The 144,179-nt window shown below is 43.3% G+C and overlaps 3 protein-coding genes and 2 long non-coding RNA genes across 12 annotated transcripts in view; 3 read left to right on the top strand and 2 right to left on the bottom strand.

The window, feature by feature from the left end:
* The window catches only part of AHDC1 (AT-hook DNA binding motif containing 1), a 223,576-nt gene extending 195,297 nt beyond the window's left edge, over window positions 1-28,279 (top strand). The window contains exons 4-7 of one of the 2 annotated variants that reach the window (XR_014493328.1): window positions 955-992; window positions 3,081-8,143; window positions 15,600-16,535; window positions 26,771-28,279. Coding sequence is in view for 1 of the 2 variants with exons in the window: in XM_083369846.1 (XP_083225972.1) it covers window positions 955-992; window positions 3,081-8,101 (5,059 nt within the window). In the remaining variant the exon portion in view is untranslated. The remainder of the gene's footprint in view (window positions 1-954; window positions 993-3,080; window positions 8,144-15,599; window positions 16,536-26,770) is intronic. The other variant, XM_083369846.1, reaches the window with a different exon arrangement.
* Window positions 28,280-57,166: 28,887 nt separating this feature from the next.
* Window positions 57,167-64,213, bottom strand: LOC310644274. Its single transcript, XR_014493259.1, has 3 exons — window positions 64,175-64,213; window positions 63,815-63,882; window positions 57,167-57,205 (listed from the first exon to the last, which is right to left on the bottom strand). It is a non-coding gene; the product is annotated as an uncharacterized lncRNA (long non-coding RNA).
* Window positions 57,962-70,770, top strand: LOC310644273. Its single transcript, XR_014493258.1, has 4 exons — window positions 57,962-58,085; window positions 63,779-63,918; window positions 67,396-67,484; window positions 70,202-70,770. It is a non-coding gene; the product is annotated as an uncharacterized lncRNA (long non-coding RNA).
* An 8,099-nt stretch (window positions 70,771-78,869) lies between these two features.
* WASF2 (WASP family member 2) lies at window positions 78,870-127,198 on the top strand. Of its 7 annotated transcripts, none has more exons than XM_083369863.1 (11): window positions 78,870-78,978; window positions 91,644-91,797; window positions 96,670-96,804; window positions 98,303-98,456; window positions 101,221-101,338; window positions 102,939-103,069; window positions 105,716-105,871; window positions 106,976-107,478; window positions 108,233-108,620; window positions 116,363-116,777; window positions 123,111-123,161. In XM_083369863.1, exons 2-9 carry the CDS (start codon window positions 91,668-91,670, stop codon window positions 108,388-108,390), a joined length of 1,485 nt encoding a protein of 494 aa, XP_083225989.1. In that variant the 5' UTR covers window positions 78,870-78,978; window positions 91,644-91,667; the 3' UTR covers window positions 108,391-108,620; window positions 116,363-116,777; window positions 123,111-123,161. The 7 variants fall into 7 exon arrangements, with proteins under 7 accessions (XP_083225989.1, XP_083225988.1, XP_083225987.1 ...); XM_083369864.1 differs by lacking the exons at window positions 116,363-116,777; window positions 123,111-123,161 and adding exons at window positions 86,747-86,845; window positions 111,628-113,580 and having other exon boundaries at window positions 78,875-78,978; XM_083369862.1 differs by lacking the exons at window positions 116,363-116,777; window positions 123,111-123,161 and adding an exon at window positions 126,168-127,198.
* A 4,524-nt stretch (window positions 127,199-131,722) lies between these two features.
* GPR3 (G protein-coupled receptor 3) lies at window positions 131,723-132,744 on the bottom strand (the record flags this gene model as incomplete). The annotated part of the gene is made up of 1 exon (XM_083369092.1): window positions 131,723-132,744. Exon 1 carries the CDS (start codon window positions 132,710-132,712, stop codon window positions 131,723-131,725), a length of 990 nt encoding a protein of 329 aa, XP_083225218.1. The 5' UTR covers window positions 132,713-132,744.
* Window positions 132,745-144,179: the final 11,435 nt, after the last annotated feature.

Here is a 144,179-nt window from a genome sequence, read left to right as displayed (position 1 = left end):
GTTGTGAGTTGAGGACCACCTGCATAGCAGGCTGCCCCACCTTTAAGATTGGTACAATTGGGATCAGCCGCAGCTGATATGCCCAGAGGTGTTGGGAACTGTGGTCTAACTTGGATGGAAGTTGCCAAAATGGGGGGTGGGAATAACATAGAACATTCTTGAGAACTTAAAGTTTGCAAGTAGCTCAAGTAGTATCTTTACTGGATATTGACCAGCTTATTTCAGTGCTTCTGATGAATTCTGAGCCGCTGTGGCCACAGTCCTCTTGTCTCTGTCTGTCTCTGCTTTCTTCACATCCAGTAGATCCAACAGAGAACTTGTCATCTCAGAGTGCGATGCGAGGTTTCTGGCTACTCTGTCCAGGGTAGAAATGGTGTAAGGTCCCCTGCTTGAGCAGGGGGTTGGACTAGAAGTTCTCCAAGCTTGCTTCCAATTCTGTTAAACTCTGATATGAAGGAGTCTGGTGCACCAAAGCTCCCTGCTTGGTGGCTGGGAATGATTGTTACAAGCAATCTCAAATCCAAGGAATTCATAATCTTAGGCTAGGACTTTTCTGAGTTGTCCTAGAGTTCTTCCTGAACAGAAAGGAATGCTGGTGTGCTCTTGTGATTAGCCAGCAACATGAAGCCCCAGGATTGGCAAAGCTATTTTTGTTTAAACCGAAGAGTAGTACCTTCTACTGGGTTGTTGTTCTTTGGCCATCTGCAACTGATCCGGACATACTAAACAAGATAATATAGATCTAGCTGCGTTTCTGACCTTATCTTTGAGGCAAGAGTCTTGGCTTAAATAGAAGTAGATGCCGATTTGTGCCACCTTTGCTCTGCAGAAGAACAAAACAAAGGTCTCATTGGGCAGTGGGATCCTCTCATATGCAGCGAGATTGGTAAACTGATTAGATCAAGCCATGCTAATCTCTGGTTGATGATTCCCCCCCCCTCTTCTTCTCCACAGGGAATTCAAGTCTAACAGCAGGAGCAGCAAAACAGAAGGTGAGTTGTGAAATGTGGGTTTTGTGTTCCCTTCTATTCCCAAGAGATAGCAATGGAACAAACAAGTATAGAGGTAGCTTAAGGGGTCTTTGGTACAAGCAGCTTGACATACTTAGGTTTCCCCAGCATTTTGCGTGCAGCACAGCCTGTGTTTGCAGAATTTGCCTTCCTTGCACCTGAAAAAAATTAGTAGTAGTACTATGTGGTTCGTGGTGTCTTAAATAGCATCTAGTTAACTTTGGGGAGGCTTAGTGATATGTGAACATGTAGTCATAGGGAGATCTTGGATCTTATTTGTGACATCAATTCTTGAGTAAAGACATGGTTTGCCCTTCTGATCTTGCACCAATGCTCTGCAGGGATTGTTTTTGGATCTCCCAGTAAGTACTTGGATTCAGTATGATCTTCCCTGATCTAAAGAGGGAAATAGGAATCTCTGACAAGCTACAGTTTAAGTGGAGAACACTCCAAGCTTTCTAGGTCTCTGCACCCAGCTTTCCTACTTGCTCAGGGAACCTCTATAATAAGGGAACCATTCCCTTCTGTTGGGATCCCATCCCAGCAGGATGCTTCTGTATCCCCATCCTTCTCTTCTTCGCCCATAGGGTGGCAGAGCAGTGGTCTTCATGAGTTGAGGTTCAGATCTGTTGATAGAGTTACTAGCCTGTCAACAGACCAACTCCATGCCTGCCTCATGGAGACAATACATGATGCCAGCATGTTCCTAATGGGTCATGGTGCCTGGAATGACAATCCCAGCTATCATTGCTCTGCTCATTTATCCTGGGTACTATGCAGCAAGAAGCTCACCTTCACTAGAAATGAGGCCACATCAAGGAAGAGCTTCTGCACATATTTCTGTGGGGTTTGCACAAGAAAACTTACTGCTAAATTATGCCCTTCATGGCCATTAGCTCTTCTTGCCTCCCACTTTGTCACCATTGAAGGCATCCATAATATGTGTCACCTTGCTTTGTGAGAAGGCCACTTCTCCTTGGTAATGCTAAAGGGCACAGGGGAACTTAAATATAAGCTGAAAAGCACTCGAGGCATATTTTAACTAATGCAAGGCCATGATTAGATCATTGTCTCACTCCCTTTTTTTCTTCCTGACCTCTTAATTTTCCCTAGTTTGGCACTCTCTAGGTGTCATACTCCAACTTCCATCATTCCTGGGTCAGAGGTAATGGGTGACAAGTGTTGTAGATGGGACCTTTGGAAATAGTCATGTTGGGAAACATTCTGTTGCATAATTTTACCTGCATAATCCACATTGTGCAAAATCACAACATGGAAGAATGGGGGATGGAACTTGTTACAAAATCCAGCTTCTATGAAGCTGAGAAGCTGTTTGTATCTAGCACACAAATATTCTGTCCCTATGAAAAACTTGTATGTTGCTTTTGCTCCCTGGTCTAAAAAGTTAGACCATTATCTGCACAGAGGTTTCACTGATAACAGTAGAAGGTCCCCTAATTTTTTTGGGCAAGGCAGCAAGATCAACCTACAAATTTTTCATAGCGACAGAATAGTTGCATGCTAGATACTTTGACTGGGGCAATGTTCCCCCCCTTTCTAACCACGAAGACAGTAGTGTAGACTTGGTGGAAGCGTGTGTGTTTGGATGGTTTCATCCATGATATCTACACAGCTCCCTCAAAGTGATAAAAGAACAGAGCATGAAAGTTTGTCCCACTTGTCCATCAACAAACTCTACATGATCGTAGACTCAAGGCAAGTGATGGGAAAGCTGCCAAAAATGGTAACCCAGTTTGGAAGGTTTACATATTAAGTAGTGTAGGAAAACTCAAAAGAGGTTACCATTTTTGGCAATACTATAGATTGAATTCTTTTATAATGTATAAGAATACTTTCCCCGGCTTGCAATATTATTCCGTGATGCTTTTTCTGCTCCCAGTAGCATCACAAAGATGTGTAGGGAAGAGCTGGAGAAATGTCCCATGGAGTGACCTTGCAGCATGGGTTAACCATTTCTTCATTTCACAAAGAAAAGAGGGGAATAGAGAGTGGATATTTCACTCAGAGCTGCTGCCAGAGAACTTAACGTCTTCCCTCTTCCTGTTCCAGGCCCAGGCAGCACATTTCCAGATGTCCATCCAAGCAATTGTTCCACCAAGAGGCATGCAAGTGAAGATGAGTTGAGGAAGCGGCTGAAATCCCAGGGGTCACCAGTACTGTCAACTGGAGGTGCTCTGCGCAGCACTTCCTCTTCTGACTACAGCCAAGAGCCAAAGTTCTACCAGTCAGGATATCCTGGGCAAAAGACATCGGTGTGCCAGGCAGAGAAAGCTTTGCCATATAGCATGCTCAGCTTCCCCGAAGGTTCTTGCACTGTATTAGGTCAAGAGCACAAATCCAGTTCCTTACATCATACGGAGACAGCTGAGCAATACAAAAGCCTCCATACCCAGAGCAGCGGCAAGTCCGAAGACCTGCTGGCATCCTGTGTTCCTGCCTCCCCTGCTGACATTCAAGACTTGGAGGAAACCACCACACAAGATAGAGCTGCCAAAACTTTCTCCAATGCCACATTGGCCTCAGGGAGGTGTAATATTGATAGCATCATCTCCCTGTTGAAAAGCAAGTGTGGCAACGGCAGAATCAACCTCTACCCGGTGGTGCAGCTCATAGACATTATGAAGGACATTGACCGACTCTCCCAGGACCTAAAGAGCTGTGGTGTTCATTTAGATTGCAGTGGCTTGCACTTTGATAGCCATCTGCAGCTTAGTGAGGAAGGCCGGGGACAAGGTCTTCATTATAGCTTCTACTCCTCCCCCATGCTGGCCAACAGCATCCGCAGTCCCGAGGAGCTGGCAGTGCAAAGTAGCACCAAAGCTGATCTCCTCAAACAGACCCAACCTAGCCATTATGCAGGAGAAACAGAAGGGGACACTCAAGGTGCCCAGGACCAAATCAGCCAGAGTAGTCCTGTTCTGAAGGCTCCTTGTAGCCTAGATGAAGCTAGCAGCTCAGAGTCTGAGACAACCGATTATCCTGAACTAGCCAATACAGATATCCTGAGTGAACTGGCTTCTCTGGCCTGTCCAGGACCTCAGTTATTAGATCAGCATCCAGATTCCCACCATCAGCTGCTACAAAGCCAAGGGGCAGAGTCAAGGTCTCAGTTAATTGGCTCACAGTCTCTAGAAGACCAGCCCCAGCTAGTAGACTCTAAGTCTCTGGAGCCGCCTCCAGAACCATTGGCCCTGCAGACAGTGGATCCCTTGCCTGCACCCCTGGGGCTGCAGCCTCTAGAACCTCTGGAGCTCCAGACTTTAGAACCTCTTTCTGAGTCGCTATCACTCCAGTCCCTAGAACCCCTTTCTGAGCCTCTAGGGCTCCAGTCTTTAGGGACCCTGGACCACCAGTTGCTTGATTCCCAACCCCAGCTCCTGGATCCAGAGGCCCAGCTGCTTCCCTCTTTGCCCAAGTTGCTAGACTCTCAGCCCCATCTGGGAAGACAAGAGTCTTCAGGAGGACACCCACTACAACCTGGAGCCCGCCTTGGAGGCTGTTCCTTAAGAGGAGTAGTAAGGCGAGGGGCTGGGCGGGGAAGGGATGATCACAGGAAATACGCTCTACGGAGAACAGATAAACCAAAGATACTCTGTCGTCGTCGGAGGGGAGGCCGAGGGCAGCGAACAGAGATTGTCACTGAGAGCCAAGTCCTCCCCATGGCTGTACCAGTGGAGATGGTCATGGCTCAACCAGAAGAACCCAGGATGCCAGTGACCACCATTGAAACAGGTGAAGTAGCAGGTCCCATTGTTTCCACTTTGGAGCCAGAAGATGGCCAGAAGGCTGCTGCCCTCTTGAATCCCCCAAAGCCCAAATGCCGTGGCATACGTCGGATGGTGGTAAAGATGGCCAAGATTCCTGTCTCTCTTGGGAGGAGGAATAAGACTACGTACAAAGTGTCCTCCCTCAACAGTAACCTGAATGTAGAAGGCAAAGGGCTTACAATCTCCCCTTCTCTAGAGCCCACTCCACTGCTGAAGATGAAAAACAATGGCCGGAACGTGGTGGTGGTCTTTCCTCCAGGAGAAATGCCGATCATCCTGAAGCGCAAGAGGGGAAGGCCCCCCAAAAACTTAATGCTTGGGCCCTGCAAACCTAAGGAGCCTGTTCCAGAAGTGAAAAAGCGGAGGAGGAGGAAACAGAAGTTGGCATCCCCACAGCCCTCTTACGTTGCGGATACCAATGACAGTAAAGCGGACTATTCAGATGTCCTGGCCAAGCTAGCCTTCCTCAACCGCCAGAGCCAGTGCTCAGCTCGTTGCTCCCCACCCCGCTGCTGGACCCCGACTGAGCCCGACTCAATCCACCAGGCTCCTGACACTCAAAGCATCTCCCACTTTTTGCACCGAGTACAAGGCTTCCGCAGACGAGGTGGCAAAGGAGGTGGATTTGGGCGTGGAGGGAGCCATTCTGCCCGTTCCTCCCGTTGCTCCTTCAGCGATTTCTTTGAAGGCATTGGCAAAAAGAAGAAGGGGGTTCTGGGGACAGCCATGCATGTCGACCCCACACATCCCCGAAAGAGAGGCCGTCCAGAGCCAGACCCCATGGAGAAGCCCAAAAGAAAGAGGCGATCTCGCAAAAACGGGGTCCTGTTTCCTGAGCAGAACCCCAGCCAGAACTTCAGTGATGGGTCCTCAGAATGGTGTGGAGAAAAAGAAAGTCCTTGGATGTCCCACCAAGGACACCTTTCTGGTCAAGCCAACAGGAATTGCAGCTACCAAGGCAGCGACTCTCGGACCTTCCACTCCTCAACCGTGGAATCAAGTTCTTCAAGCCGAACTGGTTTTTATGGGGGGAGCAATCCATCATCCCAGTCTGAACTCAGCCAGGAAAGGCAGAGCCTTTTCACGGGTTATTTCCGTTCACTGTTGGATTCCGATGACTCCTCTGACCTGTTGGACTTTGCCCTCTCGAATTCTCGCTCTGCCTCACGGAAATCCTCAACCACCTATACAGCGCCTCCCAATGCTATCGCAACCCAGAGAGGCATGGCGTCTTACTCAAGCCGGGGTGGGAAAGCCACACCCTCTTCCACCACCACAACTGCCACGAGTGAGGTACCCTTCCACACAGTCAGCCGGCAGTCGTTCCCTCCCAACAGAGCAACAGGCTACAACCTGTCCCAGGCTGCTTCGGAGTGCCGTGACCCAGATGCCTTCCAGAAGCTGGCATCTCTCTCGGCTGTCTCCAGGTCCCCCACTACTCACTCCACCACAGGCTCCAGCTATGCACAATATGGCAACTATGGCAGTACTGGCGGACAAAGTGTGACTCCTGCCAGCTTGTTTCAGCAAGGGAAGCCCTACCACGCCACCCAAGACTGTCCCAACAACAAGGACTGCAGCTTCACCTATGGTGGTGGCAACAGCCTGCCCTCCTCCCCAAGCAGTGCCCACAGTGTCAGCTACACCCAGCAGACTTCAGGGGCCAGCATGCCCTTGAGTAAGCCCTCTTTCTTCAACAGCTCTGATCCCAACCAGTTCTCCAGCTCCTCTCACACCCCCATGAGGTGTGACAGCCGGGCAAGCACTGTATCGCCAGGGGGTTACATGGTCCCTAAGAGTTCAGTCCCCTTCCAGCCCTCACCGGAGAACTGTAGGCAGTTTCCTAGTGCCTCTCAATGGGCTTTCCGGCAAGGCTATGGCAGCCTAGACTGGAACTCTGAGTCGTTCGGTCAACTCTACAACCCGGGCTTTGACTGCCATATCAATGAACCCAACGTCATCCTAGACATCTCCAACTATACACCCCAGAAGGCCAAGCAGCAGACGGTCTCGGAGACCTTCTCCGAATCCTCCTCAGATAGTACCCAGTTCAACCAGCCATCAGGCTACAGGAGGGCCAACAGCGAGGCTTCGTCGAGTGAAGGGCAGTCCAGCCTCTCTAGCTTGGAGAAGTTGATGATGGACTGGAACGAGTCGTCTTCAGCCCCAGGTTATAACTGGAACCAGAGTGTTTTATTCCAAAGCAGCTCTAAGCCAGGACGGGGCAGGCGAAAGAAAGTGGACATATTCGACACTTCCCATCTCAGTTTTTCCACAGGCGGCTACCCCTCCAAGAGAGGGGCTGGTGCTCGGCAGCCACGGGGTTCCCGGGGCGCCTGTGCCTCCAAAAAAGAAAGAGGCACGGGCAAAGCGAAATTCCCCACCAAATCCCAGTCGGTGAACCCACTGTTTCAAGACAGTACAGATTTGGGACTGGACTATTACAGTGGGGACAGCAGCATGTCCCCGCTGCCTTCGCAGTCCCGGAGCTTTGGGCTCAGTGAACGTGATCCTTGTGACTATACAGGGCCCTACTCCATGAATCCTTCCACGCCTTCGGATGGCACCTTTGGGCAAGGTTTCCAGAGTGACTCCCCCAGCCTGGGACAAACGGACTTGGAGAACAAGCATTTCCCCAGCCTGCCCCACCAGCTGGCCGCCCCACCCACTCAGCAGACGGTGTTCGAAGCCAGCTTGCAGAAAGCTTTCTCGCCCAACTGCTCCCCCACCCTGGCCTTTAAAGAGGACTTGCGGCCCAGTGACATCCGGAAGCTTCCAGCCTGTGACTCGCTCAAACATGGCATGGCTGGGGTGGCCGGCATGCCCCACTCAGCCCCCCACATGGCCTGCCGGGACCTCTCCATGTCTCAGCCACACTATGATTCTCCCAGCTGTAAAAACCCCAGCTATTGGTATTCGCCCACTGCCAGCACCCGCAGCCCTCCCTATGACAACAAAGCCGGGGTGGGCATGCTGGTAGACTTCATGGGGAGGAGCCCCGAGGCTTCTTGCCTCAACCCCCATTTGACCAGCCCCCCCAGCAGCAACCCTTCCAAGAGCGAGAAGGAGCCCATGGACATGGCGAGGGCCCATCACCGAGGAGCCTATATTTGCCCCTTGATGAATGACTTAAATATCTCCCCAGTCCCAAGAGACTCGATGCTGCCACTGCAGGACAACTATAGGTACCCCAGCTTTGCACCCCAGGGGCACCCAATCATGGCTGCACCCCAGAAGAGCGGGTTTTTGGGTCCAATGCTAGAGCAGCATCCCGACGACACATTCACAGTCACCTCCTTGTAGTGTCATCTGAAGTGCCAACCAGACACGAGGTTTTGTTTCAGGGTAGGTGCTGGAGGAAGAGCTGGAAGGGGAGGGGGTGCTTTGAGGAGGTGCGGGGACAGAGTGGGCTTGGGCTTGAAGCTCATCGTTGTCGTCATGCCAATGGGGCAAGCAAAGATGCTCATGGCACAAATGGGGAGGAAAAGAAATACACACGCTGTAGGGTGTTTTTTCAAAAAGGGTCTTTTGGAATGGTAGACATCAACTGGCTAATGGCTCTTTGACAGGAGTTTGAACTTGGGGCAGTGTTTCTCAACTTTGGCCACTTTGAGAGGCGTGGATTTCAACCCCAGAATTCCCCAACAATTCAGCCAACATTTACAATCATGCTGGCTGGGGAATTCTGGGAATTGAAGTCCTCACTTCTTAAAATGGCCAATGCTTGAGGAACACTGCCTTGGGACGATGCTAATATAGGTTGTCCTTGAGTTGGGACTGCAGCTGAGCCCAAAATTTCCGTTGCTAAGCCAGACAATTAAGTGACTTGTCCCATTTTATGACCTTTCTTGCTACAGTCATTAAGCGAATCACTGCAGTGGTTAAGTTAGTAACATGGTTGTAAAGTGAACCTGGCTTCCCCATTGATTTTGCTTGTCAGAAGGCCGCAAAAGGGGATGATGTGACCCCGGAGACACTGCAACCTTCACAAATACAGGCCAGTTGCCAAGTGTCTGAATTTTGATCACGTGCAGTGGTCGTAAATGTGAAAAGTGGTCATCGGTCACTTTTTTCCGTGGCATTGTAATTCTCAACAGGCAGTGAACGAATGATTGTTAAGTGGAAGTTTACCTGTAGCAAGTTCTCATGCAGGCAGAGGTTTTACATAAGCCAATCCAGATCAACATGTAGGTCTAACAAGCACATTTAGAGCTCCAGAAGGTTATGAGGAATACACTGCTCACACAAACAGCCACCGAGTCCAGGGACGTGGCATGTATAAGACAGTGAGCAGTCCACGGTGGGCAGCTGTTCCCTAGCAATGGCGAAGGTCCTCCCCACCATCCCTCCCTATCTTCTTCCGCTTCCTGTGCCCCAGCTTGGTTTTGTCTTCGGTCTTAGCGTCAGATGAGTACATTACCAGACCAATCTCTGGAAACCTGTAGCTACCCACCCTTTATGGACCTTAACGCAGAGTCCAGAGGCGTTCCTGTAATTGAAGACTAGACTGGTGCTTTGTTTTGTGTCGTGCCAGCTTTTCTATTTTAAAATGAAAAGAATTTTCACAGCAATAAAGTTAGGTGCAGTAGGAATCCCGGATGTTTCCAGGGGTGTGTTTGAAGACACCGTGTCACCCTTGAGTTATGCTGATTCACAATCTGCCTCTTATTGCAAGTCCTAAAAAAAAAAGAGAGAGGAGTGTTATATTAACTAACCACCACTTTAGATGTGACCACAAAGAGTCCACCCAGTTTAGCAATATTCTTTCCAAAGATTGCTCGTGCAACGTCTGCGTTCACACAACGCATTGAATCACAAACCTTTCGCCCCACATTTTTAGCTTACCACGTTTTACAAACTCAGCCTGTGGCTAGTTTATGCTTCAGTGTATTCTGCAAATGTAGAAAAGTGAATCCATTCCATAAATCGTGGCCAAGTTAATTGTAAGTAAACATGCCCTGCAAAAGTCTACGGAGATTCTCAATCATCCAAGAAATGGTTTTCCCAAAGGAGCTTTTTCGAAAGGGCAACTGGACTTTCTTGGTGTTTTTTCTTTAAAAACGTTTTCACTTCTCACCCAAGAAGCTTCTTCAGTTCTGCAAAGAGAGAAGCAAAACATGTTCAAAGAGAAAAAAAAAGTCCAGTTGCCTTTTGGAGAAACCACCTTTGGGACATGTCATGCAAATACAGTCCGTAAAAGATCTTCAGATAGCTACCTTCAACAGAAGTTCCTGGTACACCTTTCCAGAGAACTTCCGTCCAAAATTACATGCAGGATATAATTACGGGTACTCCTCGACTTATCAGCAGAATTGGGAGTAGAATTTCCACTGCTGAGCAATACCCCCGTAAAGCGTGACATCATATGACCGCATCGCTTAGCGATGACAATCCTGGCAATTCAGTTTTTAAAGGAATTCCACAAGCCATTAGCTGTGGACCCAGTCTAATCCAAGCCATTGCAGGCTTGGTATCTCCCAGCCCTGAGCCTTGGTAAGGTGTCAGGAGCAAAGAATCAAAGACACCATGTTAAGTTCCAGTTAAAGTGAATTATTGCTCATGCCCCAAGTTTCCACTGCTCAGCAAGCCAGTTGCGAGGTTTGCCCCATTTTACAAACTTTCTTGCCACAGTTGTTAAGCAAGTCACTGCTCTTGTTAAGCTAGTAACACGGTTGTTAAGTGAATCGGGTTTTCCCACTGACTTCACTTGTCAGAAGTTGCAAAAGGTGATCCCGTAACCCTGGGACACTGCAAATGTCATAAATGTGAACCAGCTGCCATGTGTCCGAATTTTGATCACGTGACCATGAGGATGGTGCAATGGTCAGGAGTATGAAGATAGTTGTGTCACTTTCTTTAGTGCCGTTACAACTTGGGAGGCTCGCTAAACAAATGCACAAGAATCCAATAACCAATGGTCATCGCTAAATTGACACTAGATAAAGAGTTAATGGAATTCAAGAAGGGCTGGACTTAGATCATTTATAGGAATGTTAACGACTCCAGGCTGATTCCTCTCTTGACTCTGCCCCCAGGCTCTGTCTGCCCTTCTGCTACATCAGCTAAAGGACTGCCTCCTCTTCAACTCTCCCTCCTTGTCAATCTCTCCCCATCTCTGCCCTTTTGGCTGTTCTGCACACTGCCTTATGGGATGGCAAACAAGCCCAGAACCATATGGCTGTGAGGGTGCTTGCCACACTGCAGCTCAGGGGCTTCTGGGAGCACCATAGCTGTTGGCCCTGTCCAGCCGTCTTCCCCAAGTCTTGCGAGGAAACTGCCATCCATGACCTTGGGAAGAAAGCCTCGTGTGACTAGCAGCTGTCTTGCAAAAGGCCAGGCTGGCCGCAAAGTTCGGCTAGGATGACAGGGGCTGCGAAGGGCAGGGGGTCAAAAGGCATAGATAGGGGGAAGATAGGCAGGTGGGGGAAACCAAAGTGCCCCTGTGGTTGTAAATGCAGGCGGGCTACCGAGCACCTGAATTCTGTTCATGTCTGACCCATGAGATGCTGCAACCACTGTGTAACTTTGGGGGCCAGTTGTAAGTCCCTTCATTCAGCACCATCGTCAACTTTGAACGAAGGGTTGTAACTTGAGGACTGTTTATGTTCTGGATAGAAACAGTGACTGGGTTCCTATATTGTGTTCAACCAGAACTTACATTCTTGTTTGGGGTTGAGTGTTTTGCCTCAGCCCAGACTTGGTGATTTATAAACCATCCTCCCGCTTAGCATGGTGTGAAGGTCACCAGGGGTAGCTTTGTTTTGCTTTAATTTAAACACATCCCTAAAAGAGCGGGGGGGGGGAGTACGAAGATAAATGTGGTAAATTTAAACCCTTTGGTGATCCTCAGCTTCCATATGCCTAGCTGGCCCTCGTGGCCTCCCTTCTGCTTGAAAACTAAGTTCCAGCTACTACTAGGAAGGCCCACCAGGCAAAGGGGTTATAAATGTTCAGCTCCTGTTTTGGACGCCCTCCATCCAGCTCTTCCAATTCAGAGGTCCCATCTGTTGACTAAGAATTTGGGTTGAGATGAGCTGACTGTAAACAAGTTATTGGCTGTATTGTGTTTTTTGTGATGTCGTTAATTTTATTAGCCACCTAAATGGTTATATGCAGAAAGGCAGGATATGCATTGAAAAATAAAAAATAAAAATAAAACAAGGAAATAATATTTAGTGGGGGACAGATTATCCCAGAGGCTCCTAAGAACTAGTTCAGGAGCTCTGAAAGAGCAGGATACAGCTCTTTGACATTCCAGACACGGAGAGCGAGAGACAAAAGATTTCACTTCCAAATCTCGTGAGGTCTCTGTCACTCCCAAGCTCCGGAATAGCTTCCCTTGGGAATTGTATTATCTTTCGCTCTTTCCATCTTCAGATCAAGATTTTCTCCTTCCACCAGGCCTTTTGAGTTTTGCGAACAATTCTGTTTCCTAGTAGTTCATCCAGATTGGCCAGTGAGCTGCTGTCAGTGCCCAATGCGTAGAAAAGGGGGGTATTAAACTGAAATGCATGCATCCCCATACAAGCAAGCAACGTGTAGATACATCCTGTCAGACTGAGGCTCTTCCTCACTTTGAAGGTCTCATCTTTCTGGTCCCAGGGACTAGAGTCAGGAAGCTGAGAAAGATTAATCCAGCAATTTGTGTCAGTAGAGGTCATGGGAAAGGACTACAGCTAGGCAAACTAGCAAATAAGACACTGAAGCGTTCATTACAGACTGATGTCTATGAAGATTTTCAGCCACCCAGGTCATGGTTCTCCTCGAAGTGCTTTTTCAAAAGGCAGCTGGACTTTGTTTTTTCCTTGAAGACAAACTGAAGAAGCTTCCTGGATGAGAAGCCAAACGTCTTCAGGGGAAAAAAACCCCCAAAGTCCAGCTGCCTTTTGAAAAAGCACCTTTGCGATATTACAGACTTGAGTTGATGATGAGCACAATTCATGGATGGGATGATGGTTCACCAACACTGCAGAATTAAAACAATCAGAATAGATCTGGAAGGGATCTTGGGGGTCTTCTAGTCCAACCCCCCTGCTCAAGCAAGAGACTTTATACCATTTCAGACAAGTGACTTGTCTAGTCTGTTCTTAAAAATTTCCAGTGTTAAAGCACCCACAACTTGTGAAGGCAAGCTGTTCCACTGGTTAATTGTCCTCAGTGTTAGGAAGTTTCCCCTTAATTCCAGGTTGCTTCTTTCCCTGATTATTTTTATTTATTTTTATTTTTATTCCATTTATATCCCGCCCTTCTCCGAAGACTCAGGGCGGCTTACAAGCTGAGCAGTAGCCTTCATTCTATGCATATGCCTGCTTATTAGGGCTTTCACACACACACCCCAAGCGGCATTATTACAAAGTCAGCTTATTGCCCCCAACAATCTGGGTCCTCATTTTACCTACCTGGGAAGGATGGAAGGCTGAGTCAACCTTGAGCCTGGTGGGACTCGAACTTGCACTAATTGCAGGCAGCTGGTGTTACTTAAGGAGGCATTAGCCCACTGTTCCACCAAGGCTCCAGTGATTAGTTTCCATCCATTGTTTCTTGTCCTGCCTTCAGGTGCTTTGGAGAATGGCTTGACTCCCTCTTCTTTGTGGCAACCGCCGAGACATTGAAAGACTGCTATCATGTCCCCACTAGTCCTTCTTTTCTCTTGACTGGCCATACCCAGTTCCTGCAACCGTTCTTCTTATGTTTTTAAACGACATGGAAAGATCTGATCCAAGTGTCCCCTTTGCTTTTTTTAAATTTTCCTTTGTGTTGTTTTTAATTGGGAGAAGATATACAGAAGAAAAGATCATGTCTTAAGTAGCACAGCTTAGAGATAGCTACACAGAGTGTCCTCAACTTACAGCCACAAGTGGGACCACCAACAAGGTGGTTGTTAATTGAGTGGCATCCAATTTTACATCCCTTTTTGCCCAGGTTGTTATGCAAATCACTGCAATTGTCAAGCAAACCATGCGGTCATTAAGCAAATCTGTATTCCTGCATTGACTTTGCTTGTCAGGTAGGTTGCAGATGGTGATCGCATGACCTGGGGTAGTTGCATCCATTGTTTGGCAAATAAACAATAATTATTATTACAAAGCATACACATACAAAACAACAAACTAATAATCAAGAGAAGGAATAAAAAGAGAATAGAGACAGATGTTTGAAAAGGTATAAAGAAAAAGAAAGGAAAATGCAAATATATACAAAAAATGACATCTGGACTTCTGCCAAGAATACAAAGAACACTTACATTTGACACTTAGTTCTTTAAGACTATAAATAAAATGTCCATTTTCCGCAAAAAAGAAGAAGAAAAGGGGATTTCCCCCCCCCCTTTTATACTTTTAACAATCATCAAATGCATATGACCATTTTTTTTCTGCAACCATTGTAAATCCATGCTGGTTGCCAAGACCCAAATTTTGATTACGTGACCATGGGCATGATGCAACAGACATAAGTGTGAGAACTGATTGTAAGTTTTTTCACTGCCTTTGTAACTTGAGCAATCACTAAACAAATGTAAGACGAGGACTACCTGTGTCATCTCCTTAGATCAGGGGTCTACAAACTTGGCCCTTTTAAGTCTTGTGGACTTCAACTCCCAGAATTCCTCAGCCAGGGAGGCTGAGAGTTGAAGTCCACAAGTCATAAAAGGGCCAAGTTTGAAGACTCCTGCCTTAGATGTATCTTAGTTTAGGTCTAACCTTTAAAATACACAAAGGATAGACTGAAACCGATCATTCTAGTGGACATTTCCTAAAGTTCTGTCTCAGTTCTTTTTTTTTCTCTCCATCCATACTGTCTATTATATTAATAATAATTTTAAAGTATAATCTTACATGATTGTTTGGTGCATTGTGCTGGCTGCCTTCCACTTCAGTGGCTCCTTGCCGTGAAGTTGTGTGGTGTCTTCATGTCACCATTTTGCCCTGCCTCAGAGATAAAGGACCTGGTCACTGCTAGGTGTTGCTGATCTACAGCTCCCAAGATCTTCTTTCATCTCTGACACGGATGACTGGGAGTCGTTTTTCAGCAACATCTGGAAGGTTGCACGTTTATCACTCCTGTATATGATGGCACTGCTGGAAGAGAAGGGAGAATATTATTTTTTTGAGGGCAAGCACCCACATGTTCCTCTCCCAAGGGTGTGTTTAAAAAAATATATCAAATTAACAGCAACAGAATCTCTGCCCAGTTTTTTGTCTGATACCCCCTATGCCTCTCTCATGTTTCTGTCTTGTGGATTCACACAGATGCACACAGCTCTAAAGAGAAAATGGCTACGCAGTTAACAAACAAACCAACAAAAAGTTTAGTGCATTAGACTTACAGTCTGGAGAACATAGCTCAGAGATATCCCTGGCCAAAAAACCTGATTGTGTGTCCTTGGGCCCTGCAGCTTTCAGCTTCTTGGAAGAATGGGTAAAGAGTAAGTTAGATACATAAATAAAAGGGTAAAAATTTAGCCGTCCTCGATTAAAATTAAGCAGTGCCGATGAGTGTTCAAGGAAAGAAAATATCCATAGGCACAAATGGGCGACCAGCCATCTCCTACCCTAAAAAAATAGGGACAGCCTAAATAAGCATGGAAATATTGAGTAGGTGCTTTTTACTGGGTCTCTAAATTATAGATTCCAGAGAAAGGATTTGTTGGACAAAAAGGCAATGAGTCTCTTGGGTTCCATGCACCAAAATGAATACTTGAGCCCTGTCAAGAGTGGGCTGTGTTTTGATCAATGTTTCTGTTTTTTTTTCTTCTTCTTCTCCTCCCTTCTCTCTCTCTCTCTCTCTCAATCTCTTTCAGAGCTACTTTAGCAGCACTTTTCTCTGGAACACTTTTCAAGTTCTGTATTTAACGGAAATCAAAAACAAAACAAAAACCCCGCCACACACACACACACACACACACACACACACGTATGACAAAAAAGAATCTTTTTGTTCGCTTGTTTCTTGGTTGGTTCATTTGCTTTTTTTTTTTCTAAGAAAACAAAACAAAAAAAAAGAAAAGAGAAAAAGAAAAAGAAAGAAGGAGGGGAAAGGAGACAGAGGCGAACGCCCCCCTACCCCTTTCTTTAAAAACAAAGAAGAAAGGAAAAAAAGAAAGAAAGAAAATATGATGAGGAAAATCAATAAACTTGCTTTCTTTGATAATGGCGCGGTGGGGGGGGGCAGCTTTTGAAGCAGACTGTCGGGAGCTCCCTCAATCCACAGCCCAGCAAAAAGACAATCGAAAACCCTTGCAGACCCCCGAGTCAAGTGGCAGAGTGGAGGGTGCCATGCCTTTCATCACCCACCCACCCACCCACAGCATGCAGACGAGAAACGCTCCAGAAGGCAACGGACAGAAACCAAGGACAGCCAGAAGGAAGGGGACATTAATTTTTATTTTTATTTTATTTTTTTTTGATGGTGGGGGCGGAAGGTGTTGGGGAGGGAAAGCAGTGCGGTCAGCGGATGCCAATGAAAACTCATCAAGGAAGACTGAAGATTTGCCATTCTCTTCCTTCTCCCCCTCTTCCTCCTTTCCCTTATGTCTCCCTCCTTTTGTGCAGATTTCTTTAATTCTTTTTTTTTTTACTCCCCAGCGGTTGGTTGGTTGGTTGGTTTGCTTTTTTTTAAACTATATACACACACACAAAAAACAACAACCCAAAACTTTGTTGCTTTAATTTCTTTGGGGAGCCCAGAAGATTTTACAAGTCTGTGAATCAATCTTGGAGACCACCATCTTCTCCCAGTAAGTAATTTTGTGACTCCAACCCTCCTTTGCTTTCCTTGGCATCTTTTCCCATTCCATGGTGGGCGGGAGGTTGATTTGTCTTTTTTTCCACGATTGGCCACTTCCATTCCTACCTGTTCTTCCTATCATCTCTGCTAAAGGGACTAGAAAACCGTTGATAGATAATTTCGTAGCCTCTGAGCAAAACTGCAGTGAAGCACTTTTAAAAACCCGATGTTGCAAAAAAAAAGAAAAAGGAACTTGTTGATTGATTGATACACCCGGTGCTCATAGCTTCATTACTGAAATGTGCCTTTTTGCCTTGTGCTGTTGTGAAAACCAACACTCCTGCCTGCTTTGTAGACACAAACTCATTCACTCAGTTATGCATCAATTCCACAAGGAGCTAACATAACACTTTTGTGTCAGTCATCCTGTATTTTGCCACGAAGTGATCAAACCACACTTTGTTTCCATTGATCATTGTGGGAGCAGCCGTTCCATTCCTGGGGCCCTCCCAGCTCCCATGATGCTCTAGCCAGCTTGCACCCAGAACTTGGAGGGGAAATGGAGTAAGCTGCCTCGGTCCGCCTATGTCAAACTGCACACCAGCTGGATTCACACATTGTGCTGAGTTGTTATTTAGTTTGTTCAGTGTAGGCTTGTTCTGTTGGGTAAACCCAGTGCCTGTCAATTTGTAAAATCAAATGGCTTATGGGTTAACCAGATCATAATTTGAGGTTCATTCAAGAAAGTGCTGTTAAATCAAAATCTTGGCTTAGCATGCTACACAAACTTTACCTTTTGAACATCAATGGCTCTCCAAAGTTTCAGAAATAGCTTTTCCAAATTTACCTGAAGGCATTAAACTCAGGGTCTTTTGCAAGCAAACAAGATGCTCTACCACTGATACATCCTCCCACCCAAAAAAATTGCCCCATGTTGGATAGATTATTGTCAGGAAAAAGCAGTGGGGGTTTTTGTAAAGGGATGGAAGCACCTGCTTTCCCCCCCCCCCCCCAAAATACATCTTGTTCATGTAATGATTCTGGCAGCTATTGTTCCTCTTTCAGCTGCCCTGTTTTATGACTTTCTCGTACTGTTGATAAAACTTGTGCACTGCCTTGAATGTTGGACAAGCAGTCCATGGACCTTCTAGGCTTGGCTTAAAGGTGTATATGTTCAATGAGGCTAGGAGGAGTAGGGACCTAATTTACACGATCTTCAGTCCCACTGGACATCAAATAAATAATCATAAAAATGACTGCAAACAATTGTTTAGTTGATTTTTTTAATTAAGATTTTATGGTAGATTTGGGTTTTACTTGTAGATGTCTCCCACTTTGAGCATTCTTATTATTTAAATAAATAACTGCTTGAGGAATCCCCCTTACAAAGTACTTCTGCCCAAAGTATCCTTGTTTTGCTTTGAGCTGTTTTCACGTTTCCTTAAACATTGTGGTTTGCTTGGATTTGGCTGTGCAGTAAATATATATATTATACCCAGCTGGTTATGATCTGTTTTACCCAATAAGGGAACCAAGCCAAAATCATCTGCTTGAATCTTCTTTAAGTTGGTTTTTCTTTTTTCTTTTTTTACTGTAAACTTCCTGGAAATAACCTTAAGTATTGGGCAGCATACAAATCCTGTGAGTAAATAGTATGGAAAGAACCAAACGGAATGTGTGCATCAGAACAGCGCAGTTAATCCCACAGAACAGGAAGGTTGTGTTGCAATTCCAGATGTAACATCAAGACCAGGATCAAAGTTTCAATAGAGTTTTAACTGATGCCTGTCTAGATGTGTCTCCGATTCACTGGGTCCTGAAGATATTTCTTCACTGCAGGGGTAGTCGCTGATAGGGAAACTCTGTTTTTCTTTCTCCTCACTTACCCTAGTTGAGCTGGTTGAAGGACCATCCGTGGTCTACCCTACTCCTTCAGAACCTCCGCTTGGTCTTCTAAGCTCATTCTCTAAAAGTGGGGAAACTGGTCTTCCAGATGCTATTGCTGCGGAGTGATCGTCATCTTTGGCCGTTGGTCATGCTGGATGTGACTAATGGATGCTTAACTCCAGTCCTGCTGTTCTCCCATGCTTGCTCAAGCAGGAGAAACATCATGCAGATAAATTTATACCTCCCCCAGCAAATTTATAGCATCTTTTGTTCCTTTTCCAACCTCTCCGAATTCCTGTTCCACTCAGCCCTGCAGACCTTGTCCTTGTTCCATTGTTTGTGTGTGTGAGTTTTCTGGCTGCACTATATTGAGGTATGCACCTGTGCCTTTAATCCTCTTGATTAGGTTGTTCCACCATGTGCACACGGCTCCTCCCCCTCCACCACCCCCCACTTCCCACCATCAGAAGGCCTTTTCCTGGAGTGTAGATGCCTGTCTGCATTTTGCCCCCTTTTCCTCCTGTGTTTTTCAGCTTTAATCAGGATGTACTCAAAGCCATCAGGGGCTGGGTAATTTGGCACTAATTGCATGCCAGGTTTGTTTCTCACCGGCTTGTTCCATTTCAGAGAAGGAGCTTCTCTTTTTTAACAATCAATCGATAATGGATTAGCATACTGAAACAGCCATATTAAAGTCACATTAAATGCTCATTTAAATCCATTCACGGGAAAGGAGGGAGGGAGGCAGGCAGATCAGCTTGGGTACCTCTTTAATGCAGATGTACCAAGGAGGGGCCCTCCAGCTGTGTGGCACTAGCACTCTGAGTGAGCCCCCATTCTGGGGGATGCAGGAAGGATGTAGTCTAGCATACCCAAAAGGGTGAGGCCAGCCAGTGATGCTCTAATGCTTAGCTTCTGGCCCCTGGAGTTAATCCCCAATAGCTGTGCATTGAAAATAACATTCTGAAAGGAAAAGCAAAGAGGGAAGGATGACAAATGGTGGGGAAATCATTTGTTACTTAATGTCAGTGCTGTGTGGGCTCAAGAGGGATTTTTTTTGGGGGGGGGGTACACCAGGCCCCAGCGTTGGTTCGTTTTAGGCATCTTTTTTTTTTAAAAAAAAACTCTTTGTCCATAGGTCTCCCCTTGATACTTATATATTAATGGGCTGGGTTTATTCTATTTTTACCAGTTCTTCATGGTTTTAGCTCTGCTTTCATGCTGGGGAGATGTTACGATAAAGCACTTTGGGATTTCGTATCATGAGAAGCAGTATAGAAACGCAGTTAATGAGTGAATAACTCCTTGTAACCATAACCTACTGAATTCACGAAGCTGCCTTGTTCTGAATCAGGAGATATATGGGGTTCAGTTTGCCCAAGATTGCCTATGTGAACCCTTCCCAAAATGCAGAGATTACAATAGCCAGCCAACATACCAGGAATGTGTGTGTGTGTGTGCGCGCGCGCACGCATTCAGCTAACAGCCCTACTTCTTCCTCACTGGCAAAGTCTTCTCATCGTCGATTAACGATCCTTTCGTCGGATGTACCTGGCACTCCCTGCTTGTGTTAGATGTCTGCTGTGCTACTCAATTCAACCCTTGCAATCGAATTTGGTAATCAGCTTTTAGGTGAACCCAGATTTCCCTCCCCTCCCCCCAGAAAAGGAAAGATGTTGGCACAAAGGAAGCCAACCTGCCCAGCTGCCCTTGGAGAGCTCACTTTGTTCTTCCAGCGCAGGTTTAGCAGAGCTTCCTAGCGTCAGAGTCTCTTTCAAGCCCACTCTGGGTGGAGATGGCAAGGACCAAGGACGAAAGAACCAAGGACTATCTGAATGCAAAGCATGTTTCTGATGATGAGCTATTGCTTTTTCCCAGAATGCAGCCTCTGGAAAATTTCTTTTTCCCCCCCCCCACTGTTTTTTTTTTAAATTATTATTATAAAAGAACCATGTTTGCACATCCCTCAAGGCTACAAAGATTGTCTGGAAGTATGTGGGCTGATCCTTGCCTACTGAAATCTCAAAGGCCAGAGGGGAGGCTGCTGAGTCAGATTCCTGGTGGTCACAGATTCGGTATCTTGCATAAGACTGTGGTCCCTCGTGGCAGTAAATAAGCAAATGTGTTCCTCGTTTTATTTGCATCTTTTGCTAAGGCAACAGAATTAGCAAGTCACAGAGAGGATTCAGGCCAGTTCTCCCTGGCAGACTGGATATCTTTGCATAGGAGCTTTGGTCTTGGTCTTGGGCAAACCTGTGAGCTGTTTGCCTTCTCCAGGCAGTGGTGCCTTCTGAACAGAACCTTCATCTGACAGTTCATCGGAGTTCCAGAATCAATTAGCTGTCACCCCAGCCTGGTCTTTCAAAATGCTTTGGCCATGCTTCCAATCAGCCTTATCTTTTGGCAGTGCTGGTTAGCACCGAGAGGTGTCCAGGTTCAGATTGCAGGAGAGTCCCACAAGTCGGTGATGACTGGGCTGTGATTGTCTTGAGCACTTATCTCCATCCCTCATTCTGTTTTTCCCTCCCTCTGCATGCCTAATGGGAAGCCAGAGGTCCTCAGAATCTTAACAGGGAAGGACCTTGAGAAAAATTGGAAGCTTACAGCCCACAGCTGATATTCCCTTTCCTTTCAAGGCTTCCATAATTGTCTCCAGACATCTCGAAAGCAGTCGCATTGGTGCTGCAAAGGCCATCTGTACGTGGGCGCAGGCTCTACAGAGTTAGCCCTTCCTCTTCCTTGTAGATGTAAACCTATTTATGCCACAAAACCTTCCAGTAGGTCTAACTAAAGGAACCATCTTTATTAGTGTACTGTTTGGGGACTTGGAAATATTTTTACACATCAATCATGCTTAACTCCTAACTATGGTGATTGTGCACATGCAGAGCTACACAGACATGCTTCAGAATATCAGAAGTCTCTTAGGCAGATTCCCTCTCGCTTCTGTCTTGCCCACTTTTGTCCTTTTGCTTGGGTTCTCGTCTTGGCCCAAGACAAACAACAAGCTAGAAGGATCTCCAAAGCTGAAAGACGCCTGCCGAAAACTCAAGAGAGCTGCAGTCAATCAGTGGAAGGCAAATGAGCATAGTTGCTGGGGTTATCATTCTAAACTAAACCATTGTTCTCTGGCTTTGAACCTAGGCTGCCATGTGGATCCAGCCGTATAATGGCCCTGTATCAGTAGTAAAAGTCAGAGGGAAGTAGTCTGCTAAACACTAAAGCAAGATGTGGTTTGGATGTGGCTTAATCTATTACGTAAACCCACCTATTGGGGTTTGTAAACTATTTTATGGCTTAGTATTCAACAAGCCATAGGCAAACCATGATTCAGTGCAATGTAGAAATCTAGAATGCCTTTGGTTAGCTCTGGGTGAGGAGCAAAGAGAGACAGCTACTGGCATCCTTGGTCTGGTCAAAACAATTTCATTTGCTTAGTCCAGGGGTAGGCAACCTCGGCTCTTTTATGACTCATGGACTTCAACTCCCAGAATTCCTGAGCCAGTTGAAGTCTATGAGTCATAAAAGAGCTGAGGTTGCCTACCCCTGGCTTAGTCCAACCCATAGAAATGGTTTATTGCCTCAAAGAGGTAAAGAATTTTCCCATAAGGGGGAGCAGAATTTATGCCTTCCAAGGAACATAAGAGTTAGGGCAGTGTTCCCCAACCTTTAACCATCTTAAGAAATGTGGACTTCAGCTCCCAGAATATTCCACCTAGCAATGATGGTTGGGGTATTCTGGGAGTTGGAAGTCCACACATCTTAAAATAGCTAAAGTTGGGAGACATTGTGTTAAGGGAAAGCTGTATTAAGCCATAATGTAGTTTTCTTGTTTGTGAATTAGCATGCTGTGTGAACCAAGCCCCAGTAAATTGTAAACTATACATGATGGCTCCTTACAAGGTGCTCGGCTGTGGGTAATACAAGGCGTGGTTTATGGTGGAAGCTCCCTCAGATGGTTATCTTAGTTGTGTGGAGAGTTCAAAGTCACTGGGAGAGGCTCCTGTCTCCACAGGTAGCAAGAGGCTCAGGACTAGGAAGCCAAATATAAAATATCTAGGCATCTTGCCAAGAATTGGGAGTTGGCAGGAGTCCATAAATACTGATCTCAAAATCCAATCCAGGAGCCAGATTGCTGAGTTGAGTCTCAGCACATTGTTCTAACTGTGGCTTCCTGGGATAACTGCAAAATGGTATTTGATGGGCTTTATACATTGCACTAAGCCACGTTCTGATTCAACAGAGTTAAATTAACCACAGTGGGCTTTGTTTATACAATATGCAAAGCTATGAGCCAGGGTTTAGGAACCACCACCTCTTGTTTCATACAACATTAAATAGTAGAAAAGTAAACCATGTTAGAACAGTGAAGGGCTTTCATGATCTGAGAGGCCCTTCAGATCTGTCAATGAACTGCCAGAATTCTAACCAGCATGATCACTGTTAAGGGCACCCAGCTTGTTTCGCAAGATAAGGAGAACTAATTTATATAAGTTTCTCACCGCCAGTGCCCCTATATCCATGAGGCAGATTGTCTGGTAACAGAACCATATTATGGCCATGTTTTTACAGGTCTCTTCTATATGCAGCTCATTCATCTTGGTGTAGAGTGTGGCCACCAATCCATCTACATCAGGGGTCTTCAAACTTGGCCCTTTTATGACTTCTGGACTTCAACTCCCAGAATTCCTCAGCCAGCATGCCTGGCTCAGGAATTCTGGAAGTTGAAGTCCACAAGTCATAAAAGAGCCAGGTTTGAAGACCCCTGGTCTACATCTTCCTCCCAGGTCTTGGGCCTGCCTAAGATCCAGAAGGTTTGAACTGGTGGTGTGGATAATCTAAGAGGCAAAGATGGGAAAAGGGGCTTCCGTTTCTTCCTAGAACATTATCAAGGCAGCCTTTCCTCCTGCTGCCTACTGGCATCCATTTTGAAGCCACTTCTAAGCCTCTTGCTCTCCAACACATACCTTTTGCAGCTCTCCCATGTTAATTAAGCTGAACAAGGCTGTCCTCCGTCACAGTCTCTATGACAACTGATCCCTCCGTTCTCCTCATCCTTTGACTCCCTAGGACGCCTGTCATTCTGCTTCTTCTGCCTGAGGGCCTCCATCATTTTTTCACGGGAGGGTTAAGTGCTCCATGCCTCTGCATTTTTATGCCTCCTGATCCCCACGTGGGTCAGCCTCTGAAAGCTACAAAGTCTGGTTTACGGTGTCTGAAAGAAGCTCTTGTCTGCTTCTGCTCAGACTGAAAGGCCTCTGTAGTAAAACTAGGGCTACGCATTGATTCAGTCTCACAATTGCTGGGTTACCCGATATGTTAGACCATCAGCCCATAAGGAAAAGTAAAGTCTGGCGTTCACATTACATGCTATGCCCAAACAATTAACATCAACTTGCAGTTTATTTTATTTTATATTTGTTTATCTTGCAGAATTTCTACCTCTCGTGGTTCTGTAGTTACACAAATTTTGGGTGGCTCACATAAAATTTTCATACATGCAATCAATTAACCCAATAGACATCATCAAAGCAGCACAAGAAGACAGGTCTTATACTCTAAAACCCAATGCATTATCACTCTTCCTGTTTAAGTAACGGAGCTAACTGGACTTCAGATGGCATTCTAGTCATGGGTCTACCCAGAAAAGGCCTCCCTAAAGTCTCCTGCTTCTCCAACATCCCAAGGGAAGGGGTTTAAACCACCACTTAATCAGGTCCAGCAGGCTTCCTTTAGAGAAGGTGGCCCTGGAGGAAGTCTGCACCCAAGCTTCAGAAGTCACAACCAGCATTTCAGTTGTATCCAGAATCACACTGGCCACTAACGCAGGTGTACTGATGCTAAAGCTGACTGCAGTCTATGGCAGCTAAATGTAGTCTCCTAGGCAGAGTCCATTGTAGTAATCCAATTATGAGATAATCGCAGCAGAAGTGACTCCTATTCTCAAAAAGAGAGACTTGGTTTCTATGTTTCTATCACAGGCTGGAATTACAAAATACAAAATGATGGTTTAGCCTAATCTAGTATAATGTAGAAACCCAGGCCCTGGATGGGATGTTTCTTCAACGGCAACTTTGTATGTTATACTTCTTTCTCAAGCTTGTTGGGTTTTTGTTTTTTTCCTATGCTGCCAATTCCCAAAAGCTCTAAGTCAGCACTGGCCAGTATTCTCATAAGGCTGACAAACTTATCTTGTACCAGTGGCAAAGAGGAGGGTAAAATATGATGTGGTTTATTTTTGGCTTAGCGTGTTGTATGTATGAAACCAGCTATGGCTTATTCAATAAGCTACAGTTAAACCATGATTCAGTGCAATGTGTGAACCCAGCCAAAACACCTTTCACAGGTGGTGTAGGACACCTGTGCCTGTCATCCTTCTTATAGGCTTCGCAAAGGCCTGATTCAGACACGTTTATGTTCTCTTGATGTCATGCGCCAGGAGGGTGCCAAATTCAAGGAGAGCAGTGCAGTTAAGATACTTTAGCTGCACTTGCAAAATTAGTTTGATAGTAAATTTTTGAGACTGTTTGCCATTACCTTGCTCAAACAAGTAATGGATGCCTGTCTTGGGGAGAAAAGTTTTTCTGTTTTCCAGAAGCTACTTTACAGTTGTCGGCATCACATCATGAGCTGTGGTGGCACAGTGGTTAGGATGCAGTATTGCAAGCTAATTCACTGCTCACTGTCAGGAGTTCGATCCCTGATCGGCTCAAGGTCGACTCAGCCTTCCATCCTTCTGAGGTTGGTAAAATGAGGACCCAGATCATTGGGGGCAATAAGCTGACTCTGTAAACTGCTTAGAGAGGGCTGTAAAGTATTAGGAAGTGGTATATAGAAGTCTAAGTGCAATTGCTATTACCCCCCCTAACCCAATTGGGGCTGGGCTGAAAGGAGTTGGGTTTGGCAATAGGGTGCCCTAATTTGTTACCCCCTCTGACCTTAGTTTTTCTTTTCGATCAAAAGAATTCTCCCATTTCGTGGCCACCCAGAAATTGATCCAAGTCTTTTGTCTTCCGTGCATTTTAGTGCAAATTTTCAAATTGGGGATTTTGTTTGAACCCACTGTTATCAATCATCTGAATGGAATTGACTTTCCAAATCAGATTGGAAAGCTAAAATGACCTTGATGCCCCTGAATCAGTCAGATACTGCAGAAAAGCTTCTGTGCATGTAAAAAAGAAACTTTTTTCCCCTTATATTGATTGCGAATATTGAGCCAGTTTGATTTTGCAAGTTATATTGATGAGGAATATTGAGTCAGTTTGATTTTGCAAGTTGATTTGGACTGGAATTAATCCATGTGCCTCCATTTACCATTTAGAGTGCACTTCAACGCTTATAGGTAAAACTTCAGAAGGCATTGAATATCACTGTTCCGGGCTCCTTTCCTTCAATCCAATACTATCCAATTGCTAGTTGAGATCTAACACCTCTGGAGGACACATGGTTGAAGAAGGTTGTCTTAGATTAACAACCTAACCTCCTCATTCCAGCTCACCCAATTTGGCAGTCAACAAGCCACACTGCAGATGCACATGTGGAAGGCACATAAGGCCAAGCACATAGACAACCAGTAAGTCTGCTGCTTTGGCCCAAGACCATGAGTTGCAGAACCTTTAATGCAAAGGTGTCCAGCCTTGGCGACTTTAAGATCTGTGGACTTCAACTCCCAGAATTCCCCAGACAGGAAGATGCTAGACTGACCTCCTGGAAGCCCTATCTGAAGCACGATAGGGCTTGTGTACAAAGTTGGAGAACTGGTTTGAAGTAGAAACACCAGGAAGAACCCCATGGATACCAAGATTTTAAGCCATGGATGACAGGAACAGAGGCTGCAGGCAATATCCTTTAGAACAGTGTTTCTCAACCTCAACCACTTTTAAGATGTGAAGACTTCAACTTCCAGAAAGAAGCATGGTTGGCTGGGGAATTCTGGGAGCTGAAGTCCACACATCTTAAAGTGGCTGAGGTTGAGAAACGCTGCTCTGGAGAGTGTTTCTCAACCTTGGCCACTTGAAGATGTGTGGACTTCCAACTCCCAGCATTCCCAGCCGGTAGGAGTTGGAGTCCACACATCTTCAAGTGACCAAGGCTGGGAAGCTTTGCTTTAGAGAGATCCTCTTTTGATCGTCCATAAGATGAGCAGCTGTATAAATGTTTTCAATTAAGTAAATACATCTAAAACCACATTGCATTTTAACTCTACTCTGAAAAAAGCAGAATATTCTTGTGATTGTCGTTCACTATCTACGTCCCTTATTTGCATGATCCAGTTGTGATGCTTTTCCCTTAGGCTGTTCCCCAGCACCATGATCTGCCTCATTTCACTTGCTAAACTTTCTTTATTTCTGTTCTCAGTTTCTGTTACCCAAAGGAAGAAGATCCGTCTGCTTGCCACCCTTGATATAAGCTTGCAACAGACTGGCTCCTTGTGACCTGTTTCTTTGCTGGAATGGGGTGGAAGACAAGGAAAGATCTACCAGCAAAGACCCATCGCCACCACCACCGACCAAGAGATTTCAGCAAGACCACGTGGAAGATTTGCATCACCTTTGGGGCGCTCTCCCCACGGTCCCTGGCTCCTCTGTCACTGCCCCTCTCTGCCCCCTTAGTGCTGGATGGATCTGACCCGGAGAAGCTTGCAAGTCTTCTCCATCGGAAGCAAGGAAGGAGGGCGGGTGGAAGGGAAACGGGCCTTTTCTATCTGCACAAAACCAGCAATTGTAAATACTTTTCAAAAATGTAAAAAGAAAAATTACAAAAGAGCAAACACCATGAAGACGTATACTCCCATACACACACACACACACACACACATTCAAAATCTGAAATGTTTTGAAGACAAAAAAAAAAAATGGGGGAAAAAAAGGAGGCCAGAGTCAAAGCAGGAGAGAAGCTAATTGTGTCGGATATGCACTGAGAAATCTATTTGCAGATTGACAAAAAAGTAACAAGAACCTATTTATTGTACATAATGTTTTATTATAAATCGTGAATTGTATATTGCATCTGTACATCTGCTGTGGTTTTGTGATGTGCAAATTTCAGCATGGGTTTCATTGAGGTTTTCAGTTGCTTTTCTATTGTTTGGGGGAGTTTTAAAAAAAATGTTTTGGGTTTGTTTGGGGGGTTTTTTTCGTTTTTTTTTTTCTTGGCAGGACACACCCAAAGACCCAAGTTTGTATTAAAAGGAAAAAAAACCCTAGGGAAAAAAATAAGACAAGCTACTACACCCTTTCGCTGAGGGAGGGGGGGGAAAGGGAGCGAAGTTTTCTGAGTTCTCATTGGCCACCTGTAAGCCCAAATGAGTACAGTATTCTCTCTCCTCCGCGTGCGCCCCTTTATGCCAGTGCTGAGCTCAGGATGCTTGCGTGCGCGTGTACGCATGCGTGCGACTTCCCGCTCTCCTTCCCCCCCCCCCCCCCAACCCCGGCCCACCTTTTGTCCTGCTCTCTATTCCCTCCTTTTCCTGTTTTGGAAACTTCCGTACAGCTTTGTGGATCGTGCAGAAAAGAAAAGGGAAAAAAAGGAGAAAAAAAAAACCCCACACCCCATCCTGTGTTGTCCATTTGTGCATCTAAATATACCAGCCTTGGTTAGTTGCTTGGAGACGAACACAACTCAAATCCTCCGGATTGGCACCATCTGAGCCGCTGCTGCTGCTTGCTTGATTCCTCTCCCTGGCCCAAAAAAAAAAAATCGTCTTCGTCCGGCCCCCGAGTCCCTCCCCACCACGACCACCACCTCTCTCTCTCTTTTTTTTTTCTTTTACTGCTCCCTCTCCCGCACCCCAATTGGTCTTTTTGTGTATTTAGGAAGGAATTTTTAATAGACACTTTTTATATTAAAAGAAACCTATATATTGAGTGACGAGGCTGCCTCGTGTGCTTCTGTTAGCTGTTTGGCTGGACGCTGCTCGGGGGGGGGATCTCGCGGGAGGGGGGAGGCAAAGCGGGGAGACTGCTTGGCGGGGGCGCTGCTGGCTGGGCGGGACGGGCGAGGCGGCTGCGGGGCTCGCTCTGGGCTGCGCCCCGCAACAGCTCCAGGGCAATCGAGCCCAGCTTCCCGGCTGCTGGCATCCCGGAGGCCGACGCGGCTGAGTTCACACCGCGAGAGAGAGAGAGAAAAAAGAAAAACTAGCCGAGCGCCGCAGGTGTGAACGCAGCCCCGGCGGCAGCCTTCGCGGATCGCAGCGCACGTGGGCCGAGATTCGGGCTACTTGCAAGGCAGCGGCCCTGAAAAGCAAGGTCTCTCTTTTTTCCCACGTCGACGCTCCTGCTCCAAAGCCTCCCACCCCTCCATTCGAGCAAAGCGCTGCCTGGTTTTCTTTTTTCCCTCCTCCTCCTCCTCCTCCTCGGTCCCAACTCAGTCCGACAGGGATGGCTGAGATTTCTCCTGGCCCCCGTTTCAAAGGCGCTTCTGACGGCGCTGCCTCCGGCTGCCGGACGACCCAGCCCGCCAAACGCCCTCGAGCCCAAAGGAAAAGCGAAGGGCGCTGCCAAATGCCTGCCTGCCCGGCCCCCCCTCCTGCCTCCCCGCACGCCGCTCTCGAGCATCCGTGCGGGGTCTCTGGCTGCGGAAGAAGGCGAGAAAGAGGCTTCGGTGCACGCGCGAGCGCAGCGTTGATCCCAAGCGGAGTCTCCCCGCTGCAACCTCTGCCTGGTGCGTGAAGAAAGCGAGTCGGGGAATTGCGGTGTGTGTGTGTAGGGCAGGGGTCGGCAACCTCGGCTCTTTTATGACTCGTGGATTTCAACTCCCAGAATTCCTGAGCCAGCTATGCTGGCCCAGGAATTCTGGGAATTGAAGTCCACGAGTCATAAAAGAGCCGAGGTTGCCGACCCCTGGTGTAGGGGGATGGGGGAGGGGATTTGCCTTAACATGGTTTCCAGTTATAGCTGAGGGTGGTGCCTAACTCCTGCATTCCCCCCCGCGCCCGTCGCATGAGAGGTGGTAGCTGTTAGCTTACAACACAAGCGAATTCTTCCACATCCGTGAACTCGGAACATTCTTTCACCTTTCTCACTTGTCCGCCGGAAAAAGTGCTCTGGGGAGTTTTGGTGGGGGTGAGGTTAGAAGCGTTAAGACTTTAAGGGGCTGCTTTATGCTAGTCTCAGGCTACGCTGACCCAACATACTCAGGCCTGACTGTAACCCGGTTAACTTGGTTAAGGTTAACCCTACTGGGGAAGTTCAGGCAATGCACCGTTACCGTAAAGTAATCGAGTCTCTTTCACACAACATAGGTAAAGGTAAAGGTTCCCCCGCACATGCATGCTAGTCGTTTCCGACTCTAGGGGCCGGTGCTCATCTCTGTTTCAAAGCCGAAGAGCCAGCGCTTGTCCGAGGACGTCTCCGTGGTCATGTGGCCGGCATGACTACACGCCAAAGGCGCACGGAACGCTGTTACCTTCCCACCGGAATGGTCCCTATTTTTCAACTTGCATTTTTACGTGCTTTCGAACTGCTAGGTTGGCAGAAGCTGGGACGAGTAACAGGCGCTCACTCACACAACATACAAAGCTGCAAAAAACAGTAGTTTAATTCAGGATGTTGGGCAAAGGCAGCCAGGTTTGTAACTGACCTGCTTAGGTGCACTGCAGGAACCTCTGGGTTTCCCCCCCCCCCCGCTCCCTCTATAAAATGTGACACAGAACCCAGAACCATCCATAGTGGACCACAGGCCTTATACCTTTAAGCTATGGAGATTCTATGGCGAGTGTTGCACAAATGTTTCAAACTTTTTTCAAAAAAACTTTTCTAGGCTTCACCCCAGGGAGAAAATTTACCTGATTGTCCCATTACTCTTTTAAGGATACTAATAGGACTATGAGGGACGCGGTGGCTCAATGGGTTAGGACGCTGAGCTTGTCGATCAGATGGTCGGCAGTTTGGCGGGTCAAATCCCAAGTGCTGCGTAACAGAGTGAGCGCCTGTTACTCTTCTGCCAACCTAGCAGTTCGAAAGCATGTAAAAATGCAAGTAGAAAAATAGGGACCACTACAGTGGGAAGGTAACAGCGTTCTGTGCGCCTTTGGCATCTAGTCATGCCGGCCACATGACCACGGAGACGTCCTCGGACAAGCACTGGCTCTTTGGCTTTGAAATGGAGATGAGCACCGCCCCCTAGAGTCGGAAACGACTAGCACGCATGTGCAGGGGAACCTTTACCTTTTAATAGGGATATCTGGATGCAAAACTCTAGACCACCACTAGATGGTAGATTTCTGGCTCTCATTGCTGCCATCTAGTGGTGGTGTAGAGCACCGCAGCCCCAATGTGATGAGCTACATGTTGACTTGTTTTTTGAGAGCATTTGGACAGGTTGTGAACATAAATATGATAGTAAGATAGCCTTTATTGTCATTTTTTTTACTGTGGGCACATTGGCACACATTAAAAATGAAATTCTGTTGCCTGCTCTCAAAAGCGTACATATACATAACACATATAAATGTGCTATGTACAACACATGTACATATCTACACCCTTACATATAAATACATACAAATATTAATCACTGTCCATCTTGAATACATAGCGGAAGGAGGAAGCTTGAAGGGCTTCCTCTTTCAGGACTGTCATCTGACGATACTGATGATCTTACTGGGCATCAGAACTTTGTAAAAAAAAATGCCCATAGTTTACTCTCATTCCCTAAATCTCTTTTCTTGCTTGAATCATTGATTAAGACCTCGTGTTGGGAGATCACTTCTCTGAAAGGATTTCGAAGGTTCCCCAAAGCTGCCTCGACAGAACCGTGTCTTTCATTGGGCCGTTTCCAAACGCCTGCCTGTTTTCTGTATGAGCTGGCTCCCTTCATAGTCCTGAGTGCCAGGCAGAAAAATTATCCGTTTTTTTCCTCTGCTGGTCCTCATCTAATATGATGAAAGAGTAACGGCCTTAGAAACTCTTCCAAATGAGGAATTCGGGAAGAATCCTCAGGAGTTGAGGAGGCCGCCTTACTAAGACTTAGAAACAAGATGGCTAAAATGAGAGGCTTTGAGTGTGGAGGTCCTCCTGCCTTTCATCGTATAGTTGTGATTCCAGCAAGCTGCAGCCTCTCTGTCTTCCCGCATTTCCTTTCACTCCCAGAATCTTTCTATTGGGCCTCTTTTCCTCAGCAATATTATGATCCCCCTTGAAAGGGCAGCATCGCCCTTGAGGAATCACTGGGGTCTTCCTCCTGGAGAAACACAGAGCAGAAATTATCCGTACAGCTCCGTTGCCCACATATTTGGTGGAGAATTTCCAAAGGCCATCTGTGCCCTGGCCTATTTAAGTCAAGTGTGCCTGTCATTTGCACAAGTCCCCGTGGGCCAAGGGTGGCAGTCCTCCCTGATTGAGGGGACCCGATAGCATTGGAGTGGACATAAAATATGGCAGGCAGCTGAGGTTGGGGGTGGCAGCGGAGGGCGGCGGATCTGGCATTTTGCACAAAGGACAAGCTTCCTTCTTTTAATTTCCAGCCTCAAAATAGAATGGGGCCTCTGCAAAAAAACACTCAGGCATCAGCAGAACTCCATGGGGAATATGCGCCATAAGCCATAATCGCAGAGGAGTTACCACAGGCTCCTTGTCATGCTGTATAAACTCGGCACTAAGAGGGTGTAGGTGGGGATTTGCAGAAAGTGGCTGGCTCAGATAATGAATGCAGAGCTAACTCCCTGGTCTCCGTATTCTTCAAAGGGTAGGAACGATGCTGGTTTCCCCTCCTCCCCCTCATCACCGTGCAGGAAGGGTCACACGGCTGTGCCAAGCAAACTAGAAAAACTTGCCCAAGTTATGTTGCAAGGCCCGGCATGCTTTTTAAATCCAGCCACCTCCCCTCGGTGTGCATACCAGAGTAGGGAGGGGTGAGAATGCTGCTTGATTGTTTTAAAAATAAGACACTGCCAAACTTTGCAGATTTGTTCATAAATTGGGCCAGTAAGAATATGAAGGTGGGGAATTCAAAATTGGATTGGTCTAGCAGGTGGGGTGGTGGTGATGGTAGCCATGGTGTTAAATTAAATTAGGATGCATTCATTTGGTTTGGCAGAGTTGAATTAGAGGTGCCATTTTTCTCAAACAGCCTCTTTGTCTTTAGAGACCTGGCCCTCTGCAAGGTCTGCCTGTGAAATTTGGCACCTTTCACATTTCTTTCTAAACCAGCTGTGGAAAACAAGGGGAAAAAACCCACAAAACCAGTATTTGGACCTGCCCAATGCTGGAAATCAAGAGCTAAGTAGGTATTTTAGTTGTGTGCTATTATTATATGCCCAGTTGCTTTTCTGAACTCCTGGTCTGAACAAGATATACTTTACAATGCCTTGGTAAGGCCACACTCGGAATGCTGGATCCAGTTTTGGTCAGCAGGATGTTAAAAAGATGTTGAGACTCTAGAAAGAGTACAGAGACGAGCAACAAAGATGATTAGGGGACTGGAGACTAAATTATATAAGGATAAGTTGCTGGAATTGAGTATGTCTAGTTTAATGAAGAGAAGGACGAGGGGGGACATGATAGCAGTCTTCCAATTTCTCAGGGGCTGCCACAAAGAAGTAGGAGTCAAGCTATTCACCAAAGCACCTGAAGGTAGGACAAGAAGCAACAGATGGAAACTAATCAAGGAGAGAAACAACCTAGAACTGAGGAGAAACTTCCTGACAGTTAGAACAATTAACCAGTGGAACAACCTGCCTCCAGAAGCGGCGAATGCTCCAACACTGGAAGTCTTTAAGAAGAGACTGGACAACCATTTGTCTGAAATGGTATAGACTAGAGTCTCCTGCCTAAGCAGGGGGTTGGACTAGAAGACCTCCAAGGTCCCTTCCAATTCTGTTATTCTCTTCTATCTTGTTATGCAGCAAGTGTAGGTCCTGAGCAATGGAATATCTTTTTTAAATGGGGCATCTGTTGGGATGCTATGAGATCAGCACCCAGTCTGGGCTTACAGGATTTTGGTGAGGCCAGGAGTCCATACGAAACACTGGGCTTAATTCTCCTGTTGTTGAAAATGGATGAGATGCTAAAAGTGTATTTATTTTACTGCTTCAAAATCCAGGAAGCCAGCCTTGTTGTGTTCAGAATCTGTCCCTTCGGAGAATGAGGCCTGCCTGCTTTGCCGATGCTCCCCACCTGAAGGTGCCACTTGTCATCAACTTAGAGATTCTCTCACTCCTGATTGGTGTCTGCAGGAGGACAGAACAAGTAATCCTCAACTTACAACTATTTGCTTAGGGACCAAAGTTTCAATGTCATTGAAAAAAAACAGTAGTTGTACTTAACAACCATCATAGCATGATGTCGTATGATGAAAATTCAGGTGCTTGACAGTTGCAGCATCTCAGGGTCACATGATCCCCATTGGTGACCTTCCCAGCCAGCTTCCGACAAGCAAAGTCAATGAGGGAGGCTGGATTCACTTTAACGGCCACTGCAGTGATTTGCTTAACAACTGTGGCAAGGTCATAAAATCAGGGGCTACTGACTTGACAACCGACTTGCTTAACAATGGAAATTTGGGTCCCAATTGTGGTCATAAGTCAAGGACTACCGGTATCCCCGTTACTCAACTTCATTCACAGCCCGCTCCCCTTGCTGCTCTAGGGAACGGAGGAGCTGGTTTCCAATGGATCGACTGACTGTGGGTGGAGAGGTGAAGGAATGATAGACGAATCCCCTTAATATCTGACTGGTGCATAGGCCATTTTGAAATGCTGGCTCTGGTATAGGCTGCACAAGGCCTCAGGCTACTTTTGAACTTCCTCCCACAACTTCCTCCCATACAGCTGTTGCCAGAACTTATTCTGTCTTTCCCCCCCCCCCCCAAAAAAAAACCTGAAGGGAAAAAGACACCGAAAAAAAGTCTGACGTAGAGAAAAAGAGAGTCTGGAGAGCAAGAAGCAATAAAGGAGATTGTGTCTGCAGGAGGGAAAGGAGACAAGGGTGGTAAAGAGTTTGGAAAGCAAATTATCTGAGGAGTGGTTGAAAAACCAAGATATGTTCCGCCTGGAGAAAGCTAAAGGGAAACATGGGCGCAATAAATATCCAAAGGCCTGAAGATAAAGCTGAGTTCCCCTTTGTTGGATCAGGGGGTAAGATTAGGATCTAAAATGGAAATTGTAGGAAGCGGATTTGGGCTAAATTTTAGAAGAAACCACCTAACGGTAACAGTTGTTTGAAGGGGGCGTGGGCTGCTTCCTGTGTGTGTATGTGTGTGTGGGGGTCTTCTGTGTGGGAGGCATTTCAGCAGAGGTTGGTCTGCCTTTTCTCAGACCTTGCATTAATTATCTTAAGAGTATCGGCGAGCTTTGATGTGGTCCCTTTCAGTTGTCACATATGCTTTGAGGAGGGTTGCCCCTTTCTTGGAAAGAAAAAAAAAGCTTAGAAACTTAATACGTAGCTCTCAAGTAGGATGAGTCACATAAGCTATACTTGCGTAATTCTGAAACCCATGGTTAGCTGGCTTATGGTTGGCTGAATTGCCCCAATTGCTTGGGGTTTCAGAAACGCTGAACTAGAGCAGCCATGAAGGTCTTGGGAAATGAAGGGTGCTTGGTGCTCTCCGAGCTTGGTTGTAAAACCCAAATATTCTCCTTTATCCGTCTTCAAATAGACATTCAGATGCCAAAGTGTCTAGACAGCTACAGAGATCCAAATTGTGCAAGCAATGCTGTTCCCCTTGACACTCTATGGAAATGAAAGTTGGAGTTTGAAGAAGCAAGCTAGGAAGAGTATTGACATGTTTGAACTTTGGTCTTGGAGAAGACTCTTGAGAATACCATGTACAGCCAAGAAAACACACCTAATCATTAAACAAATCTACTCATTGAACACATCAATCCAGAGTTCTCACTTGGGCCACCAAGGACCAGGCTCAAATTATCCTACTTTGGAGACATGGTGTGAAGACCTGGCTGGCTGGAGGAGGCTTTAATGCAGGAAAGTGGAAGGCAAAAGAAGAGGAAGAGGACCAGCAGCAAGGTGGACGAACTGTTACAGAGACGAAGGGAAAACCACTGGAAGAGCCGAAGGACCAGATTAGTGACAGGTTGTCATGGAGAAAATCTATGTGATCACTAAGAGTTGACAATTAGTTCATGGCACGTAATCAATCAAATCAACCACAGAGACTGGGATCCTCAAACCCACAGAGTAAGCAACCAGAGGCCTTGCCAAGATGCAAGGGCACAGTTGTGCAAGGGCACAAACCAGGAGCTGATGTTAAAATTCATAATCTACTCCACCTCCCTGGCAAATAGATGGGGAAGAAATGGAGGTAGTGACAGATTTTATTTTCCTGGGCTTCAAGATCACTGCAGATGGGGACTGCAGCCAAGACATTAAAAGACGCTTGCTCCTGGGGAGGAAAGCCATGGCAAATCTAGACAGCACACTAAAAAGCAGAGACATCACCCTGTCAACAAAAGTGCGTATAGTCAAGGCTATGGTCTTCCCAGTTTCAATGTATGGCAGTGAAAGTTGGACCATAAGAAAGGCTGAGCGCCAAAGAATTGAGGCCTTTGAACTATGGTGCTGGAGAAGACTCCTGCGAGTTCCTTGGACTGCAAGGCGATCAAACCGGTCAGTCCTAGAGGAGATCAACATTGACTGCTCTTTAGAAGGCCAGATCCTGAAGCTAAAACTCAAATACTTTGGCCACCTGATGAGAAGGAAGGACTCACTGGAGAAGAGCCTAATGCTGGGAAAGGTTGATGGCAAGAGAAGAAGGGGATGACAGAGAATGAGGTGGCTGGATGGAGTCACTGAAGCAGTAGGCATGAGCTTAAATGGACTCCAGAAGATGGTAGAGGACAGGAAGGCCTGGAGGAACATTGTCCATGGGGTCGCGATGGGTCAGACACAACTTTGCAGCTAACAACAACTCCCCCTCCACCTCCAAAGTTTGCCTTTGAATTCAGTAGGGTTTACTTCAGAACAGGCATGCATAGGCATACATTGTTAGTTTTTTGTTTTGGGATAAAAAAACTTCTGCAGTTACTTTAACTGATTGTTTCTAGATTACAACCTGAAGCAAAACTGAACAGAGTTTCACCTTATCCTTTACTGTAGGATCAGAGGTTAGGGAAGAAAATGCCCCATTTTGCATTTTAATGCAAAACTAACTAATCAGTATTTCCCCAAAGCATATGTAAACCGAGATGCAATTTTCAGACTTTGCAAAACAACCTTCAGTGTGTAGAAAAACTGCCTGTTAGGGGGAAAAGTTTGAACAGAAAATGTGAAGATCAGTGAAAATAACATAGTAAACCTCCATTATGTAAGGGAAAATTGCTTGTAAATAGATGCACATTAACCAACCTTGCATGCCAAAATAGGTCACTTTGGGAGAAAGTTGCTCAAAAATGCATATGCATTTTTGTGCAGACTTTTTATTCCTATGAGGCAAAAATAACCAAAACTGGATAAAAAAGGGGAAATAGAGAAAAGTTGAAATTGACACATTGATTTCCTAAGGCTAGCCAGAATTCTCAATTCATCATTGAACACTTCCACCATTAGTAAAAGCACCTATAGAGGCAAATGGATAATCTTGCACACAGGAGAATTGCTACTAAAATACTTACAAAGATTGGTTTAAAATAATTGCAATTTATCCATTTGTGCCTGTGGTGAAGATTACTAAGGTTCTCTTTTTAGGGCCAGAGTGATCACCAACCACACGGAAAGTAATATTCTGGTACCTTGTAGGCACCATGTGATGATTGATCTTCGCATAGTATGGGATTTTTTTCTTGCTTCCTCAAAAAAGTCTTCAGGAAGGTGGATGAGCTCACGAATCCCAGAAAACAAAGAATTCAAGGCAAAAAAACAAGAAAGAGAGGAAAGATGAGAGCTCACATCTCCAGCCCTCGACTGATTAAGAGACAGAGATGTACTCAACACATCCTTGGATGAAAAAGCCTTGTGGAGTAGACAATGAAGAGGCAAAGTCTACTGGTGTGTGGGCTGTGGCTCTCGGAACATCCAGTGACCTGATTAAGGCTAACTAGCTTTAGCGGTGCTTAGGCAGATGCTTGATATTTGTTGCTTAAATATCTTTTTCTGGGGAATTGGCAGGGGCTACCACTTCTGATATAGTTTCCATCAATAGCTGAGCCTAGAGACAAAGCTTGTCTTTCCTTCTTTCTGGTCAATGCAAGTTACACTTCAGCTTCCCACAATCTGGGCAATTGTCCTTGGTCTCCCCCAGCTTGGTGCCTGTTCTGTGAGTGAAGAGCTTGGGAGCCTGACTGTTGGCTGATTAGACTCCATTTAACTTGCAAAGGAGGAGTGTGAGGCAGGTTTTAGACTTCGCGAGCTACACATTTAATTTTTTTCCTCCAAAGTCTGCAAAAGGGTGTGGCTGGGTATTATCCCTAGAAAGTATAGGCTTAAATATTTGGCTTGGTGTGTGTGTGTGTGTGTGTGTGTGTGTGTGTGTGTGTGTGTTTGGGGGGGGTGTTATGTTGCAATTAAGTTGATAGACTACCAACTTCTGAGATTGTTTGATGGCTTATAATAGGAGCAACCAGGGATACTGGAAAAGATGGGCTGTATTAAAAATTCCTCGGAGCCTATTTTAATGCAAAATTAGAGTGTGTAATGTTAAGACTTGTAGAAAGTGAATGCACCGGTGTTAAGAGACCTCTTGCCACACACCCCAAAAACAACACACTTAAAATTAAGTGGTTCTGGGAACCACGTATGATCAGAGCTTGTTCAGCCTCGCTTCAGCCTGGGAGTCAAATGAATCTTCCCAAATAGTGCTTTTCCATCCTTGCAAAACCCCAGAATCCACCTCTTCTTAAAAATGCATCATGGGATTAACAGAGGCCCCCTGACCTCTTGAGATTAGAAGTTTTGGATTTCTCTCTCCCACTTATGTCCGTTTTTCAACCGGACCATCAGAGAGGCTGAAGGCTGTTCCAGGATTATAAGCGCTGCTGTCTGTGTTTGATGAGGGGGTGTGAAGGTGTCAGGCTTTGCAAACCCCCAAAGGAAAAACAAGCTGATGTGTTATTGACAAATGGGACTGGAGGAAAACTGGGCCCATTTGAGATGCCTGTTGCCATGGCAAAGCTAAGACGAGGTGATGGATGCTCTGCAGGCCGACGGCAGCTGAATGTGGGAAAGATGGTGGGTTGAGCTGCCAAACCACTGCCTTTTTTTTTTCCAAGGGAGGGTGGGGTGTGTGTGCGGTGGATCTGGTTTGGGAAGACAAATACACCCCACCAGCTGAGTTCTAGCTTTTGTCAAATGGGGGTGAGGGGGGGGAGATGATTTAGCAGTGCTGCTTCAAATGATGCATACAGAGTTTCAGCTTGATCCTAAGTCTGTTGGCTCCAGAACGAAAATCCCATGGAGTTTTTCAACGGAATGCACATTTCCCCCAGAGAGGGAGGTGGGCTGGAGTCAATCAAAGCAACCCAGGGCTTAATCGACTACTTCTGTCGCTTGTGCTTTCAACAAACAAAGAGAGGAGATTACCTAGATGGCTTGTTATAAGTTCAGTACTGGAAGGGATGGTGAGCAGGCTGCATTTAAAAGCCCGGGAACAGTGGATTTAATTCGGGCTTGGCTGGTCATGCAGATTCAGTAGCTGTAAGCAGTAAACCATGGTGTATGGCTTAGGATGTTGCGTGAATTCAGCCAACTTCTATACAATTGGGGGCTGAGCATGAAAGGGTCATCCCGAGAATGCAGGAGCAGATCAAACCTCTTTGTTTGCTTCAACGCTTCGGTGTCTCTTGCAGGTGGTCACCAAGCAAGAATACTCCATGCTCCAACTATGGGGCAAGGTTCTTAGAGCATGTTATGATAATATGCGGTTGGATAGTTTGTGGCTCCGTATCTTTATGCAAGTCAAACCCACCTGGTTACTTTATGGTTTAGTGTGTTGTGTAAAGCCAGCTGCTGAGACATTTCCAGAGAATCCTAAGGATTGCCATAGTCGTTAAATTGCAAGTCCTATGCCAGGGGTCTTCAAACTTGGCCCTTTTATGACTTGTGGACTTCAACTCCCAGAATTCCTCAGCCAGCCTGGCTGAGCAATTCTGGGAATTGAAGTCCACAAGTCATAAAAGGGCCAAATTTGAAGACCCCTGTCGTATGCATTCCTCTGCTTATCTACGCATAGTCCTCATCTTAGGACCAAAACTGGGACTGGAACTTCTGTTGCTAAGTGAAGCAGTTGTTAAGTGAGTCACACCCAATTATGCGACCTTTTTTGCCACGGTTGTTAGATGCATCACATGGTTAAGCAAGCTCACCTTTCTCCATTGACTTTTTTGTTTGTTGGAAGCCATCTGGGAAGTCCGCAAATGGATGACCTCATGACTCCAGGATGTCATAATTCATAAGTGCATGCCACTTACCAAAGGCCTGAAGGTTGACCACAGGGGCGCTGCAACGGTTCTAAATATGGGGGTTGCAAGTAACTTTGTTCAGAGCTATCATAAGTTCAAATCCTTGCTAAATGAATGGTTGTAAGTCATATCTATACACCAGGGGTCTTCAAACGTTTATGACTTGTGGACTTCAACTCCCAGAATTCCTCAGCCAGAGTGCCTGGTTAATTAATTAGAATTTCTGCCAACCTCCATTTCCGAGGCTTTTAGAAGAGGCGTAAAAAGGCAGATCTGCCATCCCTAAATGATTTATGTGGAACTCAGGTCAAAAAACAGGAGAAGGAAATATTGCCAGCAGTATGATGTATGTTATATTCCATGTCATCATCCAGTGCAACCCTCTCTAATTTGGCACCTATTGTGCATCTTGGATTATAATTTCCATCATCCCAGCCAGCCTGTTGCTAATGGAAATGGCCCTTCATCTCACAGAGGAAGCATTATGCGGCTTCTGTGTGATCTGCAAATGGGGTTGATATGAAAGCCCAGCCACTTGGGTAGCTGCCATAATATATGGGGGTCCTTGACTTAATGACCACAACTGAGCCCAAAGTTTCTGTTGCTAAGCAAGACAGTTGTTAAGTGAGTTTTGCCACAATTTATGACCTTTCTTGCCACAGTGGTTAAGTAAAGCACTGCAGCTGTTAACTCAGTAACACGGTGGTTAAGTGAATCTGGCTTCCCCATTGACTTTGCTTGTCAGTAGGTCGCAGAAGGTGGTCACATGACCCCGGGACATTGTAACCGTCATAAATATGAACTAGTTACCAAGGGTCTGAATTTTGATCATGTGACAATGGGGATGCTGCAAGAGTTGTAAGTGCGAAAAACATTTGTAAGTTGCTTTTTTCCGTGTCATTGTAATTTCGAATGGTCACTAAATGAATGGTTGTAAGTCAAGGACTACCTGTGCAACATCTGAGCAAAGGATCAAGCAAACGGTTGTGTCAATGGGAAGGAGAAGTCAAGATGGTGCGATTATTTCTTGGATCTGCTGAGGACAAATGTCCACCTCAAACCCCCTCACCTCCCCCTCTCCCTACTGTAGAGCAGGGGTCTTCAAACCTCACCATTTTGTGACTTGTGGACTTCAACTTGTGCCTGGTTGAGGAATTCTGGGAGTTGAAGTCCACAAGTCACAAAATGGTGAGGTTTGAAGACCCCTGCTCTAGAACATCCAGTTAGAGTTTGAAGTGGCACCATCTGTTTTGCGACATGGGTTGTCCCTTGCAAATGGCATCAGGGAAGAAGGGCCGACTGCAAACGGCCACCCTGAAGTTTAAACTTTGACCAAGAATACCACTCACACCTTTTCTAACAGTAGACGGAGGGTGAAAGGTCAGACTCTGATGGCAACCCCATCCAGGATGCATCAGAGAAGTGTCTCTCAACCTTGGCAGTTTGAAGATGTGTTGGGGAATTTGGGGAGTTGAAGTCCACACCTCTTAAAACTGCCAAGGTTGAGAAACACTGCAACAGACCATTGTGGTCTTCTCGGCTGCCCCTCCCCAAAGGCACCCAGCCTGCCTTTCTGTCACGGATATGACATGCTAGGCAGCAGAAAAGCACCCTCTTTGTGCTGCTCTTCCGGCTACAGCTATGCTCTGCCATTGCTCCAGGCAAGGGTGCATGAATCATAGTTATTTCATCCCAGCTGGGTGGCACCTTTTGCTAGCCTTTCATTTTGGAGGGGAGGGGAGGGGGGGGGCAGAGGCACCCTTCTTTCCCATCCACCCACCACCGAGTTCCAGCAAGAGATCGGGTCCTTGAACACCTGGAGGCCACAGGTCCTGGCTGGGGGGTGTGATAGATGGCTGAGATTAGCTTGTGCACCAGCCGACCAAGGCGAGGGGGGGGGAAAGGAGGGGGAGGCAGCAGCACCACCACCATTGGCTCTAAGCTGCAGACAGGTTAAGAGAGACGGATGGGAAAAGCGCCAATGCCATAAACACAGCCTGGCAGTGAAAGTTCCAGGAATCAAAAGGCAACCCTGTGGCATCCAAGGGAGGGAGGGAAGGAAGGAGGGAAGGAGGGAGGGAGGGGGAAAGGAGAGGGACTTGCAGGCAAGCAGGCTTAAAAAGTGAGGAGGGAGGAGGGATACAAGACAGCTACCTGTGGGTGGTGGGAAGAGGTTAGCAAATATCCACTGGGTCATGGGTATTGCTACTAAGTGCTTTTTGCAAGGCTGGGGGCTGGGAAGGAAGGAAGGAAGAAAGGTTGCCATGGAGAGGGGGGGAAAACACATAATGCATACTGATGGACTGGGGAAGGGGGGGTGAGAGCAAATATGAGAGGCTGGAGAGCCATCTGTATAGTGAACGGAGAGCGCTAGGAGGAATGGGGGGGGAGAGGAAATAGGGAAGGGCTTTTGCTGCAAAAGCTCTTTCCTTGGGGAGGTTTCTGTGCAATTTCCTCTGCCAAAGCCAGCTCTCCAGCCTTTCTGCCTCACCCTCTTCTCTCCATAGCCTCCCCCCCACCCTCTCAGAATCCCTGTAGATGTTTGCTGAGGATGAGTGTGCATGCACGCACACACAAAAGCGTGAACCCCCCCAATTTTCCCCTGGCCTCCCTTCTCCTGCGATCGTGGCCAAATCCAACAATGAACCTGGAAGGAGATCAGAAAGCCCCAGCCACCTGCCAAACCGCCGTGACCTAGCTGGGCTGGATTTAAAGAGGCCGCTCTCTTATTTTCTCTCGGCATTAGCCTAGCTGGCAGCGGGGAGAATGAAGAGCTCCTGGCCTTGGCGAGAAGTGGTGAGGAGGAGAATATCACACAAGCTAGCAGGAGGGAAGGGAAGATAGAAGAAAGAGAGCAGGAGGGGAGAAAGTTTGCTGGGTTTCCCCCCCCCTTCTTCTTCTGAATTGGATTGAATGTCTTGTCTTTGGACAAGATGGGGTCTGGACTCTACAGGGTGGGGGGATGATTTGGAAAGTGTGCAGGAGCGCATCTTGTTCCTCCTGGCACTTCTTGCAATAAAAAGGCTTTTTTTCTTTCTTTTCTTCTGGTGACTCAAACTAAAGAAAAGATGCAGCGTTGCTGATGGGCAGGACACATGCAGCCCCAAGCAATCTTGAGTCACTTACGTTGCAATCTCTTAGGCTGTGTTTGAACACAGGTCTAGCATTCTTCTAGAAGGCTGCTCGATCTGTGGCCAAAATAGCCCAGCTGAAAGGTCAGTGGGTGGAATAGGGCTGGGAGGGGGAGGGGCAAATGGGAGAGAACTCTGTCTCTAGTCCAGAGGTCCCCAACCTTTTGGGCACCAGGGACCGGTTCCGTGGAGAAAGGTTTTTCCATGGACCGGAGAGTGCGTGGTTTTGTGTACTGCCTGCATCCCACGGATGGGGCTTTGCTTGGTTGTGCGGACTGGTTGCTGGCATGCCGCGGCCCAGTACTGGTCCAGGCCCAGGGGTTGGGGACCCCTGCTCTTGTCTATGGAGATTCTCAATCATCCAGGTCATGGTTGTCCCAAAGGTGCTTTTCAAAAAGCAACTGAACTGAAGACCTGAAGAAGCTTCTTGGATGAGAAGCAAAACATTTTCAAGGGGAAAAAACCAAGAAAATCCAGTTGCCTTTTGAAAAGCTCCTTTGGGCTCTCTCTCTCTCTCTCTCTCTCTCTCTCTCTCTCTCTCTCTCTCTCTCTCTCTCTCTCTCTCTCTCTCTCTCTCTCACACACACACACACACACACACACACACACACACACACAACCCTAGTGAGCCAAGTTGCTGTGGACACAGGTTGTGCTGTCCCTGGAGGAAGCAGGGGAAATTGATTGAACTCTTTTCAAGTTCCTTCCTGATTCCTGTAGTCCTTGATCTACAACTGCATTGGGACCAGAATTTTGGGTGTAAGTTGGGGAGGTTATAAATTGAGTGTCCATGTGAACAGACCCAGTTTTAGGACAATTTTTACATCAGTAATTAAGAGAATCATGTGGTCCGTAAGCAAATCCAGCTCCCTGGTGGATTTTTCAGCTTTTGGGGGGGGAAAAAAAGTTACGTAGCAAATTGCAGTCGTGTGACTGTGGGATGCTGTGGTTACTAAGCACCCAAATTGTGATCATATGACTGTGCATGTGTGTGTGGGGAGATGTAATGGTATAAATGTGAGTGCAGGTCATAAAGCACCTTTTTTTGAGGCTGTCGTAACTTCCAGCAGCAGTCAGTCGTAAATCAAGGACTAACTCAAATTTATAATGGATGAATAGGAACAGTGGTGCTGGCGGAGAGAGGAGGCAGCAACACTCAGAAGTATCCCATGGGAACTTGCAAAACGGCATTAGGAAAATGGTGCCTTCCTTTTTCAAGCTAATGAAACAGTAGAAAACACGGTGATGAAGAAGCACATCTTAGGAGAAGCAGAATAAAGCCTAAAGTGCACAAATTTAGGACTGAACCAGTGACACACCTCTTTCCCAGTTTAAATTCCCCAAGATCACCATGTTAGCTTCTTCATCACCCTGTTTTCTACTGCCAGTGGTGGTACAGACAGACCTATGGTCTTTTGCAAGAGGGTTGAACACTGGTGTGAGTACAGGTTCCGCAATATTCCAGAAGAGTTATATACAATACCAATGAATGCAAAGAATTTGCAAATGGCTATTTGGAACTATTGGCTGTTCAGCAGCAGGAGGCTCTCGTAAGCTGCCATGGTAAATTTCTTCAGTATGCCGGACCGGGGTTCTGAACCTTGGCAACTTTAGCACGTGCAGACTTCAACTCCCAGAATTCCCCAGCCAGCAAGCTGGGTGGTCCGTTGAGGGCATGATGGGAAAGTTAAAACAGTGGTTTTCAGAGCCAAGAGCATAGCAGGGAGTAGGGGAGGGGAGGGAGGAGATAATAGGGGTCTTATCAGGCAACTGATTCTTTGGATGAGGTTAGGAACTGGCATTTGCATGGACCCACCACCAGAAATGTTGTGATCCCATCTATGTGGGTGGGCTATTAATGTCAAAGACTGATAGTAGTAGAGGCATTTTGGCAGCTGCTTTGGAAAACAGGTGTTGTAGCAATTTAGAGAACTGTGCTAGCAGTTCTAACGTGTGTCCATTAAGAAAATATGTGGGAATTTTTTAAAACTAAACTCATCAGGACCCTTGGAAGTGGCAAGAGCATTGAAAAAGTGGCTGGTGACACAACTGTTGCAGCATCCCCCTGGTCACATGATCAAAATTCAGACCCTTGGCGACTGGCCTGCATTTATGACGGTTGTTGCAGTGTTCCAGGGTTACGTGATCCACCTTTTGTGACTTTCTGCCAAGCAAAGTCTACGGGGGAAGCCAGATTCACTTAAGAATCATGTTATTAACTCGACAACTACAGTAGCAACTGGCAAGAAAGGTTGTAAAATGAGGCAAAATTCATTTAGCAACTATCTTGCTTAGCCATGGAAATTTTGGGGTCAGTGATGGTTGCAAGTCGAGGGCTACTTGTAAACTAAACCAAACTAAACCTCGCATATTGGGAAAATGTATAAAAATACTTTTAAGAGGCAACATTTGCAATCTCCTTATTCAATAGTTTTGTTCAAAAATACTTATCTGGTGATCGCTGCCGTCTAATCGGCTTTGTTATAATTAAAAACTGAAGGCTAAATGTGAGGAAAACTATGGTTAATCATTGACGTCTTTAAAATGCTTCACTACTTTTTAGTTGGAGAATGTTATTTCCTGTACTTTTAAATACAACTGAGCCAAAATTCCAAATTTAATATAAGTTTATTAGGAAAATTTGTTAGGAGGTGTCTATTGGCTTTGCGTTATGATATCACAATCCTGCCTTTGCCTTCCTGTGTCTAAATTGAGCCTCTTTAATAATTAGTACAAGTTGAACTTAAGGTTGAAAGCTGATGTCCCTTTGTGTCTGTTGGCTGAAAAAGTTTACTACAGTACTAGGGAATCAGCTGGGTAGAATATTTTACCTTAAAGTGGAATTAGAAGGTGCTATTTTGTTTTGTTTTGTTGTCAAGGAAGTTAAAGCAGGAAAAAAAAAGTCAGAAATAGCTTTCAGTTCTCACAAGTATTTCTGTGTTTCTGGCCCTAATGGGGCAAGAACAATAAATCAAATTGTAGCATTGACTTGTCATCAGCTGCTTAATTTGGCATTTATATTCAACAGACTGACTCTTTGTTCATCTAATATTGCAATAATTATTTGGCATGGCATTCAGAGAGGTCTACAGGATATGGTCAGAAAAGTCACAATAAGAGTCACAACATTTATTTATATCCTGCCTTTATTATTTTTACAAATCAATCAAGGTGGCGAACATATCCAACACACCTTCCTCCATCTATTTTCCCAACAACATCCAGATTGTAAGGTAAATTGGGCTGAGAGTGAGTGACTGGCGCAAAAGTCTGGCTTTCTAGAACTCACAGTCTCCTGGTGATTGGTCCATAGTCGCCTAGTTGGCTTTCATGGCTAAGGCAGGACTGGAGCTCACTCTTCCGATGGTTCCAACTTGGGCACTGAACCTTTTATTTCAACTCGCCCTGTTGCATTTGGGAACCCCCTACCATAAAGCCCCATCCTGAGGGTACCTATGCCTCATCCCCCTTCGCCAACCTGGAATGTAAATCAGTGTTTCTCAACCTTGGCAAATTGGAGTTGGGTGGACTTCAACTCCCAGAATTCCCCAGCCAACGTGGCAGGCTGAGGAACTCTGGGAGTTGAAGTCCACCCATCTTTAACTTGCCAAGATTCAAAACAAAAGAAAAGGGGAAAAAAAAACACTGATGCAAATGCCCGGGAAGTCCGATCTGCAGAGTGGGGAGAAGGCAATAGCCGTCCAGCCAGAGAGGCATAGGAGAAGGGGGAAAAAATAGTTTCGCAAGGGACTGGGCGTCCTTACACGGTGGGGAATCGGCAGCTCTGCCCTTCCTTCTTCCTGCGAGCAGTGGCGAGCCAGGGCCGGCCAACCCGGCCTTTCTTTAGATTGGCTTCCTTGGGGTGGCTGTGCAGGCCGACCTTGCGCCTCGAGGAGGCTGCCGCGGCTGCAGGCAGGAGGGAAGGAAGAGCCCGGGCCGGTTGCCTAGCAACCTTCCAGCTGTCTGTTGACCTAGAAGGAGGCGCTCACGCCTGACCCAGCCGCTGAGAGCCAGCGCCTCTTCCTTCACGTCTGCACGGGCCGAAAGAAGATGCAGAGCGGCGAGCCGGGCTTGCTGGCGGGGGTGTTGTGCAAGCCTATGCACAAAAAGCAAAAGAGAGGCAGCGCTGTCTTTTTGAATTGCCCCCCTCCCCGCCCTTAGTCCCTCAGCAGCCCTATTGCTAGTGGGCAGAGATGTGTCCGTGTGTGTGTCTCTCTGTGTGTGTGTGTGTCTGTGCGTGGGCATTCGCGTTGGCGGAGAGGGATCAGGGACACTGGAAGCACTTCAGGAGACAGGATGCCACCTTCGCCACGCCGCCGGAGAGGCAGCCGGAGCAGCAGCGCCGCAGCCCGGCATTGTTTCACTCTGGCGAGCGCGTGGAAGGATTCGTCTGCGAGCCTGGGAAAAAAGATTGCCTCGTGAAAGGAGAGTATTTGTAGCTGAGAGTTAAAATGCGGGGTGGGGGTGGGGGTGGGGGGTCCTTGGTGCTCTCTGAGCTTGGTGGTTTTCTTGTGGACGTTTCATTACCCAAACTAGGTAACCTCATCACTTAATCAAGACATCAAGTTGATGATGTTGGTCTAGTTTGGGTAATGAAACGTCTGCAAGGAAACCACCAGGCTCAGAAAGCACCAAGGACCCATCAGATCGCTTCGTGCTGGCTGCAGTTTTGGCTTCCCCGATGGGCTCTGCGCTTTTGGGCCACGGTGCAAAAAGAAACGCTCTTCTTTCACCCTTTGGTAGAATGGGTTTTTTAAAAAAACAAAAAAAAACAAAAAACCAAAACCCTGCTCAGGTGGTTAGAAAGAATGAAAAAATAAAGAAATGGAAATGGCAACCTTCTAAGGATGAATAATGGGGAAGGGATTTGCTCAAGAACCTGAATGGATGCTGGTTTTGCTCATAGCTAAAAATACACTTTACAGCAGAGTCTCCAACCTTGGCAACTTTTAAGACTTGGGCTCGCATGGCTGCCTGGTGAATTCTGGGCGTTGAAGTCCCAAGTCTTAAAAGTTGCCAAGGTTGGACATCCCCGCTTTAGTGTAGCTGAAATGATGCTGTGGACCAGCCTTTCCCCAGCCTGCAGCTCTTCAGGTGGACTGATACTACAGCTCCCAGCAATGCCTTAGCCGTGAAAGCCAACTAGATGACTGTGGACCAATCACCGGGAGACTGTGAGTTCTAGTTTGGCCTTAGCTAAGAAAGGGTGACTTTGGGCATTCATTCACTCTCAGCCCAACTTACCTCACAGGGTGGATGTCGTGGGGAAAACAGACGGAGGAAGGTGTGTTGGATATGTTCACCACCTTGATTTATTTGAAAAAATAATAAAGGCAGGATATAAATAAATGTTGTGACTCCTACCGTGACTTTGCTGACCACATCCTGTAGGCCTCTCTGAATGCCATGCCAAATAATCATTGCAGTATTGGACGGACAAAGAGGTCAGTAAGTCTGTTGAATACAAATGCCAAATTAAGCAGCTGATGACAAGTCAATGCTACTATCCAATCTGATATATATTGTTCTTGCCCCATTAGGGCCAGAGATACAGAAACACTTGTGACAACCTGAAAGCTATTTCTGATTTTTCTTTTCCTGCTTTAACTTCCTTGACTACAAAACAAAACTAATGGGTTAAAGTCCCCAATTCTGTGTTAGCAGACAGTGGCTTTCGCACCATCCTTTTCTGGAGTCCTTCGGGTTCCCTGAGTTTGTCTTGCTTGCAGACATTTCATTACCCAACTAGGTTGCCTCATCATTGCTAGTGAATGTGGGTTTAGCCCCCTGTTTATGTGTGGTACCTTACTCTGCCAGTATTGATGGAGTAAGGTTTTCTCCTTGGTAGTTCCTTGAATAGGGTCTTGTTAGAGCAGACATGTCAAATTCACGACGTCACATGATGTCGCGCAACATATCGGGACGGTTTTGCCATTGCCGGCAGTAGGGTGGGCGCGGCTTCCGGATGACACGTCCAGCCTGTGGGCCGGCAGTTTGACACCCCTGTGTTAGAGTATTGGTATTGCTAAAATTGGGGTATTTATATACTATTCAAAAGTAAAATAAGAAAGCTAAGAAGGAAACAAAAAAGGCCAGAATGTATCCCCTCCAGCAGCCAACATCAAGATAAGCAGGGCTTAACACTAGACAAAGACTCAAACAGACAACCAAATAGCAAACAATCAAAACAATACCCTAATCAAGGAACTACCAAGAAGAAAACCACATTCCTCCACCAACATTCGCAGGAAAAGCTACTATACATAAATAGGGAGCAAACCCCACACTCATCATCGCACTGATGATGTTAACCAATTGGGTGACGAAATGTCCGCAAGCAAACGACCAGGCTCAAGGAGAGCGCCAAAGGCTCCACTGTTCAATCCTGCACTATAGATACTCTCTTGGTACAGTCCTTCCCTATTTTAAGTCCCGGCCGTCTCTTGACTCTTCCCCAAGGGGATAAGGGACAAAGTCCAGCCAATTTTATACACCTTAAGGCGGCCCCTGCATTGTGTTGAAATTAGGAGATGCTACTTTAATGCAGGAAGACTAAGGGCAGCTGAAGCCTGCCCTGCTTCTGAGCTAAGCGTGAGAAAAAAAGCCGGGTGATGAGGATACAGCAGGAAAAACAGAGTCTGCCTGGAAATATTAAGCCATGGCTAAATGCATGTGGGGAACCGCCTTCTTGCAGTATGTGAGCCTAGCCCTGCATTGCTAAGCCTTTGAAAAGAAAGATTTTCCATCTCCATCTATTCCTGCATCTATCCATCTATCCATCCATCTATTCCAGACTTGTCAAACACAAGGCCCGGAGGCCAGATCCGGCCCGTGAAGTGGTTTCATGTGGCCCGCGAAGCCATCCTGGATACAGTGAGGGAACGGCCCCCACTGCCTTGGCCCTGGCCCAGAGACCCTCCTTCTGCCAGAGACCCTCAGATCTGTCCCACTCCTGCCCAGGCCCCCCTAGGCACCCTTGATGCCAACGATGTAGAGCTGGCCACGCCCACCCAGTAGGCCATACGCACTCTAGCCACGCCCACCCAGTAGGCCACGCCCACCCTGGCCATGCCCACCCGGCCTCTTGAGGGCAACCGCAATGCTGATGCGGCCCTCAATGAAATTGAGTTTGACACCCCTGATCTATTCTATAGACCGCTTGAAGCAACTTGCTTTACCTTTTCTCCCGCAGAAGAGATGGCCTGCCATTTGTTAGTACAAAAACACATGGACCCCTTCCTTTCATGGAGCCCTGGGCTCCGCCTGCCTGCCCACTACATTTTTCCAGTGGCTTCAGCTACTTTGCAGCTTTTCCCTGAATTGAATGGGAAAAAAATGATGCATTGACCTGGTGAGACTCTGGGAAGTCCAGAGGAGGGATGCGTGCAAGTCACGCCTCCCCTTTCTTCTTTCGCTGGCCTTTTCCCTTGCATGGCTTGATTCCAATTCTGAGAGGCTCAGTCAGGCCAGTGAGGCGGGGGCGGCTGTTGGCAGCAGAAGGGGGCCAGATAGCTCAGAAAATACAGACACGATCACCTGTGATTGAATCTGGCCTGTCCAGATCGGAGAGCATTTACAACAAGCAGATCCAGATCCAAGAAACAGAAAGGACACTGGTGTGCTGAAGTCCCACTTAGCATTCAGCAGAAGCAAACTGGGGGCAGAATAGGTGACCCCTATATAAACTTGCTCATGGAATTTTTCCCCCCTCCTATTGTTAACCCTAAAACCAGAGAAGTTTGCTGGCCTGTTCTCCTTTCAGGCTGTTCCTGTTCAGGTTTGCTAGCAAATCACAATGACCTCAAAAGGGAAGAACTGTGTTGCGTGATGGCATCGTGCAAAGGAGGCCTTTATGTCACTGAATTGTAATCACTGGTGCAAGTACGTAAGTTGCATCCTTTGTATTGAAAAACCTAGATCATCGTTCTTCTCCTGGCCCCTCTTCCTACGTTTGCTAGTGTGGGACTGATGCAACAATCTTGCCTGTTGGGGAGGGAAGCTACCAGTTTTTCAGAGTTTGAAGTTGCCTCTGCTCAACCAAATCAGAAAAAGAAGTAATGACTGGGATCTGCCAGTATACCAGTGTTTCTCAAACTTGGCAATTTTAAGAAGGGTGGACTTCAACTCCCAGAATTCCTCAGCCAGCATGTGGAATTCCGGGAATTGAAATCTACACCTTCTAAAAGTGCTAGTTGAAAAACCTGTTTTAGGCTATTGGGCGGTGGGAACAAAGACCAGAGGAGGATCTTCTCTATGATGTCTCCAATATTGTAGAGTTAAAGGTAAAGGTAAAGGTTCCCCCGCACATGCGTGCTAGTCGTCTCCAACTCTAGGGGCCGGTGCTCATCTCCGTTTCAAAGCCGAAGAGCCAGCGCTTGTCCGAAGAAAGTCTCTGTGGTCATGTGGCCGGCATGACTAGACACCAAAGGTGCACGGAACGCTGTTACCTTCCCATCGTAGTGGTCCCTATTTTTCTACTTGCATTTTTTACGTGCTTTCGAACTTCTAGGTTGGCAGAAGCTGGGACGAGTAACAGGCGCTCACTCTGCTACGCGGCACTCGGGATTCGACCCGCCAAACTGCCGATCTTCTGATCAACAAGCTCAGCGTCCTAACCCACTGAGCCACCGCGTCCCTTATTATAGAGTTAGGCATGTTCAGCCATATTAGCATTCTCAAAACAGGTTAAAGCAAAGACTTCTTTTTATTACTTGAGTGTATTTAATATAATAACATGTCTGCTCTGTTTTAGTTTAATTTTTGTTTGAATTTTTTTTATGCCCTCTGTACTGGATACTGGATGTTTATGTATACACCCCCGAGAAGCAGTGATATAACAATCTTAATAAAGAAATCTGCAAATTTGTCTTCTTTTCAAGGCCATCTCATCTTATCTTTTATTTTGTAAACCTCCCTTAATAAGGAAGGAAACAAATCCCAGGAAACCGTGAAAGAAAGAAATAAAAAAAACAGTAAAACAAGACTGCAAACAGAGGTTCATTCAAGTGACTGCCCTCTTTCTCTGCTTGGCTGGGGTAGAATTACTTTGTGAGGCATTTAAAAAAGCCTTTAAAGGTCTTTTGTTGTTCAAGACAAAAACCTGAACTCAAGAACTTAAAGAGAATTCCATACAGCAGGGACAGCCTGACTTCCCAATCCTTCTGAAGCTTCAGCCAACCTAGACAAGCCACCAGGTCCGTCATCAGCCACAAAAAGTTATTTTGTCTGATTCCAATCCAAGAATTTCTTTATAAAGGAAAGAAAGAGAGAAACTGTCTTAGATCAGTCTCAGGAATCAACATAAGGGACTAGTCACATTCAGAGTGACCGTAGCCCTACTTGCATCACCCCTTTTTTTAAGCATCACCCAATCAAATAATGTTTCGTATGGTTTTATTTCTTATTTTAACTTTTGACTGGGAGCCACCCAGAATTGGTTGGAATAAATAAAATAAAATAAATAATCCCCCATTTCCCCCACCCCCAACGAGAGAGAATGTAAGTAGGGAGATCGCCATGCTTTCAAGAGACGTGGCAGGAGGGGAGCAGAACCTCAAAGGGAGTTGGTTAGCATCTTTTTCTGATTAACCCGGTTTATTCAAAGGTATTGGCTTTTGTCAGCAACAGCTCACCACCACTGGTGTAGAATGGGTTCCCAACCCCTGGTCCATGGACCAGTACCGGGCTGCGGCATGCCAGCAACCTGTCCACACAAACAAGCAAAGCCCCACCCGTGGCATGCGGGCAGCACACAAAACCACGCACTCTCCGGTCCGTGGGAAACCTCTTTCTCCACGGAACCGGTCCCTGGTGCCCAAAAGGTTGGGGACCTCTGGTGTAGAAGGTCATGCTCTGAGAAAGTGAGCTGCAACTCACAAAAACTGAAACCTTTTAATAAAATGAGTTAGCCAGGAAAACAAAAAAAAAGTTACAGTACTGGACCCCTCCTGATCTGGGCTGTTGAGAGAAGATGGGGGGGTGGGGGGAGAAGAGAGGAAAATGGAAAGAGGTCTCATGGAAAAAAGACTTGGCTGGCTGGCTGGCATCCACTCCACATTACATTCCAGCCAGTCCCTTTCGAAAAGCTTCAGAAGATACAGGGCCTCTACACCCTCCAAAGTTGACATGACAATTAACATGCGTGACTTTAACTTAAAAACCTGAAGGCTCCGCAGGACTTTGTGCGGCTGTTGTTTTGCTGCAAGAAACTATTCGCTTGGAAAATATCCGCTGGCGTATCTGCTGCCAATGAAGAAGGAAGAGTGGGCGACATCTGGGAGGCAGAAGAGATGTGAATGCCGCCGCCCAGTTGTACCACCGCTCTAAGGGAACCTCACCAGTGAGCCAATGGTGAGTGGGTCAGACTGGGGCCAGGTGGAACAGCTTTGAAGCATGTCCCTTCGCACAGGCTAGTGAAGCTGGCGGCAGCCCAATGGTTCAAAGGGACTTTGTATCCAGGGAGTCAGGAAAGTGAATTGTAAGGAGAGAGAAGGCCCGAAGGAAACTTACATATTTATTTGTCACAGGTGCCTAAACTGCTAGGATTCCTAAGGGAGACCAAAGCTCCTTAATGCTTCCTATCTCTGCACCGATGTCAGTTCCTAAGGGGAAGGATTAAAGGAATTATATTATTATTGGCTATCGCTGAAAGAAGGTGGAAGACAGTGAAGAAGAAATCTGAGTTACTGGGAATTTTGTCAAGTGAGAGCAATGATTGGGCTTTCTCAACCCCCTGAGCAATACAAGGAGAGTATCTCCTCCTTGCCACGAAAAGCCCATCCTGATAAAAGAGAAAGTGGGGCGCTTTTTAAGAGGAAAGTTCCTAAGCAACCCAGATGTTGGCTGAGTTCACACAACTCATTAAGCCCCCAAAGTACAACTCATTTGGCACAATACATAAAGCAAGAGCCATTTGAAACTCTCTGACCATCTTGGATCTCTTTAACCCACCTGCCCAAGGTTTCTCTGCTAAGACCCCAGTGCTAAATCAAGCCAACCACTTATGGCTTAGTATATTACAGGTAGTCCTCGACTTACGACCACAACTGAGCTCCAAATTTATGTTGTTAAGTGAAACATTTGTTAAGTGAGCTTTGCCCCATTTTACAACCTTTCTTGCCACTGTTGTTAGGTGAATCATTGCAATCAAGAGATCCTTGGTGGAGCAGTGGGCTAATGCCTCCTTAAGTAACACCAGCTGCCTGCAATTAGTGCAGGTTCGAGTCCCACCAGGCTCAAGGTTGACTCAGCCTTCCATCCTTCCGAGGTAGGTAAAATGAGGACCCAGATTGTTGGGGGCAATTAAGCTGACTTTGTAATAATGCCGCTTGGGGTGTGTGTGAAAGCCCTAATAAGCAGGCATATACATAGAATGAAGGCTACTGCTAAGCTTGTAAGCCGCCCTGAGTCTTCGGAGAAGGGCGGGATATAAATGGAATTAAAATAAAAAAAATTGTTCAGTTATTAACTCAGTTGTTAAGTGAATCTGGCTTTCCCATTGACCTTGCTCTTCAGAAGGCTGCAAAGGGTGATCACATGACCTTGGGACACAACAATGGTCATAAATAGCAACCAGTTGCCAAGCATCTGAGTTTGGAACACGTGATCATGGGGATGCTGCAAAGGTCGTAACTGAAAAACCGTCATAAGTCACATTTCTCAGTGCTGTTGTAACTTTGAACAGTCACTAAATAAACTCTTGTAAATTGAGGACTACCTGTATATGAACCTAGGCAAGTTTATGTGCTCTTCCTTCATTAATCCAGGCATACCATTGCAGGGTTTAATTTTCTCTGGATAAGAGAAGGCTGAGAATTCTAGTGTCTTTGTAATATTGCTAAATAAATCAAATCCATCAGCAGAATCTCCTGCCAGCTGTATCTCTCTCTCTTTTTTTTAGCAATGTTTTATTGATTTTTTACAATAACAGCCCTTAGTGCCTAGTGTACAGCGTGTTGTCTTGGTTCATATATTTTGGTAAAAAGCAATCAATAGTAGTTAGTTAATAGTAATAATTTTTGCAATTCCATAATTAGTATATTAATTGTGTATTTCTTTGACCTTCCCTTCTCCCAATAGTATTCTCCTTCTTCAACCTTAAACAAATTCATTCTTAATATTTTCAATGCATAAATGGTTAAATATAAACTTTTTTTTTCATGTTTGTACAAATAATGTCCCTGTATGACATTTTTTCTTATCAACTTACGTTATTTTTATAAAAATAATCTTATTAGTTCACCATATATCCTATTCTCATAGTTGTTATTTAAGCTTAATTTCCCCTTAATATTCAAACAATTCTTATCAGTCATAATTTGTTCAGTACTAATCATCTAAATATCCAGATTTTCCATTTAGATACACCATCCCAATGTTTTCATATTTCATATCTTATAAAAAATACTATACTGCTTATCTATCTTATGACATCTACCTATAACATCTCCGATCAGTTTACATTTCACCTATATTTCCAAAGGTTAATTTGTTAAATCTCTTGTCTTGCACCACCCCAGCTTCCGGCAACTTCTAGGTGTCAAAACTTGAAGGGCACCTGGGTGTTTATATTCAACTTCCGTGGGTGTCACATTCCACAGTCAGAAAAGGGGAAATTCCAGACTTTTAAAGAAAGTAGCCTGAAGCATTCAAGAACAAAGAAAGTTCTTTCCTGAAGACTTTGCTAGCCCTTAGTTCCCAGGCAACATCAGAGGAGAGGCCCACTTAGGTTAGACAAGGCATCCAGGAAGGGCCAACTGGGATGAGGACAGGTGGGAAATGCTGCAGGGATGTGTTTTGTTTTAATTTTCTGGGTTGTTTTATGGAGTTTGAAAAGTTAAAGAATATAGGTAATCCTTGATTCATGACCTTTACTGAGACTGGTAATTACCATTGTAAGACACGGATGATCATAAAGCGGGACTATCATATAAATCAGATGATTTTACGACATTCTTCATGGCAGTCATTAAGTGAACACTGTGGTCATAATGTCAAGTCCACAATCATTAAGCAAACCTTGTCCTCATTAAGCAAACCCATTGTTTGCTCTGGGCTGGTTTGGGGCCAGAAACCAGGAGTAAACACCAGTTTTTGGCAAAAATCATCATAAATCCAATCACATGACCACAGGACACAGCAAACAGCCACAAATGTGGGTTGGTTGCAGAGTAGCCACAATCCCACGACTATGGGAGGGGGATCATTGGAAGTATGAAAGCTTTTGGGAATCCATGGCAACTTTGAATGGTTGCTGAGCAATTGGTCGTAAGTGGAGGACTAGCTGTAGAGACTTAACTATGGTGATCATCAGCTGCAGCTTCATATTCAATCTAACGCTTTACTGTTACCATACTGTAGTACTGCGCTGTATTCTGATAGATTATGTGGAAAATAGACTTGCAAGATGGCAAGTCCCATGCAGTTGGGCAAGACCAAGGCAGCCAGGATGACAGAAAATCTCAGGCCTCTTTAATATCTGGGGTAAATACAGAATCTTGAGAACTAAGAGGAATTTCCAACCCTCATTTATATTGAGTTAATTAGGACATTGCTTGATTGGAAAGGCTTTTTCTGGATTTCTGGCCACCTGGGCCAAGTTGCCTTTTATGAGATAAGCTGCCAAAAAACTGTCCTGCTAGCTCTTGATTGTTTATGTCAGCTCTCCCATTCCTTTCCCAGTCACACTGGCTGGCCAGCTGCAGTAATTCCCATCCAGGCGTCCCATATCTTCAATTGTGTGGGGTTTGTTTCTGTACTGAATGCTAGTCAGGCATGGCTTTGGTTTGGGAATTGGCTTCAGCTGTCCACAGTGGCTTCGGGTATCCAATGTGGCATTAGAATCAGGGATGTAGAACTTTTCTTAGACCACACTGGTTGTAGAGTAGCCTAACGGGGTCTGCACACAAACAACAAATTTTGTACAGTAGGGAGTATTATAGATACCTATTTTATAGCGCCAGTTTGGTCTAGGTTTGGTTAAGGCTCTAGGCTAGAAAGTAAGAGTTCTAGTCTTGCCTTAGGCCTGAAAGCCAGGTGGATAACTTTGGGCCAGTCTCCCCCCCCCCTCTCTCTCTCTCTCTCTCTCTGCCCAATCTACCTCACAGGGTTGTTGTTGTCAGGTGCAAGAAGTCCAAAACCAGGAGAGAGTTCAACAGTATTACAAGTTTATTTCATGCTATCTATACACAAGAGTCTGAGCCACTGATGGTCAAGGTGAATTGGCACCAGATAAGAGTCAATGGACTTCAAGGAATGCTGGACTTGGGTCTATTACCAGGGTTTAACTGGGACTCACTGTCAGTTTAGCTTTCCCTGTAGTTGTGCGGAAAATAGAAGGAGGGAGGTGTGTTAGGTATGGTCGCTGTTTTGAGTTATTTATAAAAACAATAAAGATGGATATAGATAAATAGATAAATAAAATAAATAAACAAAAAAACAGCTTTCATCAGTTCCTGACTGTAGGAGAAAGCAGGCAGAGCTGGAGGCGAAGTTAAACAAGTCATCAGCCTAGAGTCGTTACGTTCGCACAAACAATCCAAGTCCAACCCCTCCTGAATTCCATTGACCCTTACCTGGTGCCAATGGCGGGATACAAATACCTGAACAACCGGTTCTCTTATTGGATGCAGGCTTGGGCCTCTGAGGCCTAGAACGGATTTCTGGAAGTGGCATCCATGCACTTCCGGCGGGCCGTTCTAGCCCTGGGAGGCCTCTTCCAGGCCTCCCAGGCCTAGAACGGACATCCAGAAGTGGCATCCATGCACTTCCAGTTAGTGTTCTAAGCTTGGGAGGCTTCCTCCAGACCTCCGAGGTCTAGACTGGACTTCCAGAAGCACTGTGCATTAAGCCGGTTCTCCGAATTCAGCAAAATTTATCTAGTAGTTCTGCCGAAACCGGCTGAATCCCACCACTGCCTGGTGCCAATTTAGTACTGAACTTTAGTTGAGTAGATTCTTATCCATAGGCTTAAGCAATAAATCTTCTGAACTGCCACTTAGTATCCTCCTGATTCTTTTCCTCCTGACCCTGACTAAGAAGAGATGTTTTTGACAATTCTTCAGGTTGGGGCCCAAATACTTTGTCATGAAGACGCAATCATGCAACATGCAAAAGGAATGGGGTGTGTCTTCTGATTGGTCCAGGAAGCAGAGGGGGACCCAAGAGTAGCTTTTTGCATTCATGCAAGGGCAAGGTAAGAGAGTATTTAAATTCCGGTTTCAATATTAGGTTAAATGGAGAGCTTTGATTTCCGACAACGGGCCGTAGTTTTGTGGTAGAAGTTTGGGACTGGGATACAGCCTCTTCCCTCATGACGTCTTGCAATCTTGAAATACAAGGCCTATTTAGCTCTGGTAGGAATGACTGAAGGTACCACCAACCGACTTAATGAGCTACTGTCAGTTTCTCTGCAACAGATTTTGCACAACACATCATTGGAACAACCCTTCCCACGGACCCTTATTTGTAAAAAAGCTGAAAGGTGTCAACTTTTCCCCAAAGTTCAGGGGGCTGGGGTGAACATTAAAATGCACTCCATTTAAATGGAACTGTAATTAAAGACAGTTAATATGTATTAGTGTATTAACTGTATTAATTACCTAGAGTTAATATGATTGCTACCTGGATATTTAATCATTTCATCTTCTCTCTGTCACGTTTAAAGATTTTAATTTGATGACACTTTTTGAAGAAGCTCCAAAGAACCCCGCTCAGGGCTTCGCGAGCAACGTAGGCTACTGGCTGTGTGTGCCCCCGGCCTGTTCCCCCAATGTGGCCAAAGATCAATCCTAGAAAGGGCCATTTGCCCCTAGCTTGGTGTGGACGTTCAGACACGGCTTCACAGCCAGCGGCAGCTCCCGGCCTAATTCCAAGCGGTGCAGACTTCTGGCAGAACAAAACAAAACAAAAAAAATCTATCCATTTACTGGTAGCCTTTTGGGTGGCAAAGAATCACTTGATATAGATGGAATGAAAAAAATATCCATCCACCCCTCACCTCCACCCCACACCGTCCGAATTTGGGCTCAGGGTTCACTCGTCTGCATCACATAAAATGTTGTAAAATTGGACATGACTCAACTACCGCCTTGCTGAGTGACCAAATTTCCACTCCCAACTGTGGCTGTAAGCCAAGGACGACCTCCCTATGTACAGTTGTGCCCTGCAGGTTGGGCACAACGCATGCCTATTCAGAGAGCCAAATCTGGACAGCACAAAAAGGGGAGAATGGGAAAACCTTCTGCAAGAGAATTGCTCAAAAGGAAGCACACGGACAGCTGAACACAAGCTGCAGAAGCCCCCCCTCTCTTTTTTTCTCTCTCCCTCCCTCCCTCCTCCTCTCCTCCTCCCCCTTACCCCTCTCCTCCCTTCCCCTTCTCCCTCCCCCTGTTCCTCTCCCTTTCTCCTGCCCTCCCCCACACCCTCACACCCTCCCTCCCCATCTCTCCCCTCTTCTTCTCCGTCCCTCCCTCTCTCCCCCCTCCCTTTTTCCCCTCTCCCTCTCCCTCTCTCCCTCACCCTTCATCACTCTCCGGCCCCTTCTCCCTCCTACTCTATCTCACCCCCTCCCCTCTCCCTCTCTCCTGCCCTCTCTCCCCTTCTCCCTCCCCTCTTCCTTTCCCTCCCCCCTCTTCCTCCCCTTTTCTCTCCCTCTCTCCCCCTCCCCTTCTCCTTCCCCCTCTCCCTCTCCCCCCCTTCCCTCTTTCTCAGATTCCCCTGATTTCTCATTTGACTTTTCCTTCCACTTCTGTGGGCAGGAGAGATAGTTGAACATCTATCAGACCAGCTGCCTCTTGCTACACACACACACACACACACACACACACACACACACACACACACACAATGCACCCTGTCTTTTCCACCACATGAACCAGGACAGAGAATGGAGAAACAGTCAGCAGTGGGGCTGAGAAGATTGGTTGAAGAAGAATGGGCTCTTTTTTTTTTAATCTTAAAAAGTTCCATACAGCTAAGATTGCAGATGAGGTGCAAGTTGAAGAGGCATAGATTTTTTAAAAAAAAATGAGGTAGAACTACTTTAAATGAAAAGATGCTTCCAATTGGGACTTGTTTTGTGCTCTCACCCTGCCTTACCTGCAGAAATGGGTAGAGTTTCCCTGCCTTTTACTTCTATTTTGCTTAACATGGAAATTGTCTTGAGGGTGGGGGGGGGAAGATGCTGCATATCAGGTGGCTTTTGTAAAAAGTCTGTATTGTTGAGAACCTCCTCCTTGGAAGCAGATTTTCTGAGCCTTTCCTGCTACGAGCTCCCAAATTAATTTAATTTACTCCCAAATAAAAGGTTCTGGGCCAGCAGCAGCTTGGCGGAAGCGAACTCCATCTCAGTCCTGCCCTTAAGATTAAAGCACAGTTGAAAAATGCAAAACTGGCCCAGTGCGAGCCAGCGAGCACACTCTTCCCTTTTTCTCCTCCTTCCCCCCCCCTCCAATCAGGCGTGGTGAGCCTTCTCGGTTTTTGCTCTAACTTAATCAAACGGAGCAGCGGTTGCGAAGTGCAGAATGGCGGGAGGGCAGGTTGGCGAGAAGAAAAAGTCTGTGCTTCAGAGCCAAAATCAGGCACTTGGCCATTTAAGACCAGGGAGGGGGGAGGGCAGAAGGCCATTAAGGCTGAGGTCTAAAATGATCTAGCTGTGCCATCACTGCAGCTGCTGACGTGACTCTACAATCATTCCCGTCCTCTTCTCCTCCCTAAAGGAGGTGACTTGACCGCAGCCTGGCAGTTCCTTTCCAGCAAGGACGCAGGAGTGGGGGAAGAAGGCTCAGCTCATGATACATATCATTAAAATAAACAGGTTTTTTTTCCCTAGCCTGGCAGAGGGAGAGAGAGAGAGAGAGAGAGAGAGAGAGAGAGAGAGAGAGAGAGAGAGAGAGAGAGAGATTTTCCTGTGGTTTTTTGTTTATTTTCCCTACCAATTCTCATTCCTTCTGGGCTGAGACTTTCCGAGCGGTGTTCTCATACTTCTTTGGTGGCCAACAGGCTGCGGTGTTCTGCCCATTGTACAGTACCATCATCTCTTTTCAACTTCCTTGCCACTCAGGTTCCCATTACAGGTAGTCCTTGACTTACGACCGCAGTTGGGACCAGAACGTCCGTCAGTAATGGTGAAAAAAGTAACATTTAGGCAAGAAAAATCAAATGTACAGATATAGTATAGGTGGTACCTTGCTCAATAGTAGCAACTGTGAGAGGGATCTTGGAGTCCTAGTGACAACCACTTAAATAGGAGCCAGCGGTGTGCTGCAGCTGCCAAAAAAGCCAACACAGTGCTAGGCTGCATTAACAGAGGGATAGAATCAAGATCACGTGCAGTGTTAATGCCACTTTACAATGCCTTGGTAAGGCCACACTTGGAAAACTGCGTCCAGTTTTGGTCACCACGATGTAAAAAAGATGTTGAGGCTCTAGAAACGTGGTGGCAAACCTATGGCACGTGTGCCACAGGTGGTATGCAGAGTCTTCTCTGTGGGCATACGTGCTATCGCGCCAGTCCTAGGCTTTCAGCTGGGTTTTATAACACTTTTTCACTCTAGGCCTCCGCCGCCGTGTGCAAAAGAAAAGTTTCAATCAATAAATTTCAACTTCTCGCGGGAAATTTCCCCCCCACAAAGTTGGAATTGATTGAACTTTTTAGTCCCACCCAGTCTGCAGTTACCACTGCAGCCAAGCCCACCCAATGGGCCATGCCCACCTGGCACCTGACGATACATAAGTGGGTTTGGGGTTGCAGTTTGGGCACTCGGTCACTAAAAGGTTCGCCATCACTGCTCTAGAAAGAGTCCAGAGAAGAACAACAAAGATGATCAGGGAATTGGAGGCTAAAACATATAAAGAACAGTTGCTGGAATTGGGTAAGTCTAGTTTAATGAATAGAAGGACGAGGTAGGACATGATAGCAGTCTTCCAATATTTGAGGTTGCCACAAAGAAGAGGGAGTCAAGCTATTCTCCAAAGCACCTGAAGGCAGGATAAGAAGCGACGGATGGAAACTAATCAAATAGAGAAGCAACTCAGAACTAAGGAAAAATTTCCTGACAACAATTAATCAGTGGAACAACCTACCTCCATAAATTTTGAATGCTCCAATACTGGAAGTTTTTAAGAAGAGACTGGTATAGGGTTTCCTGCCTGAGCCGGGGGTTGGACTAGATGACCTCCAAGGTTCCTTCCAACTTTAGTAGTAGTAGTAGTAGTAGTAGTAGTAGTAGTAGTAGTAGTAGTAAGTGATGCAGTCATTGAATCATTTTAAGAACTTTTTTGCCAGTCATTAAATGAATCACACAGTCATAATTCATTCAGCTGGCTGAGGAATTCTGGGAGTTGAAGTCTACAAGTCTTACAGTTGACAAGGTTGGACAGCCATGGATCTCAGGCCAGTCTACAACTCTGAGTTCCCCACTTCTAATTTAATGCTTTAATCAGTACACCGTTCTAAGCAGAATGTCAGAATCTTACTATCAGTTAATCCAGCTTTCCCCTTTGACTTTGTCAGAAGTCCCCCGGAAAAGGTCATAAATGGCAATCCCGCCACCCTGGGATTATGACATCGCAACTGTCAGAAATTCACGCTGGTTGCCAAGTACCCGTATTCTAATCATGTGGTTGTAAGAACGCTGCGATGGTCATAAGTGGAAGGACCGTTCTTAAGTCACTTTTTCCAGTGCTGTTGCAACTGAAAATGAATGATTATAAGTTGAGGACTACCTGTACTCAACCCTACATTTGAGAGGAGAAATAGCTACAGGTAATCCTTAAGTCACAGTTTCCATTGCTAAGCAAGACAATTGAGTTTTTCCACATTTTATGACCTTTCTTGCCACCGTTGCTGAGTGGGTGAATTGATAATAACATGGCTGTTAAGTGAATCTGGCTTCTCCATTGACTCTGCTTGTCAGAAGGTCGCAAAAGGGGATCACATGATCCCGGGAACACTGTAACCATCATAAAACATGCCAGTTGCCAAGCATCTGAATTCTGATCACATGACCCATGAGGATGATGCAATGGTTGTAAGTGTGAAAAATGGTCGTAAGTCACTTTTTTCAGTGACATTGCAACTTTTCTGAATGGTCATTAAATGAACAGTTGTGAAGGAATACCTGTACATAAAAAACCCAGGGTGGCAGGGAACTTGGTGAAGTGTCCAAGGACATAGTGGTGCCTCTGGAGCAGGGGCCCTTTTATGACTTGTGGACTTCAACTCCCAGAATTCCACAGCCAGGCATGCTGGGAGTTGAAGTCCACAAGTCATAAAAGAGCCAAGGTTGCCTACCCCTGGTCTAGCGGAAGCTACTCGTGCTTTTGTAGGGCAAAGGAAAATGTGCTTTTACATAAAAGGGCCACATTTGAAGACCCCTGCTCTGGAGGGTCCACGGAGATGCCAGATTTACCAGCATGTGGTATAAAAGGGCTGGTAAATGTTTAATGGCGAAAAGTCTCACTTTGGCAATGTGGTAAGGAGTGATTTCTGAGGCTACGCGGAAAGAGGCTTTCTCCAGGGTCAGTGGGTTACAGGTTCTCCATGCCTGCTGTGCAAAATATTAGATGTCTCTTGTGATCTTAAAGCAGGAGAATTACCTTCTGCAGCTGCTGGGCTGGTGGATGCTTTTGTCGTTGGTATGCATAGAAGTGTATGAAAAGAACAGGAGCCTTTTAAGAATGTTTACAATGCCAGTCAATTGTAGAATGACGCATTCTTGTTATATAAACAATCACACACACACACACACACACAACACACAGCAGTGGGATTTGCAAGCTGATCTTTGGTCACCATCTTGAGCAGCCCTTGAAAGACCATTTTGTCCAGGATTTTAAATGACTGAACTGTCTCACCCGGCCCTAAGACTGCCTGTGTTCCAACAGACTTTATGCAAAGAAAAACTTGTGCAAAGTGTTTACCAACAAGAGGAGGAGGAGGAGGATGACGACAATAGGCATCAATCTACATTTCAAATTGCTTTGATGCTCTGGATAAAAAGGCAGGGAAAGGAAAACAGCAAGCTGTGAGTGAATCCTACCAATTTTCAAAACAATATTCATTGCCTTTCTGGTTAAATTTATTCTCCTTTTCAGAATAAGCAACTTAATGTCATCGTGACTTTAGGTTGTCTTCTTGAAGATGCCACTAATCTGTTTGTCTCCCACTCACCAACCCATCCTCAAGAGAAAAACATTGAAATCCCATCAATTGTGATTTCATGGGGTGGTGTTTTTCTCCCCAGCCCTTGTCTTGTTCCTTCCAGCACAAACCAAAGTCACCTCTTTTCTTCTGCTGCTGTTCCAAATCCAAGGTCTTGGTCCTTTGCTCTTCCCGTTCTGGAATGAAATGCAACTTGTTGTTCCCCAGAGTTCTACCTTGCACAGGTGAAGATGCTGAAAGGGCTGCACTGAGCTACACCTTGGCGCAAACCAAATTTCTAGTGTCAGCAAGATAATCACACTTTTCCCGTTCTTTTTCCTGAGGGGTGGATATGCATACTAATATTTTATAACACAAAATCAAGGAGACTGGATGGCAAGATAAATAACTGTGGCTATTTCTGCATGGCATGAATCGCAAACTAGCCAGCTACATTCCTAGCTTAGGTTTTTCTATAAGCAAAACTCTTGTGGTTACTTGATAATTTGGTGGCTTGGTTCACACAGCATGCTAAATCTGGTTACAGAGTTAATCTGTCTTCTGGGTTTGTTCAATACGTTAAACACGCTAAGTCATATTTATACACACCGCATATACAACCTCTGAACAAGACTAAAATTAAGGAAGGTTATTCTTTTGGGTGAATGCAGCTGTTAGATTTGTAACTGGCCTATACAAAAATGATAGATGAACGCAATCATGTGACATGCAAACTCAGAAAAAATGAGCTGATTCAATAAACCACGGTTCAATTAAACATGGCTGTGTTGGGTTGTATATAGATTGTACATGATCCGGCCAGTTTTTTAATTATGGTTTGGAACAAAGCGTCATTGACTGCATGCCCATGAAATTCTAAACCCAAACCCAGAATTTATAACCTCCATGGTTAGCTTTACAAAGTATGTTCAAATACCGCCATACCAAATGTGAAAAGGCTGAGTACAGGTAGTCCTTGATTTATATCCACAAGTGGGACTGGAACTTCCATTGCTAAGTGAAATGGCTGTTTAAAGAGTCGCATCTGATTTTAGGACCCTTTTTGCTTTTGTTGTTAAGCGAATCACCCTGGCTGTTAAGGGAATCTGGCTTCCCTCGTTCACTTTGTTTGTCAAAAGGCAACTGAGAAGGTTGAGAATGGAGATCATGTGACCCTTGGACACTGCAACCATCATACATGCATGCTGGTTGCCAGGTGCCCAAATTTTGATCATGTGACTGTGGGAAGGCTGCAGTGGTTGTGTGTGAGGACTGGTTTTAAGGCACTTTTTTCAGTGCTTTCATAACTTTGAATGGCCACTAAATGAATGGTTGTATGTTGAGGACTACCTATACAAGGCATGAAGTCTACCTCTGATTAAACCTCAAGAGCTTCACAGACAGATGTCTACAAGGGAATACTCATCCGAGGGGAGCAATTCACACAACCCTCCCGTTTCAAGTGCAGAGTTTCTCAACTTCATCCACTTTAAAGATGCATGCATCTCAACTCCCAGAATCCCACATCCAGCTGGCTAGGGAATTCTGTGAGTTGAAGTCCATGCATCTTAAAAGTAACTGAGATTGAGAAACACTATTCTTGTGGGTAGCCCACAAATCTGATGCCTCCCTTGTACTCCCTTGGCGCGATAGTGACGAAAAAGCAGGGTTTTGTTGATCAAAAGTACATGAAACAGTGAATTTTTTTTTATAAAAGAGAGCAGGATGGCTGCCTGAGCAGAGCTCTATTCCCCAAGCTGGCTTGGGAAGCTAACATAACCCAGGAACCCTTTTTAAAAAAGAAAAAAAGAAATACTATTCTAGACCAGGAAGAGATATTCTTCATACACCCACTCTTCCCATCCCGTGCCAGTTGTTTTTCTCCTGTGGGGAACGTTTGGGATACCATCTGAGGCCTGGCAGAATTATGGGAGGAAGGCAAACCGAGGAACAGGACACGGCTGAGGTTGATTTTATTTCTATTTCCTTTAAAACAGAATTAAAATCAAATGTAATCTGTAAAAAGCCTCTCCTCTCCCATAATCTATTTAAGAATTCCCTCTTTGGTTGCGCTGGGAATTATTCTTTGAGAATGAGATTTGGAGATCCTGGAAGGTCCTATGTCAAACATCTTCATTCTAAATCTAAGCCATCATGTAGTTGTTTGGTTCTGGTTTGCCAAAGTGCCCAAACCTAGTCTCACCCTGCTTAACAAACCATGATTAAATCAAGTCCTGGCTTAGCTTTTGGTAAACATATCGGTCTTCGTCTCCGACAAGCTGCAGGTGACAGAGTGAGAACAGCTGTTGGAAAAAAAATTTCATGTTACTGGGCTGTAATGATAAAGCAGTGTCCAGAGGCAGCACACATTCATATCAGTAAGCCATTTTTTTTCAGATGGACTATGAACCGGTCATCCAGTCTATGCTGGAATTAAAAAAAAAATATCTCAGAATCTCTGGAAACATCCATTCACAGGACCCCATTTGAGTTGAGGCTAAGCATAGCTTCAACTGGATTTGCATTGTATTATTATTATTATTATAAAACTTTTATTCATAAAACATGAAACTCAGTCAACAGAACACTCAAATTGACTGGCACTAATGGTTGACATAGGTTGCTGCCAGTATCCTAGTATCAACCAGGTATCTCCTTAAAATGCAAGATGTTCCGAGTAGTGCAGTTTTTTGTAGCTTTGCTGGAGTTATTGCAGGAAGCTGCAATTTCTTGATGTGTTTTGCAAAGTTTTTGGACATAGTTCCTAGTGCCCTGATGACAATGGGTATCACTGTTACGAATTTCATCCATAATCGTGCAGTTTCGATGGCCAGGTCGTGGTATTTCATAATTTTTTCCAGTTCTTTTTCTTCGACTCTGGCATCTCCTAGTACAGCGATATCAATCAACTGTTATTATCATTATTATTATTGTTGTTGTTATTATTTTGCACTGGCTGGCTGGATTTGCCTGCTCATCCACAAGCCAGGATTCGCAAGCCACAATAGCTACCTTCTTCACACAACTTGTGAAGGGAACAGCTCGCTTTGTGTTTAGTAGGCCCTGTAAAGCTCCTTTTTTATCTCCCTTGTATTTTGATGTGCGAAGCGCAATCAATAATCTTCGGGCACAGTTCTTCCGCTTGAACAGTGTTTGTCTCTGCTCCAGCCGCTCCCTCCCTTAACGGACCCGGTTCGCATTTGGGGTGAGCCAGTTGCTTTGTGTCTGTCTTTCAATCCAGATGCTCCAGTGCAAAGACCCACTGCAGAAGATAATCAAAGCGCCTTCAGCACCTGCCCTTTCCGAGCTGCTTCCCAGCATTGTTTTTCTTTGACACCTTTATCGCTCCTGTGTTTTGCAGTGTGCCGGCTCGGCTGGGGTGCAGCTCGGCTGGTCAGATGTTGGCTGGTGGCAGAGAGCCACCTAATTATAATCATTATCCAGTGGCAGGTAATAACGGGCATCTTTCCCGGGCTAATTTGGAGATGGGAAGGGAATGAGAGAAAGGCCCTTCTAAAGAAAAAGAAAAAAAAACCCAGGAAGAAAGAATGCAGAAAGGGGAGGGGTGTGCATCTAGCCCTCCCCGAGACTGGAATTTTTCACCTTTGGCATTATATTTCCTCTCTTTCAGGAAAGTTATAAAGAAAGTACATTTCTGTTTCATAATCATCTTGAAATGTAAGGTCTGGGTTAGGTTCCCTTTATCCCTTGACAGTACAGTACAGGTAATCCTCGACTTACAACAGTTTGTTTAGTGAGCGTCCAAAGTTACAACGGCACTGAAAAATGCGACCTATGACCGTTTTTCAGAGTTAGGACCTTTGCAGCACTCCCATGATTATGTGATCAAAATTCAGATGTGTGGCAACTGGTTCATATTTATGACGGTTGCAGTGTCCTAGGGTCATGGGATCAACTTTTGTGAACTTCTGAAAAGTAAAGTCAGTGCGAAAGCCGGATTCACTTAATAACCAGGTTACTAACTTATCAACTGCAGTGATTCACTTAAGAACTGTGGCAAGAAAGGTCATCAAATGGGGCAAAATTCACTTAACGAATGTGTCACTTAACAAAATAAATTTTGCTTTAAATTGTGGTTGTGAGTTGAGGACTACCTGTGTATTGGATTTAACACAATGTCTCTCCCTGAGATTTAACTTATGGATCCTGCCAAGCCTTGTTTAGTTTGTTGGCTAAGCCACAGCTAGCTGAGTTCCTTGCCACATTAAGACATACCACAATAGTTGGGTTCATATAACATGGGAAGCTGTATGTGGTGTGTTTAGTTTTACTTTTTTTTTTAATCCCGTTTATATCCTGCCCTTCTCTGAAGACTCAGGGCGGCTTACAATCTAAGCACAAATCAATGTGCTTAGCAGTAGCCTTCATTCTATGTATATGCCTGCTTATTAGAGCTTTCGCCCCCCCCGCAAGCGGCATTATTAATGTGTTTATGCAGTTCTCCTCTTTCTAAAACAGTGTTTCTCAACCTTGGCAATTCTAGAACATGGCTTTTCAACCAGTGGTATGGGTACCACCTGTGGTACATTGGCACCTGGCAGCTGGTACACAACCATCCTAGAAAAGTGATAGTGGGGGAGGGGAATGAGCTGAACCGGTGGCAGCACCGCACCAGGATCAGCACTTCTTCGGGGCTGTCAGGGCTCAGCGGAAGTGCCAGGATCAGCGCCAGGCTCCAGCTGGAGCTCGGCACTGATCCTGGCGCTTCTGCTGAGGCCAGAAGAATCGCCGATCAGCTGGAATGTTGCAGCATCTGCAGGGTCTTGTGATTTACATTCAGATGCTTGGCAACTGATTCATATTTATGACGGTCACAGTGTCCCAGGGTCATGTGAAGTGACCAAAACTTGCTGCAACCACCCAGCAGATGGGAAGAATAAAAACCAAACACACCCCACCCCACCCCTGCTGCCCATCCTCAACAGAAATGCTCACCACAATGAAAACCTCGGACAGGAGGAAGAGCACCGCCGGGCGGGCAGGCAGGCAGGCGTCTTGCTCGGCTGTGGCTTGGGGGGCACTTTTTTCAGTGCCACTGTAACTTCGAACAGCCACTAAGCGAACTGTTGTAAGTCGAGGACTACCTGTACTTCATCACTTTTTTCTTTCTTTCTTTCTTTTTTTGGTCATCAGGTTTTTGACACCTTGCTCAGCGACTGGTGGTACTCGGATGTTGCCATATCCTAAAAGTGGCACAATTGGTGAAAAGGTTGAAAAGCCCTGTTCTAGAATGCTAAGCATGCTAGCTGGGGAATTCTGTGAGTTGTAATCCACATATCTTAAAGTTGCCAAGATTGAGTTCTAAAACTTTATCCCCATCCTCCACCTGAGGCAGTTTTGCCTCTTGAACCAGGCAGTTTACACAAAATGTCTGATTAAAGCTTGTTTCTCCAACAATCTGAGCAATCTGACCTGGTTTGATGGGTTAGGGTTGGGGTTTTAATATGTTTTTAATTATTGTTTTAAATTGGGCATTATATTTCATTGTTTTTTTAACTTTTGTATTCTGTTTTTATATTTATTGCCCTGTACACCGCCCTGAGTCCTTCGGGAGAAGGGCGGTATAAAAATATAATAAATAAAAAATAAATAACTGGAAATTCTTACATTTCTCTTCCTAGATGCCTGGAAGGGCCACATTAGGGAAGACAGAAGTGTGTGGTAGAGTTCACAAATCATATCAAGCCAAGATTCTTTAATATTGCTTATTTTTTTTTACATTTATCCTTTTGTTGGTTTTAAAACTAGGGCAGGGGTAGGCAACCTCGGCTCTTTTATGACTCGTGGACTTCAACTCCCAGAATTCTACCACTGAACTAGGGTCAAAAACATAGTGGGGAAAAAACGAAATGCAAAAATAATAAAAACAAAAAACAAAATACTATTGGCTGAGTTTGCGCAACATGCTAAGCCCAAATTTATGGTTTGTAGCTCACAATGGTGGAATTCACAAAGGTTGCTAAGCCCAAACCAAATATCTGGACTTAGCACGGTATGGAATCAGCCTGAACGTTTGTCTCTCCAAGGATAGCTGGCAAAGAGCTATCAAGGTGACAAACATTTTTTTAAAAAACCCAAACAGACAAGTATTTGATTGCAACTTTGTGGTAGCATCTTGACTTTTTTTTTTTAACCATGCTCTGCAGACACCCTGAGAACTAGAGGTCCCCCAGATTGACTAGCCTGCACACAAAACAAGTTTCAAATCAAAGAACAGGGGACTGCCATCTCTAGCAGAAGGGAAATAAAGAGTTGGGCCAAGGAAGGAGGCTGCCATAATTATCAACATCCCACAATTTCCCTGCTGGGCATAGAGAGCATTCCATCTCCTTTATCCAGATGGCTTGCTCATTTGCACAGCCTTTCTTTTTTGCTTCATGGACTGTCCTGTAAGTACTTTACTACTAATAATAATAATGATAATAATAATAATAATAAAAATTCTGCATTGTGTTCTCTGGTTGGGGTTATGTTGCTCCAAAATCTGTCTTTCGGTTTCATAAAGTTTGTTCTTTGGTGCGAATCTTGTTTGTTATTTTCCAGATGCTTGAGAAAATCGTCCCATTTTTGTCTCGGGGTTTTTTTTTGTTTTTGTTTTTTTGAGTGGGCTAGCCTGTTGAAGAGCTCATCTGTTCTAGTTGTGGTAGTACTGTTGTAAGCACCGGGCTAGAGAGCAGGAGACCGGGAGTTCTAGTCCCAGCTAAGGCACAAAGGACAGCTGAGTGACCTTGGGCCAGTCACACACTCTGGGCCCTAGGAAGAAGAAAGCAAGGGCAAACCGCTTCTGAAAATGTTGCCTAGAAAATTAGACCGCCTTGAAGGCCCAACAAACAAACAAAGAAACATCTGTTGAAGGCACCAGAGGCTGCTGCTGCTTTCTGCGACGGTCTTCCCATGGCGCTGCGGCCTCCTTGGCTCCATGGCTTTCCCCATCTGAAAAGCCTGAGGGCTGTGTGTGTGTGTGTGTGTGTGTGTGTCTGTCTGTCTGTGTTCTGAGATGTATGTGTCCTGAGGTGTGTGTGTGTGTGTGCTTAGGCCCTTCTGAAGCTCTCCTGTTCACTTCAATGGAAGTGGGGGAAAGCCAGGGAAGAAATTGTACAAAGATGAAAAGCAGCACACACATAGACACGTTCCCAGCCATCTTGCCAGGGTGCTTTGGGGGTCTCAAACCAATGGTCATGAGTACAGGACTCTGCATTTGCAATGAAGTGCCAAAGGAAAAAAAAAGGGGGGGGAAGCAAACCCACAGCTGTTTATTTTTGAGCCCCAAAGCGCTGCACACTGCACATTCTGCTGGTAGGGAAGCTTGCTTGTTATTTTTATGTTCCAGCTGCCGTGGCTATGAGACGTCTCTCTCGCTGTTCCCTTGCTTGCGGCCAAGGCTGGCCTTAGAACAAATAAATAGCACCCTGGGTGAGCAGCCTTCCTTTGCCCCCCCCCCTGTCGGCGCTGTGGTGTTGCCAACTTGCATGACTGGTGCAGAATGGCAAACTCAATCAAAGGAAAGCTGTGCCGTGCCGGCTCCCATCTAGAAGAAACGAGACCCCGATTGGCGATTGAGAGCGGAACATCCTTGGCGTCTCCCGATGGTTTGAGTGGATCGTTGGCAGGAAATTTTGAAACATCAGGCTGGCTTGTGGCCTGAACGGTGCTGGTTGCTCACCCGGGCATGCAGATAAGCAGCAGAGGCGTTGGGGCGAGGGCTTCCTGGAAGGCACTGTCGTCCAAAGAGGCAAATGGGATTGCTTCCTCTCCGCTCTCCTCAGGCATGCTCCTCCAGGGCATGGTTTTTCTCCCCACCTGGCTTTGGTGGGGAAGCAAAAGGGGACCGGCATTGCTTTCAGAGGTACCAGGAGCTAGTGAGCAAAGGTTGGCTATGTCTCCATGGAGACAAGACAGCAAGCCAGACACTGCGTGTGTAGATCTAAGGTTAAAGCTGATTAGCAAATGTCAGTGGGATCGTGTCAGCAGTGTTTCTAGGACTGCCCTCCATCCTCCTTGGCACGGGTCCCTGTCAGAAAGGAAAACTCAGCAGGCTAGAGCCAGCTGAAAGGAAAAAAGACTGGAGGCGGGCGGGCGGGGCAGGGGGGGCGGGTGGAGGAAGGAAAAGAGAATCTGTGAAAACGGCTGCTTTCTCCTTGCAAAGCTAAGCAGTGAAGACTTGTGTAAGAGGGGCCTCTTCTGCAGAGGTGGTGTCATTGTAGTGTCGTTGTGGCTGGACCAGGACTTTTTGCAAGGCTCCGGGATTTGGGCTGAGGGACCAGCGGAAATAGCAACGTTCCCATCTGCTGATGCCTCCATTCAGTTTACCATTCAAACAGGTACTGCTACATGACCTCGGGGGAACCGCCTTTGCCCCTCTCCCAAGGGGGTGTGTGGGTAATGTGTATGTGTGACAGAGAGAGCAATGCGCAATATGCAATGTGCCCCACCACCAGAGCACAGGGCAATTGCAACAGAAGAAAAGCTGGAATCCAACTTTTGTAAAGAGCCAGAAAGGTGAGAATGTCGGTTTCCAAATTGTTGCCTCAAGAGGGCACTTGGAGCGGCCTTGGAAGGTAGCATCCCCTCGCCTTTTTTTGCTGATCTCAAAAGCTAAACAAGGTTGGTTCTGGTGAAGATGGGGACACCACCAGAATGGAGGAGTAGAATGACTGCAAGTTAGACCAGAAATCAGAAAAACATCCTGGAAGAAGGCAAAAGGAAGCCTCTTCTGCACTGTGGCTGAATAACTGACATGTCTACGTCCCTGTCAGCCACTCAAAAGCAGCTTCACCATAACATGGACAAGGGACTGGTCAACCTGGATACCCCTGAGGGGAAGTGCTAGAGCTGAAGAGTTGCTTCAGAAAGGTAATAATTTATGAAAAGCAGAACTGGCCAGGAGATTCGGGGCCTCTGAATAAACTTCACCAAGAAAGGGTATCTCATGAGGAAGGTCATTCAGGCAGAAAGCCCCAAGTTTCCTTATTTGTTATGGTTTTGTGGAATCCTTGGTGCTCTCTGAGCTTGGTGATTTTCTTGCAGACATTTCATTACCAAACTAGGTAACATTATCAGTGTTAGCATTGTTGCTTCCTATGGGCTTCTGGGCCAATCCATTTCTCCTAATCCAAGAGTCAAGGTTGAGAAATGGTGAAGATGCTAGACTGAGAGTAGAGAGATCAAAATTCTACTTCTCCCTTAGCTGCAAAAATTACCTAGGTGACCTTGAACTGGTCCCTCCCTTTCAACCCATCATCCCCATCTCCTCACTTAAACCCTGCTCTGCAAAAGCTAAAAATTGAATTAGCCCAACTGGAGGTCAGGAGGTTACATTGCAAGTCAAGCCCTCAAACGTTGTCATTCCTGCAATCTTCAGTTTGCAAATTTGCAAATTTTATTTAGATGTGTGACTTGGCTAAGAATTAGGAGACGCTTGGATGGTAGTTGTTATATCAAGTCACCTGTGTCTGTCAAAACAAAAGATAGATAATAATTGATGGTCTTTTGACTCATGGGGTGGGAAGGCAGGTAATACGCTTTCAAAAAAATAGAAACTTGCGTTGGCATAATGATGGAACAGTATGAGACAATATAGGTGTATCTGAGAGGCAACCTGTTGTAGCAATTTGTGTGCCAAGTTTTGGGTTGTACAGAGCCATCCAGGTTTAAGTCTCCATTCTACCGTGGACTTCACTGGATGGCTTTGGGTTCTGTGTCCTTCAGCTAAACCTACTTCAAAGAGTTGTTGCTGCAGAGATACAGGTAGTCCTTGACTTACAACTGTTTAGCAACTGTTCTAAGTTACAGTGGCAATTTACAATTGGTCCTTGCAGTGTCACAGCATCCCCACGATCAAAATTTGGGTGCTGGCAACCATCATCTATTTATGATGGTTGCAGCTTCCTGAGGTCATGTGTTCACCATTTGCAACCTTCCCAGCCAAATTTCAACAAGTAAGGTCAATGAAGGAAGCTGGGTTCTTTTAATGGTTGCATTTTCTCTTGACAACTGCTATGATTCAGTTAACACCGATGGCAAAAAAAAAGTTTTAAGATTGGGCATAAGTCAACTTAATCATCGCCTTGCTTACGATGGAAATTCTGGTCCCTATAGAACCAGAAGGAATTCTTTATAAATTCTTGAAGGAATTTTGGTGTCATAAAATTATAGATTGGAAGGCACTATTAGGATGATCTTATCCAGGGGTCTTCAAACTTGGCCCTTTTATGACTTGTGGACTTCAACTCCCAGAATTCCTCAGCCAGCATGCCTGGCTGAGGAATTCTTGGAGTTGAAGTCCACAAGTCATAAAAGGGCCAAGTTTGAAGACCTCTGATCTTATCCAATCCTCTACAATATGCAGGAAAACCACGTGTCCTGGCTGTCCAGCCCCTTTCTAAGATTCTCCAGAGATGGAGAAACGGGCCGTATAGAGCTTAGCCTTAAAGGTAAAGGTAAAGGTTCCCCCGCACATGCGTGCTAGTCGTTTCCGACTCTAGGGGCCGGTGCTCATCTCCGTTTCAAAGCCGAAGAGCCAGCGCTTGTCCGAGGACGTCTCCGTGGTCATGTGGCCGGCATGACTAGACGCCAAAGGCGCACGGAACGCTGTTACCTTCCCACTGTAGTGGTCCCTATTTTTCTACTTGCATTTTTACGTGCTTTCGAACTGCTAGGTTGGTAGAGCTTAGCCTTAGTATATGGCAAAGCTTCTGATCTGAAGGCTGTCCTTATATTAGGCAACCCCCCCCCCAAAAAAAAATATATATTAGGCAACCAATCGTTATACCCAATCTTTTTGATTCTAGTTTCTATGATGGCAGAGAATAACTGTGGACTCTCTCCTGTAGCTTTCCATGAAGCACCTCTTAAGTCTTTTCTTCCCACCAAACATCCAAGTGTCTTCCACTTTCCTTATAGGGCATGTCTGTAAGTCCCTGTATCACCTTCACTGCCTTCACTGAATTATTGCTCTGGCAGTAGATTATAGATTAAGATGCCTGATAAATAAAACTTGATATGGATGCCATAAACTCATAAATGTGAGTTTAATGTCTATGTCGAGGTCTTGCATCTTGCCATACCATCACGGCACGGCCTCTGTCACTGCCATCCCTTTCTGCATTTTGAAGATTAAGTAGGTTCTCCAGCAGGTAAACTGCTTCCACGCTGTTGCCAAGAAAATAGCATGGATGCATCTATGAAGCCCAGCAAGGTCACACAGCTTAGAGATAGGAAGGCCTGGAAAAATTGGGAATGGCTTTGTGGGGAAAAAGGAGAAAACGGAAAACCCCTGTTTTTCCCCCCCAAATTTTCCAGTTTTCCCCCCATCTCTACAGTGCTCAATTTTATTTATGTGAACTCTATTTCTTTTTTTACCCTTGTCCAGGGAGAGGGCATTTTACACAGTGCAAACAGGGAAGGGGTAATGTTGGAAAAGCAGGACTTGGGGGCAACACTCATTCCCTTAACTTTAGCTGAGGATCCTTTTAGATAATTCTTCATTTCATTTCCTGTATCCAGGTCTCCAATTAATTGGCTGCTGTCATCGGAAACCCAACCTTCCCAAAGGCTATTTCAAATCTATTTCAGGTAGTTGCAAACCTGAGGAGGGAAAGACGAACAAATTCAAGCAAAGGGCAGATGGAGCTTTGCTAATCTCATGCCCAAATGCTGGACATGTGCAATTGCAAGTCTTGGAATGGACATTCTTAGCACTGGATGGTAAAAATCTGTCAAATTACAAAAACAATGATCCTCAAACATGAATGTGTGTAAGGGGTGAATGTAGGGGGGCTTGCTAGGGTGTAGAATACATCACAGGGGCTTTTAATCTCTGCTGAAGTTGATTCAAGCATCTACACCTGCAGTTTGTCTCTTGCAAACACCTGGATTCCAGCTCTTCATCTCCACATGCATCCTAATTTGGAAGAGAATGGAGAAGTTGGCACGATAAATACTGCCTAAAGAATTCAAGTCAAAAGTCATGCCATGGCAACTCTGCAGAATACAATACAGGTAGTCCCTGACTTACGACCACACTCGAGGCCAAAATTTCTGTGGTTGACACTGAAGTGAATTTTGCCCCACTTTATGGCTTCCACATTGACTTTGCTTGTCAGAAGGTCGCAAAGAGCAATCACGTGACACTGTAACTGTCATAATTATGTTCCAGTTACCAAGCATCTAAATTTTGACCACATGACTATGGGGATGCTGCAAAGGTCGTGTGAAAAATGGTCATAAGTCACTTTTTTCAGTGCCGTTGTAACTTTGAACGTTCACTATACAAATGGTTTTAAGTCAAGGATTACATGCAGTTGTACGGTTAGATTAGGACCTGCGAAACCCAAAAGCAGATCTCCTGGCTAACTGGGGAGCTTCTTCTTTCTCTCAGTCCAGCCTTCCTCACAGGATTGTTGTGTGCATACTATGAGAAAACCGCCTTCCCTAATACAGGTAGTCCTTGACTTACAACCATTTAGTTAGTGACTGTTTGAAGTTACAACAGCACTGAAAAAGAGTGACTTACAACTGGTCCTTGCACTTACAACTGTCACAACATCTCTGCAGTCTCAGGATCAAAATTTGAGCGCTTGGCAGCAAAAAGACACCCACTGGGGAAACTGGAATTGCTTAACAACTGCATGATTCACTTAACAACCACAGTGATTTGCTTAACAAAAGCTGTAAAGATGGTTGTAAAATCAGTTTTGACTCAACTTACAACTGTTGACTTATGACAGAATTGTGGTCGTTAAATTGAGACTACCTGTCTATGTCATTTTCTCAGCCTGATATGGAAAGAGATCTACATGTGCTTTAAGGGCAAAAAGGTGCTTCAAAAAGCTCATAGGAAGGCACAAACGTCTCTGGCCTGCAACTTCTTAAACCAAACTCTTCTTTTCCTGGGATCACATTGCAACTGCAGAAGGTTGTGCAATCCCAGGGAAAAATACAACTGCAGAAGGCTCTTGGTGTCTCTGTGTGCTCTTAAACACCAATTTTATCCCACTGATGTATTCTCATTGTCCTTTTTAGTTATTTTATTGTTCTTTCACTTTTGTTTGCACTTTTTTTGGTGAGATAGGCAGCAAATAAATGTAACAATAAATAAATTTGTCCTAGAGTTTGCTGTTACAATCTTTCCATTCATTACCATTTTTCCCTTCCAAACACTAACCAGGTCCACGTCTAGCTAGGTTTCAAATACAAACAAGCTACAGTAGTAGCACATCCACTTTCTCATTTTAGACCACAGACCAGGCTTCGATCTTAGAAGGGAGAAAAAACGTTGGATGTACCAGATTCCATGTCTTGCTTCCAGTTCCTTCTCATCAAGGAAAAGAATACCTGAGAAGGGTGTGGGGGAGGAGTCCGGTAGAGCAGGAAGAGATTTGGCTCTCAAGAATCCAAACCCACCCAGCCCTGCAAGAACCAGAAATGGCTGAGGGATACTCTAAATGCTTATATGTTCCCTCCCCAGGATGTAGAAATTGCCTCTAGCAAGTCTGTGGGGCCTGCTTTGCCTAAACAAGTTTTTGATTAACCAAGCCAGCCTCCCACCTGGCAGCTGCGGGGTGTGTGTGTGTGTGAATGAACCTTTGTCAAAGTACAATCATGTATACATTGAGATTGGCTGAGCCTCCCTTCGTCCCCCCCCAAACTCACAGTGACAACAAACCCTCCATCTTATTACACCATGTGAGCTAATTGCACAACACACTGGCCTCGCAAGTCAATCATACATAAAATTTATAAAATTATTTCCCGTTCAAGAGCCTGCAGCCCATGGTTAGAAGATGTATGTGTATGTATGTATGTATTTATGTACGTACGTATAATTTAAGCCAGTTCATTTGATTATGGATTTTTTTTCCCTCTAACCAAACTGAGAAAATAAATTAACGTTCGTAAATACAGGTTAGAAAGGTGGGGTGACAAAAAGGAACAAAAGTTTGCAATTCTTTCTTAAAGTAACACCTCCCAACCTGCGGCACCGCCTCAATCCGAGTTAAGACTACAACTCCCCGAACTCCAAGCCGATGCCCCGCGTGCTCGCCCGGCACTCTGGGAATTCTGGGAGTCGTAGTTCGAACACGGGGAGGGCATTAACTTGAGGCTGGCTGCTTTCCCGCAACGAGCTGTCTCAGTCAGAAATTGTACGGAGAAAAGGAGGTTGGGGGAAAAAAAAGCTCCTGAAACTTATGTAGAGGAACAGCCCCGTGACCATACTGCTGCGTAACGTGTGAAAAAGCCTGACACCCCCCCCCCTCTTAACCCTCCCGCCGCCGCCCATTCTTTCTTCCTCTCTCTTTTCTCATTCTGGAACACTCCAAACTTTCCAGTATTGCAGTAATACCTCCCAAGCGCCAGAGGACTCATCCTTTTTCCAACCTCAGGGTCATAGAGCAGACAGGTCTAGCGAAGCGGAATAAAGAGAGAGCAAACCAAACGGGACTTTGAGAACCTAATAAATTTCTGAGAAGACAGGGCGCCAGTAATGCCTTCTTTTTCCCTCCTAGTGACAACATCCGACGATCCCTTCTTTTCGAAGCCTGCTGTCACCCCCGTCCGAAACTCTTCTCCCCACACGAATCCCCCTGCTAGTCTCAGAATATGGTACGGCCCATATTGTTTACGTTTTTTCTTTTTTTAAAAAAAGGTTTCGTAGGGTGTGGTCGTTGGAAGAAAAAAGGAAGTTGGCTGGCTACGCAAATCGCGTAGGGTAACGTTTGACAGGCAGAGGAACTCAGCCAATCCAGTGAGAGCGGGAAGACGCACGGGAGCCAACGAGGAAACGGACCGGTGGAGTAGGTGGAACTACGATCTGTGAGGGGAAGCTGAGGGGGAAAGCTGTGGAATGGCGGACGGTTGGGACGGTTCGCTTCGGTGGTGAAGAGCTGAGTGGAAGCGCGTCGAAGAAGGCGGCCGTAGGCGGGTAAGCCTTGCTCCGTGACAGGGAGGGGATGTTGAGAAAAAAACAAAACCAGGGGTCACCTTAAAGAGGTGTGGGAAAAGGTAAACTGGAAAGGTGATCTACATCGTAGTGGGAGTGGCGCCATTGGGGGTGACGTCGAGGAGGCGACGGCCGCGGGGGCGAGGGGCGTGGCCTATGCGGGTGGTGGCCAGACAGGTGAGGGGCGTGGCTTGTGCTACGAATGGCGCCTGGAAGTGGAGTGGGACAATACAAACTTCGGGTCCGCGACTTCTGCTTCCTGGTGACTCACCGAGATCCTCCAAGTGCACAATAATGGCTGAAGTGAGTAAATGGGGTCACGGTAAGAATTCCGGAGCCCCGTGCCCGTGACTTTGTGGTCAAGGCGAGAACTAATATCAGGAGCCGTTCCCAGTAGAGCTTCCTCCTGGTTATTTGCCCCTCTTCTTCCTCCCCGAGTTATTTTTATAGGGAGGGGTGGGGAGAGAACTTCTTAAAATGTTTTAAACTTGTCTTATTTGAACGTTTTGTTGCTTTTTAAAATTACAGCTCAAAGTCAGAAATGAGATCGGGTTGGATTAAAGGTGAAGGTTCCTACCGCCTTATTTTTGAGGGTTATGAAACCTGCAAGTTTGTTCTGTGACGTATTCGTTAGGATTCATGAGACCTAAGACTCTGCTATTCTCACTGCACCATACAAAGACGTTTAATAATCTGACTGTTTCCAATCTCATGTTAGACAGGAAAACTGAGAACTACACGTGGATTCCCGTCTAACCTATCTATTCAGGAATAGTATTAACTAGTTTTCTGGTTTGGTCCATATGTAGACTGGTCCTATTCTCTGTTCTTAATCAGTATGCTGTTTATACGGGTATTGTGTAAAGAATCACAGTAGATGTGTAGTTTTTACTGTGGAAAAGAATCTTATTAAAGGCAGTGGGTGACTTTTCAAAAGAGCAAAATATTACGTTGGTCTAAAATGGCTTTTAGATAACCGGATTGTGTGGTTATTGGGAATACAAGTAGTCCTTGACTTTCAACACATTTAGTGATCATTCAAAGTTACAGTGGCACTGAAAAATGTGATTTATGACTGTTTTTTCACAGTTATGACCTTTGCATTATCCCCATGATCAGGTGATCAAAATTCAGATGATTGGCAACTGGTTCATATTTGTGACCGTTGCTGTGTCCCAAGGTCATGTGATCACCTTCTGACGAAGTCAATAGGGAAACCAGATTCACTTAACCAGGTTATTAACTTATAAAATGATTCACTTAACAACTTTGGCAAGAAAGGTCATAAAATGGGGCAAAACACGCTTAAATGTCTCACTTAACAACAGAAATTTTGGACTCAATTGTGGTAAGTCAAGGACTATTTGTATTGATAAATTTACCCTGCAATAAGTTTTTTTGTAAATTGCTCTGCTTTATTTATTAAATGTATATTTTGCCCAGTTGCCACCTCCCGCTGTCTTTCACTCTTGATAAGGAAGTGAAGCCAGGAAGATCAATATTTAACACAGTGTAGGCATTTGCTTCTTTAGAGGACAATCCAGTCAAGCTATATATAATGTATGTAGTATCTGGAAGGAAAGAATTTATTCATCCCAGATTACTTTGAATTTTTACTGTGAATCATTTTGGTATATGGTGGTTGTAGTGTGTTTGAAAACGATTGGGTTCAGTCAGTCTACAGTTCATGGAAATTTGGGCCAGTGCTGTTTGTAACCTTCATTCCAAGGAAAATAAATATTGTGAGGGAGGGAAACTGTGTTTAGAACTTGGGGAATGATGGGACATTACCTTTATTAACATAAACAATTTAAGGAATGTATCCTGTTATAATTTAGAATTGTAATTTGCACATACTAAGTAAAAAATTCCCAGGATCAATTTGTAGAGCCTTTCATTTCCCTTTGGTATGTGATGTCAATTGTATACGGAATGCCTTTATACGTGTCATAATTTGGGGATCTTTTAATATCACTTCGGTAAATAGCACAAAACAGTAGTGTGTTTCTGAGCTAAATTGCTATTCTTTGAAAATGCAGTTGAAATGTTTGCACTGTACTTTTCATAATATTATTCCTCTTAAGCAAAGATAGTTCATATTGGGATACTTTTAAGTACATAATCTGTTACAAAGAATGGGGAAAGCTTTTTTTGTGTGACATTGCTTAGTTTTGTGGGTAAGATGATAGGGAAGGACATGGGAATATTGAGGCCAGAAGAAAATCCGGGCATTCTGGCATTTATCTTGGTAAAAAGAAAAGCATTGGAGTGATGTACTCAGTGAAACTGAACAAACTAATAGAGGAACAAGAAAGCAATTCTGTGGCTTTAATGGGGTCTTGGAATACACTTCTTGCTGTGATTCATAGGCCAGGAAAATGCTGATGCAGGAAAGACTAAATGAAATGAAGCAAGAAGGTGGAGTCTCTCTAAACAGATATGATGACCTAATCATGTACTAGTTGATTAAGGAACCTATGGGATTTAAGAATGTTCTATCTAAAGTAGGAAATACTAATCATTTAGTAATTTTCCATTGGAAAGGAAATTGGTGTAATAAGTAATAAAAAGAAAGGAGGACTGTTTCCCTATAAAGCAGGTAAACACCCATGTTGACAGTAAGTGAGAAAAAGCAGTCAATCTCCCAGATCATAATATATTGTTTCTTTTAATTGTTGAGTACAATACTTTTAAACAAGACATAATGGTCTGTAAGCCATTAACAATGGTTTACAAATCACATTGGCTAGATTTATGCTTCATGGTAAACCAAGGCTCCAAATTATAGCTTAATATTTTGGATGGGGGTGGGAGGCAAAACTGCTTCCACATCCCCGCCCTTAATCCTCCCAACTTTTAAAATGGCCTAGAATCATATTGGAAAATTTATTTTGATCTATGTTATGGGAGATAAAAAGAAGATTGTTGGATCAATAAGAATAAAAGTCAATGATTATTTTGTAAGTATAAAGATCAGATCGATAAAAAATGGATTATCTTTTTTTCTGTTCTGACAATTTTCTCTCTTAGTTTTGCTATAAGATTAGCAACTCATACAAAAATAAAAAGTATGAAGATTTCATTAATACTTATTATCTACAGAGAAGAAAAATAACTGTTAAGTTTTTGTTCGTTGGCTATGGGAATAATTTTGATACAGCTTGAATTACACAAAATATTGTTGTACAATTAAGATTTTTGTCTTGTATAATCTTTATGTAAAACATTTGTATGCAAGTAAATTGGTATACTTTTGTGCAGTTTTTTAAAATTGCAATATATATGTAGCGTGTTCTGAATTCAGGAATTTCCTGATTTTGGATGGATACAGACACACACACAGAGAGAGACACACACAGAGACATACACACACACCACAGGGCATTTTTTTTGTCATAGAACGCTCAGAATGGTGTTCCAGCACCTTTTTCTTTTACAAAAAAAGCACAAAATGGCATTATCAGTTGTCTGTTAGACTTGTTTATCTTCATTCTTCTGCAGTGGCTCCTAGATGATCTTTGAATTCCCTAGGAAAGATGTGAGAAAAAAGTTGTTAAAATTGCTATAGATGTTCAGTTACCACATTAGGTATAATTACGTATAATGGGGTAGAAAATTTTGCAAATCTGTGCTGATTCTCTTGGTTTTATGGAATCATTGACTTTATCCTTTCAATTGACATTTCAGATTTGGGTTTAGAATGAAGTATCTTTGAATTTATTTTTTTTCTGAAAGATTAGCCATTGTGAAATTCAGGATTGATTGATCTCTTCCTGTAAAATGCTACTGATTTATGAGAAAAGTCAATGAGGAATTGTCGACAACTGTACATTGAGATGGACAGAGGTTACTCTCCAGCTGTGGGAACCTGCAAATGCCTCATTGCCTCCTCTTGAATGTAATAGGAGGACCATCCTCTCATTAGCCTCAAGCTATAGTTGTGGTTCTAAGAATAGCCTGGCTTCCAACTGTGCCAAACCTTTTTCTCTCCATCTTTGGGGGAAAAGGCTGTGGCTTTCTGCTTAGATTGCAGTCTAGAGTGCATCAGTGACGTGACAGCAAAATAATCCTTTGCTTTCTATCCTGACTTCAAATGTGAAGATGGAAAGAAAGATAGGTATCTTTACTTTGGTTGATAACAGAAGTAAATCTGTCCCGTTTTGTAGCTTCGGAGGGATAATGTGTACATGTAGTGCTCAAGTTACAACTGTAATTGAGCCTGGAAATTAGAGTTATAAGTTGTAATAGTTGTAAAGTGGGTCACCGTGTGACTGGATCAATTCTACAAACATTTATTTTTGTGGCAGTTAAGCAAGCGTCATAATTGTAAGAGAACCCATTTTTCTCTATGAGCCGTTTTTTGTTGGTAATCAGAAGTAAATGCCAGTTTCTGGCCATAACATTATAAATTGCAGTTGTTGTGACCACATGATGTTGTAAATGGCTACAAATGTGGTTCAGTTGCTAAATGTAGTCATGTGATCATGGGGGACGGCAGTGTTGGGACTTCAAAAGTAGTTTTGGGGGCTCCATCATAACTTCGGACAGTCGCTAAGTGACCAGTCATAAATTGAGGTCTACTGGGACTGTAATCAAGTACAGAGTTTTTATCAGAAATATTGACATGGCTACTAAAAGCGGTCCCATTTTCTCAAGTTAAATCAGTTACAAATTCTGATTGTTTAGCTGCTTGCTTAAAAGGAAAGTTTCGGGGTAGAACCCATGAATGCAGGCTGGTATATCCATCTTTTTTATATCACAGTGATTCTTTTTCTAATAGTCCATTTAAGCCGGCTATTTTGTAAAATTTATAAAAGTGTCCTATTCTGATTCTAACATATATGTTCTTGTAATAATCATTCTTATTGTTTGGAAGCTCTGTTCAAGGTGCTATTCTTAATTCAAATGTTTAAAATACTTCTGAGAAAAAAATAATAAAATGTAAAGCTATCTGTAACAAATACCTTATAAAAAAGAAATTGGCAGTTGTAGATTTTGTAATGTCAGAGGTTGATTTAATAAGTATTTAGCAACGATTAATTTAAAATACTAAAACTGTTCAGGCAAGAATGCATGCATATTGTAATGATTTTTCTTAAAGTAATTGGATTATATTTAATGAGATATTTACATTTAATTATTAAGAAAAGATTTATCTTCCCAGTATTTCCCAACAAATGGTAAGGTGAAGAAATTGGATATTGGAATATAATTAATTGTATAAGGTCTATAAAGTATAAGGTGAATTAGAAAGAGCTGTAGGTATTATAGAAAGGCTGCTTTTTTCAGTAATTTAGAACTGCCATTGAAAGTGTAGTGCATAATTTAAAAACTGAATTAAGGAAAGGGGAGCTACTTAAATGGCACAGTTTTAGATATGTGTCCTGAAGAATGCCAGCAGATAAATCATTCCTAGGTAGTTGCATTGTGACTAGAGCAGGAAGATCTCTAATGAGAAATAAATATGTGCAATCTTTGTGTAGGTAAGTAACTGATACTTGTATTTCCCAGATAGAGAAAACAATATGGCAGCCATACACAAATGAGGACAGGAAACCATCTTTAGATATATTTGCATAGTGGCATCAATTCAGCTTTCAAATGTACAGCATTGTGAAATGTTGAGCATTGCAGAAGAATGCATAGTAACTAGTTTTCAATTTATAGTTTTCAGTCTTGTCATTTGAAGATGTATGTTAAGTGAATCTGGCTTCCCCATTGACTTTGTCAGAAGGTTGCAAAAGGTGATCACATGACCCCAAGACATTCAGTTGCCAAACATCTTAATTTTGATCACATGACCATGGGGATGCTGTAATGGTTGAGTGAAAAACTGTCATAAGTCACTTTTTCAGTGATATTGTAACTGAACAGTCACTAAATGAATTATTGTAAGTCGAGGACTACCTGTACTGTAACGTATAGCTTAGCTATTGGTTGTTAAAACTAGGTTTGTGTGTAAAACTGCTAAGATGTGGAATAGGTAGCAACAACTCTCTTGTTCTGAAATCTGTTTCCAGTTTTCCCCTTTGCCTGAGATCAGCTGGGTGGGTAATAGCATGTTTTTATATGTAATGATAAACCATTATTTAATATGGCTATAAATAGGTATCTGTACATGTGTCAGGTTAAAGCATTCTTACTTCTTTTCCATCTGTGTAGCTAGGAAAAAATAATCAGAATTTCAGTTCAGTTTAACAGATGAGTTTGTATGATATGTTAACGTTTACATAATGTTTACATAACATGCTATGCCTGGATAAATAACTGATATGGCTTTATGTAAAGGCCTACTTCACACAACATGACAAGGAGTTACTGTGTACAACATGCTGAACCACAAATTATTCAAATTTACTATAGCTTAGTTTAACCATGTAAACTTAGTCCTCGTGTGCTAAGGATTATTTTAAAATCTAGACAATTGCAAAAGAAGCTATTAAAACAATCTGAAAGTTTAAGCTTGTATTGTCGCTTTGCAGAATATACATTAATAAATAAATTTTTATTGCAAGTTTGAATATGTTGGATGATTATGGGAAATAACTTCAAAGGGTTAAACCTGCAATAACACCTTTGTAAATTTCATGCATGTATACAAACCTTTGGGCATTAAGGAATAATTAGTCTGTCCTTGGTTCTATAAAGAAGTTTATTTTAAAAGAAAAATGTAACTAAGACTATGTATGAGTCAATTCTTATGAGCAGGAAATGATTTAAGGCTGAGTTGTTGAGAAAAGCTCTAATTAAAGTCTTTTTGGACAGTTCACAGTTTATTTTGTTTTTATATCTGCCTGTCTTATGGACAATTTAATTGTTGTATAGTTAGCATTTCTACTGTTTTGTAACTCTGAGCTCTTTAAGCAGTATGTAAAGAAAGAAGTCATAATTTGGGCGGGGTGAGAAGGAAAGAATGATTTAAAACCATAGTTTCTCTTTTCCAATTATTGTTTGTCTGCTAGCTATAGCTGCCTGTAAATGACATAAATCTGCATTTGACATAATGGCAAAGTATAAGTGCTTATTATAGGTGGATATGATATGTGATATAATAATGGTGTCTTGAATAATTACTTGTGCAGTGCTTGTTGCTGAGGCTTCTCTCTTAGGTAGGTTACAAATCCTCCTTTGGCAGGATACAGAATTTTCTTCTGGATCTTCCTTTTAAAGTTTTCTAATATCTATAATTTCCTCCCTTTTCCTGGCTTTTCAGAATTACTTGAAATTGTTCTTTCTGGCAATTTTGCAGAGGAATTGCTAACTGCTGAGAGAACTCACTGTCTTAAGACACCAGAAATAACAACTGGTCTTTTCTTGATTAAAGGAAATAAGATTTCTGATTTGGTGGCCTGATAGAAATTTAAAATTTGGCACTTTAGTTCTTTTTTTTCCCTTTTTTTCCCCCTAGATCTTCTGGTGTGTTTGATCCACCAGTGGATATTATGAAAAACTGTCCCTAAGAAGCTGGAAAATTGTAGTGCTTAGTTTTGTTACGTGAATCTGCAGATATTTTAACAAGGTCCCTATTCAGGTATTTGTTTGAAGGCATGAGGGATTGAGATGTCAAACTGCCGGCCCACAGGCCGGATGCATCACACTGAAACCTCACCCACCCCATTGCCGGCAATGGGGGAAAAGTCCCAATACGTCACGTGACGTCGCGAGTTTGACATGCCTGGTATAGAAGAAGGGTGTCTACTTTCTGCCTCCACCACTGTTGTCCTCTCATCCTACTCCTTTCTATTCCCAGCTTCTAGTTGACCTGGGAGAACTGAAAAGATGCATAATTGCGCTCAACAGCTGTGGGTACATTTTTCAGCATAATTCTGGATCCTGTTTTGAATCCCAGGTAAAGGTTTTCCTTTTTCCCATCTCCGTTTCTTAGCTGAGGGAGCCAGCATTGTCATTTCTGTAGTCATGTGGCCAGCATGACTGTATGCCAAGGTGCACAGAATGCTGTTACTTTCCCACCAAAGTGGCACCTATTTGTCTATTCATATTTGCATACTTTCAAACTGCTAGGTGGGCAGGAGCTGAGGCAAGTAATAGCTCACCAGTCGTGTGGCCATCTTATTTGGTCTCATCCTCTACTCCGGTGTTTTCCATACTCAGATTGTGTAAAAGTGCTTTTTCTTTGGTTAATGTCACATGAATCCATTGCCCATCACAACAGGTACCGTACATTTAAATTGACTTAAAGGTTGCCATGTGCACTAAAATATATTCAGAATCTTCCAAGTATTCCAAGTAAGATGAAAATTAATGAAATTACTGATAACATTGAAATGACATAAAAATCCTTTAGTAATATTATTTTTATATATAGGTAGTCCTTGAGTTATGAGCATTCTTTTAGTGACTGTTGAAAGTTACAACGATGCTGAAGGAAGTGACTTACGACTTTATGATAAGCATTTTTGAGTAATGAAGGAAAGATTGAGAAGCACTGCTCTACTCAGTTTTACAATTTTCTGAAACAGTATTTTTCCCGTTTTGATTTTCTGAATTTGTTGCATGTCTTTGTTATTAGACAAAATTATTAGACTTTCATATGAGTCCTGATTTTTCATTGATTGTTTGATCAATTTATATCATAAGCAAAGACCATCTTACGTCTGGTGAGCCAACAACCACACTTCCCCAGTTCAGTCTGGACCAGTTGTATAAGTACATCATTAACAACCAGGGCTAATCTGGGGTTGCCCTACAAAAAAAATATTAACATTTCAATAAAATTTTCATCACAGAGATTCCGAGTGTGGGTCATACCCCACCCACTTAAAAGAGGTTTTCCAGATTTCCAACTTAAATCCAACATATGTGATAGGACTTGAACCAACAATTCATTTAGAAAACCCTCACATTAATTACAAAATTAGTTTGCCTCGGAGAAATGCACCAATATTTCTACATAAGAGAGTGCAAGAAACTGGTAGCAGGAAGCATTTGATTGCAATTTTTTGCATTTAAAGATAGTTCACCCAGATAATGAATCTAAGGAACTAGTTTATTTTTCACACCTTATATGTTGAATGATATTAGGAAATTAATGAAACAAACACCCAACTTTGATCTTAGTGGCTCAGTAGACTCCTTTTACATACCATTGGGACCTACATAGCCTCTGATAACATTCAGCAACAAAGATATGCAAACATTCTGACAGTCCAAAGGGGAACTATACTTTTTAAACCAGAGGTATAATTGCTGACATGTTCAGGAACACATCTAAATAGAGCTCAGAATTCTTCCCTCTTTAACTTATAGGGTGGATTGCTGTCAAAATCATTATAGCAGTGTTTTAGATAAATATCCTAAAAGATACTTGATATTAAAGTGTGGTATGTCATTAGAGGTACTGATGCTGATTTGGAGGTTTTTCCCCACATATTGTCTCTTGGTTTTGTTTTGTTTTTGCTTCTGTTTTTTGGGGGGTGGGTGGGTTTGTTTTGGGGTTGTTTTGGTTTTTTAAAAGGGGGAGTTTTTCTACTGCAGTTACAAGACTGGGAGTCAACTTCTTCAGAAATATTTTACTTGAAGCTTTTCTTGCCGTTAATTTAGGTGAGGGTGGGGCTCTTGTTCGTTTCCTTCCTTTCACTGTTCACTGTTAAATTTTAAGCAGGCAACAAAGCAACATACTAAAAGAATTGTTTACCTGAATTAATCCTCCTATGAGCACTTTCGTGATCTGTGACAGTGAAAAAAAATCCTGATTTGTTCACGGGAACACGAGAGTCCTCTGAGGTACTTTTCTTTTATTAGGTTTTGGGCGCTCCTCTTTTTGATGTTTGAACCTTTTACAAGCTACTATTTGTTTGTATAGTCTGAAATGTTAGTAGTATCTCCATACAAATGATAGCACATTTTTCCAGCCAAATATGCACTGTACACAAGTGGTGAATCTCTCCTTCCCACATTTCTGTTTATAGTACCAAGCATGTTTCATAAGCCATGTGTAAGAAGTCTTGGATACATTTAAGTTTATACATTGTATCAATATATATCTTGAAATATAGCCTGCTGACACATGACAGAAAGGCTGTTACTTGTAGGATCTGAGATGAAAATGCATGATCATATAATTTTAAGAGGATGTCCATTTCATAGTTTGTATCAAGCTTCTCCCAAGCTGGTGTTTGGATTTCACTTCTCATAATCCCCAGCTGAAAAACTTTATTTTCACCTTATTTTTCATAAAGTTGGGGCTTTCTCCTTTCATTTATGAAGGAGTGCGGTTTTCTTCCGTGTTCTTTCTATATAACTGGTGGCTTTGTGATATTCTTACTCCACTGGTATGTGCTTACAGTTGCACTTCCATTTCTGCTTTTGTATTGCTGCTACCTCTTTTGTCTCAATAGACATTTCAACTGTTCTTTACTGCTTTGTTAAACCAAACTTCCCAGGTTTTTTATGCATCCTTTAAGTTAGTGGATTTTAAGTACCTTGATTCAAAAAAATTATGCTGTAGATAATGCACCATTTGGGCTAACTTAAGTGTATAAACAGGCAAATAGATTACCACAATGAGACTTTCGTAGATAATTTTTTATATTTTTCAAACAGTGACCTAGGTTTGCTTTGCAGATTCTAAGAATTAACAAAGACTGCATTTGTGCATCTCTTCAGTATGATATTCCATTTTCAACATACTGTATAACAGTAGCTGACATTTAGCAAGCCAGATGTGTGTCATCTGAAGGATGCTAATCCTTCTCTGAAGCTAATCACCGTAGGGAAAACCATCCATTTGAAGCTAACCTTTGAGTTAGGTTCAGAGCCAGACTTGCCAAGAACATTGTAGTAGCTTGAAATATTATCTTACTTAACTTGTTTCCCAATTAAAAGTTTAGTAAAAGCAACATTGCAGAATTAACATAAGGATTGAGTGAGACATTACCTTGTATACTATGATACCAAATCCACTTATTACAAAATCAGAACTAGAAGTTGTTCCTAATAATTGTGATTATGAGCACAATATGTCTCTGGAATACTCAAGCATAGGATGACTTGGTAAGAGGTAAATTAATTTATTTTAAGATTTCCTGGCTGCTCTTTGCTCCGACTGTTAATTTTAGGGGTTTTCCCTTCCCTCCCCCACTCCCCTGTAACTTTATGTTACACATAAAACCTTGGATATTGTTCTGTACCCTCTAGATCTTGGACTCCTCTGCAGTGGTAGGTCAAATTTGGAAATTCAGATTTTGGCTTGGGAGGTAATTAGCAAAAGCTAAATCAGCTTCTGTCCCTTAACACCCTGATAGAAAAGCATTCAGGAATGACTCCTGCACCTCAGAGATAAGCTGCCAGCTGCCACAGAGACTATAAAAAGGTGGTTCAAAGTCAAGCATAAACAGCCGACTTAAAAAAAGAAAAGGGAGTCTTGGATTGTTGCTGTTGGTGACAGGAAGCCATGTTCCCCAAGCTGTCAGCTTCCTGCTTCCCCCCCCCTCCCAATTCCATCCCACAGCAGATCAGAGCATTTGTCACAAGACAGCTGTCTTCTTTAGTAGGACTGTTTGCTGCCTACCCTCAGAGAGGAGTGGGTTCCCTTTTCCTCCTTGAAAATTAGCTAATTAAACGCGATATATTTTATTTTCACTAGTTGGACAGCTCATAAACACACGGCTGTGTTCTCCAACAGAGTGCAAATTCTTGAAGAGAAATATCGGTGTCTTTTGAAGATGAATGGCACGAGCACACAGGCACTTTAATACTTTATGATTGCTGAGAATCAAATAGTTAGCTTTATAGTAGGTAGAAAGGTAGTGAACGTCAAAAGGGTATCATTCTCTCTGTATTTTGACATTTTTATCCCTAGTGGCTGTAAGATATTTATTTAATTCAATTTAGGCATCTCCCACCTACCAACTGACTTGTTTAATTAATGTTATTTATTAATAAATGTTTTCTTTAAGTGTTAGGTTAACTGAATTACAGATGCCTTGATAAAAAAAGTTTTGGGAAAGGCAAACACGATTGTCCTTCAGAATCTTTCTGAGCTAGCATAATTTCAAAAGGTATGGCATTTATCTGATGGTGATAGGCCATTGCCTACTGTGTTCTTCTGTACAGTAAAATGTATTAGTAGGAAAACCTTCCATCATGAGGGAATTTAGGAGAAATGGTGCATTCCACTGGCTAAAAAGCAGTTGTTAGTAAGCTGCCTGGTCAGCTATCAACACTTCCTGTTTTCTCATGAGTCTCCAGTTTGGCTAGCATGACAAATTTTTATCTTTCCTCCAGCTAAAATGTTTGTGTTAAGGTTCACATTGGTCTTTCATAATTTTATAGTGCCCAGAGTTGCTAGTGGTGAGATGGGCAACTTATAGATTTAATAAATAAGAACAGTTTTTGAAAATATTTAACAGTATTAAAAACCATTTATAGTTTTGAATAAATGGATAAGGGACAGGTTACAGCAGTGACATTTTTTGGTGGGAGTTGGAACTATCAAGCTTTATTTCCTTCTGGCAACTTAAAAATAGGTTTATTTAAAGAATATCTCATAGAGGTTATGAGAGAGTGGATACATAACTGTGTTATGATAGAGTGTATGAGAAGGAAAATCAATGTATCTCTAATGTTGCTAAGATCTATGGCCATATAATCTTTTTCCTGTTTGGGGATTATTCTTTATCTTTCAGAACCCTGTTTGAAGCTGATCCACCATGCCATTAGTAACAAGAAATATTGAGCCAAGAAACCTGTGCCGCCAGACATTGCCCAGTGTTCGGAATGAGCTGGAATGTGCGACCAACATCACCCTGGCAAATGTCATTCGACAGCTGGGCAGTTTGAGTAAGTACCATAGCAAACTGGTCTCAAGAGCTGTTGGACTCTCAATTCTTTTTCAGTGCCCTCTTTCCTTGTGACTTATTTATTATCCATCTTTCTCAGTACCAAAAGATCTTCCGTGTAATGTTCTTTGAGAGGAATGCACAGGATAGTTGGAGTAAAACCTGAGATAAGCATTGTTCAGATTTCAGTGTTCAGAATTTTGTCAGAACATGAAGCAATTTAATGATTAGAACTGAAGCTTCATTGCGTACCTGAAATCCCCCAATTTTAATTTATTCTCTTGCTGAATATGTCTGCAGATGAATATTAATTAGTTGGGTATAGTTTTAATCTGGTTGGACAATATCTTCCTATAAAAGCTGAGAAAAAGGTGGGCTGAAGTAATAAGAAAAATCAGCCACAGCAATTTTTGCAACCGAAGTGTTACCTTATTCTAGCAGACTTCATTTTTTAAAATGATTTACTAAACATACTTCATTTACTCTTTGAAATAAATAATTAGTGATTCTATCCAAGTTGGTAAAAAATGTGGTGATTTAAGATTATTAATATTTCCAAATTGCCCTATAACTAGAATTCTCTCAGCAGATTATAGTTACTTAAAGCATGCCAAACGATCATATAGTAAAATGAATTAACAAGCAGAGCAGGAATGATTTAATGAAAACCATACAGAACAAAAATCTCATTATAATATGAACACTTAAAATCAAAAGCTGATTGTAAAAATGTTTGCTTTTTTAACTATTCCTATAGAAGAAAAAGAATGTCTTAACCTGGCGTTGATACCCTTCAGTGCAAGTGCCTGGTATGCTATCCTCTGCAAACTCTTCACAAGCAGGGCCCTCTCTGCCTAATTTCATGGCAGAGGACACCTAGAGGAGAGCCTCTAAAGATGACTGAGGGTGCTAAGGAACCATCAGTTACAGATAGTCCTCATATTATGAGGATTATCTGATGTGTCTTTGAACAGTCAGTGAATTTCATAATTTGAGGACTAGCTGTAATTGATGGTTCCTTAGCATCCTCCTCAGCACTGAACAAGTGGTATTTATGACCAGTCCTCAAAATTCTAGGCATCATAGCATCCCTACAGTCACATTATCATGATTTGGGTGCTTGGCAACCAGCCGGTGCTTACGACTGTTGCAGCATCCAACATGATGACCATTTGTGACTTTCCCTGCCATCTTCCCACAAGCAAAGTCAATGGGAAAGCCTGTAGGGAAGGTCGCAACTTGCTCCGGTAAGTTGCTTCGACTGATTTTCTTCTGAGGACCTTTGCTGTGGAGTATGAGATGCCAAGAATCTTGTATTCAGTAGCACCCTTACCCACCATCTGTGGCTTCTAGCAGCATACCTGCACACCTTAGCTTTGCAATGTTTTTTCCATTTTCTAGCAAAGATGCTAGAATTGTGATTTGCTTAACCATGTGATTAGATTAATGACCATCCCAATTCACTTAACAACCATCAGAAAAATAATTATAAGATTGAGTCTACTTATGTGGTGATTCAACAGGACCACAATGACTTAACAATCAGAATTCTGGGCTCAATTGTCATAAGTTGACGACTGCCTGTATACAACCTGATTGCAGTATTATAGCTTTTTGGACATGCTGCTGTATAACAATCATTCTTCCCTAACAGGAATTTAGTTTTAGTCCAGATATCAGAAGATGGGTAGATGAAGAAAGATTGCTTTATACAATCATTCTAGAAGCACAACTCAAAGCCTTTATTCCTGCAAGTTATAGAGCTTACTCACAGACTTCCCTATATGCATGCAAGGATATGTAAATGCGCATATTGAAGTTTAAAACTTCAATCCTGTGAACATGCATTTGAATTTCCTGTTGAATGAAGGGAAACATTTCTGCATAAACGTACATAAGATTGTGCTGTAAATATCCCAGCGTTTGTAGAAGAGTGGAAAGTTGCAGGCACATTGTGTGTCCATGGCACAAGCTGTAAAGAAAATGTGCTGTTCGTCTGCTTTATTTATATGCTATCTCTGTCCAAGCAGCAGAAAAAATAATAATAATTAGGATTAGGAAAATCATAGAAACAAATTTATACATTTCATAGGATCAGTTGTGCAAAGGAGACTATTTACTATACAACCGTCATGCAATCATCTCAATGCCTTGCATTTTACTGATGTAATGAAGCAGTATTACTCTTGAGAAATATAGTCTAATCTCATGCAGTGAGTATCACAAGACACCAAGATTCAAGCACAATAAAATATTATTGATTGCAGACTTTGTGAAAAAAGAATTCAAACACATTCACACTCATACTGTGTTGGTGGAAAATCTTTTGTTTTACTATTAAAACAACTGCAAACATCCTTGCAGAACTATTACAGATCACTCAGTAGACATGCCCATGCTGACACTAGTAGTTCAGATCAGTTTGAAAAAGAAATAGGTTTACCACATCTGTTCTACTGTGCAGTCCCAAATAATGACTATAGTGAGTCAAGGGGCTAATGTGATAAAGGGGGCTTGTTGCTTCTTCCCCTGCTGAAGATCTGTTGTCTTTTCTATTCCCCACCCTTTTTGGAAGGAACCGCAGTATTTCTGTCTGCAAAGCAAATATGTATACAAGACAGTTTGACATGTACATAAAATGCTGCTTTAAACTCTTGAGGTTTGAAAAGGTTGAAATATATCAGCAGAACAGTTTGGATGTTACTGTCTGATGAAAATTGTGGAAGGAGCCTTTTTCTGAAATCATTGTGCATTTTTGAGGAAATGGGGATGAGGCAGATCTGGTTCTGTCCTTGATTATGATATTTTTATTATTAAAACTTGTGTATGATTGAAGAGTGTCGAAACCTTTATGCCTTACTCTTTCTAGATTGTTTTGGAAATGGTGCATATACCCTTGCTGCAGTTAATCCAGAAAAATTATAGAGATGTAGCACGTTTTATCTGAGTTTGTCTTTCTCCCTGCTCCACAGGGAGAACTTTATGGATTGAGAAACCACTTATTTTCATATGTGACAGTTGTGCAGTTACAGAGTTTAGGGGATAGTTTGGTGAAAAAAGCATTTTTTTTCAAGATAAAAGGGTTTATTGAAAAAGTTGACAATTTATTTCACCTGTGGATCCCCAGAGATCCGCTAATTCCCTAAGGTGTAGAGACTCAATAGAAATACAAACAGTGAGTCAAATAAAATAGTGTGTGTTGCATTTAATCAAAGGTGATAGCATCAAGGGAGAATTACATTTGTACGAAGAATAGAGTGCAAATTTGGCACTATGAAGTGTGAAAGACAACCCTTTTTAAGTACTGTGTGACAAAGTACATTGCAGGCTACATTTGGGTATTCTTTCTAGATAGGTGCACACTCAAAATCTCACAGTAATACATGGTATACATAGGTATATTACACAAATGCTGTCTTTTTTCTATGCTGAACTAGTTAAGGTGAGGATGGGTGAAGGAAACTTGGCTAAAAAGAATTCACGCTAATGCTGTTCACTATATATCTCCACATTTTTCAGTCTTTGCTAACCATCGTTGCTTCTCCTGCCGCACACTTAGGATCTTGTCTTTGTGAAAACGAGCCCATCAATATAAATATAATTGAATAAATACTAAATGATTTCCTTCATTTTGCTGGCATTTCAAAATTGTTGAATGCCGCTGTGGGCTTCTCAGGAGGCCCCAGGAAATTTCAGGTGTTCCGTAAGTTTGCCTGTAGACTTTAATTTGTTTTAATTATTTATTTAAACCGTTTTAATATCCGCTCCCCATGAAGTTTCTTTTCCAGACCTTTCATTTGATTTAGTAGAAACATTAAATCTCCCATACAACATTGGGAACATTATTTTCAACCTTGAAAGTACCTTGCTTTGGTTTCTGGTGCTGCCACCTGCAAATAATAAATGACTTTGTACCCAGTGTGAAGGAAAGCAGAGAGATGGGACCTCCTCTGGGCATCATGTAATGAAGTCAGTCTTTTAGAGCTTCCAGAAGACAGTGGAATAGAGCTATATTTTCTTTATCCCGCAGACCATATTAGAAGCTAAAAAGACCCCACCGTATGTGTAATGGCCTTCTTAGGAAAGAGAACGGTGGGTTTCCAAGTATTGCACGTCTGGAATATCTGTGCATTTCCTCTTTATCAGGAAAACAGGAAGCCACTTCTACATTGCAAGAACAGGCAATTGGGAGGTGCCCAAATGCCCACTTTAATAAATGGCAGAAAATAAACATATCCACTTGCCAAGATTGTTGTAATCTAACTTGTTTTATACTACCAGTAAATCTGATTATTAAGCTTGTGAGAATCTTATTTTTTGGTTGTAAATAGCTGATTGGCTGTGATGCTACAGTTTGACTCGTGATTATCTTTCTTACTACTTAATAAGTCTACCAATTCGGTATCCCTTCCTTTTATTTTGAAAGATGGTCTTGTCAATTTGTAGCAATAGCTATAGCTTGCAGAAGTCAATTGGTACCTCATTACTGTTTGTTTCGGATTTGCTTTTCTTGTGCTTTTAAGTATTGTATTTTATGCTTTATTAGTTTGAGACCATAAATAAGCTTAACGTACGGAAGTACCATGTGTACAGTGTTTCTATGGAAGCTTTTTTTTTAACTAATGTTCTAGCTTTAAAGGAAAATGTATTGTTTTCTATAATTGCATCCTGGGAATAAAAGCAGTAAAAATACTTAATTATGCATATGCTTAAGTTAAAGACTCATTTCACTGAGGTCAACTTGTGACTGCCTGGCCACACGGGGGGGAGGGGTTGCGGGGGCAATTGCATAAAAATGACTTTACTGTTGATCTTTTTTCTGGGAATTTTTTTCAAGCATTTCAATTTCTGTGCCTCTTTTTTCTTTTTCTAGGTAAGTTTGCAGATGACATATTCGGAGAGCTATTTACGCAAGCAGCCACATTTGGCTTTCGAGTCAGCTCTTTAGTTGAGAGAGTTGATCGCCTTCAGGTGAAAGTTACTCAGCTGGATCCCAAGGAGGAAGAAGGTACATAAAACGTTATATTTTTAGAACATCATGATTCAGAACTGCAGCAATAGCCAATTTTTGTCTTGAGACTTTGGAAAATCACCCTGAGTCACCCAGCAGTCTCAGCTGACCATCAAGTTTTTCATCATGCTTGCCCAAGAGATTCTTGTATAAAAGCGGTACCCTGCCTTATTTTGTTATGGAAGGAGAAGTCACTTCATAATAGTCAGAAGCATGAATGCCTTTTTGCTTACCACTCTGTATAGAGCAGTGTTGGGTCAGTTTGGTAGCTTGAAGATGTGTGGACTTCAATTCCCAGAATTCCCCCGTGCTGCCTCAGGAATTCTGGGAATTCAAGTCCACACATCTTCAAGTTGATATGGTTGAGAAACACTGGTACAGAGGAAAGGGCAGCCATGTTCAAAAGAAGCACTCCTTGCCTTGAGATCCTCTCCAGTCCTTTCTTCTGATGAAACCGTAGAATTCAGCTGCTTGTGTCCAGTGTGCGGGATAACTGCCAACATTTTTGAGAAGGAAAGGGCTTCTATTGCAGGGGTGTTGGAAGTTTGAATTCTGGCAGTTGAAGTCCGTAAGTCTGAAAGTTGCCAAGGTTGGACACTCCAATCTGTTGCATCCATTGCATTACTGGTAAGAGTAGGGAGGGGAAGCACCATATTGACCTGAATTTTATTAGTCTAGATCAGGGGTAGGCAACCTCGGCTCTTTTATGACTCATGGACTTCAAATCCCAGAATTCCTGAGTCAGCATAGCTGACTCAGGAATTCTGGGAGCTGAAGTCCGTGAGTCATAAAAGAGCCGAGGTTGCCTACCCCTGGTCTAGATTTACAAAAAGATACTGTCCCAGCATCTGTAGAGTTGTTTCTTTTTCACTTAAAGCTGTTTGAAATACTTTACTTTTTGATTGGCTAAATAATCATTTTATAACATTGCTAACTGCTAATTGTCCAGGATATATTTTTTCAATCTTCTTTGTTTAGAGAGGACTGATTCTCCATGCTTTTCTCTTTTTAATTAAAGACAAGCATATACACAAAAAATCCTATCAAAATCGTAATTAACAATGAAGAGGATCCAGGAGGCAACAAGGAATTAATTGCCCATGGGAATATTGATTTTTTTTTTAAAAAAAAAAAGTTTCAAAGAACCCAGCCATATTTGATAATATTTGTTGCTTCATTCCCAAAACTGCTAGATAAATTTGCTACACTGTGGGAATTGCCTCATAAACTGCAAGAAGAAAAGAGAGAAACTGCATGATCTCTGGGTAGTATTTTACTTTGAATACGATAACTAATTCCATAACAGTTCGGGTCCTTTGGTAAATAATAATCTCTACTGGGTTTTGGACAATTCGCTTTCTGACAGTCCTTTCTGAAACAACATAATTTTTTTTTTATTGTTGAAAGCTTTCCTGGGGATGTGGCAAAAAGTTTGTAAAAATATTAACTTGGGTTTCGAATGACTATTTTCTTTCCCATTACTTTTTCTTCATAGTGTCATTGCAAGGTATTAACACCAGGAAAGCCTTTAAGAGCTCCACGACTCAGGACCAAAAGCTCTTTGAGAGAGAGTCTGCCCCTCTGCCTGTCCTTGAAACATACAGAACTTGTAATAAACCACCCCCTCTTAACATACTATCTTCATACAGGTAACATATCCAAGAGAAATATCATGTACTTGCTTTCAATTCCGCCCTCTAAAGCAGGCCTTTTGAACCTTTTTACCCATGGTACCACTTTTAGGATATGGCAATATCCGAGCATCACCAGTCGCCTAGCAAGGTGTCAGAAACATGACCAACAGCTTTCTTTTAGTTTGCTCAAGGCTAGCACTTATCACTGCATTGTTTCTTTTGCTTCATGTTTCTTGGCTGTCTGCCAGAGGCTATTAACTATTAACTCTGGAGGAAGAGAGAGAATTTTAAAAAAACACTTCTGGTACTTTTATTTTTTTGGCTTGACTTTTCTAAGAGAAGGGAAATGGATGTTTCTTTTGGAGGAGCCTTTCGTATTTGTAATGGTTGGTTTCTGGGGCTAGGTTTTCTAGGTCTTTTCCTATTGTTCCTGCCTTTTTAATATTTCCCAAAGATATTTCTTTTTCATGGGTATGTAGATGCTAACTTTTAATTATTGATTGAATCAATAATCCATCACAGCCACAGAGCAAGTTTCAAATTGACTCCAGAGTTCAGAGATCTTAAACCAGGGGTGGGGAACCTTGGCTCTTTTATGACTCGTGGACTTCAACTCCCAGAATTCCTGAGCCAGCATGGCTCAGCTTGGAAACCTCTCCCTTTCCCCTCAGCATGGCTGGCTCAGGAATTCTGGGAGTTGAAGTCCACGAGTCATAAAAGAGCCAAGGTTCCCCGCCCCTGTCTTAAATGGCTGCTCCGCGGGAATTGCATCCCATGAGAGAAGCCGAGTGAAGGATTTACTTTGGAAAAGGGTGTTTGTAAATCTAACCAAACAGGCCATAGCTGACAGCTACTCTTTGCTAAACTCCCCCCTTCCTCCCCCCAAAAAAGCAACATTGCAAAAAGAGAAACCAGCGAAGGAGCCAACCCTTTTCCTTCTACCCCTTCTGGAGGAAAGAGGAACACGGCATCCACAAGGTGTTTGTGTTTTTGTCCAAATTGGTACCCAAAGCAAAGGAAAAAAACTGCTACGGAATTTTGAAAAACTGCCAGGGCTGCTGTGCCCCTTTCCAAAACAAAGCGCCCCATGCAGTCCAGCCTCATCCCGCACAGCCGCCCCAACGCCCCGCCACTCGTCCAAAATGAAGTACCGATCGAAGCCCCAGTAGCAGGAGGCGCCCTTCTTCTCTCGCTGCCCCCCTCATCCCTCACGGGGGACCATCAGGGCGTTCAGAAAGGAGGGGAAAAGGTTGTCCGGAGGTGTTTTTTTCGGGGGGGGGATGGTTTCAGATTTCCCTTCTACTCTGCTTTCCCTCCAGTCCATTTTCAGGGCACCTCTGCCTTGTGCTTCCAGTGCAGTGCAGCCGAGCCCGCCACTGTCAGCCAGGCGATTGGCAACTTCCGCTTCCCATTGCTTTGCTTTGCCCCAGATTTGAGGAACGTGGAAGCCTCATCCCCCCCCCGCCCCCTTCCCCATGAAGGAAAGAGCTGGAATCTGGTGCTGATCCTGGCGCTTCTTTTGAGCCCTGACAGCCCTTGCAGCTCCACCCACCTCTCGCTCAGGCTTGTGCAGTGCTGCCGCCGATTCAGCTCATTTCCCTCCCCCGCTAGGATGGTCGCATACCACCTGCCAGGTGCCAAAGTGCCACAGGTGGTACACATACCACCGGTTGAAAAGCCCGGTAAAGAATGTGGAATGACATCAACTAGCTTGAAAGAGAGCCTTTAAGTTTACATTTAGTTTAAATATTATGGTCTTTCTGAGGAAAAAAAAGAATGGATGGACAAAACAGAGAAACAGGGATGGTGATGGTTGTCATGCAAATTTATAAAAGGAGGATTTGGAGACAAATATTTGTTTAAAATTTAAAGTCACTTGTGGAAATATAATTTTATTTGGTTAAGACCAAGAAAAATATAGGGTTTTTTGTACATGATGTAAATAATTTGCATATTACTTGAGTGTCTGTATTTACGTATAAAGAACTTTTTTTAAAAAAAAATTGGACAACCCAAAATCAGCCTTGTAGATTAATAAAGATAAAATGGCCTGTTTGGCCAATCTATAGTTGTTTTCTTTTAATAGTATTGTACAAACTTCCTCTATGTCAGGTTTAACATACAGTGCTTATGTATGTTCTTCTGGGCATATAATTTAATGCTGCTTTCCTACTTAATTATTTGTAGTTAGTGCATAGATTTGTTGGTAGGATTGCTGGAACAACTCGCAAACTAATTCTCTGGAAAGTGTAATTGTTGGGCCCTCAAACCTGATGCTGATAAAATTCTAGGGTAGAATGTGATGGTGAAATCAGTTACTCTGCTTGCAGTTCGATTCTGCTATACTATTTTATGTGACATATTTTGGTTTATGATTATATAATAAAAGCAGGAAAACATAAATGTCCTTTTGTAAAGTAGTATATAACTGAGAATGTTATAATGAGAATGACCTGGAGGTAAGGAATATACATACTTCCTCAGCCCATATCCATTAGTACGTTTTTGAATAGGAAAATAATTACAGGTAGCTGGAGGCAGCTGTCTTTTTTGAGATCCCACCCCACCACTTTACAGAGAAATGTATATATATCTCCATGCTATCTCAAAATATTGCCTTTTGCATGTTGTCACTGGTGTAGAATATTTTGGTTTACCTTAAAGGGGAAAATTACTGTTAAGAGACTGTGGTATTTTCCTTTACTATCTCTGTTTCATATTTGGTTGTCGGGTACACATATGTAACCATCTCATTCTGTATGGATATCCTCTCTCCTAGGGATGATGGCAAGGAAGCACTTAAATTCTACACAAATCCATCATATTTCTTTGATCTTTGGAAGGAGCAAATGCTGCAGGATACCAAGGATATTATGAAAGAGAGACGGAAGCATAGGGTGAGATGGGCGGCACAGTTTTGCTTATGCAAATTTGTTTGGTTCTAACTTTGAGCAAAGAGAAGGAAAAGGTATGAGATTGCCATTGCCTGACTGCTGGCAACCCTTGGTGGATATGGACAATCAATCACACAGCTGGTTTGCGGGGGGGGGGGGATTGGCTGGGGGACAGACTTCACTCAATTTTCTTTGTGCATTATATGTGCTTCTGCTCTAGTGCCATGTATTCAGTTACAGGAATAATATATGAAGCAGAATAAGGCAACTTTTGATGGCCAGATGAAACCACATCTCTTACTGTGAGGGGGACTGTTTGGGGAAAGAGGTTTTAAAGCCTTTCTTTCCTTTTTATCATTGATAACCCTGTTCTGGATTTAGAATTTTCTTCTATTTTCTTAACTCAGAACAGTACAAAATATGCCATTATTTTAGTAATAATTGTTAGAAGGGAACTCTGTGGTCTGAAAACATTGCCCATCTTGACTAACGTTTTGTAACAAAATAGTTCATATTGTTATAATAATATGAATTGAATATCCAATGATAGAATTATTTGTACACTTAAATCTGCAAATGAGCAAAGTTGGGATTTCTTGTGCCATTGTGCCCACAGTAAAAATGACTATCTATCTATCTATCTATCTATCTATCTATCTATCTATCTATCTATCTATCTATCTAATGTGGATTAAGTTGCCTGCTCCGTATTTCTGAGTAAAGTTGTTGCAAAAAATGTCTTATTTTGGGAATATTTCACTTGAGAAATCATAATCATAAAAAAGCTTTATCTAGATGGCATTTTCCTATGCTTTAGCTGCATTTTTATTTAGGGATGAGTAAAATTGATAGAAATTTCATTCTAACAACACTTAGTGAAAAGGCAAGTAGTTATATGGGAAATTTGCAGTTTCTAAGAAGTTTTTTCTATCCCCCACAATCCCTTTAGTAGCTTCCTTTTAGGCTTTCTTAACCAAAATATTACCTTACTTAGTGCCAGCCAACCTTCTGCAATTAATTTGTGGAATTTCTGAACCATTAAATTAAGGTTTGATTTAGCAGTGGTGACATCAAGAGACTATTATGTAGCTTGCTAATAGCAAAAAACAACATAACACCCCAGCTCTTTTTTTATTTGTGTTTTTACAGTTGGGTATCTTCTTATAGTAGGTAGGATGTAATCCTGTGATTGGACTTTTGAAAAATATCTTATTAGTCTCTTTTGTAAAGATGCACATTATTTTCACTTGTCAGTGGACATCTATTTACAAAACACATAACTCAGATAAAACATTGATGCCTAAGAACTATTAAATATTTGTGCTATTGTATAGGTGTAAGCCGCCCAGAGTCACCTTATCAGGGAGATGGGCAGCATATAAATTCAATAAATAAAACATATAATTGTAGCTAGATCTAGTGAGAGAATATGAATGAATGAACCTTTATTGTCAAACCATGTATACATTGAGATTAGCTGAGCCTCCCTTCGTGCTCCCACCCCTTATTATGTACGTTTTTATTGAGATATCCTTTCTTTGCAGATGACGATCTTAAAGGTCTAATGGTACCTACAATTGCTTCCTATTTATTTATTTTATAGAAAGAAAAGAAGGATAATCCTAATAGAGGACATGTAAATCCTCGGAAGATAAAAAGCCGAAAAGAAGAATGGGAAAAAATGAAAATGGGTCAAGAGTTTGTCGATACAAGGGAAAAACATGGGCCAGGAGGGTAAGAGATAACTGTAATGCTGACCACGGAATTGTTTCTGTGACTACCAAGGCTAAAGATTTTTGTTCCTGAATAGTAGTAGCCTTCCTAGGAAGGAACGTTAAAATTGTTTGCGATACAACGTGTGTGTAGTTTGCTTGATTGAGCTTGCTCTAGTGAATAGTGAATAGTTGAAGTAGATTTTTGAATCCTAGCACATTTCTTTAAGGCTATGTTTTAAAAAAAGATTTGTTTTTTTTAAAAACTGGCTCCTTATCAAACTAGTTTTGAGTCATGCTAAGAAAACTGCATGGGTCTGAAGTGTAAGTCACCAGGAGTAGTGCTTGACTTGAAAGTAGCTTTACTTTTATTATAGTTAATGTAGAAGTGCAGGGGTTTGAGACTAGTGAAATAATCACCATGCTCTTTCATTTAGCTTCACAAAACCATTTATTTATTGCATAGGGAGCAAGTTGAGAAAAAGCAGATGTGATAAGTGCATATTCATATCTTAACTATGCAAACTTGACTTCCCTTCAACAAGTGCTGAATTTGTCTACTGCTGATTAGAACCAATATAGGTTGCTATAGTGAAGCTGATTTGGAGATTGTTGTTCCTGCTAGTAGCTTTAGAACTGGAATGTGTTCTACAAACCACCTCTTCCTTACTTAGAGCGTATTGTGGCATTTAAAAGAAGAGAACTCCGCCTATCAGTTTGATTTTAGGGGATATCTTCATCTATCAGAAATATAAATTGTCTAATTTTATTTGGGCCCCGTCATTTTGCTGTAGGGATATCTTGGATGTGATGTATTCTTAACTACATTAGCTAGAAACACTAGTATGGAATAGCTTTTTTACCCTAAGAAACAAGCATATAATTCTTATGATCTTCCTTTAAGGGTCAATAATCTCCTTATTAATTGAAGCTACAGATTAAAGAAAACTATCCTGCGAGTCCCTTGGACTGCAAGGCAATCAAACCAGTCAGTCCTAGACTGCTCTTTAGAAGGCCAGATCCTGAAATTGAAACTCAAATCCTTTGGCCACCTAATGAGAAGGAAGGACTCACTGGAGAAGAGCCTAATGCTGGGAAAGATTGAGGGCAAGAGAAGAAGGGGACGACAGAGAATGAGGGGGCTGGATGGAGTCACTGAAGTAGTAGGTGTGAGTTTAAATGGACTCCAAAGATGGTAGAAGACAGGAACGCCTGGAGGAACATTGTCCATGGGGTCACAATGGGTCGGACACAACTTCGCAACTAACAATAACAAATCCATTTCAAAAACAAATTTCACTGCATTTAGGGGGATACTGCAGTGAAATGTTCCAATCCTGTCTCATCACATTGCATCCCATAGGATAACCTTAAAATAAAGACCAAATTTCCGTCTTTCATTATATACTGGCCTTTTTGTCAAGGTCATACATACACAATCACATTCAGCTCTTTTTCCCTTAGAAAAAGGTGGGGGGAAACCCCACATCTGAAATTGTTTATAGAGCGGCACATCATTTGTGTTGCGAAAGAGAAGCCTTTGACAATGTTGGAATAAATGAATGGCTGAACGAGGCGAAGTTTTTTCTGTGTGTATTCTGAAGTCGTTGGAAGAGAGCTGTCCAGTTACTTTCCAAGGTCCTCTGTGTGACCACGTGTGTTTATTTTCCACAGATATTTACTCTTGTAATGAACTGGAAATGTCAATTAGGAATCTTGAAAGCCTTTTTAATTGTTTTGGCAAACGGGTGAAATTTGGATAATTCTGCATATCAGTTTTACATCCATCACTTGCAGCCAGGATCAGCTGGCTTGGCAATGCATAGCAAATTGGTAAAACTGTATGAATGTTAATCTGAATCAGAATGATATACCTCTGGCCCTATTTTGGTACTATTCTTCTAAGAAGTGACTATGAGATTGTCATCTGAACCCTTCCTTAGTTTTTTTTTACGCTTGCCACTTTGTGTAAGTGCCATGTGGTATGAACAGATGAAAAATCAATTCTTGAATAGGAAAAGATTGCTGGTGTCATCCATCATTTTTCATTTTTAAAGAATAGTATAATTTTTAGGAGATAAATTAGATTGATTTCAGAGGTCTGAGTCTAAACATATAGGTAAAGTGATCTCTGCCCCTATAACTGAAATTCAAGTTAATAGTAAGATGCTGTAGTACAGGTAGTCCTCGACTTACGACCACAACTGAGCTCAAAATTGATGTTGCTAAGTGTGACATTAAGTGAGTTTTGTCCCATTTTACAATCTTACATGCCACAGTTGTTAAGTGAATCATTGCAGTTCTTTAAGTTAGTAACATGGTTGTTAGGTGAATCTGGCTCCCCCATTGACTTTGCTTGTCAGAAGATTGCAAAAGATGATTACATGACTCCAGGACACTGCAACCGTCATAAACCTGAACCAGTTTCCAAGCGTTCGAATTTTGATCACATGACTGTGGGGATGCTGCAGCAGCCGTAAGTGTGAAAAAGAGTAATAGGTCACGTTTTTCAGTGCTGTTGTAACTGAACTATTGTAAGTCGAGGACTTCCTGTATTGATATAAAAGTCTAGCCAAGTTACTACTTTTTATACGTTTTACACATGCTATAAGCATTCTACCTTTGAAGGGGAGGTTCTTGGCTCACAACTGTACTTTTGTGGTTTTAGGTACCCCCCTAACATGGTGTATCAGAATGGTAGCATTGGCTCCAATGAGAGCGTTGATGCTACCTACTATCCACCTCCTCCTCAGCCAGAATCAGCTTCACCGTCACCTCCTCCAATGTTCGATGATAGTCTTCCGCCACCACCAGCAGAATTTAGGTAAGTATTGCTGACGGCTCCGTAACCATCGAAACAACTCAGACAAGATCATAAGGTGCCTGTCCATTAGTGCGGACGGTGGTTGTAACTTGTCAAAACACATTTTCTTTTCATGCAGTAGATAAAACACTAGGCTGAAGCAAGAGTTGCCCTCCTGTGTTTGTGGTTCCATTGCAGTTCTTGTTACAATGGTTTTATGTATCATTTTTTCCTTCGTAGAAACATTTGATTATTTATAGCCTTGGTGATGGTATATCTTACCTTAATTACAAATTAAAGAGGAATGGGGAATTACAAAATAAATATATTATGGTGTTAAGGGTTTTAATAAATGAAAGTGGGTGTATCTGGATACTCTTACGCCTTTTGAAATATGGGGGCATTTGGAATATGGAGACCATGAAGAGCATATCATCAGTTACAAAATAGGCTTTTATCAGAAATCAAGCAAAGCATTGGGCTGTTGTCCCCCACCCCTACCCCCAATGTTATTTTCTAAGAATATCGGGCCTAGAAGCATATTGAAAATACTTGGTGCTTTGTTGGTTGCATGCTAGCTGTTAATTTTAAGGGCCAATGTGCTGCAAATAAAGCAGCAAATGTCTCCTTTTTAGATTTTTCAAGATTCTTCTCATTTGAAGACTAAACATAAGATCAGATAGGGGCAGGGAGCTTTACACGAGCCAAAAAATGGGTCAGCGAGCACATTGTTAACCAGATCCCATGCTGGGGATTCGGCCTGTAATTTGTTTAGAATTGCAGAAAGCCAGAACTCTATAAAGGTGGGATTACAAGGGACATGCATTTGTTGACATTGATTTTTTTTTAAATTGCATGTCAAGGTTATTTGAGTGTGGGTGCTATGTTGAGATTCCTTTCACATTCATTGGAATCTTTCCAAAAGCCTGGGATTCCAGAGGGAACAGTGGATCTAAATTACAGAATTTAAGTCAGTTCTTGTGAGGGATATCGGAAAATGTGAGAAACCGATTGCTTTGCACTACGGTCAAGATGTACTTTTTCACTGAACAGTGTTTGATCCTGATTGAAAAAACTCATGAGGGGTTCTTTTGCTCTCCATTCTTCTGAATTTCTACTCCACAGTTATCCACCTAGCCAGAGTGTCTCTGGAGGGCTGAAGAAATCCATCCTCGTCAGCCCCAGCCATCCTCCACCAGATCCTCCTATTAGTTCACCTCTGGGAACCAGACCTGGCTTTGCCCCACCTCCTGCTCCACCACCGCCACCACCGATGGAGGGAGTTCCTCCACCACCTCCACTTGCCAGCTTTCCAGCTCCTGGCATTCCTCCTCCTCCATCCCCACCCTCCTTTCCTCCTCACCCAGATTTTGCTGCCCCTCCACCCCCTCCACCTCCAGCAGCAGAATATGCCCTTGTGCCATCTCCCCTGCTACCACAGCCCACAAGTGGGGTGCCACCCCCTCCCCCTCCTCCCCCTCCTCCTGGCCCACCTCCTTTATCTTTTGGTGGCATGGGTCTTCCAGAGGCTTCTATTCAACAACCCGATTTGGTGCCCTCCAAGCCAAAATCCTCATTGCCTGCTGTTAGTGAAGCTAGGAGTGACTTACTTTCTGCTATTCGTCAAGGTAAGTTCTTCACATTTTGGATATCTGAAGACCAAGCGCCACGTCATAAACATAACCCAGTTAGGGGCCATTCTGCTGTTGCTGGAATTCTGAACTTAGCAAAATACATTGGAAATCATTTAATCTCATACAAGGTGTTTTCTTTGAGTCTCCGCAACTGCCGTTGTGCATTTGGATTCCCAACCACCAGTAGTAGCAGCTTAACTTTTCTGTTCTATCCAGCAAGCTTAAACAGCAACATTGGCTACATCCTTTTTACTGGGACTAGTTGAAAGTTTAAAAAATTGCCTGACTCCCGTGGTCTGGAGAGAGGATACCCATTGCTGCTTTATACGCTTTACTGTGGTCTGAATTCTTCTGCGTTGGTTACATTCTTTTTAGCTTCTTGCTACATCTCATCATTAAAATTATCTTCGTGTAGCTCACTTTGTCCCAATGTCTTATACAGTATAATCCTCACTTTTGGCATCTTCCTCACCATATTTTTGCTTTTTCAAAACGTCTAACTTGTTGAATAATTCTGTGAAACCTGAAAGTTACCTTTCGTGTTGGGCTTTTTTCCTGATTGTCTTAGTTGCTGCTATTTCCCTTTTCTTGGGGAGGCAAGGCAGTGCACAACTTATTTCCCATAATGCTACTTCAGCATTATGTGATTTTGCCTCTACACATACACGTCGTACACATACACAGAGAAAGAGAGAGGGTATATGTGTCAGTCGGCACCTGCAACATCCTTCCTTTCTTTCCTCGCCAGGATTCCAGCTCCGTAAAGTTGAAGAACAACGTGAACAAGAGAAGCGAGACGTTGGAGGCAATGATGTGGCAACCATTCTCTCGCGCCGCATTGCAGTAGAATACAGCGATTCAGAGGATGATTCATCAGAGTTTGATGAAGACGAGTGGTCTGATTAAGCCCCTGCACGTCCCCAGAATGGGGATGGAGGTGGAGAAGATGGAGAGAAAACGGCCATCGCTTCCCAAAATGCCAAACTTTTTTTTTTTTGCTTTCCTCTTTTCATCCAATAACCAAAGATCGATCTTCCCGACTTCCAAATAACTAACTGCCTTCCCTCCCAGTTGATGGGACTTATACATCCTTCCAAGAAAGAAGGAAAATGAACCCTAGATTTCCAGATTCTCAGGTTACTATGAAAATATATATATATTGTTAAAGATTTTCTTTGGTTTAGGACTAAATTTGCAGCTCCTGGTGCCATCAGGAAGTGTTGCTTAAGATGACAGGCATATTGAAGAGCAACAAACTTGCAAGTAGTACCAATTTCCTTTGCAACAGTATGTGGAGGCATTGGAAACACTGTAGTAAGCTGGTGATTCACCTTTATCCATCAAATAGGGTATAATTTTAAATTTCTACTCCCACCAGCTCTAACAATAGTTTATTTATGCTAAATTTGGAATGTATTAATTTAGGTTGGAGTTTAAATAACAATGTACCATGTACACAGCGGGATCTTCTAAAAATTTTATCTCTTTCCCCCCCTCAATGCCTGTTAAATCATAGAATGAGCCAGGGAACAGGAATCCTTTCTGCTTGACCCATAGTACCACTTGGGTTTTTATAATAATGACGGAATTTAGTATATGCAAAATTAGGAAGAATTTCCCTCCATGTGCCTTGAAGACAGAGCTTTAAGCACTGGACATGGTCTTCCTTTAAGATCAGAAGACTTTCAGATTCTCAATTCATTAGAAGGTCCTACATGAATCAAATTATCTGTAAGTGCTTTAAAAAAAAAGCAAGCACATTATGCTAAAAACTGAGATGTGGTAAAATCAAGCAGGTGCCCCCTCTCTAGACACCACATGGGACTTTTGAAGTGTCTGTTCATGGACCAGCTTGGCTATATGTAATATATGCCTGGTCTCCCTTATTATTTTGCTTTAATCCTTCAATAATTACCACGGAGTTATTTCAGCATTGTTGGAACCTACAGAGTCTCAACTTCAGTTACAAAAGTGGTTTATTGACAAATTTACTTTGGGTTTTACCCTACCAGCATTTGATATACATAGTTCTTTCTAGCAGACATTTTTTTCAAATAGCCTTTTTTGAGGATTTACTTCGCCAAGAACTAGTATACAGAATGTCAAAGGGCAGCCCCCTAAATTTATCCAGGCATCCCACTTACTGGAACAGTGCTATCACTTTAATCAGAGTGATGGTTTGAATAGGGAACATGCCTACCTATTTATTGGTTTGAAAATCTTTGCCTTGCCATATGCCCTGTTGGCCTTTTCTCACTAGGATGTGCCTTGTAACAGCTTCTATACCCCAAAGAGTGTTTGTTTTCTTGCTTTTATCCTTACAGATCTTTATTCCATGTCCCTGCTTTGTTTTGAGCTTCTGGTGCCACGGCAATATAAGCAGAGCTTTTCTTTAGCCAGAGGAAGGACCAAACTTTCAGAAGTAGGCAGAAAGTCTAAATTACCTTGGAGAAATTCCTTCTGTTTGGTTATTGCCTTTGAGGCACTGAACAGTTTTGAGCATCTGATTTGAGTGCATAAAGGATAGGCCGATGGCTAGTTTGCTGATAAATTATAAAACCTTTCAAAATTTCAAGAATGACCCTAAGGCTCATTAGTAATCCAGAATTAATATTCAAGTACTAAGAGTAGTGACTAGCTTAGAATGAAATGACAGAACTTGGCCTGTTTTTTTAATTTGCCTGGCATTTCATACACAGCAAAACCTTTAACTTTGCAGCAAAACTTTTAACTTAGCGTGACCGTAAGTACTAAATCTCAGTGAATGGTTCCTCCTAACAAAAGCCACAAGAACATAAAAAAGGCCTTCAGGTGTGTTTTCAGAATGAGAACGGTTATCCAGACACAGTGCCAAGAAAACTACATGGCTGTGCCAATGAAATTAGGGAGCCTTTGTATTTATTATAACTTATTTTCCTAGTTATCCACATAAATGATTTTTTGCAGATTGACTATCAATTTATCATCAATGTTGCTGCATAAGGATAATGGGCATTCTTAATATAACATTTAAATAGATTTGACTTAAGGTTGACTCCTAAAAGTTTGAAAGTGGTGCTAATTCTTTCTGTGTTCTTTGAGAGGTGGGTGTCCTGTACAGAGAGAGCAATTTATGTTGTCAGCTTCCACAACCTAATGCCTCTCACTTAACAGCTTTTAAATTGCTTGCCTAGGTTTACTAACAACTGAAAATAAAGGGGTTGTACTCAAACATATCAGCACATTGTGAAGGTAGGGTTGAGTTCAGATGCTAGTTAGTAAAAAGCTTGAAGTTAACTCCTTTCAATTTAAATCCCTCTTATTGCTCTTTTGCACTTTTAAGAGGTGTGACAACCTGCTGGAAAACAACAAGTTGTTACATTGAGCATCATGTTCACTGAACTGAAAAAAAGTTGTTTGAGAAACAGAAAACCAGCCTTAACACCTCACCCAACCAGATGGGCCACAATTATGGAGTCGCTGGACGGTGACTGCCTCACCTTCTGCTCCAGTTTTAAGCAGATCTTCTCCCTGAAACCACCACGACATTCATACTTGTTGTGAAGCATCAAAGTAGATTTGATTCATCTCTAAAAGATGGCTTTAGTCTCGCTATTCTGATTTTAGAATAGTTAATTGAAGTTAATTGAAGATGTTAGTTAATTGAAATTAATGGAAGAGGCTGTACAGATTTCATTCTCTTGAATTAGTTGGGATACTTGAGGGTTTCTTACAGCATCTAAACAGCAGGAACAGTTGCTTGGTTCAATGGAAGAATAGGGTGGAGAAGAAATTCCTCTAGAACGGGTCTCCATACTTGGCCGCTTTAAGACTTGTGGACTTCAACTCCCACAATTCCTCAACCAGCATGGCTGGCTGAGGAATTCTGGGAATTGAAGTCCACAAGACTTAAAGCGGCCAAGTTTGAAGACCCCTGCTGTAGAACAACAGTGCTACTGCTTGATTTCTACAGAAACCCCACCCATTATTTAATGTCCTTTTCTTCTCCTTTTGCCTCACAGCTTCTGAGTAAACTAGTTTTTCGAAGTTTTTTTTTTTAAATTAAGTTTTTGATTGTGCCACTGGGTCCAAAACCTTTTTCTACAATGCTGGGTCCAAAAACTTTTCTACAATCTTTGAAGATTGACTTCTTTCCTTCTCCAGCACAGTTGACCACATCACGAACAAGGACCCTTCAAAATCTCAGAGGTCATAAAGCTTTGTCAAGCAGGCATTTGGGCAGAGAGAGAGACTTTAAATATTCCTCCTGAATCACAGAGCTGGGGAAAAGGATGCTGTGCTTTACTACAGAGACTCTGGAATCTGCTCTGCTTGATTTCCTTTATATGTACTTTTTTTTTTAAAACAGAATTTTGAAGTGGGGAGGGAGAGAGTGACCTTTTCTTTCCTTATTGCACCTTTTAACATGATTCATTTTAATTGATTTCAAAAACTAACAATGTTTATGTAGAATAAGTTGACTTCTATAAGTGCCTTATTTCATAAAATGTATTTATGTAAGAGTAATTATTTCAAATGTACCGTAGATCATATCTAAACAAAATATGGAATGTTGAAGGAAGTGTTCTTTTAACAAAGTTCTCTTAAATGGTCAGTTTGTAAAAAAGAGATCAATAGATATACCTTAATTAACTGCAGGAGGAGATGGTTATGAACACAGTTGTTGGTTTTATCAATAGAGACCAAGAACGTTACCTGTTCCAGAATATTAAGAGCAAGTGGTATGATTTCTCTAGGTATTTGTCAGTGTACCCTTAGACAGTGAAAATGGGCAACTGTTCTATGATATGCTGAAAGTCTGCTTTACCATAAACTCAGCAGTTGTGGGAACTGGCTGTTGGTATGAATTCAAGAAGCCTTAAGCCTAAAGCAAAAAGTGCTGCAGTGACCTCAGTCTTGTCCATGCTAGAGGCCAGTGATCCTCAGGCTGTTTCTGTACAGCCTGATTATCAGTACCGAATTCTGCCTGGCATGCCTTGGGTGAAGTGGGAGAAGCACAGTGGAGACTGGAATTGTTGCTTCTCTTCCACACACTCATGCAGAGTTTGACTCCATTTTACTGTCCCTAGTTGCTATTTTTAATCCAAATCTTTTTTAAAAAATTACTTTTATAATCTCTTTCGTTTTGTCTGTCTTTCCTTGAGGGACTTCTTGTAAAGTATATGTGATTAAACAAAACTTTTTACCATATAAACTTTAAAGCAATGAGAAATACTTTTTAGCTGTTGTGTTATGTTTAGGGTTGGATTAATCAGTCACTTTCTCCAACGCTCGGTCATAATCTGTTGCTGCCATTCACAGGAGATCTTTTCTTGCCTATGTCTCCTGGTATATCTACAACTTAACAGTTATGAATGCATATGTGCTTTTTGTACACCCTTTCCCTCGCCCTATGCGTTGTTACACAGGTGAGAATTTCATTGGAAAATTCAGTGCAGCCCGAGGACTGCAGAATAACTCCTCCAGTTTATAGGAGTGAAAATTGTCCTCTTCCTTAGTATTGCCTTGCAAATCTTGGTCCTGCTTTTCTTTTACACTTTCTTTTAAAGTCACTTTTTATCTGCTGCCCTAAATATCAGAAGTTTACAGTTAAAGGAATATTTTGTGGTATTTAGCAGTCGTTTTGGCTTCCTTACATACCACTTTGGATGTGCCTGGGCAATGGATTGGCTTAACATGTGGGTTCCACCTACTTAAGTCGACAAACCCTCTGCCCTGGTTTAAGAAAACATTTGGAAACATTGATAAGTTTTATGGATAGTCCATTTATATGCCAGAGATCCTTGATTTTAGAAAATCACAAAGGTAGGTGAAATTGTTCAGGATTAATAGAGATCTGGGGTTAAAAAAAGTCTTCCTTGGGAGGAAAAGTATTCATTTTGTTCTAAAGATATTGAAAGAAGCTACCCAATAACTTCCAGTTTTTCTCTCCTAATCCACAATTCATCACGTTTTCACAACAACTGCAAATTCTTTTGGGGACTCTACTATATGTGAATTTGATAGGAAATATTTGTTCAAATATTTTTGCACATTTTCACAGATAAATAATAGAGCCTGACTGATTTTTTTCCTGCCAGAAGAAAACAAATCCATTTTTAGGTGAGTGAAGTTCATTAGAACTGGAGATAAATGCAGTTAATATGTAGAAACCCTAGAAGGGTTGTTGATACCACAAATGGAAGTTGAGCATATTCTGGAAATTATAACTTCAGGTACAAACGTTTTCTGCCTCTGGGTCTACAACCAGCCTTCACTTTAAAACAGTAATTAAGCCTGGCAATTAAGGTGGTAAGTCATGACAGTTATAAAGTGGGTCATTATGTGATCGACTGGATTTTATGACCTTTTCTGGTAGTTAAAGTAAACTGGTCAAGTGAGCGTTCCATTTAAGTGGATGCCATGGTAATCCTGTTCTCCATGGGCCATTTTATGGCAAAATGTGGGTTGCAATCAGGTGATGCTGCAAACGGTCGTAAATATGAGACTGCCCAAATGAAGTCATGTAACTGGGGGAAGGCCATGGGAACTTTAGGATAAGTGATAAGTAGTTTTTTTGTGGTGGGGGTGGTCTGTCATAACTCAATGGTCAAGCATTGGGTTGTAAGTTGAGTCCCACCTGCATTAGAATTGTTTTCTGCATGTTGTCTCCATTTGGATTGAGATTCTTATGTCCTTTCCCCATGTTTTGTTCAAAATACCCATAACTGATAGGTTTTCAATCTGGTATAAATATGATTAATGGGTATGCAACTCAATCCAATCATGTCCTGTTTCTATTTTATTTTTGTATGAATGCTATAAAGACATAAAACTTGATTGAAATGAAGCCATGGCACACCTAGCCTAATATCTGATGTCGTGGCATGAGCAGTCTTCTACATCTAGATAGGTGACCATTGAAAGCCTTTGTCACATGAAGTGGTAGTAAATAATGCAATTTTAATGCTTAAATAATTACTGTATTTTCCTCAGGTTTGCCATAATTAACTTCATAGGGTAACTTACTTCAGTGTAACTGGGCAGGGAGGGCAAACAACCCATTTTTGTTTTATTTTTTTCATGCCTTTACTCTCTTAAATTTAAAAATAAAATAGTCCTTTGCCCCTTCTCTCTACTCATGGAAACAAATGGTTAAAAATATACTGTGTGTGTTTTCAACATTTTCAAAAAGAAATATTGTTTCACACGAAGCAGTATCTTCTGGGGCCTTTAAGCCTGGGGCCTGTCTTGTGAGCCAGTTTCGTGTAATGTGGAAGACATCAGGCTACAAAACGGGAGACTGACTTGTCCTGCTTTGGCAGAAAGCCAGCTGGGTGGCCTTGGGCCAATCACCCACACTCAGCCCTAAAAAGGAGGAAACGGCAAACCCGCTTCTGAAAAACCTTGCCAGGAAATCTGCAAGGATTTGTCCAGGTGGTCTCCAAGAATCAGACACAATTGAAGGAAGACCAAAAAAAGCTTTTGTTATAATTTGCCAAAATAGACCCTTGTGTGATTTTTTTTAAAAAAACAAAACACTGGTGAGTGTGTGGGAAATTACCATGTTTTTTTCCTGTTGTTTGAAGGGGAAGATTCTTTGTTCTAGCTCTGCTGTTGACAAAACTAAAATTGATTAAGCCATTAAATGATTCAGCCTATTTAAATACCGTTTTGCATTTCTAATGAGTGAAAAAAAGGGATGGATGCAGTGTTTAAAAATGTTTCCATAGTCATTACAATACCATGCAGCATAAATGCAACAGCCCAGCACTTAAAAATCTGCCTGTAATATTAAAAGCCTGCCTGTATGTGTGCACATCTGCATATAGGGAGAGATGCTTTAAGGAACGGGGTGGGCAGCTCTTAATTACCTGCCTTGGATTAAAGTATACAACAGCTTCACAAATCTCTCCTGAAGTGGTGGCTTTAATAAAGTGCAGCATCACTCCTAAAAAAAGTCCCTCCCCAAAGATTGCAGGTTTCACTTCCAGCTAATAGCCTCAGCATCTGGGATGTTTCCTACAGGACAAAAGGAATCTTCTGAGCATAAGGTAATGATGTCAGTGGAAATTGTTTTCGAGTCTCCCAGTTGCCTGTGGCCAAATCCAGGCCTGCTGGGGCTGTGCAGCTGCAAACCTATGATTGGCCATCCCCACTTCAGGCAAGTCTGTCTTCAGCTTGCTTGTCAAGCATTAAAGTAACCATGAGCGAAAATGAAAAGCATTGTGTATTGCACATTTGCGTGCTACCCTTCACAATCAAACTGGTTTACAAAAAAACCTCTGGGTAGTCCTCAAGACCATAACTGAGCCCAAGATTTTGGTTGCTAAGTGAAACAGTTCAGTGAATTTTGCCCCATTTTACAACCTTTCTTGCCAACAGTCATTAAGTGAGTCACTGCAGTTAACATGGTTGTTAAGTGAATCTGGCTTTTTTTCATTGACTCTTCCTGCCAGAATGGGATCAAATGACCCCAAGACACTACAACCGTCATAAATATGAGTCAGTTGCCAAGTGCCTGGATTCTGATCACGAGACCGTGGAGATGCTGCAACGGTCGTGTGAAAACTGGTCATGTCCCTTTTTTCAATGCCATTGTAACTTCGGTCACTAAATGAACTGTTGTGAGTCAAGGATTACCTGTATAAAATTAGATGTCCATAGCCAAAGTATCCCAGAAGATTGTTATTTGTGAAAGAGTGCAATATTCTCTTTAATACAGAGGTCCCCAACGTTTTGGGCACCAGGGATCAGTTCCATGGAGAAAGGTTTTTCCACGGACCGGAGAGTCCATGGTTTTGTGTGCTGCCTGCATCTTGCAGATGGGGTTTTGCTTGTGTGGCCCGGTACCGGTCTCTGGGACTCCTACTTTAATAAGACTGCCATATGTTCACAGGTTGGGCAGGGAGGTGGCCAAGATGTTTCCTTTGCCAAAAAAAAGAGACCAGAATGACTGCCCACCACCTCAACATAGGGCAAGAAGAATTGGAAAGGCCATCAGCACTTGGACAGCTCCCCCAGCAGGCCGTTCCAAGCCTCAGAAGAGACGACCTCCTTCAGTAGATGGAGGCTAGTCTTGAGCAGCAGCCATGGCGGTCAAAATAAGACTTCACCAATGAACATAAGAAGAGCCTCTCCTTTCATCGCTTTCCAGGCTGAAGAAGCAACGGTAGCGATTTGGTCCAAAGGAATAGAGTGCAGCTGAGAACGCGTGGCAGGAAGAAAGAAGAAGAAGCGCTTGTCCCTTTGGCAAGAAGCTTCTCCCACTCCACAAATTGTGGCCGAATGTTGTATTAAACTGGATGCATCTGGTATAAGCTTCCATCATATTTCGTGTCTGTTAGGCAAAGTCATGTGGCTTGTTTGGTTTTAGTACAACGGTCTATCCACTGGCTTTCAAGGTGTAGTTTATAGGTTAGCATGTTGGACAAATAATTGAATAATTGTTCAGTAAATCATATTTTGTGGCACACGTTAATCGGAACATCTTTCCTTGGTGCTTTCAAGAAATACTGGACAGCATCACCACCACCACCTATCCAGCTGTCCCAATAGGGCACGTGGGGAAGGAGAGCCCAGTTGGAAAAACTGCTCAGTGAATATTGGAAACTTTAAAATATCAGATTTGGAGAACTTAGCGTGGCAGATGTGATGCAGACTTATGCTTGGATCTTTCTTCTATGTGTTTACTTGAATCAAAACCACTGGAGATGAGCAGGGAGAACTAAATGAGCTCACTGGAGGTGTGCCATTCTTAACTAAGTTTTGATGAGGGCTGGCTTGTGTTGTGAAGGAACCTAAGCCAGAAGACAACAGCTGCTGAAAACTTGAGGGCTGTGACTGGTCTCCCTTTCCTTTGCTGGGCTGAAAGAGGCCACTCATGAGGTCATGTTTGAAGTGTTTTAGTTTGGAACAGGAAGCTGCAGAGGTTCAAACTGCTAATATTAACGCCTGAATTTCCCCAATTAAAGGTGATCCCAAAACATGTTCCCAAAGAAGTTCATTTTGCTGATAAATTGCAGGGATACAGTCTTGGGGGACATTGGGGCCTTTCACCATTAGTTTTTCCATCTCTGAGGCTAAGGAGGGGCAGTTTCACTCTTAAAAAGTTTATCTCGGGTTAAATCCAAATCCAAGGGAGGAACAAAAGCCTTCACCGTGGAGAATTCTGTTTTAAATACTTTAATTGATCTATTAAAAACATTTACAGGTAGTCCTCCGCTTACGACCACAACCGAGTCCAAAATTTCTGTTGCTAAGTGAGACGGTTAATTGAATTTTGCCTCACCTTTCTTGCCAAAGCTGTCAAGTGAATCACTGCAGTGGTTAAGTTAGGAACTTGGTTGTTAAGCAAATCTGGCTTCCCCATTGATCCTGTTTGTAAGATGGTCACAAAAGGGGATCACATGACCCTGGAACACTGCAACTGTCATAAATATGAGTCAGTTGCCATGCGTCCGAATTTTAATTATGTGACCATGGGGATGTTGCAACAGTTGTAAGTGTGAAAAATGGTCATAAATCACATTTTTCAGTGCCGTTGTAACTCACTGAACTGTTGTAAGTCAAGGACTACCTCTATTTGTGATGAGCATGGGGTGGGCACAGAACAGCAGTGTCGGCATCCTACTATTCCAGTAAGAGAGGAGCCTTGTGACTGTTCTTTTGTGCCACAGATCTTTGCCCCTGGATGTTGTTTTCAGCCCCCCCCCAGATCGGTTTAATTTCTCCTTGTGAGGTGATATTAACAATACCAAGGTCAAGCAGGGCTGGCTGTCCTCTCTGATGTCATGTTTTATCTCCCCCATTGCCTTAATTCCCCTTCTGGGATCAGAGGCGAGATGAAATATTGTCAGCTCCAATCAGTGTTAAAGGGATGCTTTTCCACCTTGCGGTGTGCTGTGTCATCCTGGTTGTTGGCCAAGCTGTATTATTCAGGCACCTTGAGAAAAAGGACAAAATATGCTGTAAAGAGGTGTCTGGATGTGGCGAGGGAGGCAGGCACATGGACAAAATTTCCTCGTTAGCTCCCTTTTCCAAAAGCAAGTTCTCCCTGCTCTTCTAACCCTCCCTAATCCTTGCGTCCTGCCACTTGAAGCTCTTGTTAGGACTTTTATGGAAAGCCTGGCTGAGCTTTGTCAAAATGGCTGACATTTTGACAGTGGATTTGGCAGCTGACTCAGTCGAAACACAAACAACCTTTCAGCCAAACTGGGCTTTGTTGCTAGCCTGCCTTCCCTCCGTGATCCCTAATCTGTTTGCAAATCCATATGCCAGAGAAACTTGCTATCTGGTTGTCTGGGTTCGGTAGAAGGCTCCAGTATGTAACAAGGCCAACACCTACAATGCCAGAAGAGAGCAAAGAACTCATTGGATTAGGCTGAGTCAGAAATGCAAAGCTGATGCAGCACAGCAGTAGAGTCATTCAACAAGCCCCAAGCTCTTTCTTTGTTTCCAATCCAAACATGCATTTCCTCTGGGTCTCTACTGACGAAGGGGGGACTTGAACTTTTGGGCTAGCCCGGGTGGCGCTGTGGTTAGAATGCAGCACTGCAGGCTAATTCTGCTGACTTGCCAGGGGTTTGATCCTCAAGGTTGACTCAGTCTTCCCTCCTTCTAGGGTCGGTAAAATGAAGACCCAGATTGTTGGGGGCAATACGGTGACTCTGTAAACCGCTTAGAGAGGGATGTAAAGCACTGTGAAGTGGCATATAAGTCTAAGTGCTATTGCTATTGCTAGCTGAAGTTTCCCCTGGCCATGGTTGAAGATTAATTAGGGGGCTATGCATATAGACGTGCTTTAGCCGGAGCTGCCACTTGCTATGGCGTGGAGCATTTGACCACTTTAGTGCTCATTCAGGCAGAGACATTACTTCCCTTTCCCTTTTGGGGTTGCGGCCTAGATTTTTTTAAATAAAATGTTCTACACAAGCTGTCTCAAACATGTTGCCCTCCAAATAGGTTGAGACACCAATTTGCAAAATGCTCAAGCCGCATGGTCAATGGCTTGCCAGAGCCATAGTTTGGCTTGAGTGTGGGTGAATGTTGAGTCCAGGGGGAGGTGTGTGCCACAAGGTAGGCCTGGGATTTAGAAGGAATGGTGTCAATTATCAGGATGGTCAAAACAAATGGGGATTGACAGGTCTTGCTGTGCTTTGCACTTGATACACAAAAGCCACTTTTTCTAAAACTTGGCATCCTCTAAATGTGTTATGTCAGTTCTCTGTATTCTCAGCCAGGAATAAGTAGGCACAACTCTCATTTCAACAATAGCTAAATCAAAGGGTGGGAATCCTTGATCTGTAATAATGTTGTAGCTTTGGCTTGGGCAAAGTGGCTTGACAAGGTGCTTCATACGAGGAAGGCAATGTGTTGCTTGTCCTTCTGACTGTTGGAAGAGGTCTTCAAAGAGTAGTAATGTGGCTTCTTGGAACTGTTTCACAGAGAAATTTTATAAGGTGCTTTACTCGAGTATCTGCCAAGATGAAGTGCTCCTAGATACTGTATATAGTTCTGTCTGTAGGTTAGGTTGCCTGAGTGCTTGGCTCACTGTTCCTACCCCAGTGTTATCTGTTTACACCTGGCCCTAGTTGGTGAACACTTCCATAGTTTTATAGGTTAATGGGGAATTTTACTGGGATAATGGCTCTTGTATTTTATGTTATGGACATTTTCTTCTTGGTTTTATAGATTATTTAAATATAAAGAACAAGAGCTAACTCTTAGAATGCCTACTTAGGTGGCTTTAAATGTAATGTTTTTCATTGGGGTTAAAGTGACTGGGCTGTTAGATTCCTCTTTGCTTTGACTAAAACAAAAGAGAAGGGACTCACAATGCATGAAATAATGCATTCCTCTGTTCTTTTGTATTGGAAAGAACTCTTTGGACCCCAGTGATGTCCAGTCGGCAATTCAGCCCTGAACATTTTGCTCTGATCTGAAGGATAGGAACTTGTTCCAGCTGGAACAACTAGATTCAAAGAACAAATAGACCAGGCTTCCAAAGCATAAATGTAGGATGAAGTCACCATTCTGTCTCCTTCCATTAAACGTGGAGAATTTTGTGGGTTTTTCTAGTAACTTGGTTAGCAAACTTCTTTCGTGTTCTGAACTTAGGTTGTCTATTGGTTTCTTCTTAGAATGTGCTGGATATCCATAATGAAAGCAAAAATTGCCTGTTTGATTTATTTGTTCTAATGTATTTTTCCAAATACTTTGAACTGGTAGTTTAGGTATGATCAGCCTTAAATTATGGCTGTGTACAAGAGACTCATAGGAGGGAGCGCTGTTATTTGCTTTAACGGACATGGTCAAATAAGACCCCAGACTTCTTTGTAGTTTTTTGGCTGACTTCAGTTCCCCACAAGAAAATTTTACCCAGGAGGGAAGGAAAAAAAGAAGGAAGATACAATAACAACAAACAACAAGAACAACAAGAACAAGAACAAGAACAACAACAACAACAACAACAACAACAACAACAACAATAACAATAATAATAATAATAATAATAATAATAATAATAATAATAATAATAATAATAATAATGTTGGAAGGGTTAGGGTTAGGTCATCTAGTCCAAGCCCCTGCTCAGGCAGGAAACCCTATACCATTTCGGACAAATGGTTGTCCGGTCTCTTAAAAACTTCCAGTGTTGGAGCATTCACAGCTTCTGGAGGCAAGTGGTTCCACTGATAATTGTTTTCACTGTCAGGAAATTTCTCCTTAGTTCTAGGTTGTTTCTCTCCTTGGTTAGTTTCCATCTGTTGCTTCTTTGTCCTGCCTTCAGGTGGCTTTGAAGAATAGCTTGACTCCCTCTTCTTTGTGGCAACCCTTGAGATATTGGAAGACTGCTATCGTGTCACCCCTTGCCCTTCTCTTCATTAAACTAGACAAACCAAATTCCAGCAACCGTTCTTTATATGTTTTAGCCTCCAGTCCCCTAATCATCTTTGTTGCTTCCACCCATGGTGGGACAGAGCTTTATCTACCATTATCCTACCCTCTGCAACTCTTGTGGTTCAAGAGCCCCTACTGTCACATCATTTGGACACATACTGAAAGCCCCATTTTTCATTCTGGTCTTTCCTACATGAATAGTGGAGTCAGGTTTTTTTTTTTATTCCTCTCCCATTTGACTTTACAGTACCTGATTTACAGTTGTGGCGTTCTGGTTGTTTGTATGTGGTTATAACCACTTTGACCTAGTTTCAGGAAAGCAGTCTACAAATTAAAAGAAGCTATTATCATTGATTGCTATATACATATCTATTTTAGAAATATCACCCAGACTATATTTAGATGAAGACTAAACAATGCTAAGAAGAGAGTACAGAGATTTTTTTTTTTACTTTCCTGAGCATACGTAGCACTTGGAAAGCAGACTCTGCATTCAAGCCTAAATCTCTGTCCTAATCTTCCACACTGGCGTGAAATAGATTTTTATTTAAATTACTGTAGGGCCCTGGGTGCTCTCAGAGCTTGGTTGTTTTCTTGCAGATGTTTCATTAACCAAACTAGGTAACATCATCAAGGCTAGAAGGGAGTGGAGTTTGCTGTCTGTTTAGATACAAGTGGCTTGTCCTGTCATCATGTTGCTGGGAGTATTCTTGGTGGTTCCTTGATTAAGCTGCTGTTTATTATTTGATTGTTTGTCAAACTTGATAGTTCCTTATTGGGTCCTGTTTTAATTGCTCTTGCCCAAATGCAAGTTATTAGCAACTTGTACTCCATCCCCAACTGAGCTGCAGTTTACCCAAGCACATTCATGTGCATAGACACACCCCCCACACACACATAGACACACCTTCCTATGCACACAAGCACGCTCTTGTGAGCGTGCCTGTACACACTTGCACCCCGTTTTTATTTCAACTGCCACTCAGCGCTCCACATGAATCATATTTATTTTGCAAACTGTTATGCAAACCTGTGCTCTCTTCTTAGTGGCCAGTAGAACAAAGCAGAATATAAACACAGACATCGAGTAAGCCCTACTTCAGCCGCATTGCTGTGTTGGTTCCAGATGGTAGCATTGTGGATTGTCACACCACCCTCTGCCATCTATGCTATGAGACCCTCCGTCCTCTTTTTGGAGGCTGCTGGGAGAGGCCGCAGAGAGTTTTAGAAGAAAGCACCATCTGTGTGACACTTGGCTCTCTTTCTCCTCGGCATCTTGTGTTAGAGGAGGCTGCAAAAATTGCAGCATCCTTGATTGACTAGACGGGGGGGTGGGTCTGCAACCTTGACAACTTTAAGACTTGTGGACTTCAGCTCCCAGAATTCATCAGCCAGCTATGCTATACTTCTATAGTCCACATAGTAGCTCTGCTTGATTTTGTCTTCTTCCAATAATATTCTCTTTGGCCAACCCTGAATGAATACAATCCTTATGAATTCTGGGAGCTGAAGTCCACAAGTCTTAAAGTTGTCTAGGTTGCAGACCCCTGGACTAGACTTAGGTGCGAGCTGAATCCTGACCAGAGAGGGACTCAGTGGTGTGATGGTTGTCATAGCTGGTAAACTAAATACAGGTAGTCCTTAGCTTACGACCTTAACAGAGCTCGAAATTTCTGTCGTGAAGTGAGACCGTTATTAAGTGAATTTTGCCTCCTTTTGTGATCTTTCTTGCTGCACTCATCAAGCAAATCAGAGCAAATGGCTGTTAAGCGAATCTGACTTGGCTTGTCAGAAGGTCACAAAAGGGGGTCCTGTGGCCTTAGGACACTGCAACTGTCCTAAGAACATGCCAGTTGCCAAGCGTCTGAATTCTGATCACGTGACCACGGGGATGCTGTGACAGCCGTAAGTATGAAAACCAGTCATGTCCCTTGTTTTTTTAAAAAATAATAATAATATTGATTTTTTTTAACAAAATCACCTTAATATTTGGTAAACAGTGTGTTGTCTGTGTTTATATTTAAAAAACAATAACAATTAGTTTCTATAATACTATAGTCCACATAGTAGCTCTGCTTGATTTTGTCTTCTTCCAATAATATTCTCTTTGGCCAACCATGAATGAATACAATTCTTATTATTTTGATAAATAACAAATATAGACATTTTCCTAATATTTCTGCAAACAATGACCACATCAGTATAAAGCTTCTTTTCTTAACTGATCATCCCTTGTCATAGATCCTGTTAGAACTCTTGTTCTAAGTTTGTTTTCCCTGCAATGTTCAAAATATTCTTGCCGGTTGAGATTTTCTCAAATTTAATTACACTTAAGTATTTAAGTCTTTTTTCCTCATACAGGCCATCCCAACACTTTTACATTTCTCATATCTTAAAAACAACAACAACAACAACAACAACAACAAAAGAGCCATTGTAACTTTGAACGGTCACTAAACAAAAGGCTGTAAGTCGAGGACTGCCTATAATCTTGCTGGGAGATGCGATAGCAGTGAAAAAAATACCCATGCTGTTTAGAGGGATTGGTAGATCCAGCAATATCAGTAGGGGTGACTTTAATGTGGCATTATCTTTAGCATCTTTGACTAGTCTGTACAGGTAGTCCTTGACTTACAACAGTTCATTTAGTGACCATTCAAAGTTACAATGTCACTGTAAAAAAAGTGAGTTATGGCCGTTTTTCACACGACCACTGCAGCATCCCCATGGGCACATGATCAGAACTCAGATGCTTGGCAACTGGCTCATATTTATGATGGTTGCAGTGTCCCAGGATCATGTCATCACCTTTTGGGAATTCAGACAAGCAAAATCAATGCCAGATTCACTGAACATCCATGTTAGTAACTTAACTACTGCAGTGATTCACTTAACAACTGTGGCAAGAAAGGTGGCAAAACGGGGCAAAATTCAAGTACCCACTGTTTCACTTAGCAATCGGCTCAATTGAGGTCACAAGCCGAGGATTACCTGCAATTACAAGCCACCTTTAATGTTTTGCAGGGAAGGGCTGTAGACTTTGGTTGGCAAGGCAATGATGTGTTTAGCTAAGACTATCTTCAAGTTTGTTCTGGACTCGGGGAAATACAGGATTTTTTTTGTTTTGAACAGGGTGACACCCATGTTAAGCTTCTCACTGCAATATTCTTGTGTTTCTTGCCACAAAATGATGGGAATGGACCTTTTTTTTCCTCTTCAGCAATAATGGGGAGGCATCTCAAAGACAATTACAAATGAATCAGGAGCTCCATAAGTCTTGTTTATCCCATTCTCATTGACCGAATAGCAGTTGTAGCATGCATGGTTTTTAATTGTTTATGTGACTTTTGTACTGTGTATTATTCTGCCTTTTTGTATTTATTTGGCTTTGCCCTTCATATTTGAAAGCATCTCTATCTTTCTTATGTTGGCAATCCTTTTTTTTTTTAAAGGAGAAATTCCTTTGTTGCTTTTCCAACCTAAATCAGGCCAAGGACATCAGTCTTCCATTCAGATTCTGAGTGTCTTTTCTTTGCCTGAGAAAGGACAGAGCTATTCTCTTTTTTGAAAATATAGTTTTAAAAAATCCTCAAGTATTTCATATAATCGGAACAGCAAAAACAAGAAAAATTGTGTTTCTTCATCCTACTCAAATGCAAACATCTTTTAAAGAAGAAATTCTCGTCTTTGGAATTCAGTCAACTTGGAACTGGGATGAAGATCTTTAGGACATTTCTGGACTTGTTCATTGCCACTTTAATTAGCTTCAGCAAACATTCGCAGGGCTTCAAGTTTTAATTTTAAGTAAGGTTAGGGGTGGGAAGATAAGAAAAGGAGGGAGATTAATTCATATACTAATGGAATCATAATTGGGTTTGGCCTAGTTTGCGTGTGTGAACTTATTGTTATAGTCTGCAAGTCATAGTCTATACCCGTGGTATAAATTTATCTGAATTTTGGATTATTCCACAAATCAAGCTTTAAAGCAGTGGGTGTACCCAACTAAAGATTGAGAAGTTTCTTGTATCTTATGCAATTGTGTCATTGTGTGCCTCCTCAGACAAGGAGACCTGAACTCATTGGTAATCTCACATTGCAACGAACAAGGACATACATTCAATTTCACAGCTATTAAGATTGTTGGCCAAGCATGTACAAAAATAGCCAGGGAAATAATTGAAGTCTGGGAAATGGTCCCCTTGTCAATCAACAGGAATGCTGATTTACCACCAGCTTAACAGGTACTTAAGAGCCAAAGACTTGGCAGCACAAGAAAACAACAGCCAGTAGCCAGGCATCAACATGCCAGTCAACCAATAGGAAGCCACATCTGGCCAGGCATCAGAAATACGATGCATAGTACAGCCCAGTGCAGACATTCTGAAGAGAGAGAGAGAGAATGGGCTCCAGCATAAGTCTGAAAGCTCAGAAAACTAATCTTCTGGTCCCTGTGAACAACCCAGATTGGATCCTGCAACTGCAAAAGCTATTTAGATGAGGGATAGTTTGATAGTTTCCTTAAGAGTAATAGAATGATTATTGTTCTTTGTTTGTTGTTGTTATTACATTGATATACTGCCTTCCCTAAGCATTCTGTTTACAGAATCCCACCTGGCTGGTAACAGGAAAGCATTCTTTCTGCAGCAAATTAAATTGACTTTCCACAATTCTCCACCAGTTTTTGGGGGCAGGAACGTAGGATGGACAATTTTTCATAATGTCCCAGAAGAAAGAGAGGTTCACCAACCATTTATCCAAGGTAGGACTCCTTTTTATTTATTTTTTGTCTTTATCATATTTAGACACCACCCATCTCCCTACGAAGCCCTCTTTTGCATACGATGAGTCAAAACAACAATTCTCAGAAACAGGGCTTGATGCTGCATGATGCAAACCACCAGAAAGTATCAACAAAGGGAAAGTTATAACTGTCTCAGCAAGCCCAACAGTCTGGCCCCTCTCTTGCTTCAAAAGGTACGTAGACCAGTCCTTCCTTGGGCCACCAGAGGCTCAATAGACTGGCCTGCATTTTGCCTCAAAGAGCTTGGTAGACCGGTCCCTCCTTGGCTCATAGAGCGACGCTGGGTAATGAGTTACTTTTCATAGTAACACACAATAGAACCCTTGGCACTCAGCGGAAGGAGAGAAACCAGAGAGGCCCAGAATACTGGAGAGAAGATCAAACAATGAGAGGTAGCCTTTTGCACAAATTCCTTGGCCTCATCACTGAAGAACTAAATGCAACATACCACCTCTTGAGCGTCACCCTACAATCCTCAAGGTTGACTCAGCCTTCCATCCTTCCGAGGTAGGTAAAATGAGGACCCAGATTGTTGGGGGCAATTAAGCTGACTTTGTAATAATGCCGCTTGGGGTGTGTGTGAAAGCCCTAACAAGCAGGCATAGACATAGAATGAAGGCTACTGCTAAGCTTGTAAGCCGCCCTGAGTCTTCGGAGAAGGGCGGGATATAAATGGAATTAAAAATAAAAAATAAATAAATAAAAATCTCTCTTTCAAAAGTTCTAAGGCAAGTTCCCGCTCATGCGGACGGGGACATGCTCGGGAAACAATGCAGCAGGATTTCTTCACCTGGCATTCTAGGAGGTAGTCCTTGCCTTATGACCATTGGTTTAATGATCACTTGAAGTTATGATGGTTCTGAAAATAGTGACTTAACAGGCAATCCTCATGCTTACAACTGATGTAGCGGCCCCACACCCAGATGATCAAAATTCATGCGCTCGGTAACCAGCATGTACCTATGACATTTGCAGCACTGCCAGGTCATGGGGTCGTCATTTACAACCTTCTCAAGGGCTTCCGACGAGCAACGTCACTGGGGCATTTCCTTCATCCCTGCACGATTTCCGTAACGACTACACCAATACAGCATAAAATAATGTAATGGCTGTATTGCTTAGTGATAGAAATGCTGTTCCCAAAGGTAGCCATAAGTCGAGGATTACCTTACTAATCTGTTGTTCCGAAGGCTAGCAGAGGGGTGGGGGGTGGGTAAGGCTGAGCAAGCCAAGTGATTTCAGCTCAGACCTCTTAGCTTCCCAAGCGAGCCCAAAATAGTGTGTAGTTAGTCCTCAACCTATGACTGCAATTGGGATGGGAATTCCACCACCAAGCAATGTGTCATTAAGTGAGTTTTGTTCATGATCGCTTTTGCAGAGGTTGTTGAGTGAATCACCAAGTTGTTAAGCTTATCCAGCTTCCCTCATTGACTTCGCTCTTTGGTATCCAAATTGTGATCATCAGTGGTGTGACTTAGGAGGCTGCCACCATCGTAAATATAGGCCCAGATTTTGGTCTCATGATGCTGCAGTGATTGTAAACACGAGGACAGATTTTTTTCAGTGCTGTTATAACTTCCCGCGTACATTAAACGAATGTCGTAAGTCGAGGACTACCTGTACGTGACTCTTTTTATCTTTGTCCTCTTCACTTCATCCTCGGTGAAAGGCTGGGAGAAAAGGATGGTCCCGCGGTCACAACTGACCTTCATTGTGGGGATTTGACTGACAAAGACACAGTGTTCCCTATTCGTTGACATGCAGCAAAGGCTTTTTTTTATGTTAGTAACTATTCTGGGCTGATTTACAAGGTTGTGTTAAGGTGACCCCAGACTCTCGGCTATTTTTGCTGCAGCATATTAATAAAGGCAACACCTCAGCAACATTAGCAATTTGGTACTCTTGTGTTGGGTACCCCCTGATTGCTGCTCAGCAGTCTGCTGTCTTTATAAATGGGAAGCTGGCAACAGGCCCCCCTCTAGACTGCTCTTGTTGATGAAAGTGCTTCTCGCCCCTCAATCAGAAGGACTCCTGTAGCATCATTTCAGACCAATAGTTTCCATTAAAGGCATAGCATTTGGGAGCTGTCGTTGAGTCCCCAAAAGCTTATGCCTTTTAATAAAGTGTATTACCTAGCTGGCAATGCAACATCTGCAAGAAATCAATCAGCCTAGCACTGATGATGTTCTCTAGTTGGGTCATGAAATGTCTGCAAGGAAACAACCAAAGCCAGGGTGCTCCAAGGACCCCCACAATCCTACTCCTCCTCCTTCCTCCAGCCCTCCCTCTTATCTCTGCAAACCTCACTCCCTTCTAGAACTGATGATGGTACCTAGTTGGGTCACGAAACATCTGCAAGAAAACAGGTAAGCTCAGGGAGCACTAAGAACCCCTCATTTTAACCCTGAGCTACAAATATTCTCCTTTATTGGTAAATTGTGTTAGTCTGAAAAGATGCTACTAGCCTTCTGATTTCTGGATACCATGAAGCTCCTCCTACAGCCTCTAATGTCTAGGCCAGTGCTGGCGAACCTTTTAGAGACAAGTGCAAACCGAAACCCACTTATGTATCGTTAGGTGCCGGGTGGGCATGGCCCATTGGGTGGGTGTGGCCAATCGGGTGGGCATGGTAATGGCAGACTGGGTGGGACTATAAAGTTCAATCAACCAGTTCCAACTTTGTGAGATCTCTTTTTCCCTGTGAGAAGTTGAAATTGATTGATTAATTGAAACTTTTTTTGCACACAGAGGAGGAGGCCTAAAGTGAAAAGATTTTATAAAACCCAGCTAAAGGCCTAGGACTGGGGCGATGGCATGCGTGCTTACAGAGAGGGCTCTGCGTGCCACCTATGTCACGCGTGCCATAGGTTCGCCAACATGGGCCTAGGCATTCTTAGCAATTAGAACGGTTGGTGCAGCCTAACGTACATGCAACAGCCTACAAAAAGAAAAGAGGCCGAGATGAAGACGTGTGCACCATCTTGGTCTGTTACAGAGGACAGCTGAATAGTGTTCATGGAGGTTCTTGGTCATCCAGGTCACGGTTGCCCCAAAGGGTCATCGTTGTCCCAAAACTGAAGGAGCTTCTTGGATGAGAAGCAAAATGTCTTCAAGGAGAAAAAAAAGTCCAGTTGCCTTTGCGATACTCAAGAATAGGAGGAGAAAGGAAAACATGTAATTTCATGGAGGAGATATACTTGATCTGACGGAATTTCAAAAGCAGCCAAAGATTTAATATTCTTTTCAGCGTCTCTTATTGGTCTTGTGGCAGCTCTGCTGCTCTCCTCTAACATGATAGGCAAGTTGGACTACAGATCATATTATCCCCAGCAAATGTGCCTGTTAGCTGGTGATTATGGCAAGTGTAATCTAACTTGCCCATAAGATGCCCCATCAAGGAATCAGTGACTTTCAAGCAGTGGACAGAAAACTGACACATCTTCAAGTATCAGAAAATTATCTTTATTTCTTTTTTCCCCTCTTATGATTGTAAACAAAACAAAAAATACAGTGCTCTCAAAGAACATCTTAGTTTTCCTGCAAGACAGCAATTTTTTCCCCTGTTCAATCATGTCTGATTCTCAGAGACTGCCTGGAGAAATCCCTGCAGTTTTCTTGGCAGGTTTTTTTTTTCAGAAGTGGCTTGCCATTGCCTCCTTCCTAGGGCTGAGAGAAAGTGACTGGCCCAAAGTCACCCAGCTGGCTTTGTGCCTAAGGTAGGACTAGAACTCATGACCTCCCCATTTCTAGCCTGATGCCTTCACCACTACACCAAACTGGCTCAAAACAATAAAATAATCCTATTTCCAAAGTGCCTGTTACATTCATTTCCTTTCCAGGAGCTGTGCAAAATGTAAAAGAGAGAGAGAGAGAGAGAGGGAGGGGGAGAGAGAGAGAGAGGGGGGGGGAGAGAGAGGGAGAGAGAGGGAGAGAGGGAGAGAGAGGGAGAGGGAGAGAGAGAGAGGGAGAGAGAGACAGGGAGAGAGAGACAGGGAGAGAGGGAGAGAGAGGGAGAGGGAGAGAGAGAGATGCCCTCTGTCTGTTTAGGGTTATAGCCCCCTCATAATCCTTTGGTCAAGCCAACTGGATGATGGGTGCTGAAGTGAAAAACATGTTGAGGGCACTTGGAACTAGACTAGATGAAACTCTGACTTTTCAGTGTTAATAAACACGGCATGAAATTCTTCCCATCTAGGTGCTCTTTCCCCACCCTAGTGCAATTGTTTCAGCCATTTGAGCCTTGGTCCCAACAATACTGAGCTAGAACTACAAACACTCATTTTTGACCCAGACAGCTAGGAAAATGAAAACAGTAGTCCAACTTAGAATCCAAAAATTGGGACAAGCTACATTTAGGCTGTTATCTTGACATGGGTTATTCAGAAATAGTGCCTTTGAAAGTCTTTAGTATTGCATTACAGGTAATCCTTGACTTATGACCAGAATTTATGAGCCCAAAATTTCTGTTGCTAAGCAAGATAGTTAACTGAGTTTTGCTCTATTATGAACTTTCTTGCCAGAGTTATTAAGTGAATCACTGCAGTTAAGTTAGTAACATGGTTATTTCATGACTGTGGGAAGGGACCTTGGAGGTCTTCTAGTCCAACCTCCTGCTCAAGGAAAGGAAAGCAGGAACTTTGCTTGTCAGGTCATAAAAGGTGATCACATGACTCTGGGACACTGCAGCTGTCATAAATACATGCCAGATGCCACGTGTCTGAATTTTGATCATGTGACCCTGGAGATGGTTTAAGTGTGAAAAACAGTCATAGGGTCATTTTTTTTTCAGTGCCATTAATGGTCACTAAACAAATGGTTGTAAGTCGAGGACTGCCTGTACTCTGGACATTCACATTGCTTCAGATCTCATATTATACATTCTTTTTTTATTAATACTGTTCTTGTTCCCCCTTGCCCTCCACCCCTCCTCCCACCCCAATCTTCCTATGGTTGCATTTATTAGAATAAACACCAGGGGGCAGCCAAATACAGAACTGGGAGGGGGGGGAATCTATTTTGTTTTTGAAACCTGGCACATCTCTGGGCTATTTTTTTTAATCCCCGCTGATCAAAGGAGAAAAGAAGTGGGTACAGTGGTATTTGTTTAAATGTAGAAAAATAGTTTTCTAGAGATCTGAGGTAATTAAGGCTATAAAAACTCAAAAGAAAGGTTGAAGGTTTTGAGGCTTCTTCTTGCCATTTTTCCTTTTTAAGAAAATAATGCACTCTCAATATTTCAGACAAAATATTTGTATCAGATCTGACATATAACCAATACACCCACGCATGCACACACACACACGCACACACACACACAAAAGCAGAAATATATATATTTTCCCCCTGTCTTTTTTTAAAAAAGGCATGGTTAAAAAAATAAACAAGATTTGTCTTTTTCCCAAAGTCGAAATAAATATAGGACAGCCTTGTCACTTACATTGGCAAGGAGAAGGGAAGGACATTAGAAAGAGGTTTTGCACATTTGAGCTCTCTTGAGCGGCAAGAGATTGGGGAGAAGGCTCCTTGAGCAGAGAGAGGGAGCAAGGGATGGAGGAATCAGACGTCACTGGGGGATCTGGAATGGAAAGGCATGGAGGAGGAGATACAGCTGCAGCATATTGCCCATAGGACCTTCTGAATTTCCTGGTTCCGGAAGGCATAAATGACTGGATTGATCATGGAATTGTAGGTTGCAGGGAGCACAGTCATATAGGTGTAAATGGCAGGGTAGGTGTAATCTCCCAGGAGACAGTAAATAGCAAAGGGCAACCAGCATGAGGCAAAGGTCCCCAGGATGAGAGTCAACGTGGAAATGCCTTTCCGGGTGGTGACATAGTGTGAGGTAGCCAAGAAGTGTCTCTGGAGGGCGATCTGCTGCGCATGCCGACAGACAATCTTGCAGATTTGCACATACAGCTGCAACATGACTGCAAAGATCATGAAGAAGGAAATTGACAGGATGATGAGGTGGTCCTTGTTCAACGGTTTGATGATGCTGCAGGTGGAGTTGTCCTTCAAGCAGTTCCAGCCCATCACGGGCAACAGTCCAAAGCCGATGGAGACTCCCCACGTGAGGATGAGGATGACGTAGGTACGGGTGACTGTCCTCTCTGAGTAGTAGGTCAATGCATTGTAGAGAGACAAATAGCGGTCTATGGTGATGGCCAGGAGGCTGCCCACACTGGCGGTGAATGAGGTCACCAGAAGGCCCATGGTGAGGAGGTTAACTATCTGTGACTGGACACAATAAATGAAGGCAAAGTGAAAGATCAGGCCCAAGCCAGCCAAAAGATCGGCAGTGGCTAAACTCCCAATCAGCAGGAACATCGGAGTCCGGAAAGCTGGGGTGTAAAAGATGATGGCCACCACAATGGCATTCTCACAGGAGATGATAGTCCCAGAAACGCACAAGACGACATCCCAAGGATTTAAGGGAAGAGCAGGAGGCGTCTCTGAGAAATAGTAGGACTTGCTGGTGCTTCCATTAGCAGGCACAAACCAGCCTGGCTGGATCTTGGTAGCGTTGGTGGACACTTCCTCTTTCATGCTCTCTACTGTGATCTGAAACAGCAGATGAAAAACCAACTCAGTTTCAACTCAGATTTGCAGCAAAGCAGCAAGTATTTGTAAGTATTTGGGCATGTTTGTACATGTATGTTTCTTTGTGTGTATTTGGAAGGGTGGGATTCCCTGTACTAATACATGTTTTCTAGGGTTGGGAACAAAATGGAGGCAAAACAGCTACCTTTCAGTTGCCTAAAACAACAACCAAAGGTGACTAATTTTGTAGGTATAGTTTACCTGAGATTGTCGGGTCCTTGTGATCAATGCCTTCTAGATGGGATATCTCTAGCTTGGGCCTGTCATTGTTTGCCACCTTCCCCGTCTCTTTTTTCTGTTCTTCAAACAAGCCCATCGGGATAAAAGAGGACAAACCAATTTTGTCTCTTGTCAGCGTAGGTTTCTTCAGATGACATCATATGTTCCTGGACAGGCCTCCTTGTCTGTATCCCTTTCTCTTTTATTTGCTCTGATACACAACCTAGCTTAGTTTTTCCCCCCAATCATGGCATTTAAAAAATGTTTATAGGGAAGAGATGGCTTTGTACACTGTGCAACACAATAGATTGTGCAGCAAGCACCCAACTTCTGTCTGCCTTTTGGCTGATGAGCTGGTAAACATGAAAAGTCAAGGGAACAAGCTGAGCCATGTTTATATCCTCCTTTGTTAAAAAAAATAACAACAGCACACAATCATTTTTTTTCTGCCTATGTCTGTTAAATCATGCTAATGAATGCAATAAAGCATAGGAATTTATCTGTAATAAACGGACATCTTTAACAAACTTTCAACAGCTGCTTCTCCTACATGTTATGGAACACTATTTCACAGCCAGAGTGGCGAACAACCATCCTGGCTGGGAATTAGGAAGGCTGTAGTCTAGACACATCCGGAAGGCATCAAATTAGGAAGCCCATCCTTCAAGAGCTCAGTTCTAGCTTGCTTTCTGAGGAAATATCTGTGATCTGTGGGTGACCGCTTAGGACTTGTAGATGTTGATCAGTATCAGGCACAGATACCTGAAAACTGCTGCACCGTCCAGATCTCTCTCCGCTGATGACTGATAACGGTGCGACTTTAAGTAAAGCCTATGTTGACTTGCAGCCAACTTAACAAGTTTAGAATTGCACTGCGGGGAAAATGTCCTTAACAACAAGTGTCTAGCCCAGGCTGTCGGCAACCTCGGCTCTTTTATGACTCGTGGACTTCAACTCCCAGAATTCCTGAGCCAGCATAGCTGGCTCAGGAATTCTGGGAGTTGTAGTCCACGAGTCATAAAAGAGCCGAGGTTGCCGACCCCTGGTCTAGCCCTAGCCTCCGGTTCTCTCCGAATGCACGTTAAGCGTTGGATATCTTGCAAAGGTCTAGGATCGCTAAGCGTTGGATATCTCGCAAAGGTCTAGGATCGCTAAGCGTTGGATATCTCGCAAAGGTCTAGGATTGCTAAGCGTTGGATATCTCGCAAAGGTCTAGGATCGCTAAGCGTTGGATATCTCGCAAAGGTCTAGGATCGCTAAGCGTTGGATATCTCGCAAAGAGGCAGGAGAGTAGGGTCTTCTGGGCTGTCAGAGAACGACGGCAAAGAGAAAGGTAGCCGCACTCACCTTGGAAAAGGGTCCAGCTGCACATTCAGCGAGGAAGAAGCCTCGGCTGGGCAGGGGTGGGGTGGGGGGTGGGCGGAGAGCAGCGGGATCGATCCGTGCGTCCGATTGGATGGCTGCAGGTAGAAGGAATCCGCCTCTCCCGATGCAGAGGTGGCCGGAGCTAGCAGGTGGACTGCGAGGATGGAGGAGCCCCGGTTCAGCTGCAGCGACGGATTTCAGGCTGGCCGGGAGTTGGTGGGGGGGACGCCCGGTGTTATACTGAACAAGCCCCCTTTTGAGGGTGACTCAGACTTAAGGGCTCTGGCCGGGCGACTCCTCCCCCCTCCCGGCACGCGCTCGGGTGACGTCAATTGGTGGCGGGAGCCAATGGGGTGGCCAAGGCTAGAGAGCCGGGCGGCATAGTAATCCGGCTCGGGCTGGAGAATTCCATTCATAAAACCGAGAGGGCGGAGGGGGGAGAGGCGCCGCCGCCGCTGAGTCGTTGGATGTGTGGGCGCTTTGGGGGGCTTCCTCCGCGCTCCTTTGGCGTCTCGCTACACGCCGTGGCCGTTCAAGGGGCTTCGCGGGGCGGAGGGAAGCTGACGGGAAACCGGGCGGGCGGGGGCGGGGGCGGGGGGGGGGGCGAATGCCTTAAGAATCCCTTTAGGCATTGAGGGCTCAGCGGCGGAGGCTTGCACCCCTGAGTAATTCACTCGTCGTAGTACTCCGTACGGTGGCTCCTGGGGATGGGCACAGCATGATTGAGGGCTATAAACCGTGGCTTGTCGAGATGTGTGTCATTCCAGTCCGTTGTGACTTATTCCGTGACGCAGAGTTTTAAATCTCTTGGTTTAACCTTCTCCGTTATAAACCAGCCCTCAATGTTGAGGGAAAGCTCTACAGCTGAGATGGTGAGCTGATTTTTGTCATCGTGACATGGCTGCTTCTGCTATAAGACAAACCACCCTAATCTAAGGGAGGATCATAGCTCATCTTTCTCTGCAGCAAGATTTCCACCCCCCCCTCAAAAAAAATTCAGATTTTGTTGCTAAAAGTGCTAGAGAGACAAGTGAGGAGAGGAAGCAGTCTCTCTACCCAAAAATCTACAGCAGAGGGTCTTCCAACTTGGCCCTTTTATGACTTGTGGACTTCAACTCCCAGAATTCCTCATCCAGGCATGCTGGCTGAGGAATTCTGGGAGTTGAAGTCCACAAGTCATAAAAGGGCCAAGTTGGAAGACCCCTGATCTACAGCATCAGAATAGACCATACATTATAGGATGAAAAATGCTATCCTGGTTTAAAATACTTTTCATGTTCTCATGAATTAGTGTTCAGATAATATTTATATTTGATTTATATAGCTGCCCGTCTCACATGCCTAATTCTGGGCAGCTTATAAAGTTATACGCCTACCCCTGCCCTAAACAATACCCCCAAAGATACAGTACAAACAAAACACCTGAGTCCAACTATAATTGTTCATTTAACATAATTTGCTTAGGGGCTCTAGGAGACCAGGAATTGCATGTCGGGGAGTGCAGCCTTTGGAATAGAAGGGCAGTGAAATAGGGGAGGAAGAGGTGAAGAAGCAGCCATCTGCCCTATATCACCCACTCATAAAAGCAGACTACAGGTAGTCCTTGACATACGACGACAATCGCACCCAGGATTTCTGTTGCTTAAGACAATTCTTAAGTGAATTTTGCCCCATTTTAGGACACAATTGTTAAGGCACGCTGGCTGAGGAATTCTGGGAGTTGAAGTCCATGAGTCATAAAAGGGCCGAGTTTGAAGACCCCCGTTTAAGGGATTCACTGCTGTTGTTAAGCTGGTAACACGGTTGTTAAATGAATCTGGCATCCCCCCATTGACTTTGCTTGTCCACAGGTCGCAAAGGGGGATCACATAACCCCGGGACACTGCAACCATCAACCTCTGGCTGAGGAATTCTGGGAGTTGAAGTCCACAAGTCATAAAAGGGCCCTGTTTGAAGACCCCTGACTTAGAGCCTTGGAAAATCTGCCCCTTCTGTTCTATAAGTTGAAAAATATTCTTGCTGCAGAAAGTAAGTCCGATTTCCTGGGGTTTCTAAATCAGGAAGAGTGAAAAGATTGGAGTTAATACACTCTCCTCCACTCTTCCTCACTACAGAAATAATTTGACAATGTAGGTAAGGTTATAGTGAAATGGGGCTTGATAATTGTCAATTAAAATAATAAATTTTAAGTTCTTTCCCCTGGAGGTGGAGATGGGAGAACTTTCAAACCAGAACATCTTAACTGAGCCTATGATGCACCCACTGGTTCCATCCTTTTTTAAAAAAACAAAATCAGTGACTACATTGCTAAAGGAAGCAAAAGACATCTCTCTTCTTTTTCTCTGGCTGGTGCGTTCACCAGCCAGAATACGAAATAGACACAGCCCAAGTTATATAATAGCTTATTTTAAGCTGTATATGTGTAATTGGATCCACTAGAATAAACTGTGGAATGAGCAATCTTTGAAATATTTCAGTAGGAGGCTATGAATTATTCTGGATGCATGAACAGTTTGGTTTTTGCCTTGAACTGAAACATGGGATGTTTATTTGATTAGGAAGGAAACTTACTGCTTTATCTGTTAAGATCAACGATAGCGGTTCAGATGTACTCTTTTAATCTCTAAAGCAGTTTTTGAAGGGCCCTTTAGATGGCAGTTCATTTCCTTTAAAATAGGATGAACCAATCCTGCTTCGTTTGTACCCTCCACCATTCATTTCGTTGAGTGGGAATCTGAACATCCTAAAGGCCCACAGTGATGGTGCCAGCAAATAAATTGGAAAGTTAAGAGCAATAAAGCTATTGCCAAAGGAGCTGTTTATGGTGCTGAATTAGTGTCTCCTGTCAGTTTGGGAGTTTGCATGGTTCTTGCATGAAACAATGTGAAATTATTGCCTGAACTGGTAAATTCCAGAGGTGGAAGGACTTCTCTTCTCCTCTCCTCTCTCTGGCTGAGGAATTCTGGGAGTTGAAGTCCACAAGTCACAAAAGGGCCAAGTGTGAAGGCCCCTGTTTTAGCAGAATGAAATTGGATTTTTGAATTCTTCACTTTTTGTTATTTTTGCAATCTCCAGCCATGTGATTTCTGAGAGTTTGTCATCCTGTTTATTGGTGGGGCCCTATCAACCAAGAGCTGATTGCATACAGCTCAATGAAATTTCCTCTCTGAAAATTCACCTTGAGTTGTGTGATGAAAAAAATAATGAGCAGGCATTTTGACATCTGACTTCAATCAGGACAGGCAGTCTAGTTGTCCATTCAGCCTCTTCTTATAGTAATCATTTATAAGCATATGTGCTTCAAGAGAAAACATGCTTCTGATCTGGGGCAATTGCTTTTGCTTTGGACTTTGGACTGGTAACTAGTTCTTGCTGTTTTATTTCTTGTTTTAATGTAACCTTTTCAAATGGCATACAGAGGTCAGCTATACGGAGTTGACACATTGTAGCAAATGTAAAATGCTTTCTCTAAGTACTAAAAGATCTATAGGTTGGGAATTATAGCAAGATGAACATTAAAAAGATGCTGATTTGTGGAAGAATAGCACTAGGATATTTAGTATGATATGCTTACTTTCTTTCCTTGTGACTTCCTACGCCTTCTGTACCTTCTTTTATCATGCTTGTTATTCTCTTTATATACCATGCTGTTTCTAAATTTAAGGCTGTTCTCCTTCACTGAGGAAGCAGAGTGGCCTAAATTAACCCAGTCTTAGTGGGTGTCGACTCGAAGACTGGTTTCATAATATGAACTAGGCAAGGCTGAAATGGAGATTAGCAGGCTGTGGTTTAGTGTGCTGGGGAACTCAAAAGGGTTCCAAGGTAAGTTTGTTCCTGCTTACTATATACTTGGAATTTTTACAACTTTAAAACACAAGACCACAAGACTCCTGACCTAGCCTTATGACATACCTTGATCCTTTGAAAAGGTTAGGGTCTCTGATGATCCAGTATGTGTCACTGGTTTCCACCCACTTCTCTATAGTATATGTCCATCATTATATTCATTTTAAACCACTTAAAGATAGTTTGTATGGTGATCCATTGCATTTGTGCACTAATGGCCACTTAAAAAATTTTCTCCTTTAAATGAAGGGAAATTGACTGTGTGTGGGTGGGGACATATCTTTAAATTCCTCCAGAAGGAAAGTAAATTTCCCCACAAATTTCTTGAAGGTACTATCATCATTAACAATGTATTTATTCTTTCTTTCTTTTTTTCTTTCTTTTTTCTTTCTTTTTTCTTTCTTTCTTTCTTTCTTTCTTTCTTTCTTTCTTTCTTTCTTTCTTTCTCTCTCTCTTTCTCTCTCTCTCTCTTTCTTTCTTTTTCTTTTTCTTTTTCTCCCTTCCTTCCTTCCTTCTTTCCTTCTTCTAGACACAGGAGAATGAAAGATAGGGCAACAAACTCTTAAAACCACCACCAAAATTAAGGTGGTGAATTTTAGAGCAGATTTCCAAGAGGGAAAATAACAATTGTGAGGGATAATCTCCGGAAAAGGTATTTGGAGAATTGTTGATTCAGCTTTATTGAAAAGTTAAGAGCACTATGTGGGAGTCAGTACTGTGCTCTCAATGAGAGGCTGAGGAACTTTTCTAGAAATTTGTAGGTCTGTCGCTCCTGTTTTTCTCTCCCTGTGCCGAAGAACAGAGAGTGCTCCAGCTCAAAGTGTCCTTGCATCTCTTTGCATTGTGCCTTGTCATGGTGTTATTATTCAGCTCAACTCACAAGATTCCTGTTTGCCTCAGACTTATCCACACCAGATGGGTCAAAGCAAGAGGTTTCTATGCATCTGTGCATCCCAAGAAAAATCACCAATATTTCATGGATATCCACATGATTATAATATCATTAATAGAGGAGATCTGAGGAAAGCACTGAGGATGGATTGGTTATGCCTTGTTGGAAGGGATAAAAAAAAGTAGAGGAATTTTAGTCTTTAGGAGCGACATAGAATTAGTGCCCCAAGGCAATTCTTCACTAGGCTAGCTAGCTTGAGTTGAGAAAACATGCAGGGTTGTGTGGCTGTCCCAAAAAGTGTCTCTTTTACTTTGGAAAGTGAACAGTAAAACTTGCATTTGTTTCTGAAATCTCTAGATTAAAAAAAACAACAACAACAATAAGCAGCCCTGGAAGTGTTTTCCAGCCTTTGGTGTGATGGGTGGAAGCTAAAAAGTGGATACAGCAACCTCTTTTCTCTCCATTAGGCATAGTCCTTGCATGCGAGCAAATGCTAGTAGAACCTGCTTTTAAAGTTCTGCAGATCAATACAGCAAGACCAGAACCCAAGGGACGGAAGGGGTGTGCCTCCAAAGCCCTTGAGGCAGTTAAACAGGCCAATGATTTCAGGACCAGGGACAGCTCCCAATAAACAACTTATTTTGACAATGGTAGCAAACTAGCTCCACTTTTCCTAACTTGCTTTTTCCATTGGGGTGTTAGGATTACAGGCCAGGAGCAATTTGACTTTTCAAAAGCTAAAGCAGATTACGCTCCATATTATGGTGCACTTGGTGCCATAGAATAGATTGTGGAGCTCTTGGAGATGAGGTGGGGGAGAATCATCACACTGATGCAACAGGACACTATAGGGGCAACAGCCAGTCTAACTTTGATTGCGTCTGGAGTCTTGGAGGGCTTCAGATCAAGGAAAACCATTTTTACGTAATTCCATCTCCTACCATGTGACCTTCATTAAAGACTGCAGAGAAGCAAGTCTTGCTGGCTTTTCCCCCTTTTTCCTCACTTAACAAGTATTTGCCTTCTGAAAATAGTAAAGGCAGCTCATACCTGTAATTAAGTGCCTGGTTTATTGAGCCAGGCAGCTGATACTAATTGCTAGAAATTTCCAGGTGTATGCTTTTCTCTTCTCTTCTCTTCCCTCCCCTTTCCCTCTCCCCTTTCTCCTTCTACTAAAACAATCTTTCTCAATCTGGCACCCTCCAAATGCTTTGGGACTAAAACTCTCAGAATTCCATTGCCATCCCAACCTAAATTAGCTAATGAAAGAATGAATAACTGAAATTGCACCGTCATTGTTGCTTATTGCTGCAGCCACTGTGCCCTGTTCTTCCCCTGGGTCAGTTTGACAGGGCATAATGGATTACACCTGTCCTTCTAGACTTTCTAAGGTGGCACACACACAGAGGGCTGGAGCAATAAAACCCTGAACCTGCTTTGTATGCCCTACAGGCTAGGCTCTCCTTCTTACTGTTCAGAAAGAAGACATTGTTCCGGTAACTCACAGCTCACCTTGATTTTACACAAGGAACAATTAATTCATGCTCTTTGGGTCAGGCAGGAGAACATCTCTGTCACCGTAGGAGAATCGATGGCAGGGAGGGGGTGGGAATGGAAACTCGCCTGCTTGTGGGTGTGAGGCATGGATCACATTGACCTTGGGATTTATTTTTTCTTTGACAGCATTTTGGTCCAAATAAAAGCATGTCTTGCTTGCTCATAGCCTAGGTGCAGAGGAGATAGAGACTGATATATAGTGGAAATAAGACCTGTCCTTCGGGGTGTTTGAGGTAAGTAAGTTGCTAGCCAGGCATGCACACAAGTCAAGGAATAAACTGTAAAAGGAAGTCCTTGTAGCTTATGACCAGGCAGCTAATGTGCTGAATTATGAATCAATGTGTGTAGGATGCACCACTTTGGTGACTCAGTGCACTGCAGAGAGAATCTCTTCATGTTCCTAAGAGTACAAATGCTTTTTAACCCCATCCATTTCTGGTATCTTTGCTGCATTGCTTTCAAACCACCCCTACAGTTTGTTGTCCTCCCTACAGCAGATTGGGGAAGTGAAGAAAATCAAGGAAGCTTGAATTCTACATTTGGTTGCAACAGACACTGAGAATTCTTCCCCTACTCTTGAACTGCATTATTTCAAGGGCATGCCAGTGAAACCATTGGTGTGTCTACTTGGATTGCAATTGTTTCTTTCATTTCAAAAAGTGCTACCAGCATGACACTAGGATTATCATTTAGGACAGGGGCGGGGAACAACGGCCCTTTTATGACTTGTAGACTTCAACTCCCAGAATTCCTGAGCCAGCATGGATGGTTCAGGAATTCTGGGAGTTGAAGTCCACAAGTCATAAAGGGACCATCATTCCCTTCCTCTGCTTTAGGTAGTTAGAAAGACTACCCTACTCACTTTGCAACAGAATCATTCCACACAGATACTGCAAGTTCTTACATTGTTTTAGTGCAGCTTGGATGATTCTTATTTGTCTCAAAATCATACCAGCCCCCAAACTGGTTTCTTACTTAGCTTCAACATCCAATACAACATCAGCTCTGGTTTCCCTAAGAGGCAACCAGGTAACAAAAATTGATTTCCCAAGCAACCAAATGGCTGATCTATCTATACTCTGCAGAAGAAAAGTAATTGATTAGTCTTTCAGATGAATCTGAGATGGAGACACTTTGTAACACTTCTTGGGCTGCACTTTTTAAAGTGTAATTAGCTGCTCTTTCCCATCATGGCAAATAAGAATAACAATAACAACAGCCTAACAAGTCACATTTTTAATTATACTGTTGGGAAGGTTAAGCAAACCTGGACAATTGTCACTTGACACCTGTTATTTTTGTTTCTATCTTTGCATTTTGATGTCACTCTGATTTGGTTTGCTTCTGAACATTTGTGCCAAGTTGATTGCCGACTTCAACAAACCTGGACAATTGGGCAAGGGGAAATAGGTGGTTTATTGAAAAGCCTCTCTCTCTTGATGCTTATGTGTGGTTTCATAGCAACAGAGTGAAATAGCTGTGAAGGTCAATTGGTGAGTGGTGGAAAGAGAGGTGAAGAGGGAGCAAAAGAATAATTCCAGGAATTCACGTCAGTTTCATGTTGTTTTAATCGGAATCCAAGTGAAGAAAAAAATATTGACGCATTCCAAACTTAACATCCAGGAGCTATAAGGGATTCCTCTCTTGCTTAGCCATCAGCCTTGTTTTAATGTATAGATATTAACAAGAAGCTTAAGAGGGAAAAGCAATAGTGCAGCACACCACCTTTCTGTTCAGAATTTCAGTCATTTTGTCCCTCTTCTTCTCGTTTCCAAGCTCGCCTTGTCACTGAAAGTCAGTACCTCCACTGTGATCCTTTATCCTCATTCTTCAGGAAAGGCCCCAAAGATGCTTTTCCAAAAGGCAACTGGACTATCTCGATGAGGTTTTTTTCCCTCCTTTTCCTTGAAAACATTTTGCTGCTCATTCAAGGATCGTCTTCAGTTCCATTCTTTTTCTTTCAAAGAAAAGAAAAAAGCACCTTTGGGACAACCATGCCCTGGATGATTGAGAATCTCCACAGGCATTGTCGGAAAAGATTCTTACATTTTAGCAAATTTTGGTGTTGTCCCATAACTTCCATTTAAGGCATGGATAAGACTTGTGTTTTGGTTCTGCAAGCATGAAATTCACAATAGGAACTGCCCAGTTCAAGGACTGGATTCCATTGACTCTACAGCAGAGGTCCCCAACCTTTTGGCCACCGGGGACCAGTTACTTAGAGAGATGTTTTTCCGTGGACTGGAGGGGGCGTGGTTTTGTGTACTGCCTGCATCCTGTGGATGGGGCTTTCCTTGTTTGTGCAGACCAGTTGCTGGCATGCTCATCTCTATTTCCTAGCCGAGGGAGCCAGTATTGTCCAAAGATGCTTCTGTGATCATGTGGTCAGCATGACTATATACTGATGTTCACGGAATGCTGTCACCTTTCCACTTTTACCTATTTACCTATTTATCTACTTGCACTTGCATGCTTTTAAACTGCTAGGCTGGCAGAAGCCGGGGCAAGAACAGGATCTCACCCCATCCCATAGTACTCAGGTCTCAAACTGCCAATTTTCAGGTTGACAGCCCAGCATCTTAACCTTTAGGCCACCATGCCCCCTCCCCCAGGACAGTAAGTCATAGCTATTTATTTATTCTTCTAAGTTATAGAGCTGTCCACATTATACATATGATTCAATAGGTCAAACCTATCTCTATTTTGGTTTCGGTTTCTGTTTCCCCAAATGACCTCTTTCACTTTCTCATTCACACACACACACACACTCACACACACACACACACACACACACCATTATGTTCTCCAGCTGCTGGGTTACTTCTCCCCAAGTTCAATATTGTCTTCTCCTAACTTTGGTGCTGCTCCATCCCATCTGAAGATCGAAAGAGGGAGCATGTGGTTAGACAATCATAAAGTGACCCGAAAGATCCAGGTTCCAGTGAATGATTCCATGGTTACTCTTTCCTAGCCCAACCCACCTTTCAGGCAGTTGTTGTGAGGATAAAAAGAAGGGTTGGTTTCTAAATAGACCCCTGGGAACATCTTAGTGAAAGGCAAGCTGGTACCTGCTTGTTGATTTTTGTGTAACCACAGCAATATTATCTCTGCTGAAGAGATATCAGCAAGCAACTGGTACCCAAGCACTTAGCCAAACTAGGCTAGTGAAGATGCTTGGTTAGGTAGTTGCAGATGGTCCTTAAGGTACAACAGGACTGTTTAAAGTTACAAGACCACTGGAAAGAGTGACTTTTGGCCGGTTTTCACACTTACAACTGGCTCAGCCTTCCCTGTGGTCACATGATCAAAATTCAGACACTTGACAACTAACTCATATTTATGACGGTTTTAGTGTCCTGGGGTCGTGATCCCCTTTTGTGACCTTCTGACAAGCAAAATCAATAGGAAAACCAGTTTCACTGAACAACCACGTTACTAACTTCACAACGGCGGCGATTCACCGTGGTAAGAAAAGTTGCAAAATGGGGCAAATTCACTTAACAATGATCTCATTTAGCCACAGAAATGTTGGGC

Source organism: Vipera ursinii (assembly GCF_947247035.1).
Source record: "Vipera ursinii genome assembly, chromosome: 9".
Taxonomy (NCBI): domain Eukaryota; kingdom Metazoa; phylum Chordata; class Lepidosauria; order Squamata; family Viperidae; genus Vipera; species Vipera ursinii.
The sequence above is the reverse complement of the archived record's forward strand: the minus strand, read 5'-3'. Positions and strand labels throughout refer to the sequence as shown.

Coding starts and splice junctions, on each gene's coding strand:
- WASF2 (XM_083369862.1), top strand. CDS start 91,668: ATGCCATTAGTAACAAGAAATATTGAGCCAAGAAACCTGTGCCGCCAG. Junction 91,798..96,669: donor TCGACAGCTGGGCAGTTTGA/GTAAGTACCATA, acceptor TTCTTTTTCTAG/GTAAGTTTGCAGATGACATA. Junction 105,872..106,975: donor CCACCACCAGCAGAATTTAG/GTAAGTATTGCT, acceptor TCTACTCCACAG/TTATCCACCTAGCCAGAGTG.